A 144,179-nucleotide genomic window follows, 5' to 3' on the forward strand; every position below is an offset into this window, starting at 1 on the left:
CATTTTATGTTATAAAAACAGTGAAAGTATTTTGGAATTATCATCAAGTCATTTGACAAGTTTTCGGGTCAATTACTTTGGCATTATCAGTTTATTAGAAGAGTGTTCTTGATCTTGGTCAAAGCGTACATACTTTGAACCAAGATAGTTGTAAAGACTTCATCGTATCCTGAAGGCAAAAATTCCATACCCGTTGTGTACTCGTGGTTTTACCAGAAGGGGGCGAATTTCTGTCTAAAAGAATCGATATAATCGAGCTTTGAAGTTTAGTGTACAACATCATTTTTCTTTTCTGTTCTCCATTTCAAATTAGTAATAATATATTCCAACAATTTTTAGACAGAAATTCTCGCTTAGTTTTGAAATGGAAGCATCAACATCATTGACTCAATCTCTTCGCGTTATGAATCAAGACTACACACGTCTTGAAAGTTTCAATGGAGAAAATTTTACAAGGTGGCAAGAAAAACTACGGTTCTTTCTGACTTCAATCAAATTATTTTATATAATAGAAGGGGTTCTTGACAAAATTCCTGATGAGACTCCTGAAGACTCGACTGAATTACGGGAAAAACGAAGGAAGCGAAAGGAAGACGATTTTCTTTGTCGTGGTCATATTCTGAATGCCCTGTCTACTTCTATCTACAATGCTCATCGTTCAATTGATTCTGCCAAAGCATTATGGGAAGCACTGGACAACAAATACCGCATTGAAGAGGCAAGTAATCAAAAATTTTTAATTGGTAATTTTATGGATTTTAAGATGGTTAACAATAAGTCTGTTATGCTTCAAGTTAATGAATTTTTACTTATTGTTAGCAATCTTAAAAATGCTGGGATTTCTCTTATGGATGCTTTTCTGGTGGGGGTTATCATTTCTAGACTACCCCCATCTTGGAGCGACTATAAGAAAAAACTCAAGCATGACGAAGAAAATTATTCATTAGATTCTTTACAACGTCACCTTCGTATTGAAGAAGATTCTCGTATTCGAGAATTAAAAGAGACCCAAACTGATTATCAACCTAAGGCTAATGTGGTTGAAGAAGGGAAATCTGAGAAAGATTCTCTCAAGCCTAGGAAGGATAAAAAGTTTAAGAAACAAACTCCAAAGGACAAGAAGAAGGTAATTTGTTACTATTGTAACAAACCCGGCCATTATGCTCGTGATTGTCGCTCAAGAAAGAAAAATCTTAAAGGGCAAGCAAACATGGTCGAAGAAAAATTTATAGCCACAGTTTCTGAAGCCAATACAATAGATGCCGACAGTGGTTGGTGGTACGACACAGGAGCTACTATCCATGTCTGTAATGACCGTAATCTTTTCAAGACTTACGAAGTTGGCGGTGACGGAACCGATATTAAAGGAGCCAATAATATCCGTTCTAAAGTCATGGGATTAGGAACTGTGGAACTCTTCTTTACTTCTGGAAAGACTCTAACTCTTCAAAATGTTCATCATGTGCCCGATGTGACTAAAAATCTTGTATCGGGAGACCGTCTTAATAAGAAGGGGTTTAAGATGGTGTATGAGTCTGATAAATTTGTATTGTCCAAAAGGGGCACGTTTGTTGGTCAGGGGTACTCTTGTAACGGAATGGTTAAGTTGAATCTAATAAATAATAATTCTTCGGTTTATATTGTTGATTCCGTTAATTTATGGCATGGTAGATTAGGTCATGTTAATTATGGTTCTCTTAGAAATATGGAAAAATTAGGTTTAATTTCTAATTGTGATTTTAATTCTACTAGTAAATGCCATGTTTGTGTTCAAGCTAAAATATTTCGAAAATCCCATAAATCTATTGTTAGGAATTCTAATTTGCTTGACATTATTCATAGTGATGTGGGTGATTTAAAAAATCACATAACTAAGGGTGGCAACAAGTATTATGTAACTTTCATTGACGATTGTTCTAGATATACTTATGTATATCTAATGAAAAGTAAAGATGAGGTCTTTGAAAAATTCATAATATTTAAAGCGGAAGTTGAAAATCAACTTGGTCTTAAGATTAAAATTTTAAGATCTGATAGAGGTGGTGAATACTATCCAAATGAATTTATTAAATTCTGCCAAACACATGGAATTGTTCACCAAGTCACTGCACCTTACACTCCTCAGCAAAATGGAATTGCAGAGAGAAAAAATAGGACTATGATTGAGATGGTCAATGCAATGTTAATTAGTTCTAACTTACCGTTATCTTTATGGGGTGAAGCATTATTATCAGCATGTTATATTTTGAATAGGATTCCCTTCAAGAATAAAAATGTGACTCCCTTTGAACTCTGGTTTAAAAGAAAACCTAATTTTAGTAGATTAAAAGTTTGGGGCTGCCTTGCATATGTTAGGAAACCAGACCCTAAGAGACCAAAATTAGGTGTTAGAGCCTACAAGTGTGCTTTTATAGGTTATTCGCATAATAGTGTGACATATCGATTCTTAAATCTAGACACTTTTGAAATTATAGAATCTATTGATGTAGAATTTTTTGAGAACTTGACGAGATCTAGTGCTAATAATCATAATTTAGTAGATCCCATAAATTTGTCTAATTCTGAGTCTACCACTGTTGACACTAATATGAATGAACATCCAAAGTCTCGTGAACCTCCTGAATTAGAACCAAGGAGAGGTAAGAGGGCTAGAATTGAACGTTCATTTGGTCCTGACTTCATCACTTATCTCATAGAAGGTGATAGAAGTGAAGTAACAGACGTTACAAAGTTTGTTTTGAGTATTGATAATGATCCGATTAGCTTTTCTGAAGCTATGAATTCGAGAGATTCTAGTTTTTGGAAAGAAGCTATAAATGATGAAATGAATTCTATCTTATCAAACCAAACTTGGGTATTGTCTGATTTACCTCCTGGGGCTAAACCTATAGGATGTAGATGGATATTTAAGAAGAAGTTAAATCCTGATGGTTCCATAAATAAGTTTAAAGCAAGATTAGTTGCTAAAGGCTTTAAACAGAGGCATGGTATTGATTATTTCGATACTTATGCACCAGTGGCACGTATCTCCTCAATTCGTGTGTTGATTGCCCTTGCCTCAGTTCACCATTTAGTTATTCATCAAATGGATGTGAAAACGGCGTTTCTAAATGGTGACTTAGAGGAGGAAGTTTATATGGAACAACCTGAAGGATTTATTTCTCCAGGCCAAGAAAAGAAAGTTTGCAAGTTGGTAAAATCTCTTTATGGTCTGAAGCAAGCGCCCAAGCAGTGGCATGAAAAGTTTGATCATATTGTCCGATCAAATGGATTTGTCGTTAATGATGCAGATAAGTGTATTTACTGTAAAGTAAATAAGTCTAGTTGTGTACTTATTTGTTTGTACGTTGACGATATGCTCATTTTTGGAACTGATCTATCTTCTGTTGAAGAAACGAAAAAATTCTTATCATCAAAGTTTGATATGAAGGATCTTGGGGTGGCTGATGTTATCTTAGGAATTAAAATTCTAAGAAAGGATAATGTATTGGCTTTAAGTCAAACACATTACATCGAGAAAATTCTGAAAAGGTATGATCACTTCAATCATAAACCAGCTCCAACTCCAATGGACCCCAGTATTAAATTACTGAAGAATACTGGTCGTGCCCAAGCTCAACTTGAGTATGCTAGTGTTATAGGTAGTCTGATGTATGCGATGCACTGCACTAGACCTGACATAGCCTACGCTGTCAGTGTACTGTGTCGATTTACGAGTAATCCAGGACCAGAGCATTGGAAAGCTATTTCTAGAGTGTTAAGTTACCTGAAGGGAACCATGGATTATGGTTTACATTTTAAAGGAGACCCCGCTATATTAGAAGGATATAGCGATGCCAGCTGGAATAGTATTGAGACAAAGTCAAAATCTACCACTGGATGGATTTTCACTTTAGGTGGTGCTGCTGTGTCTTGGGGATCCAAGAAGCAAACCATAATTTCTGATTCAACTATGTTGTCAGAATTAATTGCATTAGCAGATGCAAGCAAGGAAGCGGAATGGCTTAGAAATCTGCTAGAAGAAATTCCCATATGGAAGAAGCCATCTCCGTCAGTCATGATAAATTGTGACAACCAGGCAACACTTTATAACGTTGCAAATAAGACCTACAATGGCAAGTCGAGACACGTGAGTCTCAGACATCAATTTGTGAGACAACTACTCAAGAGAGGAGTAACTACAGTCGACTATGTAGAAACAAAGAAAAACTTAGCGGACCCATTGACTAAAGGACTTCCTAAAGTAATGGTCTCGGTTAAGAATAAGGAAATGGGACTCAGGTCTGTGAATGGAGGTTAATCGCCTTTAACGGAAACCCAACTTATGTCTTGAAATAGATAGGCAAAGTTCAACGGGTACCAACAAGTTAAAGCTTTCGCGATTATGGAATACTAGCAATTTACATTCTCCCATTTCTGAGCTAGTATTGGTTTTCTGCAAGACAAAGGATGGATGATATATCCTTAATAAGTCCTAATTTTTAAGTGGTGCCTCGCGGAAACACCTCAAGTGGACTTACCTAAGTGAGTGTGGAGATCAGGCCGTCTCCTAAGAAAATAAGACCGTTTTCCGAAGAAGACTCATGAAAGGGATATTGCACATGGCCATTAATGTGCGGAGTATGAACACTCTGATTCACCGAAACAAGTATGTGCGATGGCTCCGGTTTCATCACAAAAGGATTCTTGGTTCAAGATACGTTCACCATAGCATTCTGATAAAGCTTTGAGTTGTTTGCACTAAGTGAAGGTTCAAATCCATAAGATACCTATCATGTATATACAAGTTTCTACGATAATGCCAAAGTAGTTAGTTTTGTTTTATTATTGTTGTTGTCTCGATTTCGCGACATTGTTTTATATATTTCTTTTATTTTTCAATTTTGAAAATGGTGGGGGAATGTTAGAAATTTTCAATATTTGAAAAGATTTGGAGTAGGCTGGGGTGTGTGCATGCCGTGATTTTATTAAGGCTATGTGCAAGAGAAAAAAAAAAACAGTTGCCATCACACCCATTCACCTTTCCATGTTTAATGGCCACATCCCATTGAATGGATGCATCTTTGTTAAGTGGCAACCAGTGGATGATTATTTATAATGATGTTCCTCCCCATTTCAATTACAGACCACAAAACAATTAATTATTCTCTCTTTCTCCTGATCTCATTTTATGTTATAAAAACAGTGAAAGTATTTTGGAATTATCATCAAGTCATTTGACAAGTTTTCGGGTCAATTACTTTGGCATTATCAGTTTATTAGAAGAGTGTTCTTGATCTTGGTCAAAGCGTACATACTTTGAACCAAGATAGTTGTAAAGACTTCATCGTATCCTGAAGGCAAAAATTCCATACCCGTTGTGTACTCGTGGTTTTACCAGAAGGGGGCGAATTTCTGTCTAAAAGAATCGATATAATCGAGCTTTGAAGTTTAGTGTACAACATCATTTTTCTTTTCTGTTCTCCATTTCAAATTAGTAATAATATATTCCAACATTTGTATTGTTCGTTCCTAAGAGTAGTGGCTACTGATCAAGAAATAATGAAACAAAACTGTAAGAGGCAGAATCTAAAATTTGAAGAGGAGGTTTAAGAGGCAGCAATAGGCAGTTTCCAAATTGGGATGGTTTCCAATTTTTTGGCTCAATAGGCAGTTTCCAATTTTTTGGCTTATAATATATATAAATAGGGGTTGAGTGCTTTGTAATCAACACACCAACACAAGCAACAACAACTCTTCTTTAGAGAGCTAGAGAGAGAGCAAGAGTGAGAGAAATTTTTCATAGTTTTTTTAGCGGTGTTAAATTTCTCGGTCGTCGAAGATATAGTATAGAAGGTTAATTCTATACGGTACCATCTTGGGACGAACTTGCGGGTTGTGTTAGTCGTCTTCATCTATCCTTCAATAAAGATTTCTTGTTCGCCCGAGGACGTAGGCTTTAAAGCCGAACCTCGTTAAATTCTGCTCGCATATTTGATTTTGGCTTAGCTTTTCAATTAATCTTCATAATCGGATCAATTTCTAGGATAGGTTCGATAGCTTCCGCGACTTTTAGTTCCAACAATTGGTACCAGAGCCTTGTTGAGATTGAACGAAGAGAAGATGGGATCGAGAAGCGGTACGGTCAAAGCAGGGAAATATGAGATAGAGAAGTTCAATGGGAAAAACGATTTTTCTTATTGGCGGATGCAGATGAAGAATCTGTTAATCTCGCAGAAATTACACAAGACGTTGACGGGAAAGAAACCAGGAGATATGTCAGATGAGGATTGGGAAGAGTTAGATCTCGAAGCACGGGCTACCATTATGTTGTGTCTTGAGAGGGACGTGGCGTTCCTAGTAGACGAAGAAACAACGGCGGCGGGTGTGTGGTTAAAGCTAGAAAGCAAATTCATGACGAAAACTTTAACGAATCGGGTCTACTTAAAATCCAAATTATTCACATTAGAATGGAAGAGGGTTCTTCTATTCAGGAATATGTGAATAGGTTTGACAGGATTATCTCAGATTTGAAGGATATTGATGTTAAGGTTGAGGATGAGGACCAAGCCCTCATATTGTTACTTTCATTACCTAAATCCTATGAGAACCTTGTTCAAACTTTGATGCTTGTTGGTGATAGTCTAACCATGGAAGAGACGAGGAATTCGCTATTAGCGGATGACCTTCGTAAGGTTGCTACTAGCAGTATGGCGTCGGGTGGAGTAGACAAGGAACAAGCACAAGGGTTGTTTGTAACGAGGGGGAGGAGTAATGAAAGGGGAAAGGGAAAGGGCGGGAAATCTAGATCCAAATCTAGAGGCTCTTTCAAGAAAACGTGCTTTAGTTGTGGTGAGCTTGGCCACTTTAAAGCGGCTTGTCCAAAGAGAAAGTTGAAGCAAAAGAACGAAGGCTACAAGGAGAAACAAGAGATGCAAGAGGCGGGATATGTGTCAGAAGAAGCGGACGAATGTTTCTCGGTGACAGAGGTGTCTGAGAAGATCTTCGATAAGTGGATGCTTGATTCAGGGGCGTCACACCATATGTGCCCAAATAGGGAGTGGTTTACTACCTATAGGAGTATAGATGGTGGTACGGTTATACTGGGTGATGATAGTATATGTAAAACTGTGGGACTCGGAACAATACGGATCAAGATGCACGATGGAGTGGTGAGAACATTGACGGACGTAAGACACATACCCGATTTGCGGAAAAATCTAATTTCCCTTGGTGTGTTGGAGCGGAACGGCTGTAAGATAATTATAGAGAATGGCTCCATAAAAGTCGTTAAGGGTTCTTTGGTGGTAATGAGAGGTACTCGTTACGGTAATTTATACAAACTTTTGGGGACAACAATTACGGGAGATGTAGCAATAGGAATCAGTGGAAGGGATCCAACGGCTAGTACGAGGCTTTGGCATATGCGCCTTGGGCATATGTCAGAAAAAGGTCTATCTTTGATGTGCGGGAAAGGCTTGTTGAAGGACATGAAGAAGCCTTGCATGGAGTTTTGTGAGCATTGTGTGTTCGGGAAGGCACACAGGGTGACGTTCTTTACGAGCAAGCACAGGAGCAAAGAGGTGTTAGACTACGTACACACCAATGTCTGGGGACCGGCAAAGTTACCTTCCAAGGGTGGTTCCAGGTATTTTGTTACATTCGTTGGTGATCATTCGAGATTTGTCTGGCTTTATTTTCTGAAGCATAAGAATGAGGTATTCAACACATTCCTGGTGTGGAAAGCAATGGTTGAGAACAAAACTAGTCGAAAGCTGAAGACATTAAGGTCAGATAATGGGACCGAGTACACGGATGGGGCATTCAAGGAGTTTTGTAATCAGGAAGGCATTGTGAGGCACTGGACAGTAGTAAACACACCTCAGCAGAATGGAGTCGCAGAGAGATTGAACCGTACACTACTTGAGAAGGCTAGATGTATGCGCTCCAATTCGGGATTAGGCGTAGAATGGTGGGCAGAATCTGTTGCTACAACTTGTTATATTGTGAACAGGTCTCCACATTCTTCTTTAGATGGCGGCATACCTTACGAGGTGTGGTCAGGTGAACATGCAGATTACGGGAGACTTAAGGTTTTCGGTTGTACGGCCTATTACCATGTTAAAGGTAACAAACTTGACAATAGAGCAAAGAAGGCAATTTTCTTAGGATATGCTACAGGAGTCAAGGGTTATCGGCTATGGTGTACGGAAGACAAGAAGTTTGTAATCAGCAGAGATGTGGTGTTTGATGAGTCATCTATGGTAGCTATGGCGAAAGCTACGGTGCCTAGTTGTGGTGATGTTGGGTCTACTAAAGCTCAAGTAGTGGAAGTAGAAACCGAAGACCAACGGGTTTCTAGGAATCATGATCAGGTGGAGCATCAGGATAATACTCAGGATGAGGAAATTGATGAACCCGATCATGAGGAGGTTCAAGGGGAAGGTACACAAGTTTTACAACAACAACAGCAGGATGTTTCGGTACACACTAGGCCAAAACGGTTATATAAGCCGGTACAGAGGTTAGGGTCAGACAAACCTCTTAGGCATTACGGGCAGGCAAATGTGGTTGAATATGCACTCTCGGTGGAAGACGACGAGCCGGTCACCTTCAAACAAGCTATTACCGTGGCAGAAAGAGAGAGTTGGTTGGTTGCTATGCAAGAAGAGATGGAGTCTCTTCACAAGAACCAGACATGGGAGGTTGTCCCATTGCCCGAAGGTAAGTCTGTTATTGGTTGTAAATGGGTGTATAAGAAGAAAGAGGATTCTTCCGAGATCAAGGGTACAAGGTATAAGGCAAGACTAGTGGCCAAGGGTTATGCACAGAAAGAAGGGGTCGACTACAATGAGATTTTCTCACCGGTCGTGAAACATACTTCTATTCGGGTGTTATTGAGTATTGTTGCTCACAGTGATCTTGAGCTGGAACAACTCGATGTTAAAACCGCCTTCTTGCACGGTGATTTGGAAGAAGAAATTTATATGGCTCAACCTGAGGGATACAAGGTTGAGGGTAAAGAAAATCAAGTATGTCGTTTGAGGAAGTCTCTTTACGGATTAAAACAATCCCCTCGCCAGTGGTACAAACGATTTGATTTTTTCATGCTAAAGCATGGTTTTCGCAGAAGTGACTATGATTGTTGTGTATACATCAAGAAGCTTCGCGAGGGTGACTTTATTTATCTCCTTTTGTATGTGGATGACATGCTTATTGCTTCTCGAAGCATGGTGGAGATAAATAAGTTGAAATCTCAACTCAGTCAAGAGTTTGAGATGAAAGACATGGGCGCTGCAAAGAAGATACTGGGAATGGAGATTAAGAGAGAGCGGTCAAGTAAGAAACTGTACTTGAATCAGAAAGGTTACATCGAACGAGTAGTTTCTCGGTTCGGGATGCAGGATGCGAAGGCGGTGTCAACACCTTTGGCACCACACTTCAGGCTCTCGGGAAAACAATCTCCCACTACTACGGTGGAGAAGGATCATATGGATCGTGTACCGTATGCTAGTGCAGTTGGCAGTTTGATGTACGCTATGGTGTGTACTCGTCCAGATATTTCACAGGCGGTCAGTGTGGTTAGCAGGTTTATGGCAAACCCGGGTAAGACACATTGGGAAGCTGTGAAGTGGGTCTTGAGGTACTTAAAGGGTACCGCTGATACGGGTTTGTGCTTTGGTGGAGACACATGTCAGGTAAGCGGTTATGTTGACTCGGATTATGCTGGCGATCTAGATAGAAGACGATCTACTACTGGTTATGTATTTAGGGTACATGGTGCTCCAGTTAGTTGGCGATCGATGTTACAATCTACAGTTGCATTATCTACTACGGAGGCCGAGTATATGGCTTTGGCCGAGGGTGTGAAGGATGCATTGTGGTTGTGGGGTCTTCTGGATGATCTAGGGATTAAGCAGGAGTGCGTGGATGTATGGTGTGATAGTCAAAGTGCAATCCACTTGGTGAAGAATCAGATTCATCATGCTCGTACTAAGCATATCGATGTCAGGTATCACTTTGTACGAGATGTCATAGACGAAGGTGATGTTTCTCTCATGAAGGTACACACGGATGAGAATCCCGCGGACATGTTGACTAAAGTGGTGACATGTAGCAAGTTTCAGCATTGTCTCGAATTGCTACAAATCGGCTCGTGTTAAGTTGCCCGAAAGGGCGTAATGGCGACAAGATAATCTTTATGTGAAGGGTTGGTAGAACTACGGTAGGCTTGATCCTGTAAAAGGGTACGTAGGCAACCATGGTCATATGGTGCAGTCGGATGAAGTTACAAAAAGAAGATATATCTTACAAGGAGTATCCTGGTGTTCGTCCAAAATTTGAAGTATATCAAATTGTGTACGAGGTGGAGAATTGTAAGAGGCAGTTTCTAAAAATTGAAGAGGAGGTTTAAGAGGCAGCAATAGGCAGTTTCCAAATTGGGATGGTTTCCAATTTTTTGGCTCAATAGGCAGTTTCCAATTTTTTGGCTTATAATATATATAAATAGGGGTTGAGTGCTTTGTAATCAACACACCAACACAAGCAACAACAACTCTTCTTTAGAGAGCTAGAGAGAGAGCAAGAGTGAGAGAAATTTTTCATAGTTTTTTGAGCGGTGTTAAATTTCTCGGTCGTCGAAGATTTAGTATAGAAGGTTAATTCTATACGGTACCATCTTGGGACGAACTTGCGGGTTGTGTTAGTCGTCTTCATCTATCCTTCAATAAAGATTTCTTGTTCGCCCGAGGACGTAGGTTTTAAAGCCGAACCTCGTTAAATTCTGCTCGCATATTTGATTTTGGCTTAGCTTTTCAATTAATCTTCATAATCGGATCAATTTCTAGGATAGGTTCGATAGCTTCCGCGATTTTTAGTTATAACAAAAACAAAATAAAACTTGACTCTGTATGAACTGAAAGATAACAATTAATTAAGAGAGATTTGAGAGGTAAAAAATGAGATTAAAGAGGTGGCTTTTATAGAGTGGGAGATATGGAAATGAATAGTCCTGACATTCAAATGGTCATCTGAAACCCACTAAACATTAAAACTCAATCTTATTTACATAGATTTATGGGAGGGTTAAACATATGGGAATGTGGGGGTGGCATTCCTTTCTCTAATGGAATTTAGATTGGTGGAATGTAGGTGCATTTAACATATTTTAATTCCAAGATTATTTTAACCTAAGTAATTAAGAGAGAATATGTGGGGACAAGCAAGTTTAATAAAGATATATATATATATATATATATATAACATGCAAAAGTTTAGATTAGATGGAGAGATATTTAATGGTGGAGAATTCTAAATGGTTTTGTCCTAATCAACATTTATTTGTCCAAGTCACCTTCCAACTAAGCATCTAGGAGTATTTATTTTGTCCTAGTCACAATGATGTGTTTTGTATAATAGACTAGAAATAACCCGTGCCTCCGGCACGGTTGCTCTCGGTGAACATTTTAAGCACTATATAGTGGTAAACGGTCAATTATCAAAAGTAATTAACATTTGTTTGGCATAAATTGACATTTTCTAATCATGCTTTACTGGATCTTCTCTTATTGCAAATGAACCAAACAAAATACTATTTGAGAGTGAGAAGCTTCATAAATATATAGTAGAATACATTCAAATTCATTTATCCGAAAGAATTTATATTTTTATCTAGAATGCTTTTGTGAGTTTGAAAGATAGAAAACACAAGTTAAATTCAATTATTTCATTCATTCGTGCGGATTTCAATGCAATGGTATAATTGCGGAGAATGTATTTAAGGAATGATTATGTATGTTTCAAACTTAAAAAAGCATTTCAATAGTTTAGTCTCAAGAAGAATATTTTGGTCTTCTAAAATAATAAATTCAACCTAATGGTTTATTTTGATTTTTTAGATAAAAGTAATAGAGAAATGCTAAGTGTACACAGAATCTTTGACAAGATTCTTGACTCGATGAGTCACACGGGTAAAAGAACGGTCCAGATCAAAGTCAAACTTTGAAATTTTTTGGTTTTTTAATGAAAATGAGTCATTAAGTCGAGAATTTTGTCAAGGATTTTGTACATGTAGCAGCACTCCCCGAAAATAATATCTTCATGAACTTTTAGTTGATTTTCTTAGCAACTACTATAATTAAATTAATTAGCTATTAGCTTCTCTAAATTTTTAGAATGATCAGTTTTACAAATTAATTAGAGATACATGCTCACAAAGAGAAAAGTCGAAACCTAAACCTCCTCTAATATTATAAATTGTAAAAAAAATTCTTATAACATTCATACGAGAATTTGTATTTTGTGAAAGAGAAAGTAGGAAATAAACTACATGAGCTTCTCTATCTCAAAGTGTCATAACTAAAAGTCCTTCCACAGAAAAGCACATGAACAAAAACTCAAACAAGTCATTCTTGTGTTCTTGTTCAAATTTTGAATATTTCCTCTCTGAAAACATCAAAAGAAAACCAACAATGAAGTAAATATTGTGCTAAAGATATTTTGCTTGGAAATGTCAATGAAATGTGAAAATAAAGAAAATATTTTGTCATAGTTCCTCAAAATGAGATGGTCCTTGAGTTGATACCTTTGATGGAGATAAAACATACCTCGTGAATGGACATGACAACCAATTTGAGCTACAACATGGGGCAAACATTTATCATGGAGATTCATCAAAATTAAGTAAAATATGCTCAAAGTGTACCATGAATTAGAGGATATATATTTTATGAGAATGAAGTTGCAAAAAAAACAATTTTCAACAAACAAAATTAAGTAAAACATTTTATGGTACGTTTCAGTGAAGAATCAAAATTACATTCAATAGAAAATAGAGTAATGGAAGAACACATCATGAATTAGAGGATATTTCATAAGAATAACACATGAAAAGAACAACATTATAAAATTTCTTTATTACCATGCATTTTTCAGAAGAATTCCAAATAGACATTTCATGAACACTTACATTCATAAAAATTTGTTAAATCTCTGTTTTTTGGGTTAATCGTGAAATGTTCTTGTTCAAACTTTGAATATTTTTTCCTTGAAAACATCAAAAGAAAAGCAACAATAAAGTAAATATTTGGCTAAAGATATTTTGTTTGGGAATGTCCATGAAATGTGAAAATAAAGAAGATATTTTGTCATAGTTCCTCAAAATGAGATGGTTCTTGAGCTGTATACCTTTGATGGACATAAAATATTCCTCATGAATGGACATGACAACCAATTGGACCTAGAACATGAGGCAAACATTCACAACACATTAAATTTTTTTAGATTCGATATTTTAACAATATTCGTATGGAATCTCATGAGGACATATCAAAATTAAGTAAAATATGCTCATAGTGTGCCATGAATTAGAGCATAAATCATAAGAATGAACCTGCAAAAACAACAATTTTCAACAAACAAAATTAAATAAAACATGTTGTGGTACGTTTCAGTTAAGAATCAAAATTACATTCAATAGGAAATAGAGTAATGGAAGAACACATCATGAGTAATATATGATATTTCATAAGAATAACACATAGAAAGAAAAACACTTCAAAATTTCTTTATTACTATTTTTCAGAAGTTTCATGAGCACTTACATTCTTAAGCGGTCTCTCGATTGATTTCCCTTACTTTAGCCACTCAGAAATGGAGTCCTCTTTTTTTTGGGTTAATCTTGAAATGAAATGGTAAAGAAGATAATGGAAGAGAGTATAGAGAATAAATGAAATGACAAATTAAAAAGAATAAATAAGAAAAATTGTAACTCCAGAATTGAATTTCAAAACTGATTAGCATAATGAAATCTCTTGAAGAATAATAAATTAAAAAAAAAACTGATAACTCCATAAAGATGAATAAATTTCTTAATGAAGAATAAATAAAGAGGAATAAAAACGTATTCTTCTCAAGTAGATGAGACTATTGGATAGATTTGAAATTGGGGTTTGTTACATTGTTTCATTGAATGGGTGAACGAATTTTCATTTTCTTAGGTGGGTAATAGATCCAACCACCAAGATGCTATCGAAAACGCAACGAACGACCGGATTTGTCTTTCGACTTGTCCCAGTCAGCAAAAAAAATTGCGTTTTATATAATAGAATTTCAAAACTGATTAGCATAATGAAATCTCTTGAAGAATAATAAATTTTAAAAAAAACTGATAACTCCATAATGATGAATAAATTTCTTAAAGAAGAATAAATAAAGAAACGTATTGTGAGAGGCGGTTTCAATTGAAACCAATTGAGGCGGTTTCAATTGAAACCAATAGAGGTAGTTTCTAAATCAGAGGTAGTTTCTAAATCAATTGGCGGTTTCAATTGAGAGGCAATTCTAATTGGAGTTTCTAATTGGTGACTACCTATGTCGGCTTATATTGTATTTAAATAGGGGGCTTGAGTGTTATGCTAAACACACCAACACAAGCAACAACAACTCTTCTTTAGAGAGAGCTAAAGAGAGAGAGCAAGAGTGAGAGATATTTTTCATAGTTTTTGAGCGGTGTTAAATTTCTCGGTCGTCGAAGATTTAGTATAGAAGGTTATTACTATACGGTACCATCTTGGGACGAACTTGCGGGTTGCGTTAGTCGTCTTCATCTATCCTTCAATAAAGATTTCTTGTTCGCCCGAGGACGTAGGCTTTAAAGCCGAACCTCGTTAAATTCTGTTCGCATATTTGATTTTGACTTAGCTTTTCGATTAATCTTCATAATCGGATCAATTTCTAGGATAGGTTCGATAGCTTCCGCGACCTTTCAGTTTTAACAATTGGTACCAGAGCCTTGTTGAGATTGAACGAAGAGAAGATGGGATCGAGAAGTGGTACGGTCAAAGCAGGGAAATATGAGATAGAGAAGTTCAATGGAAAAAACGATTTTTCTTATTGGCGGATGCAGATGAAGAATCTGTTAATCTCGCAGAAATTACACAAGACGTTGACGGGAAAGAAACCAGGAGATATGTCAGATGAGGATTGGGAGGAGTTAGATCTCGAAGCACGGGCTACCATTATGTTGTGTCTTGAGAGGGACGTGGCGTTCCTAGTAGACGGAGAAACAACGGCGGCGGGTGTGTGGTTAAAACTAGAAAGCAGTTTCATGACGAAAACTTTAACGAATCGGGTCTACTTAAAATCCAAATTATTCACATATAGAATGGAAGAGGGTTCTTCTATTCAGGAATATGTGAATAGGTTTGACAGGATTATCTCAGATTTGAAGGATATTGATGTTAAGGTTGAGGATGAGGACCAAGCCCTCATATTGTTACTTTCATTGCCTAAATCCTATGAGAACCTTGTTCAAACTTTGATGCTTGTTGGTGATAGTCTAAGCATGGAAGAGACGAGAAATTCGCTATTAGCGGATGACCTTCGTAAGGTTGCTACTAGCAGTATGGCGTCGGGTGGAGTAGACAAAGAACAAGCACAAGGGTTGTTTGTAACGAGGGGGAGGAGTAATGAAAGGGGAAAGGGAAAGGGAAAGGGCGGGAAATCTAGATCCAAATCTAGAGGCTCTTTCAAGAAAACGTGCTTTAGTTGTGGTGAGCTTGGCCACTTTAAAGCGGCTTGTCCAAAGAGAAAGTTGAAGCAAAAGAACGAAGGCTACAAGGAGAAACAAGAGATGCAAGAGGCGGGATATGTGTCAGAAGAGGCGGACGAATGTTTCTCGGTCACAGAGGTGTCTGAGAAGATCTTCGATAAGTGGATGCTTGATTCAGGGGCGTCACACCATATGTGCCCAAATAGGGAGATGTTTACTACCTATAGGAGTATAGATGGTGGTACAGTTATACTGGGTGATGATAGTATATGTAAAACTGTGGGACTCGGAACAATACGGATCAAGATGCACGATGGAGTGGTGAGAACATTGACGGACGTAAGACACATACCCGATTTGCGGAAAAATCTAATTTCCCTTGGTGTGTTGGAGCGGAACGGCTGTAAGATAATTATAGAGAATGGCTCCATAAGAGTCGTTAAGGGTTCTTTGGTGGTAATGAGAGGTACTCGTTACGGTAATTTATACAAACTTTTGGGGACAACAATTACGGGAGATGTAGCAGTAGGAATCAGTGGAAGGGATCCAACGGCTAGTACGAGGCTTTGGCATATGCGCCTTGGGCATATGTCAGAAAAGGGTCTATCTCTGATGTGCGGGAAAGGCTTGTTGAAGGACATGAAGAAGCCTTGCATGGAGTTTTGTGAGCATTGTGTGTTCGGGAAGGCACACAGGGTGACGTTCTCTACAAGCAAGCACAGGAGCAAAGAGGTATTAGACTACGTACACACCGATGTCTGGGGACCGGCAAAGTTACCTTCCAAGGGTGGTTCCAGGTATTTTGTTACATTTGTTGATGATCATTCGAGATTTGTCTGGCTTTATTTTTTGAAGCATAAGAATGAGGTATTCAACACATTCCTGGTGTGGAAAGCAATGGTTGAGAACAAAACTGGTCGAAAGCTGAAGACGTTAAGGTCGGATAATGGGACCGAGTACACGGATGGGGCATTCAAGGAGTTTTGTAATCAGGAAGGCATTGTGAGGCACTGGACAGTAGTAAACACACCTCAGCAGAATGGAGTCGCAGAAAGATTGAACCGTACACTACTTGAGAAGGCTAGATGTATGCGCTCCAATTCGGGATTAGGCGTAGAATGGTGGGCAGAATCTGTTGCTACAGCTTGTTATATTGTGAACAGGTCTCCACATTCTTCTTTAGATGGCGGCATACCTTACGAGGTGTGGTCAGGTGAACATGCAGATTACGGGAGACTTAAGGTTTTCGGTTGTACGGCCTATTACCATGTTAAAGGTAACAAACTTGACAATAGAGCAAAGAAGGCAATTTTCTTAGGATATGCTACAGGAGTCAAGGGTTATCGGCTATGGTGTACGGAAGACAAGAAGTTTGTAATCAGCAGAGATGTGGTGTTTGATGAGTCATCTATTGTAGCTATGGCGAAAGCTACGGTGCCTAGTTGTGGTGATGTTGGGTCTACTAAAGCTCAAGTAGTGGAAGTAGAAGCCGAAGACCAACGGGTTTCTAGGAATCATGATCAGGTGGAGCATCAGGATAATACTCAGGATGAGGAAATTGATGAACCCGATCATGAGGAGGTTCAAGGGGAAGGTACACAAGTTTTACAACAACAACAGCAGGATGTTTCGGTACACACTAGGCCAAAACGGTTATATAAGCCGGTACAGAGGTTAGGGTCAGACAAACCTCTTAGGCATTACGGGCAGGCAAATGTGGTTGAATATGCACTCTCGGTGGAAGACGACGAGCCGGTCACCTTCAAACAAGCTATCGCCGCGGCAGAAAGAGAGAGTTGGTTGGTTGCTATGCAAGAAGAGATGGAGTCTCTTCACAAGAACCAGACATGGGAGGTTGTCCCATTGCCCGAAGGTAAGTCTGTTATTGGTTGTAAATGGGTGTACAAGAAGAAAGAGGATTCTTCCGAAATCAAGGGTACAAGGTATAAGGCAAGACTAGTGGCCAAGGGTTATGCACAGAAAGAAGGGGTCGACTACAATGAGATTTTCTCACCGGTCGTGAAACATACTTCTATTCGGGTGCTATTGAGTATTGTTGCTCACAGGGGTCTTGAGCTGGAACAACTCGATGTTAAAACTGCCTTCTTGCACGGTGATTTGGAAGAAGAAATTTATATGGCTCAACCTGAGGGATACAAGGTTGAGGGCAAAGAAAATCAAGTATGTCGGTTGAGGAAATCTCTTTACGGATTGAAACAATCCCCTCGCCAATGGTACAAACGATTTGATTTTTTCATGCTAAAGCATGGTTTTCGCAGAAGTGACTATGATTGTTGTGTATACATCAAGAAGCTTCGCGAAGGTGACTTTATTTATCTCCTTTTGTATGTGGATGACATGCTTATTGCTTCTCGAAGCATGGTGGAGATAAATAAGTTGAAATCTCAACTCAGTCAAAAGTTTGAGATGAAAGACATGGGCGCTGCAAAGAAGATACTGGGAATGGAGATTAAGAGAGAACGGTCAAGTAAGAAACTGTACTTGAATCAGAAAGGTTACATCGAACGAGTAGTTTCTCGATTCGGGATGCAGAATGCGAAGGCGGTGTCAACACCTTTGGCACCACACTTCAGGCTCTCGGGAAAACAATCTCCCACTACTACGGTGGAGAAGGATCATATGGATCGTGTACCGTATGCTAGTGCAGTTGGCAGTTTGATGTACGCTATGGTGTGTACTCGTCCAGATATTTCACAGGCAGTCAGTGTGGTTAGCAGGTTTATGGCAAACCCGGGGAAGACACATTGGGAAGCTGTGAAGTGGGTCTTGAGGTACTTGAAGGGTACCGTTGATACGGGTTTGTGCTTTGGTGGAGACACATGTCAGGTAAGCGGTTATGTTGACTCAGATTATGCTGGCGATCTAGATAGAAGACGATCTACTACTGGTTATGTATTTAGGGTACATGGTGCTCCAGTTAGTTGGCGATCGATGTTACAATCTACAGTTGCGTTATCTACTACGGAGGCCGAGTATATGGCTATGGCCGAGGGTGTGAAGGAAGCATTGTGGTTGTGGGGTCTTCTGGATGATCTAGGGATTAAGCAAGAGTGCGTGGATGTATGGTGTGATAGTCAAAGTGCGATCCACTTGGCGAAGAATCAGGTTCACCATGCTCGCACTAAGCATATCGATGTCAGGTATCACTTTGTACGAGATGTCATAGAGGAAGGTGATGTTTCTCTCATGAAGGTACACACAGATGAGAATCCCGCGGACATGTTGACTAAAGTGGTGACGTGTGGCAAGTTTCAGCATTGTCTGAAATTGCTGCAAATCGGCTCGTGTTAAGTTGCCCGAAAGGGCGTAATGGCGACAAGGTAATCTTTATGTGAAGGGTTGGTAGATCTACGGTAGGCTTGATCCTGTAAAAGGGTACGTAGGCAGCCATGGTCATATGGCGCAGTCGGATGAAGTTACAAGAAGCAAACATATCTTACAAGGAGTATCCTGGTGTTCGTCCAAAATTTGAAGTATATCAAATTGTGTACGAGGTGGAGAATTGTGAGAGGCGGTTTCAATTGAAACCAATTGAGGCGGTTTCAATTGAAACCAATAGAGGTAGTTTCTAAATCAGAGGTAGTTTCTAAATCAATTGGCGGTTTCAATTGAGAGGCAATTCTAATTGGAGTTTCTAATTGGTGACTACCTATGTCGGCTTATATTGTATTTAAATAGGGGGCTTGAGTGTTATGCTAAACACACCAACACAAGCAACAACAACTCTTCTTTAGAGAGAGCTAAAGAGAGAGAGCAAGAGTGAGAGATATTTTTCATAGTTTTTGAGCGGTGTTAAATTTCTCGGTCGTCGAAGATTTAGTATAGAAGGTTATTACTATACGGTACCATCTTGGGACGAACTTGCGGGTTGCGTTAGTCGTCTTCATCTATCCTTCAATAAAGATTTCTTGTTCGCCCGAGGACGTAGGCTTTAAAGCCGAACCTCGTTAAATTCTGTTCGCATATTTGATTTTGACTTAGCTTTTCGATTAATCTTCATAATCGGATCAATTTCTAGGATAGGTTCGATAGCTTCCGCGACCTTTCAGTTATAACACGTATTCTTCTCAAGTAGATGAGACTATTGGATAGATCTGAAATTGGGGTTTGTTACATTGTTTCATTGAATGGGTGAACGAATTTTCATTTTCTTAGGTGGGTAATAGATCTAACCACCAAGATGCTATCGAAAACGCAACGAACTGCCGGATTTGTCTTTCGACTTGTCCCAGTCAGCAAAAAACATTGCGTTTTATATAATAGTTGTTACATTGTTTCATTGAATGGGTGAACGAATTTTCATTTTCTTAGGTGGGTAATAGATCTAACCACCAAGATGCTATCGAAAACGCAACGAACGGCCGGATTTGTCTTTCGAATTGTCCCAGTCAGCAAAAAACATTGCGTTTTATATAATAGATATTAGGCATAATCCTATAATTTAACTAAGGTCTTCACACCTTATTTAGTTGTTTTACGCCCAACCGTTATTGCTAAAGTATATTTTAAAGCCTAAGGATATCCCCTCATGTGACAGAGAATTTGTTTTCGTTTTAAACTGCGTCGATTACCTCCAGATATTACCATCAATATACCACAGAATTAAATATATAAATTTCGTTACAGTGTTATTTACATTTGTTTCAATGAAGTTGAAGCTGAAAAATCCAACGACTAATTATCTAATCAAAACATGTAAGAGAAAGGCAGAACATCAAATTGAAGGTAAAGTTTTTTACAAAATTAGAACCTAACCACCGATTCACCAATTTTCTGGTTGTGATTATATTTTATCATAACATAAACCCTTAACAGAAACCTTATGTTAGTGTGAAGACTCCAACTTTCCTTCTCAACCAAATTAGTTATTTGCAAGAGGCTCTGACACCACAGTTGGAGTATGGTGGTGTCTACTAATGTCGTATAGGCAGAATCTCAGACATCTCATGTCTTGACATTAGTACGTCCCCAAGATTATCATGCATAAACTAATAGTTAAACTAAAAGAAAAGTAGAGATTACCTTAATCGCTATTTTCCCTCGAACCTTTCCAATCAATGAATAATACCAAGAGCTCAAATTGTCGCTCCTCTACTTGAAGTCAGTTTTAGTTACTTGTTAAATTAATTGTTTCTTAGTCTTTCAAAAAAGAACATTAAGTGTTTTTTTTTCATTTGCCTAAAAACATTGACACAAATGGTGAAGATTTTAGGCGAATGTTCTGCATGCCTTCTGTTAAAACCCCATCCCTTTTATCATTAAGGGGTATTTCTATGTAATTCTTGAAAATTCTTCTGCAAGTGAAAATTAGGATGTACACAAAGAAAAACACTTACTTGATTTCTTTGTTTGTCAGTAAGGGCTTTCACCAAACTAAATATGTTTTGGTCATTTACTAACTCTATTTTGTACCAGAATTGATTTCTTTGTTTGTTATGTACTATTATATAGTACATACCTATCTATGTAAATGGATTTTTTGGTTCTTTCGTGTCTATATTAGTGTAGAGGTTGATCATAATCTACTCGACTCTTGTATACTATAGTTGAATGCTTAGTTCTGAAGATGAAAAACTAGGTTTTATTCCCATCAAGTAAGAGTAAGAATATATGACACGGTATTTCATATGTACAACTAATTTAAGGAGTTGTTTATGACTATACAACGTCATGCATATCAGGTTGTAGTATAAAAGTGATGTCGTTCTTTCTTTCACTACTATTTGCCTCTATCGTTTTTTTTCGCTTGCCCACATCTTCCTTCTTTTTCTTACTTCATTTGTTATGCCATTGCTTTGGTTATTTACTTGAACATTTTCCAGGTTTACAATAAATATTTTGTTATTGGTTGGATTTAATATAACTTGTGGAAGATAAGATGTTGCATATCTGATATATGACTATATTCATCACATTGCAGTTTACATGTAAAACTGTCGTTGAATCGAGTTCGAAGAAGTATTAAATGTTTAGTCTATAGCTGAATTACCAATAGAATGTCAATCTCGTAGATATTCTCATTCTTTTCTTGGCCGATCAAATTGCTTGATTTCACTTAAAATGACGAGGATCATTGACAATGGTCTTGCATAAGAAGCTGGTGCGATTTTAGCCTTCTAACGTTTTTGTGTGGAAAGAAAGCTTTGACAAGTGAAACTCATGACATACTTATTTGTGTTGTTTTCGAAAGTAATTGTTTTGGAGTATTTTTGATGAATTCATCATTTTTATAGCTTATTATATAAAAATTCAATGTTTTTCTTTTTTTGATTTAAGATGTTAATTTAACATGTATAGAAGAATATAGGTACGAGTCTTGGTAAAAATTTTGTTTATCTCACATGGGTTTGTTTCAGTTTAGGGCTTCTGGTTTAATTATTTTTTTTTTCGGATACGCTATGGTTACTGAGATACTTCTTTACACAACAATAGACATTTCGTCTATATTTGTACCTTTGGCTGAACTTACACTCTCCAAGTTATTTAGTACCATTGCAAGAACCAATGTTGGGTTATAAGATGAGCAGGGTAGACATTCGACATTCTGTCTTGCTTTTGGTCTTAATTCATGTGTTGATTTATCTTGGCCGAGCTCCCGGAGCACTGATGTGCTTTAAACTCAATTAAACAACTGGTAAGTTTCACTGTTCATTGGTTATCATTGTTTTTCACAACACTACATTTGTTCACGGTCGTTTTCAGTATGCAACTTATTTCACCTCTATCTACTCTTTTTGAATTCAAATGATCACTAAATTGGTAGATATTATAGAAAAACTTGACCACGAGGGGGTGTAATCCCCATCCCAAATGATGAGGCATTTACTTATTATGTCTATTTACAACCGTGCATTCTGGGGTCTTCAGGTTAAATATGTGAATCTAAATATTTACTTTCACCCATTGTATTCGATAATAGGAAAAAAATACACAACTTGATCAATTCCCATTGCATGGTATTTGTCTGTCACTATGAAAGTATGCGAAAGGACAATTGTCATTTCCAAAATAGGTTGATTCAAATTCCGGTTGAGCTATTTATTTTTCTACATCCTGCAAGGCAACTGTTGTGATGTTTTACATGATTCGATTAGTCAATTGTTCTATGTGTTTTTGGGTTTTGTGTAATTGGAATGGTTGATAGTGTATTTAGGTGTATTGATGTTGTTCATAGTCAAGGGATTACAAGTGGACATGCAAATCAGGCATGTGTATGTCTTGACTTATTGAATGTTTAAAGCCAACTTAGTGAAACGGGCCATGCTATATCTATTTAATCAATGCTTGAGCATCCTGTCAAACAGCAACAATGGAGAGGAAGAGGAACCGAATGCACGGTCTCGAGATGATATATGCAAATCCTTTTCATCTCAAGTTTTGACCTTTTCCCCCTCAAGTTTTAGTATGTTTTATTTCTGGATCTCATTGATTTACCCATTCCTCATTTGTTGTGTTCTTAGTGGGGGTTTTGTTCACTCTACTTGAAGTCAGTTTTAGTTACTTTTTTTTTTTGGAAAGAAAAAAGTAAACAGGAAACAACTTAAGAAACGAGATCATTATTAAGCTCGAGAACGGAGTGCCACGTGCGTTGACGAAGATTCTGCTTTCCCCATTTTGATAGTTTATCCGCCATCTGATTGTGCTTTCTCGAGATGTAGGTTAATTTTATTTCTTCGAAGCAGGGTCGTAGGTGGTTGATATTGTCCATAAGTTTCCATGATTGCCAGTCTATCGTCGAGCCGTCTTGTTGTAGAAATCGGATAAGATTTTGGTTGTCGCTTTCAATGTGCAAGTGAGAAATCTTGAGATTCTCAGCCCATCGGACTGCCTGTAGAATAGCTTGACATTCACATTCTTCCGTTGTTTGGCCTCTGATAGTATCTGCCCTTGCAATAATAAATTCTGCTTGATCATCATGGAAGATACAACCTATTCCCGCCAGAATCTAATAGAGTCGAAAAGGAAGCATCCACATTACACTTAATAAAAGGCTTTGTTGGAGGAGTCTAACCTACGTCAAGTATAACATTCGTTTGTTTGCGCATAAGACTGGTTACTGCTCACTGTATTTTCATGATTACCTGCATAGGAGATTGTTCTACCATAGAGAAACATTTATCACATCTAGCTTTCCAAATAAACCATAGGATTTTGCCATAAAAAGCTGCCTGATCTGGTTCGAAATTTTTCCATTCAAGGATCCAATCCTGAATGTTGGTTATAGTGTCCGTCATAATACCAAAATGAAACCATACTGGTCTAGTAAAACAGCAGTTAAGCAAGACATGGGTAATAGTTTCTTCATTGTCATAGTAAACACAGTTTGTGAGTTTACCTATGTATTTTCCAATTTTGCTTCGCACAGGAAGACAGTTGTTACAGCATTTCCATAGGAATAGTTTTATCCTCGGGATCGTAGGGAGCTTCCATATAAAGTTCCATTCTTTTATATTATAATCATAGTTCTTGGTTCTCAAATGATAATACATAGATTTTATGGTAAATTTACCTGATTTTGTTAAAACCCATTTCATAGAATCGTCTTTATCAACCCGTAGATTAATACTGCTTATAGCCCTGCATAACTCACTATTAAAATAGACATTAAGAAGATTCATGTTCCAAGCATTGTTAGTAATAAGCTGTGCCACATTCTCAAATAGGCAGTTGTTTTCATTGTCAATAGGCGGGATGTGGTTAGGAATCCAGTAGTCGTGCCAGATGTTAATATTCGTACCTTTGTTCACATCCCAGAAAATCAGGCTGTTTACCTGTTTATAGCGTTTAGAAAGAGATTTCCAGAGCCAAGAGTGGTTAGATTTAGCCGGGGAAGGTTTATCCGCTTTGGGATAGTATTTAGCCTTTAAGATCTTGGCCCAAGGGGCATCCGAATTTTGAAGCACATGCCAAATCATTTTGCTAAGGAAAGCTTCGTTGTCGATAGAGGGTAGTCTAAGACCAAGACCACCAAGTTTGCGAGGACGATAGATGGCTGACCAGTTTATGGTGTGGATTGTGTGAGTTTTTCCCCACCAAAAGGACCTTTGAATGGTCTCAACGCGATTGCTTATGCCTTTAGAAATGGCAAAGCGCATTTGGTATCGGGGAACAACCGCTGCTATTATGGAAATAACAACAGAGCGGCCAGCTTGCGAAAGGAGGTTAGTATGCTACTTAGAAAGCTTATTTTGAATGTGCTCAAGAATAGTAGAGAAAGCTTGTTTCTTGTTTGCTCCAATGAAAAGATGAGTGCCAAGGTATTTGTCAAGAGAAGAATATTGGTGCACTTTCAGGTTGCGAATGATCAGACGCTTGAATTTTGGGTGGGTATTCTTGGAGAAGAAGATGGTGGATTTGCTGTAGTTGATAATAATTTGACCAGAAGCAGCACTAAAGGATTCAAGAATCTGTTTGAGATTGTCAATATTATCAAGAGAGTTTTGACCAAAGATGATATAGTCATCCGCAAAAAGAAGATGGTTGATAGCAATAGTCGAGTTAGGTATATGAAAACCAATGAAGTTGTTTGGACTATGCTGAGAGTCCAGAAGTCTACTGAGACCTTCCATCGCAAGAGCGAATAGGAAGGGGGAAAGGGGATCTCCTTGACGAAGTCCCCTAGAAACATTGAAAGAGGGGCCAGGACGACCATTGATAAGGACCGACATCGAGGAGGAAGAGATACAGGTGTGGATCAACTTGATCCAATGATCCGAATAGCCTAACTGGGCCATAATTTTCTCTAAGAAGGACCATTCCACCCGATCGAATGCTTTGGACATGTCAAGTTTTAATCCCAAATAACTTTTAGGTCTCTTTTTTGTTTTGAAGTAGTGAGGCATTTCCTGACTGATGATAACATTGTCCGTGATTTGCTGCCCTGGGACATAGGCAGCTTGGTAAGGGGAAATGATGTCCGCTAGCGTTCTTTTAAAACGGTTTTCCAGGATTTTAGTGATGGTTTTATAGGTGGTGTTTAGGAGACTGATAGGCCTGTAGTCAGTGGTGGATTGGGGGGATTTAGTTTTAGGAATGAGACATATGTGGGTATGCTTGGAAGAAGGAGGGAGAATGAAATGATGAAAGAAGTTGGTTACCATGTTGTTGATGTCGTTTTTCACCGTCTCCCAATTGGATTTATAGAAAAAAGGAGGATAACCATCCGGACCAGGAGCCGCTTCAGATTTGAGGGAAAAGATAGCGTGGCGGATTTCTTCATCATTGGGAGGCTCAATAAGACGGTTATTTTGGAATTCGGTGATCTGAGGGGAGAAAAGATTGAGGAGTGTATCAGCCACCACAGAATCCCTGGAGGAAGAGATGGTGATCAGATGGGAGGAAAAAAATGTTTGCAATCTCTGCCTTGTCCGAGGTCCAAGAGTTATCTTCCTCCTTAATTAAAGAGATATGGTTTTTTCGGTTGCGCTGGATAGCTTTGGCGTGGAAGTACTTGGTGTTTTTATCTCCCAGTTGAACGTTGTCAATTCTAGATTTTTCTTTCCAAAGGTTCTCTTGTTGATTATAGGCTTCTTCGAGTTACTGATTGAGGGCACAAAAGGAATCGTGAGTCTGGACAGTTTGAAGAGCGTTAGTAAGGAATTTAATCTTGGTATCAAGATGACCAAAAACTTTTTTGTTCCAACGAGAAAGATTAAGAGCCAGAGAGTTCAGCTTGTTATGAATAAGATTCTGGGAGGGCCAATTATTCCTGATGAAGTCACTGCATTCCGGGTGAGACATCCAAGTTCGAATAAACTTGAAAGGCTTGAGGCCAATCGGTGTACGGATCTTAGTGGTGAGAAGAATAGGAATATGATCCGATCCCACACTCGGCAGATGATGGAGTGTAGAAGCAGGGTAGTCGTTAAGCCACTGATAATTGGATAAGGCTCTGTCAAGCCTCTCCTGAATCAAGTTACCAGAAAACTGTCTATTGGACCAAGTGAAGGGGCTGCAACTGTAGCCTAGGTCCTGAAGGCCCAGGGAGTGAATATGAGAGTTGATTTTCCTAGCATGGGCAGGGAAATCATCTTTACCGCCTAGTTTGTTTTGGGGGGTGCAGGATAGTATTGTGATCCCCAATAAGAACCCAAGGAGTAGTCGGGTCCGGGTCAGGGTAGTAAGCCTATTCCATGGGTCCATTCGGTGGGCGTTATAAGGGCACCCATAGAAGCAAGAAAAGATGAATTGTGATATGTTACTGACATGGGTGCCCCTAACGTGAATAGTGTGGTTGTCCGCATACATAATTTGAAGGTCCAGAGAAGGAGCCCAGAAGATAGCCAGCCCACCAGCTTTATTGGTAGGCTCCACAGTGAAGGGAAAGTAAGATTTTTGAAGATTAAGAAGCTTTTCCATTTTAGTGTTTAAGCATTTGGTCTCCGATAGAAATATGACGTCCGGATTGTGTTCCCTAATCAAAGACCAAAGATGTTTCCTGTTTAGAAAGTTACCACACCCTCTCATGTTCCAAGAAGGGATAGAAATATCGTTCTTTGGGGGGGTGTCCATAAGAAAACAGGGAGATCTAAGGCCAAAAAGAGGAAAAGAAAACCAACCACTAAGAGAAAAACCGGGCCTCGCAGATAAAGGCACCCTCAGACAGAGCAGACCAGAAGCCCCACACCCGCGCCAAGGCCACCAGGTCCACAGTCAAAAATCCACTAAAGCCAAACCAGAAATAAATCGAAAAAAACTAAATACCACAGAAAACTAATAACTAAATAGCATAGAAAATCTAAAAACTAAGCATAACATCACATAATTTTAACAGAGAATCTGAGAACTTAGCATAACATCACTTAAAATAACACATAACAAAACATAAACAACCACTAAGGGATAAACAAGAACAGGCCAGAAACGACCTAAACCCAAGCTCAAGAGGGTACAGTAGGCAAGAGAAAACAAAAAACAAAGGTTAAGCACAAACACCTCTCAGCATCAACTCCTAGCTAAGACTAACTAGGAGGAAGAAGACTCTTGCACCTGTACCCACTGACAGAGGCCAAAACAACTAAGAGACTAAGACAAAAGACTAGAGAAGAACAAACCACAAAAGACTAAAACCACGCTAAAAACCGAAAGCTCTGGAGTGACTATTCTGGTGGAGTTACGGCACCTCCCTGCTCCTGATTGACCAATGCATTGAGTCTGTTGTTAATGATTCCGGCTTCATCAAAGAGTCTACTGGCTTCTGGGTTATCAATAAGAATTTGCTGAAAAGAAGAGGGTTCAAGATTACTGTCATCCGAGCTGATAGAGTGGTGTGATGTACTGTCTCTAGTTCTCTTTCCAGAAGAAGGAAATAAAAGATGAGGAGGAGTAGGGTGGGACATAGGAGAAGGTGGGGGAGCAATCAAAAGAGGTACCTCAAGGCCATTATGAGGGAAGAGAGGATCATTGTTTTCCATGGGATCAATGTTGGAGTCCCTGTCTTAATCAGAAGAAATCTCTTCACCAAAGTTGGGACAGTGACCTAGGGGATGTTCCACAATACGACAAGTCTGGCAGATTGCCCCAGGGAACTTCTGATAACTAAATTTTATGTCAAGTTCTAAATCCACAAAGTTGAGATTGATAACAGCTAGCAAAGGTGATCTCACATCGTACAGGAAATGGACACGAATGACCTTGTTGTTAATGAATCCCAGGTTTCGTGGTTTAATCTGGATAATATTCACCATCCTTTGGAAGATGATATCTAGGTCTATTTTGTTTTGAATAGCCATGGGGAGCTTATAGAGAGTACACCACATGGGCTCAAAGAAAGGTCATAAACATCTTCAGTGAGAGGGAAATCCACCTGTTTGAGAACTAACATCATACATTGCATGATCCAAGGTCTGCCAAAATTGAAATATGACTTTCCATTCGTTGGTTATTAGGGGGGCATGTCGAAAACGTCTGGGTTGAAATATGACTTTTAAATTAAGTTTCGAATTAATGGATGTTACCAGAGGGAGTGACAAAAACTATTTTTCTGAATTTACACATATATTGCTCAAATAATGTTTGCATTTGTTTTGTTTATGATTTTCACAGATCTAATTGTTGGTCAACGTAACGGTTTGTCGAAAATGTCTGGGTTGAAATATGACTTTCAAATTAAGTTTAGAATTAATGGATGTTGCCAAAGGAGTGGCAAAAACTATTTTTCTGAATTTACACATATATTGCTCAGATAATGTTTGCATTTGTTTTGTTTATGATTTTCACATATCTAATTGTTGGTCAACGTAACAATTTGTTTTTATTTAGGTCATTACTTGATTCAATAATCCATAGTTATATCATTGTTGGTGAACGTAACGGTTTGTTTTTATTAAGGTAATATCTACTTTTCTTTTAGTTTAACTATTAGTTTATGCATGATGATCTTGGGACGTACTAATGTCAAGACATGAGATGTCTGAGATTCTGCTTATACGACATTAGTAGACACCACCATACCCCAACAGTAGTGTCGGAGCATCTTGCAAATAACTAATTTGGTTGAGAAGGAAAGTAGGAGTCTTCACACTAACATAAGGTTTCTGCTAAGGGTTTATGTTGTGATAAAATATAATGACAACCAGAAAATTTTTGAATCGGTGGTTAGGTTCTAATTTTGTAAAAAAGTTTACCTTCAATTTGATGTTCTGCCTTTCTCTTACATGTTTTGATTAGATAATTAGTCGTTGGATTTTTCAGCTTCAACTTCATTGAAACAAATGTAAATAACACTGTAACGAAATTTATATATTTAATTTTGTGGTATACAGATGGTAATATCTGGAGCTAATCGACGCAGTTTAAAACGAAAACAAATTCTCTCTCACATGAGGTGATATCCTTAGGCTTTAAAATACACTTTTGCAATAACGGTTGGGCGTAAAACAACTAAATAATCGGCGCATCTTAGAGAGAGAGAGAGAGAGAGAGGAGAGAATTTTTTTTTTAAATTGAGAGAGAGAGAGAAAAAAAAAAGTTTGAAGGTCGCCGGCCGGAAATTTTGGGCGGCCGGCGACCCTGCCGGTGAAGACGATGATGTGGCGTGCTCAAATGATATGGCAGAGAGAAAAAATGAGTTGGAGGAGAAAGAGTAACGGAATGTTAAAGATAACACGAAAAGGGGGCCATACGGGAATTATTGCTAAAGTAGGGGGCCCGGCAGGAAGCTGGTCACAAAGTTGGGGGCCATTTGAGAAATAACCCTTTAAGTTACCATGAATAAATTAAAGTTAATTCCTAGTTGGCCCCCTACTTTGTGACCAGCTTCCTTCCCCAATTTCTATCCTTGGGTCAAGAACACATGCAATGCCAAACAAAGTTGGAGTTCCTCCTATTAAAAAATTTAGCTTCCACTACAGAAACAATCACCCCAAATGAAAATCCCAAAATGGGTTTATAGCCGCAAGTATATGGGGTCAAGTAATAATAAATCCGGAAGTCCGGAATTGATCCTCAAGACAAGTGATGCAAATTTGACCTAACATAAATAATAGGCTAAATCAAATTCGTACTTTTGTAATAAAATAACCGCAATTGCACGGGTCTGTGTTGTGGAGACCTAACAAGTACGGGCCAATCCCACGAAGACAAGTTAAAAATTTATCGCGTTCTAAAACTAGAAAAATGGTAACTTTGAGAGTTGTTTTTGATAAGAAAATAAAATAATAAAGTGAAGATGATAGTTCAATTGGAAGGACACTAATATGAGAAAAATCCTATAGTTTGGAATCTACCATAAACATTCATAAAAAAAATATCTTACCATTCATAATTTTTTATCTATTTATAACTCAATATTTGATATACCACTTGCATTCAAACATCGGTTAATATGTAGTTTTAAAAGCACATAATCATATAAAGGTTTAAACTCAATTTACCAAAACAATGATAACTTAACTATTATCTATCAACTAATAAGCATAAATAATTAAAGATTCAAATCTAAATGTGATATATCAAATCAGAAGAATAAATAATGAAAAATATATCATAAGGAAAACTAATAAGAGTTAAATATTTTCCTATAATGAAGCACATTCAAGAGAATAATTGAGATTAAACACGATTTTATTCATACTTATGTCTTCATCTTTCACTCCAGGCGAATAGTCTAGCACTCCATTACAATAATGAAGTAGTTAAATAAAAAAAATCACCCATATGACGTTTCAATATCGATCTTCGTCCACCTTCACAAAACTATAGTTGATGTCTTCTTTAATTCGCGGCTATTGGTTGATGTTCCCCACAAACCACCTTCTGATTTTCTCCCACTTGTGAAGTTCACTTAACTTTAAAGAAATGGGTCTGGGAATCATATTATTCAAACAATGACTATTTTTCTTGACTAATATGGCAACATTAGAATTTTGCTATGATAACAAGTTCTAAAATAACTTTGCATTTCTTTTATGTAGTTTAATTATGACAAAAGAAGGAGTCTTCAACATCTGTTCACTCCTTGATAAGTAGAGACTAAACGGAGATAATTTCATTGGTTGAGAAAGCAATTTCGGAATTTTTTTAAGGTCCGAAAATAAGCTAAGTATCCTAGACACACTGATGTAGTCGCAGCGAAATTTAAAGAAGATACTAATAGTAAAGCGAAGAACGAATAAAGAACTGTAAATAACTGAATAAAACTATAAACTTGAATAACTTCAATGGGGGTTTTCTCTTCAACATGAAATCAATAATAGATTGGACCTCCTTTTATAGACTACTAAACTTTCCTAGATAGACACAAACTAGACTTTCCAAAATAATAGAGATACTGAAATAAAGAAACTTCCTAAACCTAGATTCATTATGAATCTTACTAAACTAGGATTCTTCCTAAAACTAATCACCTAGCCGACTAGGCTATACGGCCGAGAGGCTCGCGGGTTCACGGGCCCGGCCCGGATGCGCCTGCATCAGCTCCCCTTTCTCCACGAGGTCCGCCCCGAACCGTTTCGAAGAAGAAAACAAGTTAAGGCACCCGCAAACGATGAACTCTGTCATGGCGATCCGTAACTCCTACTTCGAACGACGTTTCCATTCAATGTGAAGGATACCAATTTGCAAGAAATCACCAACGATATTCTCATATTGCAATGAGTTTCACACAATTAGTTTTAGTGAATAAACAACGTTCATCTCGCCATGTTCCCACGGTAGACTCAACCACTTAATAATCTTCAAGAAAGCGAGAAGTAATACGAGCAAATCTGAAGTAAGAGTAATTGTATCTAATTCCCACGATTCCTCGTCAAGAGCCAAAGTAGAAGCATAACCAAGTTCGATTAAGATATCGATCTGGAAACATGTACCGTTGATATGATACTCAAAAACTACCTTCCCATGTTCATCTTCGTGAATTTTATAAACCCGAACTCGATAATTACGTGGAAATTTAGTTACATTCCGAGCCCACATAGTACCAAAATTTATATTTTTGACAGAAGCTCTTGTTTTTGTAGAAGGTATTGTAGCAAAATTACCTATCGCATGGATATTTCTAAGAAATACTTTATCGAACACGTTAGAGACGTGAATGATCAGTCCCATCAATCTGAACACTTCAATAGAATTTGGTTTATCAATACCATGAATCCACCCTAATACCGGAGTCATTGGCTTTCTTGTATCTATAAGATATAATTGACACTTACTAGCAACACAAAAATTAAAACCATCGTAATTAAGCCCAAAAGTTTTTATCTTCTCACCAGGAACAATGTATGTTTGTAGATCTTGTATCATAACAAAAGATGGTTGCTGAAGATAACCTCTATTTGATGTATTACCCATTAACGTAACCCATAAAACCGACCCTTGAAAGATATTTCCAAAAGGAGAAACAAAAGAAGCCGAAGATCGAGCTCATAAAACTGTGAAGGCTCCTGGATCCCAAACAAAATAAAAAAATTCTTCGTCGAGAGAAAAATCATGGTCTTCACTGAGCGAAGGAATGCCTTCTTTAGACGATGATCCATAATAGAAACTGTACGATTGTTTCAGGGGTGTTGTGACCGAGCTTCTGTCATTAATATAGTGAGTACGCTTTTCTTCATGGTAGTTATAAATTAGCCTCAAATTTCTTTGCCCAACTTCTATGGTTCATATTCACTTCCCTTGGAAGTATACATGGTGGAGCTGGCCAAAAAAATGAAGCCAATACTTTGGAGCATCTTTCTGAGATTTACCCCAAGTATGCATTAGCACAATAATTTCCTAAGGGCATGGACCACCGTCCATTGTTTTGATCAACCATCTCCATGAACTGTCTAATAACAAGAGGAACATATTGGATTCTCTTAACTTCTTCATGTGCTTGAAGAAGCTCTCGTTTGAGATTCGTTTGTTCATCTTTAACGTATTCTTCTTGAATAATATCGATGAATTCAAGTTGTCTTTCTACGGATTTAAGACCACCGGAAAGATCATCTTTGTCAACTTCTTCGTACTTTTCTTGTTTAAGAAAAACACAAAGACGTTCCTCTTTCTGTTCTGCTTCTTGTTCTTGATGGAGATTTGATAGAAAAAGAGGCGATGTGGGAAATAATTGATGAGGAAAAATTTTATGATTTGAAACGAGGATTTTGTCTCCCGAAATTTCATATGAATCAAATACTTCGGGTAGGAATGGGTGCTTCCTATTACGACCAAGGTTTAGGTCTAACGAAGGAAAATTACTTCTCTTTTCCTCCTCCGTCGTCGACCGAAATTTGTTCCTTGTGTCAACAACTTCTTTTCAATATCATCAATCACAGTGATCGAAGTAACTTTAGAGAATTGTCTTCTCGATTCAGTCATTGTTTCTATATATGACAAATATTCACCGAGAGGAAGAAAATCATACATGAGGATGCTTTTCAATATAGCCCAATTATCTATGAATTGTTTAGCTTGATCAGTGAGTCTCCATTGCAGTGTATTGAAATCTTCATAGATTCTTTCAGACATATGTTGCTCCACCAAAAAAACCTTATCTTTGTCATGAACTTCTTGATTTCTGAACCAATCTTCCATGTGTTGAATCTAGAAATTTATATGGAATTGACCTTCGAAGAGTGGAATTTTAGAAACTTGATGAATTTTTCTTTCATCTTTCCGATCAATATAAAATTGAGTTGTAACTCTAATGGGATCCCAACATAAATGTGGAAAATTTTTCCAACATTCAAGAGGAGATGTATCCTTAGATATTTTATTTTTAATTTTTCAAAAAAAAAATCCAGAATTTTGATAGCTCTGAATACCACTTGATGTAGTCGCAACGGAATTTAAAGAAGATAATAAAAGTAAAGCGAAGAACGAATAAAGAACTGTAAATAACTGAATAAAACTATAAACTTGAATAACTTCAATGGGTTTTTTTTTCTTCAACATGAAATCAATAACAGACTGGACCTCCTTTTATAGACTACTAAACTTTCCTAGATAGACACAAACTAGACTTTCCAAAATAATAGAGATACTGAAATAAAGAAACTTCCTAAACCTAGATTCATTATTAATCTTACTAAACTAGGATTCTTCCTAAAACTAATCACCTAGCCGACTAGGCTATACGGCCGAGAGGCTCGCGGGTTCACGGGCCCGGCCCGGATGCGCCTGCATCACACACCTATTCCGGTAATAACTTAGGATTCGACTGTCGAAGAAAAGAAGCTAATTATGCTAGCACGTCTAGGTTTTCGCCCGGTCTGTGTGACATCAGACGCCGATTTACGTAGACACCATAGTACGGGCATCCGAGCGTAAGCCCTACGGGATTGACCGCGCCCGCAGGGCGCGGGAGATACTTAGTCTAAGATTAATCAATGATTCTGTAAAATTCTCTTTTTTACTTAACCAAAACACAAAAAAGAATTTATAATTATCTATAATAATTATAGTAACTCATAATTTGTCCATAAATGCGTTCGACGACATGATTGACCATGTCAGTAAAATGCCACAAACACTTGTTTAAAATAAAAAAAAATAAGAGAAAATAAATTAATGAAATAGGTACAAAAACTATGGTTGAAAGAAAATTAAAACTAAAATCTTTTATGGAAGGATGACACAACTAAAATGTTAGTAATTAAAGTAAAATGATTACATAAATTAAATATGGAGAACAACACACAACTAAAATATGGAGATGATTTTTTCTCTTTCTTAAATAAATTTGTTACTTAAATCTTATCATTCTTTTCTAACTCATTTTAATGTATTATATGTTCATGGTTCAGGACAATTATTATAATTAAATCATATAAAATACTAAAAAACAGACAATAAATAAAAGTCGTTGGTATAGTCAATCCCGTCGGGTTTACGCCTGTTGCGTTAGAAACTTTAGTAGTGCATGCACGGTGGGTTCAAGTTTTCGCTCGGGTGCACATTACGTGATCAATGTTAAACAAATACATAAATGTAAACCATACATTGAATCAACATTACTACGGAAACCAACGCACAAATTTTTACAACTATTATTGTATTAAATCATAAAAAAGAAAGTAGTTGGCATCGCAATGAGTTATAAGATTTTCCTGTAACACTAGGTTACTTTCTAAATAAAAATTGATTAATGTCTTGTCAATTACATCTAGAAAGTTATACAAAATTAAAATCGAGTTAACATTACTACGGAAAACAACACACACCGAAAGTATGAAGGAACCTGATGGACAACACATAAATAAAAAGAGAACAACTTTAATAAATGGCAATTTGCGATAAATATAAGAGTAAGAAAATGCAAGAGTAAGAAATTAAGAAATCAGATGATTCTTGACTAATACAATGAAACTCACCATAACTTTAAAACTTTACGAATAATCCACAAATTAATGAATCTCTTTACTATAAAGTGTAGTAGAACGTGAAAACCGTTATGTGTGAGACTTCGGTCACATGTGACCAATGACAATCCATGAAACACAAAATTAAGAAATTAAATGACTCTTCCTTCTTTCCTATAAAAAGAAAAAATCAAGACAAAAGTATAAACTTAGAGAGACGAGATGATGAATATTAAATGGTAGCAACCCGAAACTAATCAACCCACAATTTCTTCTATTATCTCTATGCGATACTCTCCCTCCCACGATAATCTATTATTTTCAAGGTGGGAAAATCTAAATGACTATAATAACACTTTAACTAAACTTTTAAAGTAAATATAAGGGTTATTTCCCAAATAACCCCTAACTTTGTGATCCTGCCTAGCCCCTACCTTTGTGAAAAATTCTCAGATGGCCCATTTTTTCAGTTATCGTTAGAACATTGTTAACCAGTCATCATTCTCTCTCCTACATCTCATCACCTCTCTCTGCCACCTCATCTTATCGTCACCTCATCATCTTCACCGGCAAAGGTTGCCGATCGGCCAATTTTTGCCCGGCGACTTTCAAACAAAAAATATATATATATATTTTCTCTCTCTCTCTCTAAATTTCTAGAGAGAGAGAGAGGAAAAAATTTAGAGAGAGAGAGAAAAAAAGGAGAATGATGACTGGTTAACAGTGTTCTAACGGTAACTGAAAAAAGAGGCTATCTGAGAATCTTTCATAAAGTTAGAGGCTAGGCAGGAAGCTGGTCACAAAGTTCGGGGCTATTTGAAAAATAACGCTTAATATAAATGTGATTTCTACATAATATTGAGGGTACACAAATAAAAGTGCACTTTAATTTGGTAAGTTACAAAACATCTGGTTACGACCGAGTGGTGAAGCTAAAAAAGTGGAGGTGGTTAGTATTCTTCTTATCCTTTTAATCTATAATTGTGTGATGAATTGGAGGCTTCTAAGACGACGGTTAAGATTCACAAATGAAGATTGTACTGCCAAGATTTACAAAAAAAATTTATGACATGGAAAAAAGACCTAGTTAATTTGTTATATAGATATAGATATCAAACTCTAGTCCCGTCAAACGTCGCTCCGTATAAGGAGGTTATAAAGGCGGAAACCGGGTGAGGTATGATAAACTGAAGCTGAGTGTGAGTACAGGAATCAATTATGTCCTCATGAGTAAATTAGAGTTAGTATATCAAGGCCACTTGAGGAGTGACAACTGAAAATGCATGGTCGTGCTCAAATGGATTAAAAGTTAGTCATTTGTTTTGAAAGTTGTTCTGTTAATCAAGAAAGTCTGAAAGGTATGACGTCTCAGATGAAATACAAAGAGACGTGAGACTCGAGCATTACACTTGTTCTAAGTACAAGTGGGAGACTGAAGGATATGTCCTTTCAGGTTGAAGGAGATGTCCTTCTGAAGGAGTGTCCTTCGACTAAGATGACAATCAGCTCAATTTGTCGAATAGAATTACGATGACTTTATCCAGAAGATCATCTAGTCCGGTCGAATTAGAGGTCGTAATGCTTAACTAGAGGCCAAATACGATCGTCGGATCACTTCGGTGATTCACAGCAAATATCGACCGGATCCTACGATGGGTTACATAAAAGAGAGGTCACTTGATCGGAGAGAATTGACTAGAAGGTGTTGGGTTTTACACCCTTATACTAATGTCAATAGCGGAAATAAGACATCTAATGTCTACATTAGTATTCCCAGGATCACATGCATAAGCCCATAATAATACTAAGCAAAACTAGAAGATGAATACCTTATTCGCTAGTTTTTCCCTCGAACCTTTCCAATTGCTTTTGAGAAGACCAAGAGATTCAAACGTAGCTCCTCTACTTGGAACACGAGCAATCAACTTGATCTCCCACCTTGTTGTTAGCTAGCACACCAATGGTGGTGGGAAGAAGAACACCTATTTTCTTTGACTAGATAGATAGTAATGGGAATTAGCTCACTTTCTCCTCTCTACTTGATGTGGTAGAGTAAGAAAGCTTAGAGAGAAATTCCACACCTTATTCTCTGTCCTAAGAGTGTTTATATAGAACCCTAATGAGAATACACCTCCTCAAAGGTTTCCTAAAACACCCTTTAGAATAAGATTTAGGGAAATTGTCGAAAATAGCAACTATTGATATTTTCTCAATTCCCTAAGGAGGGAGTATCCAAACACCACGAAATTTTGCACACATATTTCTGTATATATAATAAATCTTCCCTCAAAAATTTAGCCTAATCCGAGCCCTAGAAGTGCCCGAATCGGCCTAGGCCCAAAAACCCCGTTTTTGGCCTTTTTGTACTATCTTTGCCTAATTCCTTTTTAGGCCTATGAGATATGTTTATGGGATACTCCCATGATTATATCTCACTCTCGCTAGTCATATCCTTGATCAAGTTGTCACTCTTATGTGTAACCCGTTGTAGGATCCGATCGAAGTTAGCGCGAATTACTTCGTAATTCAACGATCGTAGTTGGTCTCTAGCTTAAACTCTACGATCCCTAAATCAATCGAACTTGATGATCTTCTACATCAATTGTCCTATCCGAAAAATTGTTCGCATTGTCACCTTGGTCGAAGGACATCTCCTTCAACTCCTATAGAGGGAGCTTGAAAGATGAATGGACTAGATCCAGTTTATTAAGTCCAAAAGATTCGGATTGAATCCGGACAAAGATAAGAAGAACCGGGACCGAAAGGTAGCCCGGATCGAAAGAGATGGGGTCGGCCATAAGCATTGGGCCAGGTCCAACCCATTAAAAGGGCTTCTTGGCCAGCCACATTATGGAGAGTCCCAGATGGGACAGAAACCCCATCGGGGAATCCCACTCAAAAAAGGCTTTTATGAGTCTTACTTTTCTGGAGTTCTTATTTGAATCCTAATTGGAATATGATTCTAATTTTAGGGTTTCTCTATATAAGGACTCGTATTAGAACAGAAAAAGTGTGGAATTTTCTCAAGATGAAATTTATCTCCACAACATCAAGTAGATTTTAGAGAAAAAACTCCCAAATTATCTATCTAGTCAAAGAATAAGAGTTCTTCTTCTCAAACTTCCATTAAGGTCCTACCTGTCATTAAAGAAGGAAGATCAAGTCAACTTGCTCAGGTGTCTTAAGTAGAGGAGCTACAATTTGGAGCTCTCATCTTCGGGATAAAGGCATCGAATTAAGTTCGAGGAAAAGCGATTAAGGTAATCTTGTAACTAATTCTAGTTCATCTTTAATTCTTGCATGTGATCCGGAAACTAGTGTTAGACGTACTAGACGTCTGAGATTCCACTTACAACACTAGGTGACACCATAACCCAATACAACCCTCCTTCTAGCGCCAATTTGGTGATGTCAAAATTTGTCAATCTGGTATCACTCATAATAATGTGACAGTGATGTTGGATCCTGCTGCAACCAATCTTGCTCCCGCTCCTGCTCCTCTGAACCTGAGGGAAAACCTACATGGAGTTCAGAAACCTCTCTGACGCTCAAGACAAAAAATCTGACCTTGCAGTTACAATAGTTGAGTATTGAGTGACCCGTGAAGTTCGTACCTTCTTCTAGGCGAGTTGATGACCTTTTATGGACTGCTTTGGCCGACTATTGACACGCGACGTGATTGAGGCGGTTGAGATCTACCATATTAAATCAGAATCACTATTTCTTAGTTAGATGATATTTAGGGATTTTGTAACACCCCTATTTTTTTTATATCAAATTGGGTGGAAATAACAAAAGTCTAGGTCAGTTTTGTCTAGATAAAATACTAGTGAGTTTAAAACCCTAATCCTCTTCCCTACTGAAGAAAACATATAGAAGAGAGAGATGGTGCAACCACCCCTTCCTGAAGGGAGGATGAAAAAAAAGAAGAAGAAGAAAAGAGGTAGAGATAGAGTTCTCTATAGAGAGAACAAGTCATGATTGTGGGTTTAAAACCCTAATCCTCTTCCCTATCTCCTAATTTTTTTTGTAGGCTCTTTCAATATATTCCATGATAGGTTTAAAATTGTTAATCACACTAAAGAACGATTAAATGGTTTAGACATTAGTTTTATCTAGAATCTCATAAACATCTATAGCATACATTATTTCGGTCTATATTAAAATTGAATCTGGTATTGATATATGATGAATCTCGTCGTGATTCTTAAATGGTTAGAAAGGTGTCTTTGTCTAATTTCTAGTAGTTCAAACGGTTTATTAATCCGAGTTTCGAGTGAGGAGTAATGACTGTTGTCGTACAAGGTGTCAGAACAATCTCTACTGTACGTAGGTCTATATTAAAATTGAATCTGGTATTGATATATGATGAATCTCTTTGTGACTTTTATATGTTTGGAAAGGTGTCTTTGTCTACTTTCTAGTAGTTCAAACTTTTTATTAATCTGAGTTTCGAGTGAGGAGTAATGACTGTTTTCGTACAAGGTGTCAGAACAGTCTCTACTGTACGTAGGTTTATATTAAAATTGAATCTGGTATTGATATATGATGAATCTCATCGTGATTCTTATATGGTTGGAAAGGTATCTTTGTCTACTTTCTAGTAGTTGAAACGGTGCGTTGATCAGAGTTCGGAATAGAGAGTTCTGATATTTTTTGTGTAAGGTGTCAAGACAGTCTCCAATGGACGAATTTATTGAGATAATTCACATGGTTTCTGTTCTTCAGGCAATGTATCTTCTAGGTAGATGCCTTGTAGTGGTGAGTCTATGATTGTTAACTATTATTGTTATTTGCTTGTTTGAGGTTGCGATCCACGTGAGGATCTACTATGCGCATCATCCCTTCTAACTTGTCATGTGTTGTTGGCTTGAACTGTTTGGTGAACTTGTTTGTCATTCTTGATAAGGGTTAATATTTGTTGTGTATTAGTCTGAGATACCAACAAGGGCTTGATGATTGTGTCTTTTGACATAATATGTTTGTCGATGTATATGTCAAGTTTGGTGCTATAAAGGTTTACCTTAGTTAAAAGCATGATATTTTATATCTGCTGGAAAAAGGAGGAAAGATTGTTGCATTATCAAGGTTAGTATTAGATTAAAATACGAGAATCTGAAAACCTAATAATTAATCAAAGGACATAAACTATTAGTTTCGAGAGAGATTGGATAAATCTGATATATTATGTTAGTATTCACCGTTAAATTTCAGATAATGCCAATAATGAATATGAATGCAATGCTTCCTTGATTAGGGATTGAGCTTGCCTACCCGAGACTTAGGTTTGAGGAAATCTACTGCAGTTGGATTTTAACTCAGCTATTTTGTTTTTCAGGTATTGATTGTGCAGTCATGGTAGGTGTTGCTCGTGGATCCAGTTTGAAGGTCTCAAATTTTCGATTTCAAGGCGGTTAACTTGAGATTAGGGATTTGGGGCGCTACAGTTTCCCTTTGAAGCTATCCCGTATCTTTGATATTTAGGAGTTCCCTTGTTCAAGGATCCTTGATAGGCAACAACACTTGTAAGTTAGAGTATATGTAAGATGGACCCTCTTATTGTAATTACATTATTGCGAGATTAATAAGTCTCTACTTAAAGTATTTATAACGACAATAATGACTTCTTAAGGCTAGCATGTGAGATTGACTGATAATTCTGTTTCGTTGCCTATTTGAATAAAAATTGTCATGTCAACTCCATGAGTGTATGATTGGAGAATATGCATTGGATAACCCACCATGAGATTGCTTCAAGGAGTTGAACGTCATAAAACTCTCATTGACGTTGCACCGTAAAATGAGGCTATAAAGGCGGATATTGGGTAGACATGATAGACATGAAGCTAAGTGAGACTGCGAGAATGAATTATGTCTTCCTAATGAATTAGGATTGGTATCTTCCAGTCACTTGAAGAGTAGCAACTCGAAATGCATGGTCGTACTCAAATGATTAAGGAGTTGATCATTTGTTGGACAATTGAACTCGGAAACAAGGAAATTCTACAAGGAATGACGTTTCAGATGAGATAATCAAGTCCGGACGTTTTAGCGATGGTAATGTTTAGCTAGAAATCAACTACGATATGCGGCTCATTCGATGACCATCAGCTAACGACGACCGGATCCTACAACTGGTTACACATAAAGAGTGTCAAATCGACGAGAAGAAATGACTAGAGGGAATGGGACGGAGGCGCAGATTAGATATGGAGAACCTAGTGCTCGACATTTGATATCTAAGATTTCGCTTAGAACATTATGTGACATCATGATCCAACAATGGCGTCAGAGCCTCTTGCACAAGCTAATTTGGATAGTTTCGAACAAAAATTTTACAAAATTGATTTTGTTCAGTAAGATTTGAAAAAGTATTTCAGAAGATATTTCAAAAATATTTTGAAACTGCTTTAAATTTAGAAAGGATTTTAATGTTGAAAAGAATTTTTTATTTTGAAAACCAGTTTTAAAAGTTAAAAATCACCTAGTATTTGAAAGATTTTGAAAAAGAGTTTTCAAAATTATCAATTGAAAAGAAAAAAAGAGTTTTGGAGACAAGTTTTTAACCGACCCTAAAAGCCAAGAAGTTGTCCCAAATGATTATCCGTCACAGGTTCGTATATTCCGAGGATGCCTGCATCACGAATAGCAGTGGGAGAACTTAGGGACGGATTATATATGCCCTAACAGTAATCGGGACACTTTTTTCGACACTAATAATATTAATATTTCCAAAAAAAGTTATACACCAATTTTTCCAAGCATATAGCCAATTTATCCCTTCATACACAAATATAGAAATATTATCATTTCATTCACCTCACTTGAATTTCTAAAAAAATAGAACTTTCATTTCATATTATATAAGAAAAAAACTCAATAAATACATAATCCACGTACCAAACTATTCAAACCTGGGTGACGTCAGAAGAGAGTCTCTCGCCTGACGTCAGCAAGGCGAAAAACAGCTCTCTCCTTTTCTCGCCAAAACCCTAGATCCCCAATTTCATTAAACACAAAATCTTCATCTATTCAGCCATCAATCTTCAACGAAACTACTAGATTCACTCAAAGATTTCTTATCATTACATCTATTACACCTCTCAACCACCACCTATTAGCAAGACAAAGTAGAACAATCACCAACTGATTTTAGGTACTGATTACCGAGACAAGGAAATAGGCGATTGGTGAGAGCTCCAATCAACTCATTAATCAAGAAAAACTTTAGAACATCTGGCAACAAGAAGAGAAGATCAATCGAAAAGCAGAAAGGTATCTTCTTTCGTCATTTTGTCTTACTTGTTTGTTCTGATTAGGGATTTTCATTGTCTTTATTATCCGTTTTCTCTCTCTTTCTTCTGTGGATTCCTAGGCAGGTGAGCCAGTGGGTTATTAGTCTGGTTTTTGTGGTTTTTTGTCTCGGTTTGCTCTCTCTCCTTCTCTCTCTAGTCGATTTCGAGTTGTCTTCTCCTAGAAGTCGAATGGTTTTCAAGTTTTATTGTGAGTAGACACTTCTGGTAGCAGCGATTCCCGATCCTCCTTGCATGCAATGATAAGATAGCTTTTGGGGTGTTGTTGGTCGTCTTCTTCCTCGAGCTCCCTAGTATATATAGTTATCATCTTCCCCCAGTCAAGTTCATCTTCGTCTGTGGTATCCTTAGCTTAGCTAACATGGCCTCTCATTTCACCATTTCATCCCATGGCAAGCTCACACTCAGGCTATCCAAGCCATCCTCTAATCAACATCTCCAACAGATCAACTCAGGCTTTATTGCTCGTTGGTGTTGCCCTTATGATGTAGGGCTATCTTTCATCAAGAGACTCCTTTTACCCCAGTCACGGTTCTTTCGTGATTGTGACTACTACCCCATGCAAGGACCCATGAACACCTTCATCATCAAACCTAAAAGCTTATTCATTCTAAATGCCCTTAACTTCGGTAGGCCATGGATTCTTAGAGGGATGATGCTAGTTCTAAAAGAGGTTGAATTTCCTGTAACTGATAGTGTTGAGGACTTCTTCTTTGAACCCATGAGATGTACTGTCTACAAGGTGCCACAAGATATTCAAATAAAGAGGACTTGGACACCATTTTCGACTGCATGGGTAAGATGGTTGATATAAAACCTAGGAATTTTGGATTAGTCAACAACCCAAATGTGAGAGTCTACTTTCTGTATGATGTTAGAGCACCTCTGCTAGCAGTGATCAACTCTGTGTTTTCTGATGGGGAGCATGAAATGAAAATTAGTTATGCTAAATTCCCTGGAGCTATATGTCAAATTTGCAGGATAGTAGACCACCCCCTGAATCAATGTCCTATTTTCAATTACTTTTCTGAAAATGACTCTGAGAATGATACAGTTCCCATAGATGAAGTCCCTCAGTTATTAGCTCCTCCTCCATCCCCTGTTAACCACCCTATTCCTCCTCATCTTCTGTTTGATGAGGCAAGAAACAGTAATAGCATCATGCCCAGAGTTCAGTCTATTAGTTCATCAGAACCAGAAGAAGAAGTATCAGAAGCACACCCCATGCTTATGGCCAATCAAGAGACAAGTCGAATTCTTAATGAATCACTTCTCCTGTCACGCAGTTTGAGCATTATCCAGAATGAGGAGGAGGAGGAGGAAGAAGCTGCCATGCCAGAATAGTCTACTCTGTAGTGTTGTCTGTTTTTTTTAGTTTAGCTTGTTTAGTTTGTGTTTTGTTTGGTCTTTTTTCTAGTTTGTTGTCGGAGTGTTTATGGTTATATTTTGTTATGTATTAGTGTCCTGGCTATAGGTATAGTAGTAAAAGCCACAGCAGTTCTTCTTAGAACTTTTTTTGGTAGTTATTTGGGAGGTCCTGATTCATGGTGGTATAAGACACCAGAGCTTATCAGACCTCAATTGGTTTTAGTTAGACTGTGGCTTGGTTACTCCTGTAGTTCCTTGTTTTTTGTTATCTTGCTTTACTTAGTTATCCAGTTGCTGTTCTTTAGTCTTAATTTCCTAGTTAAGCTTACTTTTCTTTTCCTCTGCTTGGTGGTTTTGTTTTCTTTGTGTGGTGCCTCTATCCCTTCGACCTGTAGAGTGTCTGTAGACCTCAGATTCTAGTTCTTTAGATCTATTAGTTTAGTGTCCTTAATCTGCTTTACCTTTCCATTTTGGAGTTTTTGGTTCTGTCTGGTTGTGTGGTGCCTCTATCCTTTTGACTTGGTGGGTGTCTTTCACATTCTCTGGACTTGGAGGGGTGCCTCTATCCCCTTGACTTGGAGGGTGTCTTTAGACCTTAGCTTAGACCCTCGATTAGATTAGTGCCCTTAGTCTGCTTTCACATTCCCTTTAGTTTTGCCCTAGGTGTGAAGGTGCCTACTTTTCGGCTGTTCGTAGGGCAGCCGGATTTCAAGCATTAGGTTTCTTTAGTGATGGACACCACCTATGATACTAACGGTTCTATGTCGGCAAACCTCACCATTGTAGCTGGGAATGTTAGAGGATGTGGTAACTTTACTAATCGTAAACACTTGACTAGTCTAATCAAAGAGCCCAAACCGGATTTTATCTTTCTTTCTGAGACCAAGTGTATTAATGTCAGCTTAAATAAAATGATGAACATTGGTCAAAGCTATGACAATTATGTTGTGAACCCAATTAACAAAGCCGGCGGTCTAGCCATGTACTGGACCCCCAACTACACTCTGGACATCATTTTCTCGGACCAAAATATGATTCATGCTAAAGGTACCCAAAATGACAATGATTTTCAGTTTTATATTACGGGATTCTATAGGTGCCCATATAGTACTAATAAGATGAAACCTTGGGATATTTTGGCTAGACACACTCAGGAGATGCAATCCCCCTGGATAGTCATTAGTGACCTCAACTGTGTTCTGCATCCCTTTGAGAAATTGGGGGGCAAAGAAATACATGGGTCATACATGAACAAATGCAAGAATGCCATCAACAGTATGGGACTCCGGGACATTGGGTACTCTGGCAATCCATTTACATGGACCAACAAGCAATTCTCGAACAATCTTATACAAGAGAGACTGGACCGAGCTCTGGTTAATCACCAATGGATCATCACTTTTCAACATTCTAAACTCACTCATCTTCCTACTCTTGGCTCTGATCACAACCCTATTCTGCTTACCACCAGGCCTCACACTTCTTTGGGGCGCAAACCTTTCAAGTTTATTCTCACCTGGATGTCTCATCCACAATGTGCAAATTTCATCAAAGAGAATTGGAGTGGTCTGCCTTATGAAATCCAACTCAAACTCAATTCTTTAGCTATTAAATTAGCAAAGTGGAACCAAGAGGTTTTCGGGCATATAGACAACAATATCAAGAACCTCACCACTAAACTCCAAAATACCATGGACTCTCGGAACTTTAAGGATATTTACACTCAGATTGAGACTCTTCTCCTACAGCAAGAAAGCTTGTGGAAAGAAAAATCTAGAGTGGCAAATATTAACTTGGGAGATCGGAATACCAAATTTTTCCATGCCAAAGCTGACAGGTGGAACCGTAAAAATCAAATCCGCTCTATTAAAAAGTCTGATAATACTTGGACCAATGATGATGCAGAAATCTTTGCCATCTTTACTACTCATCTGCAAAGAATCTTCACTACAAATGGTTCCAGCTGCACTCCCAATCTGGTAGCCTGCTTTCACAACCAAATCACCTCGGCCCAAAATGATTCTCTCACTGCGATTCCTCAGATGGATGAGATCAGGAGATCCATTTTTTCTCTCAAGCCTGGTGCCGCTCCGGGTCCGGATGGTTATCCTCCTTACTTCTACCAATCTAACTGGGATACGGTCAAGGAAGACGTCAATAAGATGGTGATTCAATTTTTTAACTCGGCCACTCTCCCTCCGCTCTCTAATCACACTCATATATGCCTAATTCCGAAAACCAAAACCCCTCAATCTCCATCGGATTTTAGGCCAATTAGTCTTCTAAACACCACTTATAAGATCATTACGAAAATTCTAGCTAATCGTCTTAAGCATATTCTTTCTGACCTCATCTCCCCTTTTCAAGCGGCTTATGTCCCGGGCAGACAAATAACAGATAACATCTTTATTAGTCAGGAGCTTGTCCATTCTTTTAAGCATACCAAAGGGTCAAAAAGTTATTTTGGCCTTAAGCTTCACATGTCAAAAGCTTTTGATCGTATTGAATGGAGTTATCTGGAGAGGATTATGTCCTTCATGGGCTTCTCTCTGAACTGGATCAATCTGATCAACACTTGTCTCAATTCTAGCACCATGGATGTGCTCGTCAACGGTCGGCCTGGTCCAGGCTTTGAGGTTAGTAGAGGTATCAGGCAGGGGGACCCCCTTTCCCCTTTCATTTTTGCTATAGCTATGGAAGGGCTCAGTCGCATGCTAGAGAATACCAGTAACCCCAACCCTTTCATTGGTTTCCCTATTCCCAACTCTAATTTATCTATTAAGCACATCTTCTTCGCGGATGATTGTATCATTTTTTGCCAAAACACGCTGGACAATGTGCATAACTTGAAGCAGATTTTACAGGAATTCAGTGAAGCGTCGGGCCAAATGATCAATTATGCCAAATTAAACATTTTTTTCTCCAAAAATGCCCATCCTAAATTCAGAAGAATGATCATCCGAAACCTTAAAGTTCATCAATCATCCAAAGGTGATAAATATCTGGGCACAAATCTCTTCATTGACAAAAACAAAAAGTAAGCCTTCAATTCCCTTCTTACCCAAATAAAAAACAAACTCGCTAAGTGGCAGACGAATCTCCTCTCCCAAGCTGGTTGCTCAATCGTAGTCACTACTATTGCAGCGGTCGTTCCACGATACCAAATGCAGTGTTTTGCCTTACCCAAAGGCATTAGTAACAGCATTGAGTCCACTCAAAGGACTTTTTGGTGGGGAAAATCCAAAACCTTTCACACCATCAGCTGGCCCGCCATATGTAAACCCCGCAATCATGGAGGGCTGGGTTTTCGTCTCCCCCATCTGGATAATCAAGCCTTCCTTAACAAAATTATCTATCGCATTATCAACAACCCTCTTTCGGCTTGGGTGCAAGTTCTTAAAGCTAAATATTTTCCTAAAACGGTTTATCCTTCTGCCCCTAAACAAAACCACTCGTGGCCTTGGAAGACTATATGCAAGCAGTTTAACCAGGTTAGTAATTTAATCTTCTGGGACGTCAACAAAGGAGAGAAGATTAACATATAGAACGACTATTGGATCCCCGATCATCCTCCTCCTATTGTTAACCATAGTGATACCAATATCATGTGGGTTGCCCAACTAATTGAAAATAATACTTGGAATATTAATATGATTAACAACTGTTTTGACAATGATACAGGTAACGCGATTTTAAGTATCCAACTACAAGCAGACAAAGATGACACGACAATATGGTCTTTGACCAAATCAGGTAAATTCTCCATAAAGTCGATGTATAACTACTTAAGAAATAGTAATAATCAACCTCAGCAGGAAACAATAGACTGGTTCTTTATTTGGAATATTAACACGATTCCGCGCATCAAACTATTCCTTTGGAAATGCTGCACTAATAGCTTACCTGTTAGAAGGAAAATAGGTAAATTCATTGGTAATATTTATAACTGTATCAATTGTAATGAGGAGGAATCTTTAGACCATGTGATGTTGCATTGTGACTATGCAAAGGCCATTTGGTTTCACTTCCATATTCGGTCAGATACTTTAGATTATGTTGCTCAGTGGGTTCAACAGTGGAAACGATTAGACGAGGAGCAAACGAGCCTATATGCTAAAATTATGTGGTTTATTTGGAAAGCTAGATGTGAAAATTGCTTCCAAACCATTAAGCAAACTCCGGTTCAGATCATTGAAAGGATTAAACATTCTTCTACCTCATTATTAAATATAGAATCTTTACTAACTAATAAGTGCAGGAAACAACCAAAGCAACACCAATGGAGACCTCCGTCGACACCATTTCTCAAGATAAATATAGATGCATCTTTCAGGAAACTCACGAAACCAGCATGAATAGGTTGCATTATACATGATGAACAGGCAAACTTTGTTATAGCAGCAGCAGTACGTGGACAAAATGCGGAGGAATGTGAGAATCTAGCCTTACACTTCAGCATAACTTGGGCAATACAACTTCAAATCAAATTCATCCATATCGAAAGTGATAACATAAATATTGTAAACTTTGCAAACAACCAGAGTGATGGCCTGATGTGGCAATCGAAACGGATCATTTCATCGACAATGGAGCTCCGTAAACACTTCACCGAACTGATCTTCACTTACACTCCCAGATAATGCAATGCGAAAGCTGACAAGCTGGCTAAATGGGGTAGAATCAATCGGCAAAAGAAGATTTGGAATGCAGCGCCGTCTTTTCTCACGAATGTAGCATAATTAGTTGTTTTCTCCTAGTTTTGCTTTATTTCTCATCAAAAGAAAAAAAAACTGCCTAAAAAACAGAAGTAAATAAAAGTGCAAATTCAAAAGTAAGGCCCACTAAAAGCTATTGATAGCAAAACAATATCAATATTCCTTCCAAAGGCAACTCTAATGTGGGCAGCAACTCTAATGTGGGCAGGCAGAGGTAGGGGTGGGAAAAAGATCCGGAAGACCGCTATCCGACCCGTTCGACCGAGATAAAAAGTGTCCATGAACACCCGATGGTCATAGCGGTCAGTGTCCGACCGGCCCGAAAGAATTGGCGAACGTTCACGGTCAAAATTCTATGTTGAAGGACCGACCGCTAACCGACCGACCAATATAGACCGTCTAAATAACCGACCGGTACGAATGACCGAATAGGTTGACCGACTAAACTATCCTCATTTTTAGAAGTTGACCGTTGAATTTTTATAGACATATGAATATATGATGGTCGTTGGCTATAGTCATATAGTCTTCTGGAAGACCAAACATTAGTACATGGCTTAATTATATCTTGTCAAATGATGATCAACCGTGTTTTTTTCTTTTTTATATTTACTTTTGATTTCTTAGTTAAACATCTTCATTTGTAAGTAATTTTGTTTGTGGTAATAAAAATAAAATTCTGAATTTAAGTAAATTTTATTGGAAAGTCCGGACCGAGACCGTCCGGTGTCCGACTGGCCCGGTAAAATAAACGGTCTTGGACGGTCAATGGACAAAGAATTCTTGAGAGTGACCGTCCGAGTCCGCCCGAGTAAATAGGTGGTCACCAACAATTTATGACCGAGTCAACCGGTTCGATGAAGTTAGAGTCCGGTACCGACCGGTCCGGACCGATTCCCACCCCTAGGCAGAGGCTCCCAATTTGAATTTGGGAGCCCCAGCCAGCCCCATACAGCTCTTACTCGGGAGCCGTGGGGCTGGGCTCCCATTTGGGAACCCGGACTGGGGCTCCCATCCCCTAAATGTATCTGTTTGGAGTTCGAGGATCCACTCCATTTAACTTTTCTTTCTTTAAAGAGTCAAATCATTAATATTTTAAATGAATTTTTTTAATACAATTTCATTAATTGAAAAGCCAAATACATATTTAAACTCCCCAAAAAACATATAACTCAAATATAGAAAAAACGAGTAAATTAACGATAAAAGATTCGTAGTCGTATTTCAAACTCGAAGGTATTCGTCCGTTGAATCTGTTGGTGTCCCATAAGCCAAGCATTGTCATAGTCGCAGTTATCTTTGATGCTGCGACCAAACCTAGTTTCCCGAATGCGTCTCTTGTTTGTGCAAAATAGGGATTATTGACAACTACTGTATTGAGGATATGTAGAAATAAATCGCGACTCATGCGATATCGATTTCAAAATGTATCAGCATCATAAAGTGGATTCTCGACAAAACAGCCTCGCGTCAGTCGTTCATGACCAGTTTGTCTGTTACGATTTATCATTCGATGACCCGAAACAGAACCAACATGACCGGTACGCAGTTGTTGATCCTAAATCTCTGCAAGATATATTTCATATAAAATCTCATCATCTTCTGTACCCTGAAACTCGCCTTGAATGATCATATTTACTAACTCGTAAGTATCATCCATTGAATGTAGAGAGAAGATGCAGAGAATGTAGAGAGAAGATGTAGATAACATAGAAAGAAGATGTATAAAACTTAATGGACGACTGGTTGTATTTATAGATGAACAAAAAGTAAAAAATTGAATTTCAAGCTCCCCAGAACTTTTAGTAAAATTTGAAATACAAACTCCCCACAAAATTTTCGTAAAATTTGAAAATTGAAATTCAAACTCCCTCCAAAATATTGGTAAAACTTTGAAATTTGAAATTTGAATAGCCTATAATTTCATGGTATTAGGAGCACGACATTAGAGTTGAAAAAAATCAGGGGCTCCCAAAATTAGGAGCCCGAGCGACTACATTAGAGTTACCCTAAAAAATTTCCCACTACTAAAAGCTATTCCATAATTAAGAAGGCAATGTTAATATTCTGTGATATGCATCACACCATTAAAAAATCAAGAGAAATATAGAAAAACGTCAAATAAATTTTCTGTTCAGTTTGTTTCTCGAGATAAATCCGAATTTTTGTAAACTCAATATTTTTTGTACAAACAACCGTTACCAAGAGATGTAACATTACGTTCCATACAAGAAAATCAAGGAAAACAGAAAACAACTTTGATCATCTCCTTTTGAGTTGTTTTTACTTCTTATGCATTCTTGAATTGGGTGAGTTGTGCTGAAGAGGGGAAAGTGGTTGTCTTGGTGAATCGGGACCAAAATCGATTCGATCGATTGAACAGCTCATCCTCGGGCTTGATTTCCGCTTGTTTCCCTGCATTTCAACCATGCTTAGATATAATCTCTATGCCCGAAGATAACACATTGTACACTATAATCAAGTAAATCCCAACACAAAACCAAGCAAACCAGTTTTTCCTCCCATCCACCTGAATAATGAAAATCAAAGAATACTAAACCAAAATCAGCTTTATTCAGAAACTAAGCCCTGAAACATTCGTCGAAGAACTATGGGCTCCGTATATGAGCTAATTTGCAGTTTGATAAAAGAGGTTTTTATTTTTTAAATTCGCAATTTCAGACACCCTCTTTCACCAAAGAAATTTTGGGCATACGAAATTACTTCATCATATTACTTACTCCATATCTTTGTACCTACTCAAACTATACATGCATGGCGTGCAAATGGGGTCTATCATTTAACTCATTATGTAGCCGGAAATGCAAAATTCCCCAATACACATGAAGATTATGTAAGCATCACAAACAAGATTCATTTAAATTCAAGAATAATGTTAGTGGCACCAGAGGCGACACTAATTTGTGTACCAAGGTTTACTGTTACGCATAAACTGAAAACTGAGATGATATAATAGATGTCCATACCTTCGATGAGCAACTGCTCGTGAGTTTGCCTCCTGACCCTTGATGATGTCTTTCTCTATGGCATTGCCTCAACAACCTTTTATTTTCCTCATCCAAGATAGTATTTTCTTCAAACAACACTTTCACCTGGTAACATGAAATGAAAAGTTAGAGTACATTTAAGTGATATAGTCTTGAAGAAACGAAACAGAACATAGTTTACCTCCTCTTCAGCTCTGGTTAGGTTAATCCTTATATGTTCCTTGTCAGTCTGCAGAGTACTTCTCTCAGCAATCAATGCTATAACTTTTTGGGTTGATGGCTTTAAGCTGCAAGAAGTTTCACGATATTCCACAGGTTATATAAATGTAGAATGGCATTAAATTGCTATCTTCTAATGTTTTCACTGGTAAGTAAGACCATCAAATTCTGCTTTAGTGAACCTTCATTCAGATTAACCGTCTAAACAGACTAACTTTAGTTTTGGTAACATATCAATGTTACAAGAGATACCCTCTCATCTTCTCACTCATACAAAATAGGAAATATATTTGTCACTCCCCAATAGTCTAACTAATTTGGTGATAAGTAATTTGGTTGTAATATTTTATAATGTCAAAGTTACAGTAGCTGCAAATCCATAGAAATAGGGAAGTAAATATCATTTCAGTGGTTATATCTTCAACATCATAGCATTATGGCTACGATCACTCCAATTAAACCAGGCCCGCCCTGGGGTCAAGCGAGCAAAGCGTCACTTAGGGCCCCCTGGCCAAAGAGGGCTTTATTAATATGGTTTTACACTTAATCTTTCTTTTTTTTGCAAAAGACACACTTGATCTTTTATTCAAGAATACATTTAAAATATAAGGAAATTCAAATTGATCTACAAAAGGGCCACAGTAAAAAGTTAATTCAAATCAGAAAATACTCTTTTCGTGCAATAGGTCCTTTAAGAGATGTTTAAGAGGATAAAAGAAGATCTCACCTTTGCCACATTTTAAGTAAATGCTGGAATGGTTCAACTTCACTATTAGCCATCAGGAAAGCATGCGCGTTCGCCACAGCTTCATCTTTATCAACCGACGAAGCAAGAACGGTATCAAGCAAATTCTGTTCAATAGCTGCGCAGAGTGCCGATGCACCAGCCTGAAAAGATGCGAATATAAAAATTTATCATCTGTGGTCATTAAAAGGCCTCATAAGCATTTACTACATTATATATCTGTTGTACATCACCAACATAAATAATTGAAATAGGAAATGAGTTCCATCTTAAAGGATCTCTTCGTTTGGCATGGAATAGGCCACCACTAACATTTCCATATATTCGATGGATAGATATGCAATTACTAAAAATCATTCCCATCCGCTTATTCGTTAGCTTATAACCCAATTAGTACAAGCAATAAAACCAGACTTCTGCGTAAGTTGAAAAGCTTTCATGGGTTAAGTAACAACTTTGCTTCACTGTTAATCATAATATATGAGTTTTATTTCAAATATTATTTATGAAAGAATATTTCATCTTCGTACTATGTAGTGTTCTAAAGAGGGAGACGGATATATAAGTCATTCTTGAAACCCTAACAAGGCCATAAATACCAAATTAAAGACCCAAAATAAGAAAATGAAGAAGAAATGATCTAATATGACATATGGACTCTGATAAATGAACTCATCATGCCCTTATCCTTAAGTGGATACGATGTAGCTAGCAAATGGACTACGATAACTAAACACATCATACAAATTCATATTGCTGACAAGAAAAAACTTTCACTTGAATTGAAACTAAAATTTGACTTTTCTTCGCCATTCATAGTATCTCTTCAATGGGTCTGTGAGTATAGGATGTGGATGGTATAAGTTGTATGAGTTGTAAGTTTTATCAAAAGGGTTGGACAAAAACAATTTCCTGCCACAATGACTTTCTCCCATTTTATTATCCATCTATGTTTCTTACAAAACAAATACCTACATCACGATTTCCTAAAATTAATTAATGCTTCAAAGGTGTACTCACATTTGCGGCCGCTTTTACTTGAAGCTGCGGGATTTCGACCTCAGTCTTCCCCGAAGAACATCCTAGTGACCTTATATGCTCCAGCTCATAAACTCGTTGTCTCAACAACTGCAATTCTTCATTTGCTTTTCTTTCATTAACCTGCCATCAAAAATATTGTTATACATCTATAAATGTAAGAGAAATAATAAAAGTTGGAGAGAAAAATAGTTAGGCTTAAAACAATACCACTCGTAAATCGCATTCATGTTTATAGAATGCAAGTTCTTCTGAAATTTTGCTCAAATCATTCTCAACTTGCAAAACACGGATTTCAGCATCCTTAGCACGTTCATCTGCTTCATTCCCAAATTCCATCAAAGCTTCTCGATCATGATCATAAAGAGAACATTCCCTTTCCCATCTTGAACATTGACTAAGAAGATTTGAACATTCAGATGCCAATTTCTGATTCTCCTCGACGAATTTCTTTAAAGCTTGTGCATTTAGACTTGCTTCGGACTACAAATCAAGAATTGACAAAAGTTCAAGACAAACATAATCAAAACAAGGAAATAAAAATGAGGAATTTAGAAACGAACCCTAGATCGCTCAATTAGTTCGTCCTTTTCCTTCAACCGAGCATGCAAACTGAAGTTCTGATCTTGAAGATGTCTTCGAGCGTCTTCTGAAGCTTTAAGCTTTAGTTCTAATGTTTTTGAAGATACAGGGAGACCTAATGAAAAGTCGATTGATTCTTTGATGTATTCATCAAGCTCTTGAGGAAACTCCATATTTCGAAAACCCTAAATTACTTGTTTCGGACTATAAACGACAGATCAAGAAATTGAAGATCTGGTTGTGAAGGAAAGAATCTTAAGGTACTTGCGATTACCCCCTTACATAAACCCTAGAAATGGAGAAGAAGAAGAGTATTGTAGAGAGAGAGAGAGAGAGAGAGAGAGAGAGTGTAAAGAGAATAGCCGTTTGAAATTTGATTTTTGAAAACAGTGGGAGAGATACCACCACATATAAGCGAAAGAACGAATATAAACGACGATTTGATTTGAAAATAAGAAAGTAACGGAGAAGCGAAACGGGTAAAACCCGCTTCGTATTTTAACAGAACCGAAATAATAAAAACGGTTCGCCAACTGAGAGAGGGAGCTGCAGATTAATTTAGGATTAAGAATTAATTTCCATGTCTAGTAGCTGAAAACACTTCCGTGGTAAGTAAGCTAGCAGGATTTTTTTTCTGAGGTTGATTACAGCAGTTCCATCCCTTTATCTGATCGGGTTATGGCACAACTATCCCATTCGTCAAACTAGTCGAGTTCAGTGTCCGGTTGTGACTTCAGTTCTATCGCTTTAGCTACCCGGGATTTCTTCGATTATATGGTCATCGCGTTTAGAAGTTCCTTTCCTTAAACTACCAATGTTTGGTGTTGGGTTATTGTCTGACAGTTCCATCATCGGACTATCCAGATTTCAGTTGTGCTCGACTGCTTTGTCATCAGAGGTGATGATGGTTGTAGTGGGAAGACAAGAGGAAGAAGAAGAATCTCCTTTCCAAAGGGGCGTCGGCAATCTACTAGAGTGATAAAAAGTGACAGTGAGGGCTGGGGGCATCCAAAAGAAACTTTTTCGCCCAAAATTTTAGATGCGCTCAGAAGCTTTTTAGGATGCCCCGCACCTAAAAAGCGGCGCACCGGAGTCACAGTGTCTAATAAATGTCAGTGTGATTTTAAGCAATTTCAAGTACTATTTGAAGTTCAAAATAGAGTCAATGTATTTTTAACTTGTATATATTGGAAAATGTTATATACGTGTTCAATTTTATGTCCCAACTGAATCGATAATCTTTCAACCAAGGAATAAAATGTCGGCATATTTCGGTCGAAATGACCGAAACATGTCCTAAATTCACTTCGACCGAAATATGCCCTAAATTCACATCACCGAAACGAAATTTCCACCGAAATCTGACACGAAATGTCGAAACAGAGATTTAGGTTTAGGGTTTCGAAAGATTCTAAAATCATAACTCATATAACACCTTAGTCGTTTATCTTCTACCTTTCTGTTAATTTTAATTTGTTCCATCTTTCTTGACTACTACTTCTCAAATCTTTTGTTCTTCAAGAGATTCTTCTCTTCTTTAGGTGATCTTTAACTTTAGATTTCGATTTTAGAGAGGAAGAGGGAACAGTCGGTTTCGGCTGAGAAGTCTTGGAAATAGGGATTAAGGGTTGCATTTAAGGGGAAAACAATTTTTACTACAAAACAAGTATGTTATGTTTTATTTTTGGTTAGCAACCTAACTATTACTATTATAGCGGATTGGACCCTAAACTAACTGTTTTAGGTTTACATCTGATAAATAATTCAATGTACCTCCTGAACTAACTGTTTAATTGCAGATAAACACCTAACTTAACTGTTTTAGTACTAATAAAGTTAAATAACTCAATTTATGCCCTAAACTAATTGTTTTATTGCAGATTAGTACCGAACTTAATTGTTTTAGAACTGTTTTATCATTCCACAAATTTGTAAAATTTTCACACAGACCGAAACGTTTCCACGAAACATGTCCACTTTTGGACCGACCGAAATTTCATTTCTTGCTTTCAACAAAAAAAAAATGAATCGACAACAGTAGATTTGATTGATTGTTTGAGCTTATGTTAAATCCTAAGGTTGAGATTGCACACTATTAAGAGCATCTCCAATGCAATGCAACGCTTCTAAATCTTAGAGTGCCGCATAAAAATTTTTAGAGTTTCTCTTTAAAATCCATCACCAATACAAAACTTAACATGAATCTCTAAAATGGTGTGTCAAGATTTATTTTAGAAATCCTTAAGAAAACACTCTAAATTTAGGTTTTTAGAGTGTCACATAAACAAATCAATTAATTTTATATCAAAATATAGGTTTTTAAAGTTTCTCTTGAGTGTTGCATTGGGGAAGGGTTAGGGATATTTTCATCCCATATTAAGGTTTATTTTCATCCAAGTTGAGCGTTGCATTGAAGAAGGGTTAGGGTTATTTTCATCCCATATTAAGGGTTATTTTCATCCAAGTTGGTATAAAAACCGAGATTGAAGGTTATTTTCATCCTGTCTTTTTTTTCTCTCTCGACCTTGCCACCATCATCCGACAAGCGACCTTCAATCGACGATCTTAAAAACAATATATTTTTTACCTTCCTTTTTCATCGACGATCTTAAAAACAATATATTTTTTATCTTCCTTTTTCTCCGGCTTCTTCTTCCTTCTTCTCTCTTCTCCCTCTCTGCCAAAGGGGAGGAGCCCCCTTGGTCGACAGTCTCGGAAACCAGACTGAGAGAGGGTAGTTGAAAACATAAAGGTGGAGGGTTACTTAAAGTTAAATTTGACTTACTATAAAGGTTGTATTGGTAAACATTTAACTCATTTTGTGGAAGTAATACCAATTGAAAACATAATGTTCGGGAAAGACTTAATACACATACTAAAATCAGTGAAATAACAAACTGCACTCGCAAGCTTGAGAGATAAAGATCAATATCATTTTTACTTTGTATTCCTATTGTAACACTCTTAGACGCTCATTTTAATCACCTAAACATACTTGATGATCAACCATGGACACTCGCATTAACAAACTCTGAAGTACACTTCTCAAAATGAACTAACATGGCTAAGCTTATTGATTTGTTTAATATCTTCAAAACAACAGAGATCTTCGACGAACATTAAATCATATTGAGGAAACCATTATATCATATATAAATTCGTGGGTTTAAGAAGACGAACCGAATATCATCTTAATGCAATATATCCAGTACCAAGTATGATAGATTCACCAGCCACACTATACTCACACATTTACAGGGTTCCATAAACAAGTATTTGACCTACCTACACACTTGCCAAACCTAAGAAACTAGACAGCTTCAAGTAAGAGTTCTTAATTTATCCGTCTCACCATTTTTCGCTCTTAATATGTACGAAAACCAGCTTCCAGTCTCCATGGATTCTTCTTGCCACCTTAGTACCTGCTCTTCTGCTATACGATTTGAAGTATCAGATATGGTAATTGTATAATCTGTATACCTGTTAAACAAAAGCGAAGTACCAACAAAATTGACGGATTTTTCAAGAACTAATACAGTTTGGGCTTCTTTTTCTTTTCACTGTGAGCTTCTAATTTCATCCAATAAACTCTCTTTCTAGGTCCTCTAAAATCGCTCTTCAAATGGTAATCATGTATTCTATTATTCTAAAATGTAAATTAGGTCATAAACTTGGGTGTTGACGTGAATCGAGTTCACAAGAACCTAGGCCCCAAGCCAATTTAAATGAATCCTCCAGACGGCCGATATTAGTTTGCTACTTCTATTTCTTTTTTACTTCGTTTACCTAAGGTTTTTACAAGCTTAGGAAATGTTTCCCTCGTGCACCAGACTTTCTATTTCAATTAGGATTAGAAATTACAAAGTATTGGAGAAGAAATGCCTTCCCTAGCACAGAACAGTTTTAGACAACTGAGCGTGAATTTCGTCCAGTAGAAACAGAGAGTTTCTTTATTTGAAGATGGCGATTAAGTTGCATACCAACTAGAAACTATTTGTTCTGTTCAGATTTCTAGTTGAAGCTTTAATTATTTATTTAAGTGTAGACCTCAGTATTCGATTCTGGCCACGAGTTCATATCAGATTATTTATTTAAGTACTCAAGTTCTGCGTTTAACACACTAATGGACCAGAAGATTACATCGAACCAACAAAGCAACGTTCAATGGCCTGAGGACCATGGAAATAGAAACCGTACAGCCAGAAAACAGGAACCCATTATTATTAAGTTTTTCATTAATCAGTAATCAGAAACAAAAGAGACCACTCTGAGACAAAACATTGAAGTTGTTAATGTTAATTATCTAAAGATTTTATCACGAGATTCACGATGCAATATATAGAAAACAGAAGGAACGGTAAAAGGATAATGGTAAGGGAAAATTACATACTTAAGAACAGCATGATGCAGACTGGGATCTTTCAGCTGGTCTGTCCACAAGAACCATCCCTGTTGGATTTTGAGCAGGCTGAGCACGAGGCAACTTCCTCGCTAGATGCACAAAAATAGAAGTATAGTCAGAGTGCCAGAATACAAAATTACAGATACTGCTATGAGTAGAAGTGAATCATGTAATCCAAAAAGTTCGAAGCTTTCAAAATAGCAGCCCACGACTTAATATTTTTATATAGATCCAAACTCAAATTCAAAGGATATTGCAAAAGGGACCCATATTCACCTGTACGAGTCAACCTATTAATGAAACTATCTAAAGTTGCCTGAGCAAACTTTTGTTTATTATTAGAAACTCTGTCTGTGGCGGAACAATAGATACTCGTTGGAACAGTAAATTAAATGTCAGTCTGCAAAGAGAACAAATGAATATTAAATGTTATATAACGGCACATCCATTCCCACTCTGCCACTTTATCGTCAGCTTTGAAATCCTAGTTGATTTTAGTTTCTATGTTTATTCAGCTCAATTTTACTTTCTGCTCCTTCATATATGGAAAACTTTATAGTATTTCCAACTAGAAGTAGTAACTTCTACGCATAGGAGTTACAAGACCTATTGAGAGAATCCTTTTCTCCTTTATAAAGTGGGGTCATCCTTGGGAATACAGTTTAGAGTTGATTATTTTATTTTAGTTGATCAATAGTTCAGCGATGAACTTCTGTAAGAGAACTCCAGTTATCTTATCTTCACTGGTAATCTTCTGCCAAAGCTTCGGCCTACAAGATTACATCATATTTGGTATTCAAAGCTATAAGTTCCGAGACGGTTTCAGAGGCACCAAAAGGAAAACAAGAGCGAAGGATACCATCCATAACCATTTGAAGGCTCGCAACAATCTTAGATCATGTTGCCCACCTCACAGATACATGCATAGGTAAGTCATAAACTTGGACTGCCGTTGATCGGAGGGAAAAACATAAAAAAGACCATCATTCACCATGTTGTACCCCTGAACTTTATCGCACCTAACCCAATCCAACTCCTTTAGTATGCAACTCGGCAACTGAAGCCCCAAAAAGCTCCCAACTCAGATGAAGAGATCAAACATCATTGCTCATTGATCAACATTTTCATGGAAGCCCATGCATACTACAACTGCCATCAGAAACATCCATTCCCACAGGTATGTCAACCCATTCGATATGCTGAAAATGTTTAGTATAGGGTGGAACATACTTTAAACCCGTGCATCAAATATGTACAAATTGACATTCACCAGCCGTTGTTCCCACATTGCAAACTTTTCATCGTCAAACACTCGTACGCCAGCCCCTTCATCATGCTGAGAATGTTCCCAGACGTTTCAGTGCACAACCGAAAATAGAGTAAATTATGTCTTTATTCTTTATGGCCACCATGCTAGAGTACGCCAAATATTATCGACTTATCGAGGACACACACACACTGCATCGACTGACCGAATAGAGAATCACCAATCTCATATACCCAAACTTTATGAGATTAAGTATGTGTTTGACTACAATAACGTGGTGTTATGTTAGTGGTTGAAGATTCGATTTCGAAGTTCAAGGTTGAACGCCTTCACGCATGTCAGAACGATGTGCATCTAACCGAGGAGGCACAACATAACCCTGCCTGTATTGAAAAATAATCTACTCGTAGAATCCTAGTCGATCTAAGTTTTCATTTCTACATTTATAATTTTTGTAACTTTATGTTTTACTTTTTATTCCTTCAACAAATCAAGAAACTTTACAATTAAAAGGGCTTATCAAGTTTATAGTTAAATTAGAATTCTATTAAGATAAACTATAAAACCTATTGGGAAAGGGTCTGATCTCCTATATACAGACAATGGAGGGATCAATCCCTATACATAGACAATTAAGAGTTTATTCGAGTTAAAAGTTACGTGAGAGATATTTTCTTATCTAGATCATGATCAAACCTATGAGAAAGGTGCCAACAAGTTTAGGTGAAAATGAAGTTCCTATCTTTCCATGTATCTGTTCTCACTTATAAGGACAATAAACTACGTTAAACATGACATTATTGCCTTCATATTTTTAAATGTTAAGCCAATCGCTTAAGTCTTCGCTGTCACTGTTATACGTCTGCACACCACGGGCATGGTTCTCTTTGATTATATCGATCACTTCGTCTATTATGTTCAAGAAGCATCTTCAAGCAATCATATATAAAAAAGACACTATGAAACAAAACTAGACATACATTTCACAAGAGATTAAAAAGAAATATTATAAGTGCTTTCCAACATCCAGGATAACAATGTCAGTATCCAAAAGTATCTTTTTTACTAACAAGAAATCAGAATATACCTATCTCGTAGAATATATCATTCACATTGCTAGCAGTTTTCGCAGAGGTTTCCATGAAGAACAAACCATTTTCCTCCGCATATAAGCGTGCCTCCTGCAAAGGAATGCATTAGACATCACTGATGTAGCTGGAGATCAGATGGAGCAGGAAAAGTTCATTTACCATCTCATTCTCGACTAACATAAACTACAAAAAGAAGCTTGAGGACTTGTAAGATAGTTGCCAACGAAGTATCAGAATAAACCTAATTTAAGACTATAACATGGTTCCTAAACCTCTTTATAAGATGTGGAACTATGTCGCAAGAATCACTTTCTACATTTGCGTAAACCAAAACTACTCCAACATACTATATAATTCCGACGAAAAAGTTCATAACATAGTCCTCCAAACAATTATGTAAAATGTAACCTGTCTTTGGACACTTATTTATTCTATATACTCATTCAAAAATTTCAGATGAAAAAGTTACTAAAATTTCGAAATTAATAAACTTCCACCACTTAGGCAACTAAACCCGGAGGTCCACGACAGACTAGTAAACATCATGTGTAATATATAAATAGGTCTTATATTATGTGTTTGAAGTCTACAAGCAAAAAATTAATATAATGAGGAACTGTAGTACATCCAATTCATTTCTGACCAGAAAAAATTAATGTGAAACCATCACATACATTTTAAAAAAAAATTAAATTGAAGTTTAAAAGAGAATCCAACGGAATGTTTCTCATACACAGATTTGCGTTCAAGCAACGTAAGGGGGTGGAAAGATAACCGAAGCTGAACTAAAACGCAAATGTTAATCTGTTATTAAGCATGCAAAAAAATTGATGGTGATGATGATATCCGAAGGAATGAATTAAAAAACACGGAAATTGATTGCTTGCAATAAAAATACAAATGGGTTCATTTCCAAATGTTAAGTTTGTGGTCATCCAACTCAAAACCAATTGGCAATGAGCGGAGAGGACCTAGATGTTATATTCTTGGTTACTAGATCGACATTCTCCCATGTGGGTCTATTCTCGCACGCCCCCCTCACAGGTGGCATTTTTTTAGCCTAACACGTGTTTTTTTTCGGGTGATGTGGAGCATGTGTGCCTTTTAAGCCTATCACATGTATGGTTAGCTACGATACCATGCTAAGTTTGTGGTCATCCAACTCAAAACCAATTGGCAATGAGTGGAGAGGACCTAGACATTATATTCTTGGTTGCTAGATTGCCCTCTTCCATGTGGGACTATTCTCACACCAAAAGAATGCACAGACAGAATACATAAGGCTAGAGCTAGCTCAGTCAAATCATCGTTGAGCATATCAGAGACTACGAGGGTGTAACAGGCTTGCGAGAGTCTCAACCTGGACTTCAGGGATCTCAAACAACGCTATAACTGAGCTATCTCAGTTTATAGCGCCGCTGAGCACACAAGCTACTGTGACCCTTAGTTTGAACTATGAATGGTTGGAATGTGGCAGTGGACATCAAAACTTTCTTTTGGCCAAGAGTCGAGAAAGACATTTTATTACTTCAGAGTTAGGATATAACAGAGACTGGACCATTAACCTCCCCGACAGGGATAATAAGTTTAGCCACTTTGTTTTCCTGATAATGTTGACTCGGGAAAAAAAAAAAGGAGATAAGGGTAGAAAGATGAACTGATTCAGGGAAGGATCGAGCCTTTGGTTATGGAAAAGTACGGTTGATGATCCGGGAGCATATGTATTTTATAGACTTTATTCTATTAATAGGATTTTATTTAAATCTTTTTGTAGTACTACAACAAATTAGTTTTTTGATACTAAAGTCAAAGGATATGAATTCTTTTGGTCTCTTCTCTACTACCTCTACAAGTTAACAAGTTAAAGAAAGAGAGAGGAAAGAACCACAAAATCGCACTTCTCACTTGAAAGGAGAACAAGTGTTGTCACTTCACTGAATCATCACTTAAAAGGAAGAACTAACTGTTGCTGAATCTATACCCCTGAACTACATAGAGGTGTGGTTCAGATGAGGTACACCTAAATTTTGCCTCAAGGCATGCACATCTTATGCGCCTATTTAAACATCGGACACCACCTGTAAATACTATAGTCTGCTTAATCATCTGAATATTGGTCTTAGTGTTTATTTCTGCCCCAGAAAACACCATATCGAATTTCTGAAGAGGAAATGAAGTTTTCATGCCCAATATGAAATGGATTCAGTAGCACAATATATTTTCTTATCACCAAATAAGAACTATAAATCATCTAGACTTTGACTTCAAACAGTAAAAAATCCAAATAAACTGGGGAAACTACACATCTACACACTCACCTCTGAAGTCACCTTTCTTTTATCTTCTAAGTCAGCTTTATTCCCGGCAAGTGCCATGACCATGTTAGGATTACCTGAAAACAAACCAATTATACAACAAATAACACTGGCGAATTTGAGTCATGATTATGGAAACACATAAGGATTGAAGAGTTGTTTCTACCCTCATCTGGTTTTATAACGCATCAAACAAATGAATATGAGGACAGACCTTGTTTTTGTAGTTCTTGCACCCACTTCTTAGCACGTGTAAATGACTCCTAAATTTTCAAAAAACAACAACCCAATCCGTAAATAACCATCTGTTATAATGCTCAAACCTTCCTTCAAATAATCAAATAAAATTACAAATTTCTACAGATACTAAACTAAGGAAGGATATTCGTTGTGTACAATCGGATAATGATAAACCCAATGCTAGAACCCTAAATGACTCCTAAATTTTCAAAAGAAAAAAGAAGAACGATCTAATCCGTTAATAACCAACTGATGTAATGCTCGAACCTATCAATTAACAAATTTTTCGAGGTAATGAACAAATGAAGGATTTTGCTATGTTAATGATCAAATAAATTAAGATTCAGAACAGCGAAATCAAACCGTGCTACTTATGTCGTAGACGATAATTGCAGCAGCAGCTCCTCTGTAGTACATAGGAGCCAAGCTATGATACCTCTCCTGCCCAGCCGTATCCCAAATCTCAAACTTGACGGTTGCGTCATTCACAGCTAACGTCTGTGAGAAAAACGCAGCTCCAATTGTTGATTCCTATCAACATGCACACTAAAAATCAGAGTGATTCTAACAGTAGAACAACATAATCATATCGAAGATCAGCGAACCACAACAACAAAAAAACAGAATCTGAATCTGAATGAATTCATTATCAAATTTCCCAACTACCTGAAATTCAAGAAACTGTCCCTTTACGAATCTCAAAACGAGACTAGATTTTCCCGCTCCCATATCACCGAGCAAAACCTATAATTCGATGAGTTGAAGATTAGAATTGAAGTCATGTTGACAAAAACTGAAACCCTAGTTAAATTATACTATGACTTACAAGTTTCGCATTGATATTATTGTTTCCTGCGGTAGCCATTGAAATTATTGGTTGATAGCTTTGGATTGTTTGATTGATCGTTTAGAATTGTTTGAAGCTGGTTGAATCAATGGATCCACTGATCAGAGAAAACAGATAGCACAGAGAAAAAGAGACAGAGAAAGAGAACAAAATTGCAATTTCTTTACCAAACCCAGATGGGAACGGAAAATATACTCCTATTTGACGGCCTAGCCTTGAGGCCTTGAGGGCGACGTGTCAGAGCAACTCCAACCTCAGTCTACTTTTTCACCCAAAATTTTTGGCCCCCTCAAAAATTCAGCTTCAACCCCACCATCAGGCCGAAAATTTGTTTACGTGGGAAATACGTGTGTGACGTTTTTGTTGGTGTGCGAGAAACGTGTGTGGTTTTGTGTATATACAAAATACGTGTTTGAACTATTTTCGAATAAAAAAAAATTTCCAAAGTTGAAAAATTATTCGAGGACCGACACTTTCGTTAAATGTATTTTAATTATTAATGTGGAAGTTTTTTTAGAGTTGAAAAAAATTTAATACTAATTAGATAAAAAAAGCGGAAAAAAAAATGAGAAGATCTTGGCCGTTGGATTTTTTCCAACGGCCAAGATCATCCCCAACATGACCGTTAGGAGTCCCCAACGGTCATGTTGGGGACCTTCAGTCGCCCCTAATGTTAGGGGTGACTGAAGCGTCGGCTGGGGCGGAAGCCCCAGCCGCCCAGGTTGGACTGGCGGGGGCAGGTCATAAATTTGAGTTTATGACCTGCGCCCGGCTGGGGCTGGAGATGCTCTTAGAGCAAGTCCAAGGGGGAGGGGCTGCTGGGCCCTTTATTCAAATTAAGGGCCTCAACCCCCTCCCCCGGTCTGAAGGGGTCCAACCCCAGCCGGTTGGGGCTCAGCCCCGACCGGCATGTTCAGCCGCCACTTATTAGGGGTCGGCTGAACATCCCCAACAGACCGTTGGGGAGCTCCCAACGGTCATGTTGGGGGATGTGATCCCACCGTTGGATCACATTCATTTTTCTTTTTTATTTTAAGAACAAAATAAAAATAACTCATTAAATTAAAAACTTAAAATTCATTACAAAAACTTAAATTTAAAATAATCCAACACATTAATTCAAAAACTTTAAAAACTTAAACTTAAAATAAGGGTCCGTGGGTATATAGACCAAAATAATATTCAAAAAAGGTTTATGATCCAATCTTCCTAAAACATGGATATTTAGTCCCTTTACATTATGGACACAATAACCCATTCTTTATGAGAGAACTACCGTCCATGTCCCTCCTACAAAAATCACGGGATTTTTAATTATCCAGGGTGAATTTGGAATGTTTTTAATGTGGGCGTGATTTAGGGGATTTAAAGCAACTAACGTATAAATCCGAAATTGATTTTTCTCTATCTTCTAACCGTTTTGGAAAGCAAATCTATTTCCAAATCAATTCAAAACAAAAATCGTAACCAAATCAATTTTCTCTCTCTTTACAGATTTGGAAACCAAATCAATTTTCTCTCTCTTACTATGTAAATTTTTTTCGATTCAAATCAATTTTCTCTCACTTAACTTTCAGATTTGGAAATAGTATATTTTTTAGGATCAATTTAGCGTGATTTGGGGGTTAATATACAAAACATATATATCACTTTCTCTCACTTAACTTTCAGTTTTTGAAATAGTATATTTTTCTGGGAACATTAAAGCAACATATGTTTTCGTTTTTACTCATACATAAATACACATAGAATACAAATTATAAAACAATAACGTAAATTATGTATTATTTATGACGAGGAAACCATCATTTGTCAAGTATACAACATAATTTATCAAATGTATGTGGGTCTTGTTCAATAAATTACACACAATTTCTTTTACATTACACATAATTTCTTTTACATTACACATCCTTTACATTCTGTTACAAAAAAAAGTACAAAATCTTCTTTGGTTCAAAAATGGTGCCCATCCATGTACTCTCCATTAGTTTCGTTGACTCACTTTGATTTGATGATTCTCTTTGAAATTTCATCTGGTATATCAAATCTACACACATAAATACACATACATTAAAGAAAAAATAATCATATATTGTATTATGAACTACATGTACAGTTTCGTAAATTATATATAATGTTTGTCAAATTTTGATAACATTTGAAGGTTTTGAGTAGTTTGGTAAACTTATCAAGGCTACCGTTTTGGGTGAAAAGTACACGTAATGGTAAATAAATAATACACAATTTATGTGCACTTATACGTAAATTATATACATAATGGTAAGAACATGAAGATATAAGTAAATTATATATACTTTTATTGCAAAGTACACGAGATTTGATAGTAAAGCGCAGTATTTCTACTAATGAAATGAGTACTGTTTTGGTGTTAAAGCACGGGTAATGTTCTATAAATTACCCACAATTTACAATAAATTGTGGTAATTTACGATAAAGTACATGTACTGTAAATTCTGTTATGAGTAACCGCACGAAAGAACAAATGTTTCATAAATCCGTACGGATTGAAAACCAAATCTGAAGAAAAAAAAATGAGAATATCAATAAGCTTAAACTACAAATCTAAAGATATCTGCTATGATGATTGATTGCAATAATGTCAAACTCGAGTTGAAGGATTAAACATCAAGATCAAAAACATAAATGAAATTTTAAGAGAGAGAACGAAAATAAACATCAAACATTCGATTGATGATTGATAATCTGATCTCACGAAATATCAGAAACAACAAAAGATTAAACATAGATCTAAAGAAATATGATATTATCACTGGATGCAAACATAACATACTAACTTTGAAGGAATCATTGAATAAGGAATAAACATAAAGATCTTAAACAGTTATGAAAATTTTAGGGTTTTAGTTATGAATCATTGAATAAAGAATAAACATAAAGATCTTAAACAGTTATGAAAATTTTAGAGAGAGAAAATAAACATCATACATTCGAAGTTAATGAATTAGTAAACAGATCTTATAGATATGTATCATAAATCTGATACGTTTTATAATAGAGCGAAATAATTAGGGTTTTAGTTATAAGAAGAAATATTAGATATTAACAATGGTGTTTATAAAGATTTCGAAAGTATTAAACCTGATAAATGATGAATTTGGACAGCAATATAATGTAGGAGAAGAAGATTTTCTGAATTTAATGGAGGTTTGTCAACTAAATCGGTTTTAGAGAGATCAAATAAAGAGTTTCCGTTACTGAAAATAATGAAGATATCCTTACTTTGAATAGAAACATGATTTGAGAGAAATATGGGAGATAATAATGAAGATATCCTTACTTTGAATAGAAACATGATTGGAGAGAAATATGGGAGATAAATATGGAAAAAGATATGCATAGATTTCGAAGATAAATCAGTTATAAAATATGGAAAGGTTAGATTAGGGATTATGAAATAATATTTATTCTAGAGATTTGTGTTTTCTCTCTAGATGAGACCAAATGGACTAAATATCCATTTATATTATTTTTTTGTTTTAAAACCCTTTATAGGATTAGAGAGTATTATATCTACTATTATGACCCGTTTTTTGGACTATAAGCCCAAAAATTCTTAAAATAATCTATTCGTTGTTGTTAGCTCTCGTATTCCACACGTGTTCAACAAGATCTGCCTTGATTGGGCGAAATCCTGCCGTCTACCTTGAATTTCGATCCACTTTTTCATGCACCTATCAGTTTTGATATCGTAAATCCTAATATATATGGTTTTTTTTCCAAACAAATCCTATCAAAGTCTTTCATGTGATTGCTCACCCTCCATGTGAAAAATAGCTGTCTAAACACCATTATGAACAACAAATTCAACTACTTATAACATTTTAAGTTTTTAGATAGAACTTTCATCTTTCTAGAAGATTAGAACTGATATCTTTTTTTTTGTTGAAAGACTAAGAACTAATATCCACCAAGCAATTGTTTAACCTTCTTCCTTGTCTTTTATTTCTTCTCCTTTCATCAAATTAAAGAACTTTCCGGCCAACAAATACCCTCAACCAAATATTGAATAAGTCCATTACTACATTAACACTATAATCATACCTTCTTTGAACCCTATACCACTACTACCCATTAACCTTTCTCTCTCTGTCTCTCCCTCTTGATGATATGCAGCTTATGAATTGTTTTTTATTGATCTTACCCATAGATAAACATATGGAAGAACATACCAAAACCCATCTATACCAACGATTTCTCACTTTCTTTCGGAACTCATTACACAAGTTTTATAACCATAAATGGGTTGGATTTTGTCAGCTAAAAGAACACTTAAGTTCTGAATTTTACCAAGACATACTAGGAGTTCTATTGTCAGAGAAGCTGTCTAATAATAACCCAAGGATTTTTAGCTATTCTGAGCTTTATATTGGTACTAATGGATTTAGTGAAGATGAAATTCTTGGAAGCGGAGGATTCGGTCGAGTTGAGCAGTTTTACCTAGTGATGGAACTATTTTTGTAGTAAATTGTGTTGCAGAGAAAGGAGAAAGATTTGAAAAGACATTTGCTGCTGAATTAATGGCAGTTGCTCAACTTCGTCATCGAAATCTTGTCAAGTTAAGAGGTTGGTGTATTAATGAAGATCAGTTACTATTAGTTTATGATTATATGCCTAATCGAAGCTTAGATCGGGTACTCTTTAAACAACAAGAGAAATTTGAAACTATAACACTAAACTGGGGAAGTAGATTGAAAATTGTATCTGGTTTAGCAGCAGCCCTGTACTATATTCATGAGCAGTTGGAAACTCAGATCATTCACCGAGATGTCAAGACAAGTAATGTTATGCTTGGTTCTCATTATAACGCTCGACTCGGTGACCTTGGTTTGGCGCGTTGGCTAGACCATGAACTACAAGTTTCGACAGTGTTTTCTCCATTATCTTTCAGAAATAAAGATGAACAATTTCGATTAGTAGAAACGACTAGAATTGGTGGAATGATTGGGTACCTGTCTCCTGAGAGCTTTCAGAGGAATAATATGACAACAGCAAAATCAGACGTTTTTTAGCTTCGGTATAGTTGTTTTTGGGAGGTAGTCTCAGGACGTCGAGCAGTTGATCTTGCATACCCAGATGAACAAATCGTTTTGCTTGATTGGATCCGGCAGCTTTATGATGAAAGGATGTGTTTAAAAGCAATAGATCGTCGGCTTTTAGAAGGTTGTTACGAGGCTTTTGATATGAATCGTCTTATTCACCTTGGCTTGTTGTGTTCACTAAATGATCCAAATTCTCGACCCACCATGAAATGGTCGGTGGAAGTACTTTCCGGTGATAATATCGGGCAATTACCCGCTCTTCCATCTTTCCATTCACACCCTTTTTACATCTCCTTATCTTCTTCTGCAACAACAAGAACAACAATGACGACAACTAAATCAAATTCATCTCTATATACCACAGCCATAGAAGGTAATACCGTATATATTGTTGGTTTCGGTGTACCGATTCAACGAGTTGACTCAGCGTGTCTATAACCGAATCACTGGTGAAACTGGTTACTACTTTGATTTTATTTGTAAATCAATCAAAAACACTTTCTTTCCAAATTAATGGAGAAAAACTAAGGAATAGAACAACTCAATATCTTTCGTATTTCTAACCGATAATGTCTGTTATCCAGAACAAATGATTCGTAGTCGAATCTCACTATCGATTTAAGATCGGAAAGAGGAATTGTATCCTTCTGTGTTTACTGATTTATTACTTTAAAAAATCAACACACTTCTGATTTGGAAAATCAGAGTGTCTTTGATTAAGAAATCAGATAGACTAAAAAGAAAAAGAAAAATCGGAAGATAAGAAGAAGAATAATTTTTTAATCGAGGCGAGGTATTCCTCTTTCCTTAAGACAATTGACGCCCTGTATAGTACCAAACAGTTACTGGCGTTTGTCTTCCAGGATACAACGATTAACCTTTCGATTCAATGGTACTTCGAATCAGAAAGCAGTCGAACTTGAAAGTATACTAACCTCTGACTTAATGCAAATGGACCAAACTTCTTGCTTATGAAACTCCTTGAAAACTCTGCTAAATATTTCTCTTAGATACTCTAATATGATCTTCTAACAATGCTTGACACTCTGGAAAAAACGGATTTAAATTTGGAGTTGATTTGGGTCCTATAAATAGGTTTCGAATAGATGCATTCATAAGGGACACTTCTGTTGGGATTTAGGGACGCATCTGTTGGAAAGTAAAGTGACGGGTCACTTCTTTAGCAACAGACGTGTCGGCTGGGATTTGGGCCGTCAGATCTCGCTCAAAAGCGCGGAGAAAATGCCCTCCGTTAGATCACAAGAGATATCCCGAAACTAGCCCGACATCTGAAGGAAAATAACCGTTGGATTGAGGTTTGGGAGATGTCCCACTCCGTGCCCAACACGGACTTAACCAGATCCGTTGGATCTTGCGCATTTGCGCGGAGGGAACGCCAACCGTCAGATCTGGGCGTGTTCCCTTTGCGAGAATAGCCCCCAGACAAACTTTTCCGTATTGCCTTTTGGTCCCTAACTTAACCATTTTCCGTCCAAACTTCAGACTTGAATATCTCATTCATCCGGAATCGGATTTGAGTGATTCTTGAGTCTAAACTTAAGAGCTCGACGAGATGAACGCAATGGCGTGCTTCGTTTCTGAGTTTGACGACTTTAACCGATCCAAAATCGGCTCCGATTCCAACATATATTACTGCTGAAAATGGTGAAAGTAATACCAGTAGATCCAGGAAAAGCAACTTCATACACACGAAAAGTTTCCTGTCGGTTGATACACCACAAGAAATATCGTACAAAGAAATTGCGTCTGCTACAAATAATTTTTCAGAAGATCGAAGAGTTGCAGAGATGGATTTTGGTACGGCTTACCATGACTACCTTAATAATCGTCACCATGTCTTGGTAAAACGGCTCAGAATGAAGACATGTCATGCACTTGTGGCTCGGTTCACTGATGAGTTTCGAAATCTTACCAAGCTTAGACATAGAAACTTAGTTCAGCTCCATGGATGGTGCACTGAACAAGGAGAGGTTCTTGTTGTTTATGATTACTCGGCTTGTCGACTTCTTAGTCTTATTCTTTTCGATCATCACCAAGAGAATAGAACTATGGTCTTAGAATGGCACCATAGATACAAAATTATTAAAAGACTAGCATCAGCCATTGTTTATCTACACGAAGAATGGGATGAGCAAGTTATTCATAAGAATATTACTTCTTCGGCTATCATTCTCAACCTCGAGAATGACCCACGTTTAAGTTGCTTCACCATAGCTGAATTCCTGACCAGAAATGAGCAGAACAATCCTCATATCGAAGTTCCTAATCCGAATAAATCAGTCCAAGGGATTTTTGGCTATATGTCACCAGAATATATCGAATCAGGTGAAGCTAAAACTTCGGCTGATGTTTATAGCTTCGGAGTAGTAGTGCTTGAGGTGGTTACGGGTCGAATGGCAGTTGATTTTCGACGCCCTGAGGTGCTTCTAATCAAGAAAGTTCACGAATTCGAAAACCAGCAAAGATCATTGCTTGAACTAGTAGATTTGAGGTTAGATGGGAAGTATGATAAGAAAGAGATGGTAAGGCTGATGAGATTGGGAAGGGCTTGTACACAATCAGACCCAAATTTGAGGCCAAATATGAGACAAATAGTAAATATACTAGATGGCAATGAGACTTGGTTAAAGAAACATAAAGGAAATGAAAACTTGGAAGAATGGCAAAGAAGGAATACTTCTTCTTTGTCATTGATTCGAAGAATCCAAACACTTGGGATACAATGAATTCTTGTGAAGTAATCAGAAATACATGTAGTCATATTCTTGTATGTTTTCAATTTCTAATTAGTTGAGAGAGAGGGAGATAGTGTACTATATACATGTGCTCATGACATACTATGTCACTGTAAACCTAGCTACAACAATAGAATAATGTTATATATTGTTTCTTTGTTCAGTCACATCCTGGAAATATTCTACTCCGATGATCGGACCTGAACTATATCCTCCATGACAAATCATACTGTTTTATGTACGAAAAATTATACAATGATTGAAGAAACAGCTAAAAGACGGTGATCTGACCATTGCGAAAACATGGGATAAATATAGAATGAATGAATGAATGAATATTTTTTGTTACATAATTATGCTGAACAACACAATGACATGCCATTGTGCCGCTGCCTACGTACCCACAAAATAGACAAGGGATCAAGCATAACGTAATTCTTTTTCCAATTTACCTAATTACATCACGATTGTTTATATAGTTTCAGACAGCCGACTTTTTCCTGAGAACTTGTACTTGTGCTCTTTGTCGTCTTCAAATACAATATGTAGGTCTTGTGGCCCAACTTGTACCTGTTCTCATTATACGTTGGCGCAAATTTTGGGTCTTCATTTTAGTTTGACATCTATTTGCAGCTCTGTTTTGTGGTAGATTTTTAAAGTCAATCATCTTTATGGTTCTCTGTTTTTTGGCTGCACATAAAAAAAAACTATGATTAATAAATCAAACATGAAAGACAATAAACAACTTGAATACCATTTCAAGCTAACTGAAATTGAATGAATCGAAATCGTTGAAGATAAGGATTACAAACCTTTCTCTATTCTTTCATATCCGTCATGAAGTTTTCTCTTGCTAGCTTCGAGTTTTGCTCGGAATGTAAACACATCGTCCTTTTGAACTTGATCTTTATTGTCGTTCGAGACCACCAACAACTTGTCATGTTTCTGCTCCATCTTCAATATGTTTGCAGTTTTTGTTTCTGCTGCTTCATACCCATCATGAAGTTTTCTCTTGCTAGCTTCGAGTTTTGCTCCGAATGTAAACCCATCGTCCTTTTGAACTTGATCTTTATTTTCGTTCGAGACCACCAACAACTTGTCCTGTTTCTCCTCCATCTTCAATACGTTTGCAGCTTGTGTTTCTGCTGGTTCATCTTGGGGCGGTTTCTTTAGTCTAAATCTGAATTTCATGCGATAGGTGACGTTATCCGGGCATTTCATCACAACCACTCTCTGCACATATAAATTGAGAAATTATTTAAACATCAAAACATATATTCTACAAGTTAAACATAAACATTATAAGTACACACACTCACAGAGCAAGAGAGACTTACCCCTTCTTCAGGAGTGAGTGTATCACTCAAGATGGTATAAGCACCACCTGAATTTTTATCTCCCACCATTTTCTCATCTTCTTGCTTTTCATGATTAAAACTTAGGTTTTCATCTTTGTTGATCAAATTCTGAGTAGCAACATCATCAGTAGTACTAGTCTTATCTTTCTCAATCCACTCATCCACCACATTTCTCCATTTACTGCAATTAAAAATCAATACAACCAATGTTTAATTACCATAATTGATTAATGATGAAAGTATTAATTATATCAAGAAATAATGTACTTTGTTAATTACCTGATTAGAGTTCGGGCTAGTTGCCGGATCTTAGTGGACTCTGATTTCCTCTTTATTTCATTGATAGTTTTTCCAATTTGGGTAGCCTGTAAAATGATTAAACCACCATTATTAGTTACTAATCTTTAATTAGTTCTTAGAAAGGATGAAAAAAAGGAAGGGTTTTTGTCAAAACCTAATAACCCATCACCCTAACTTCTAAAGAATCTAAACAACAACGATGAAAAAACACAAAGGGTTGTTGTCAAAACCCAAAAAACCTTAACCCACGACCTTAAACCTAAAACCCTAACTTCGAAGCAACAGTCAACAACAATGAAGAAAAAGAAGGGGTTTTGTGAAAACCCTAGAACCTTAACCCACGACCCTAAACCGTAAACCTGAAACCCTAACTTCTAAACAACAACGATGAAACGAAGGGTTGTTGTCAAAACCCTAAAACCTTAACCCACGACCCGTAAACCTAAAACCCTAATTTCTAAACAACAACGACAAAACCAGATAAATAACATGATTATCTCTCTCTAGATTAACTAGTGATAATGTGAAATACCCAAACTGAAAAAACACAAATAATTTAGAAAAAGAATTATATGAGACTTACTTGAAGGATTTCAAAAGTAATAGGAAGTAGTTGAAGAGTTTCTAGTGAATTCAAAACCCTTGATTCAGAATATTTTTCTGAAAGAATGTGTTTCATCTTCAAAACTTCATAAGTGATCTTCTCAATTTCCTGATTTTTCATATTTATTTTTTGTTTTCTTGAATTAGTGAGGGAAGATAAGTTTTTATAATGTTATTTTCCTGAGTAAATTTCAAACTTCTATCAACGGTTATTTTGGATTAGTTTCTAAATTTGTGTACAGAAATGTTTCTAAATTTGGAATCGAAATAGATGTCGCTACAAATTCAATTAATTACAGTTGTCACCTCAATAGGGACCGTTTGGTAAGCGTGAACAATGAGGTGGGAGTATTGTCACTTGCGGAAATATTGTTTTTCGTATTTTATTTTGTTTTTCGTTATTAATTACAGTTAAAAAGATAAATTACATTTTGTTTCGTTAAATCCTTAATATTTGTATTTTGTTTGGTTAAAAACCAAATATTTGTAATTTATTTGGTTAAGAACTATATATTTCTTCGACCTTTTTGTAAGTTATTCAACTTGTTTGCAAGCAGTTGCAACTCTTTCCAAACTAGTTGCAACTTTTTCCCAACTAGTTGCAACTCTTTTGCAATCAGTTGCAAATCTTTTACTATTATTTGTAAATTACGAAATATTTAGGAAACTAACGACAAGAAAAAACTGAGTGATCTTTTATGAATAACAAAAAATTAAAGGAGAGTTATGACCAAATTTTCCATTTCAAATAGTTTGGATATTTTTTTAGTGTAACGAGGCTAATGTAGTAAAATCTAATTAACTAAGTTTTTGTTTTCATTTTCTCGCTTGGAGGTAGTTAATTTCTTACTTCAGGGATTAAGTTTTAAGAAGAACCCAATGATTTTAGAAAACTAGTACTATTTTAAGTGAGGTTAATTTCTTATTTCATGCCTGATTAAGTTATAGGAACCCAATGATTTTAGAAAAATGATACTATTTTAAGTGAGGTTGTTTTAGTTTCAAGTTAGTTTTTAAAGGTTTCAACTAAAAAGTTAGTTTTTGAAGATTTATTATTTTGTTTTGGTAGTTTGGGAAACAAGTGATTGCCCACAAAAGGTTTTTTTTTTTTTGATGAAAAGAGGCTTCAGCCTATCATTCATTAAGAATCAAAGAAGTAATGTGAAGACTATCAAACAAGATAGATTCACTGATACATGTAGGTGGTACTTGGCCTATCCAAGTGTTTACAACTCGATTATCCATTGCATATGTAACGAGATTATGAGCCACAAAATTGGTTTCTCTTTGCGTAAATTTGAATCTGAATTCTTCGAAATTGTGTAGACTGTCAAAGATTTCTGCGACGATACTTCTAATTCTCCATGGTGATTCTTCAATTGGTGAGGTGCAAGCCTTGATAACATTTTGTGCGTCTCCCTCGAAGATACACTTTCTTGCGTTCAAACGTCTCGCTAGTTCAATGCCCAAAAGCATCGATTTAGCTTCAGCTTCAATTAGACTATTTGCTGGAAAGATGTTGGTTGCAGCAGCAATAAACTGTCCCTCATGATTTCTAATCACTGCTGCTGCCCCGCCTCTTGAATTTGACCAAGCTCCGTCCACATTAATCTTTGCTACACCTTCAGTAGGGGGTTCCCAAAAACCACAAAAGGTGTTTGTATACTTCTTTATTTCAATTTATGTTTCATTAGCTATAATTAGGCCAACTCTTTGAGAACATTACAATTTTTTGTCAAAAATTTTTTTTCTTTATTTTGGTAGTAGTCACCGACAAACGACTCATTGCCGACAACTTTTAATTTTTTTTTCGAATGTTTCTTCTTCTCTTCTGTCACCACCTTCGACTACTATAGCCACCATTATTTCTCTCTCTTCACCTCCTCACTCTCCTCCTCCCTCAAACATCTTGGTAGAATTCCAAACATGTGATTGTGGGAATTAAACGTATTGATATACCAGATAAATTACCTGTACGAGTTAATATACTGTTAGTTTAAGTAAACAGTTATTGGCCTTTACTTACCTTAGCCCTAAACGTTGAACTTAATCCAAGTAAAACAACCCTGGGAACACAGACAATGTAATGTTAAGATCCATACAGATCCAAGTAAATGAATTTCCAGGTATTTCCACTGTTTGATACGAAGTATAATTCCATGACTTTAATTCCCTAGGGAATCTATTTTCATGAAATAACCCACTTTTAATTCCTTGCTCCACCCTAAGAATTGATTTCCGTGGAAAGTCAAAAATCAAAATAAAAATATTTTAATATATTCGGATACTTGAGACCTAATATTTATCTCCATATATGTTCTAAAGACATTTTACCCATAAAATTAACAAAATAAACTTTTACTATACGACATTTTTGCCCTTCTTACCAAATGACATGTTTACAAAGTTGTTAAAATGGCATTTTGACTTCATATAGCCAAAATTACATTTTTACCCTATTTAATATCAAATTGACATCTTACCTTTATGTTGTCAAAATGACATTTTTACCTTCGTATAAATCATAAAAACATTTTTACCCTTATGTGGTTTGAATGACATTCTTACCTTTGTCTTGTAAAAATGGCATGTCTACACTTTTACATTGAAATGACTAAAGGTTAAATAATTTTAGAACATAGGGGCGAAAATATAATTATGAAAACATAAGAGTAAAAATGTAATTTAGATAGCATAAGGACGAAAATGTAATTTTGGTAACATGAAAGAAAAAATGTCATTTGACTACATGAAGATTAACTAAAAACTCTTCATTGAATATTATATTCGTAGAAGTTAGTTGTCAACCAAATAATAGAGTTCATAATTCTACGAAATAATAAATGACTATCAAACGAAAGAACTCTTATTTCCATGGAATAAATTCTGTGGAAGACTTTTCATGGAATTCTTTTATTTCCATGGAATTATTTCCCTGATATCAAACACAACCCAAGAGATGTCACTTTCCATGAAAACAAACTTTCCGTTGGGTCCTCCTCCCATTCCAACCGAATCCCAACAAGTCCCTTCCATATCGATTTCTTATGACGGAACTTTTACATTTCCGACAAAGTCAAATTCTTTTCCGGTTACAACAGTGCCTCCGGCTCCCAACATCTCCTCAACCAATGGTTTGGTTGACGCAATAACGGTGCCTCCCGAAACTCCCTCTGCGTCTAATCCTATCTTACAGGCACCCCTTGCTCCCACTAACACGTCCTTTGCGGTGCCTCCAGGAAACCATCTTCTGGTTCCTTCGTGTTGTTCTACATAACCCTTACCTTCTTCAGATCCAACTACCACGTCTAACTCATCCTCTACAAGCACCCATGTCCCGACCGGACCACACCGTAATCGCCACCGTCCGAGTTACCTCGATGATATCGTTTATTCTACCTCTCCCAACAAATTAAAGAAAGAGAGAGGAAAGAACCACAAAATTGCACTTCTCACTTAAAAGGAGAACAAGTGTTGTCACTTCACTGGATCATCACTTAAAAGGAAGAACTAACTGTTGCTGAATCTATACCCGTGAACTACATAGAGGTGTGGTTCTGATGAGGTACACCTATATTTTGCCTCAAGGCAAGCACATCTTATGCGCCTATTTAAACATCGGACACCACCTGTACATACTATATAGTCTGCTTAATCATCTGAATATTGGTCTTAGTGTTTATTTTTGCCCCAAAAAACATCATATCGAATTTCTGATGAGGAAATGAAGTTTTCATGCCCAATATGAAATTGATTCAGTAGCACAATATGTTTTCTTATCATAAGGAATTATAAAACATCTAGACCTTGACTTCAAACAGTAAAAAATCCAAACGAACTGGGGAAACTACACATCTACACTCACCTCTGAAGTCACCTTTCTTTTATCTTCTAAGTCAGCTTTATTACCGGCAAGTGCCATGACCATGTTAGGATTACCTGAAACAAACCAATTATACAACAAATAACACTGGAGAATTTGAGTCATGATTATGGAAACAAATAAGGATTGAAGAGTTGTTTCTACCCTCATCTGATTTTATAATGCATCAAACAAATGAATATGAGGACATACCTTGTTTTTGTAGTTCTTGCACCCACTTCTTAGCACGTGTAAATGACTCCTAAATTTTCAAAAAACAACAACCCAAACCGTAAATAACCATTTGTTATCATGCTCAAACCTTCCTTCAAATAATCAAATAAAATTACAAATTTCTACATATACTAAACTAAGGAAGGATATTCGTTGTTTACAATCGGATAATGATAAACCCAATGCTAGAACCTAAATGACTCCTAAATTTTCAAAAGAAAACAGAAGAACGATCTAATCCGTTAATAACCAACTGATGTAATGCTCGAACCTATCAATTAACAAATTTTTCGAGGTAATGAACAAATGAAGGATTTTGCTATGTTAATGATCAAATAAATTAAGATTCAGAACAGCGAAATCAAACCGTGCTACTTATGTTGTAGAAGATAATTGCAGCAGCAGCTCCTCTGTAGTACATAGGAGCCAAGCTATGATACCTCTCCTGCCCAGCCGTATCCCAAATCTCAAACTTGACGTAATAAATTAAAGAAGACACAAAGAGATATGATTATCAAAGGTGCTTTCATTGATTGAATGGGATACATATTTATAGAGTATACATTAGGGTTTGTAGAGAAATAATGAATAAGGAAACATTACAAAGAGGAAATAACTATAATTACAGTTGCTATAATATTAATCTCTTTCTATCTTGGGAGATATCTTCTGGATATCTTTCTTCTCTTCAATATACTTCAATACCCCCCCGCAAGTTGGAGCAGGGGAAGGAATCTGAATCAAGCCCAACTTGGAGAGTAATCGATGAAACGGATCAGAACCAAGTGGTTTCGTAAAGATGTCAGCGAGCTGGTCGGCGGAGCGAAGGTGAGTCGTCTTAATGAGACCAGATTCAATTTTCTCCCGAACGAAATGGCAATCGATTTCGATATGCTTAGTGCGTTCGTGGAAGACGGGATTGGCAGCAATGTGCATAGCCGCCATATTGTCACAGAAGACCTGAAAGGGTTCTGGAATCGAGACACGAAGGTCCTGAAACAAATATTTCAGCCACTGCAGTTCCGCAGTGAGTGTAGCGAGAGCCCGATATTCTGCCTCAGCCGAAGATCGGGAAACAGTCGGTTGTTTCTTGGACTTCCAAGACAACGGACTTGAACCAAGCATAGTGAAGTAGCCGGTGGTCGAGTGACGGGTGATAGGACAACTGGCCCAATCAGAGTCGGTAAAACCAGAAATTGTCAGAGTGCTGGACGAAGAGAGAAGGAGGCCATGATTCATGGTGCCTTTCAAATAACGAAGAACTCGAGTGGCCGCATCCATATGATTGGAGTGGGGATTTTGCATGAATTGACTAAGGTAATTCACAGAAAATGAAATGTCAGGGCGAGTCACCGTAACATAGAGAAGCCGACCAATAAGACGTCGAAACGAAGTCGGATCGTCTAATGGCGTACCGTCAATAGGTAATAACTTTAAGTGTTGTTCCATTGGGAAAAGACTTGGTTTAGCTCCTAGGAGACCCGAGTCGCGAAGAATGTCTAACGTATATTTGCGTTGACAAAGTAAAATGCCTTTTGGAGAACGAGAAACTTCAATTCCAAGGAAGTATTGAAGTCGTCCAAGGTTTTTAAGAGAGAAACGTTTCTCAAGACGCAGTTGAAGAGATGAAATTTCCGAGGCATTATTGCCGGTTATGATGATGTCATCCACGTAGACTAAGACATAAATGGCAGTCGGACCCTCAAAGAAACAAAACAAGGAGTGATCAGAAGATGATTGTTTGAAACCTTCAGCCTGTAAGCCAGTAGAAAATTTGGCGAACCACTGTCGAGAGGCTTGTTTTAAACCGTAAAGGGATTTGTGCAAACGACATACTTTGTGGTCACCAGTCTTGGAAAAACCAGGCGGAATAGTCATGTAGACTTCCTCATGCAAATCTCCCTAGAGAAAAGCATTATTCACATCCAATTGTTGGAGGGGCCAATTTTTAATGGCAGCAACAGAAAGAAGTGCACGAACAGTGACCAATTTGGCAACTTGGGCGAAGGTATCATGATAGTCGATGCCTTCAACTTGGGTATAACCCTTAGCAACAAGTCGTGCTTTATGACGTTCAATTGATCCGTCAGAACGGTATTTAATTTTGTATACCCATTTACAACCAATTGGTTTCTTACCCGGGGGTAAGGGGGTTAATGACCAAGTGCGATTTTGTTCAAGAGCCTGAATTTCTTTATCCATTGCAGCACGCCATTCAGGAAAATTTTTGGCGGCGGAATAGGATGTGGGCTCTTCGGTGTTGACAATGGAAGTAAGAAATGCCCGATGGGAAGGGGTGAATTTGTCAAAACTGACATAGTCAGTTAATGGATATTTGGTGGAAGTCGTGGGTGCAGCAGTACAAGAACAAAGATAGTCAGCCAAATGGGCAGGACGTCTCGTTGTACGTACTGGTCGAGAAGAAGGTAAAGATTCTTCGGGAGGAACAACTGAAACCGGGGTGGTGTCAGAATTCAAAAGTGAAGAGTCTTGTGAAGGAGAGTCATCTTGCAGAGGGGAAATACCCTGCGAGAGAATAATAGAGTCAGAAGGAAGCTCGTGAGATTCCTCTGGTGGAGAAGTAGCAGAAGATGAAGTTTCCACCACAATAGGTGGGATGGTTGTCGCGTCAGTGGAAGAGTGTGAATGTTCATCGACCAAAGACGGGAGTTTATACAAGTCCGGATGAGGTGAGTGGGTATCGTCAATTGGACTGAAGTAATAGGCATCCGATGTAAGCGGAGTGAATGAGGTAAGTTCAGGGAGTGTCGATTGACGGTTAGCAAAAGGAAACCTATCCTCAAAAAAACGCACGTTCCGGGAATCATAGAGATTGTGCGTCTCTAAGTCGTAGATGGTGTATCCTTTCTTCCCAGGTGGATAACCAACAAAGATTCCAGGTTTAGCTCGATGATCAAACTTATGTTGGATGTTGGTATTGGTTGCAAAACACAGACAACCGAAAACTCGGAGAGCTAAGTAGTCCGGTGGAGAATTGTATAGCATTTCATAAGGAGATTTGTATGAAAGTACTGGGGTTGGCATTCTATTGATTAAATAGGTTGCCGTTTTTAAACATTCTCCCCAAAATTGTAAAGGGAGATGTGCTTGAAAACGCAAGGCGCGAGCAACATCGAGTAAATGACGATGTTTGCGTTCGACGACACCATTTTGTTCGGGTGTGGAGACGCAACTTCGTTGATGAAGAATTCCATGAGATTGGAACCAAGTTTGGAGATCATTGGATAAGAACTCGGCTCAATTATCAGAACGAAAAGTCTCAATCGGGTTTAAAAAAGTATTTTCAGGACTCGATGATATAGAATTAATCTTCTTATGATATTGTTTAGAAACAAACTGAAAAAAGAAGTTTAAATGTGTCCTAGTCTCAGACTTGGTTTGCATAAGGAATGTCCAAGTAAATCTGGAGAAGTCATCAACAAGTGTGAGGAAATAACGCTTGTTGGTTAAAGATGAAACCGGAAAGGGTCCCCAAATATCAGCATGAATAAGTTGAAAAGCAAAAGTACTAAAACTACTACTTTTATTAAAAACCAACTTAGATTGTTTTGCCATAGGGCATACAACGCACTCATGCGACTTATTAAAGGAAATAAACGGGAAACGTTCTGATAAATAACGTAAACGGCCTAAATTAGGATGTCCAAGTCGACGGTGCCAGACGTCGAGTGACTTATTCAAAGCAAGTGCAGTAAAAGTCCTACGGAGAATGTAGAGTCCATCAATAGCATCAGCCCGACCAATCTCCTGATGATTTGAGATCGTCTGAAAAAGACAATGAGTTGAATCAAAATAAACACCAGATTTCAAAGATTTACAAGTCTGATTTACAGACATCAAATTAAATTTGAAATTAGGAATGTAATAAACTTGGTCAATAAAGAGAGAGTCAGAAAAAGTGACTCTGCCAATATATTTGACTAAGTAAGACGCTCCATCGGGAATTTGAACATAACAAGATGGTGGTGCTAAAACATAAGATCTAAAAGCATCTAATGAAAAACAAACATGGTTTGAAGCACCACTATCGACAATCCAAACAGAAGGATGAGACAGGGAAGTACCTGACATCATAGCAGAACTGGAAGGAGTCTGTGCATTGACAACTGCCATAATGCGATCATAGTCTTCTCTGGTAAGAGTTGGAGCTGGAGAAGAGCTGGAACCCTGAGAAGTGCTACGGGCACCACCTGGACGAGGGGGGCGACCATGGAGAAGATAACATCGATCAACAGGGTGACCGAGACGTTTGCAATGAGTGCACATTACATCTCTGTTACAAGTGTCAGCAGTGTGTCCATGAAGGTTGCACTTAGTACAATAAGGACGAATTCGCTTATTTCTCGGGGGAGGTAAATCACTTTCTTTCAGCTTGTTAGCGGCCGTGATCTTGGCGTTGAAAGCGTGAAAGTCAAAGGGAGCATTGATCTTGTTTTCTGCTCTTCTTGAATGACCAAATTATATACCTTAGCCAGAGAAGGTAACGGTTCCATTAGAAGGATGTTATTGCAAGTTGCAGAATAACGTGCATGAAGACCCATGAGAAACTCAATTGTATGCGAGGTAAGATGATATTCAATGGTTGTTTTGCCAACAGGGCAAGCACATGAAGTGGGTGGAATGATAGCATCCAATTCGTCCCAATAAGACTTCAACTGAGAGTAATAAGCTGAAATAGTCTGGTGCTCCTGAGTAAGGGCAGAAATCTTTTTCTTCAGTTGATAAATGTAGGTAGCGTTAGACGTAGCAAAACGCTCCTTCAAATTCTTCCAAAGATCAAAAGCAGAAGCCGAACGTCTCGTGCTACGTCGGATTTCCTCGCTGACAGAATTGGATATCCAAGCAGCCACCATGGTGTCACAACGGATCCATGCATGAAGTTGCGCAGGATCCGTCGGTTTAGGGAGCGACCCATCGATAAAACCTTGCTTATTTTTGATGATAAGAGCATCATGCATACTGTGAGCCCATTCAGCATAGTCTAGCCCGGTAAGCACGGGGTTAACACCAACAGAAGTTGCATTGTCCGAAGGATGCACATAATAAGCCTCACATATTTGTCGGAGAGGAGTTGAGTCTGTCATCGGTGGAGTGTCATCGGAATTCGAGTTCAGATCACTTATGTTGGCAGATTGTCTAGAAGTCATTGTTTTGTAAAGAATAGAAGAAATAATCTATTTTAAATTCAACGTCACAATATTATGTAGAAGTGACGGTTCAGAATGCAGCGTCACAGTAAAATTATAAAGGACAATCCAGATTGTCACAACTAATAGAAGTGTTGGCTAGGAATAAAAGGGACAGTATGTTGTCTCAAAAAAAAATAGTCCAAACGGAAGTGTTGGAAGTAAAGGGGACAGTCCAGAATGTCACCAACAGAAGTGTTGGGAAGTTAAAAGGACAGTATACTGTCACAAATAGTCCAAACAGTTGTGTACTGTTGGAAAAAAAGAAAGCGTCACAAACGTGAGATGTCACAAAAAAGAAGTCAAATATCTGGGTCGGTCAAAGTCAGAAGTCTGGGTCAATACGAATGGACCTGGTCAGAGTCAAAGTTCGGTGGAAAAGTCCGGTCAATGGGGCAAGACGGGAGTCAATTAGAGTTGACTCCGTCACCTGACTCGGGATGATTGCCGCCGGCTAAGTAGGGTTCCGGTTGGTTGTTTAACCAGCCAAAATTAGGGTTTCTTTGAAACCAATAGGTATGTCGTAATTAACCTAGGGAAAAAGCTAGTCGGAGGCACGGGATTGTAATCGGACTATCGCGGCCAAGGGCAGAGGTCGAATGGCGTCGGATTGTTAGAGAGAGAAAGAGATTCTTTAAAAGTCGATGGAACCTTAAAAAAGATAATCAAACCAACAATCTATGATGCAATAAGAATGGATTATGGGTCAGAACTGACCAGGGTAGGTCTGTTCGGCAAAAAACTAGTCTGTCCGGCGAGAATTTTGGAACCCTAGAGGTTCACTCGTCGGAGAAGATGACGGAAAATTCGGGAACCAAAAAGAAATTTTTGTTTTCGGGTCTGTGACGGGTTGAGATTATGTCAATTCCGTTTTATGTTTGTCTCGGTTCTAGTCAAAGTGTTCCGGTTTTATATCTATTCCGGGCTTATTCTGTTCCGATTTATAGACAGAGTTAGTTCCGGATTATGTTTATTCTGGTGCGTGAATTAGAACCAGAACGAAACAGTATTGGTTACTGACCTAAAAATATTCGAAAAAATACGAAAAAAATTCGAAAATTTTTGGAAAAAACAGGAAAATGGATTGATAACTGACCTTTGAAGATATTGTGGGGATGATGCAAAATAATAAGAATCCGTTGAGCAAGAAAGCCGAAGAAACCAATAATCTTTGTCAAATAAAATCCCAGAAATATTGATTGTGCTCTAATACCATAATAAATTAAAGAAGACACAAAGAGATATGATTGTCAAAGGTGCTTTCATTGATTGAATGGGATACATATTTATAGAGTATACATTAGGGTTTGTAGAGAAATAATGAATAAGGAAACATTACAAAGAGGAAATAACTATAATTACAGTTGCTATAATATTAATCTCTATCTATCTTGGGAGATATCTTCTGGATATCTTTCTTCTCTTCAATATACTTCAATATGACGGTTGCGTCATTCACAGCTAACGTCTGTGAGAAAAACGCAGCTCCAATTGTTGATTCCTATCAACATGCACACTAAAAATCAGAGTGATTCTACCAGTAGAACAACATAATCATATCGAAGATCATCGAACCACAACAAAAAAAACAGAATCTGAATCTGAATGAATTCATTATCAAATTTCCCAACTACCTGAAATTCAAGAAACTGTCCCTTTACGAATCTCAAAACGAGACTAGATTTTCCCGCTCCCATATCACCGAGCAAAACCTATAATTCGATGAGTGGAAGATTAGAATTGAAGTCCTGTGACAAAAACTGAAACCCTAGTTAAATTATACTATGACTTACAAGTTTCGCATTGATATTATTGTTTCCTGCGGTAGCCATAGAAAATATTGGTTAATAGCATTGGATTGTTTGATTGATCGTTTAGAATTGTTTGAAGCTGGTTGAATCAATGGATCCACTGATCAAAGAAAAGAAATAGCGCGGGGAAAATAAAGCGAGAAAGAGAACAAAATTTCAATTTCTTTACCAAACCCAAATGGGGACGAAAAAAATACTCCTTGTATTTGACGGCCTAGCCTTGAGGCCTTGAGAGCGACCCTTTAAGAATACAGGATAGATGAGCTACACATGTGCATAAACAACAACCAATTAGGTTGTTCAACAAAAAAAAACAACCAAGTAGGTAGTTGGTTGTGCTTTGGCTTTGAAAACCCAATAATCAAAGATTGGATTTTAGATTGATGTGAATTTAGGTGCTGTTTGTTTTTTTAGTTTTTCAGGTCTGAAATTTCAAATGTTTGTTTTACAATTTAAGAAAATATGAAAACCAATCTGAATGTGGTCAAGGTCTGAATTCGGCTGAAAAATAGCCCACAAATTTCAAACTTCAAAACAAGTCTGAAATAAGGGTTCAAATGCTAAAAATTGTCAAATGACTTTTATACCCCCTCAATGTAGAAAAATCTCTCATTAAAATATTTCACCCATCACCCCAAACAAGAGCACCACCACCGTCCCAAAACGAACCACCACTAGAACACAAAACCAACCACCACCAGAACACAAAACCACCACCACCTCAGACCACAAAACAGACCACCACCACCATAACCACCAGAACACAAAACCTCCATCTCACATCACAACACCACCACCACTTCAGACAACAAAACAAACCACCAGCACCACCATAGCCCAAATATCAGAGAAAGAGACCCTTATTTGCAAAATCTCCACTTCGTTTGTACTGTCAATGCAAAATCACTACTTCGTTTTGGTAAAAATGGAGAACTTAAGATCTTACAAGTTGCAGATATGCACTATTACCGAATCAGTTCAAAGGGTGTTCTGATCTTGATCTTAATACCACCGCTTTCATCAATCTTATGATCCTTGCAGAAAATCCCGATTTCATTGTCTTCACTGGTAATCTTTTTCCCTTTGATCATTAAATTTACACTTCTTATTTCAGTTACCATTTAGGGGTGGGAAATTGGTTGCTTGTATCAGATTAGATAAAACCTACTTTGACCAAAGATAGTAATCAATACTCAGTAATCAGAGAGAGAGAGAGAGAGAGAGAGAGAGAGAGAAATTTTATAGAAGAACTCTTGTCCATTGTTCATTCAGAGAGAGAGGGGAGAGAGATTCGCAAAGAGGTTAGAGAGAAAGGGAGGCAGATGGTTTCTGGCTTTTGGTTGGAGGGGAGAGAAAGTGAAATAGAAACCCTAATATTGGTTTTAGGGTTTTTATTGTTTTTTTGTTGAAAAATGAGAAAGAGTCTGTTTCGTCCAAAATATAAGGTCGGGGTACAATGGTCAAAAGTTTAAGTCAGACCTAATAATTCAGATCTAAAAAACAAACATCTAATTTGTAATATAATTCAGCAAATTCAGTTCAGCAAATTCAGATTCAGACAAATAAAAAAAACAAACAGCACCTTAATAATTTATTGCTCTGAAAACCCAATTAGGTAGTTGGTTGTGCTTTCAAGATGGAACCACTCTTTCATTTCTCAAGCTGGTCGCACGGTTGTAATTACGGCAATCGCGACGACCGTACCCCGATACCAGACGCAATGCTTCGCTATCCCTAAAGGTATAAGCAAACGCATTATGACTTTAAAAAAGTCGTTCTGGTGGGCTAAGTCGAAGGGCATTTGCACTAAAGCTTGGCCCTCTATCTGCCTCCCAAAAAAGATGGGAGGTCTAGGAATCCACATTCCTGAGCTTGGTAACAAAGCTCTGCTCAGTAAACTCGCCTGGAGACTCAGAACTGAACCAAATGCATCATGGGTTCAATTTTTGAAAGCCAAATACTACCCCAACTCTGATTGTCCAGGTCTGACTAAATCTCACCACTCTTGGATCTGGAAAAGTATTCGTAAGAACTTAAATCAAATAAAATATCTTTCTACTTGGGAGGTTCACACGGGAGGTTCACATGGGTTGATTTCCAAAAAGTCACAACTTATTTAAAACAAACTAGGAGGCCAAACTGAAATTTATTTCACCTCCATCTCATCACTTTTCTGTCAACGTCATCACTCCTCCGCCACCTCATCATCTTCTTCGGCGATGGTCGCCGGTCGACCAAAATTTCTGGCGACCATCAAACTTTATTAAAAAAATTTTACTCTCTCACTTTTTTCTTCTGTCTCTTATTTCTTCTCCCTTTTCTTTCATCTATCTTCTCCCTCTCTACTTTACTCCACTCACACCCTCTCTCTCTATCTAAAGCTCCGACGAAGGGAAGGACCCCTTCGCCGGAGCAACTGGTTTCCAGATGAAATCGGTCTGGTTTCGTTTGGAAACCAGGCCAGACGAGAGCAGATCGTGGTGGCCTGGTTTGCTGACGAAACCAGACTGATTTCGTCAACAAACCAGTGCTCCAGCGAAGGGGGTCTTTTCCCTTCGCCGGAGTTTTAGAGGGAGAGGGTATAGTAAAGAAGGTGTAGTAAAGAGGGAGAAGAGACATGAAAGAAAAGAAAGAAAAAAGTTAAGGGAGGGAAAAAAGAAGTGAGAGAGTTATTTTTTTAAAAAAAATTAATGGTCGCCGGAAATTTTGGCCGGCCGACGACCATCGCGGGAGAAGATGATGAGGTGACAGATGAGTGATGATGTGGACAGAGAAGTGATGAGATGGAGGTGAGAGAAATATTTTGAAAATAATTTCAGCTTGGTCCCCTAGCTTGTTTTAAATAAGTTGTAACTTTTTGAAAATCAACCCATATTTTAATAGGGGTCAAACTTGAATTTATAAAATTACTTTTATAAAAGGGTAATTATGGAAACAAAAAAGGTAACCATTAAAGTTAACTAACAGTGTTAACAAAAAGGGATCAAATTTGAATATACGAAAAACAAGAGGCCATAAAAGAATCTGATCACAAAGTAGGGGGTCAAATAGAAAATAACTCATAAAATAAAGGGTTAATTCCGTTTTGGCCCCCAATTTGTATCCAACTCGCCGTTTTGGCCCGAAAAATTTCTTAATTGGCCCCAAATATTTTTTAACCTCCCAATTCTACCCCCATGGCATTTCTGTAATTTATTTTTTTTTCTTTTTCTTTGTCCACCTCATCTAACAATAACCACATCACCTCTGTCCACCTCACCCTTCTTCTCCGGCGAAAAGTTGTCGGCCGGAATAAAAAGTTCCGGTCGGCCACCTTTACAAAAAAATAATTCTCCCTTTCTCTTTCTTCTTCTTCTTCTTCTTTCTCTCTTTTCCTCTTCTTTTTTCTCTCTCTTCCTCTTCTTCTCTCTTTTCTCTTCTTCTTCTTTCTTTCTCTTCCTCTTCTTCTTTACTCTCTCTCTCTCTTTACCTAGTCCGGCGAAGGGGAGGATCCCCTTCGCCGGACGTCTGGTTTTCAGACCTTCATGGACACTTATAGGGGGCAAAACGGCGAATTAGTCACAAATCGGGGGCCAAAACGGAATTAACCCTAAAATAAAGGTAGTATTTAGATGGTCTTTAGGGATCGTTACATAGTTATGATTGTTTATGTGCTCACTTAAATTTATATTGTGTCCTTATGATGCATCGGTGCCAATTAACAATATAATAACCCTTGAAGTCCATATCAACACGAACCAACAATTGCTATGTTGGCAATATTTATGGCAAAAATTCGTATTCCCCCGCTCCCCTGAAAGCATGGGTCAGCCTAAATCTTTCTTTTTTTGTTCATCACTTCTTATCCGACTTATCTTTCTTCTATTTGTACATAGACTAGAAATCTAACACAGGATTAAATTTTGAAATTATGATAACATGTCATTAGAAAATCAAACAAAAGGTGATTTAAGGGGCTATTTTGAAATTTGGTCGTATGGAGAGAGAGCTATTGGTGTTCGTCATCTCTTAGGGGCAAAATGAAATTAACCCAAAACGTAAGGATGCCTTCATGCCAGAATGGGGTATGAAGTCGCAGTGCCAACAAGGAAGCACTGCAGCCACCAATGATGGAGGACAAATTAGTCATTTTTGAAAAAGAAACCAGAAAGAGAGGAGGTGCTCTTTCCAGCAAGGGAATTTCTATAGGCGCCCAATTCATATCTGTAGGCGCCCTCACTCAAATTTGGCAGTGTGGGGGCCGCCAATCGCAGCTAATTAGAGTGCTTATAGAACTCCCCTTTTAGGAATTAAAAAGAAGAGAGAGGATCTTTGCCTGGTGTGAGTTGATTGGAGTCAAAGAAGATTTAAATGCAGGTTTGACCAAATCTGCAAATCTCTGTCAGCCTGCTGCACTTCTGGTGGTACTCTCAGAAATCATTTTCAACACCACCATCCAATCAATTTATTTGACCCCACCACCCACTTCTCTCTCTTTTCCAATTTTAAGCCCTCTCACTTCATCTCATTAATTTCTCCAATTTTCACGTCAATTACCCATTCCCTCGGACAGTATATGCATGTAATTTCGGGGAACAGTAGGTTTACATGAAAAATAAGCAAGTATTTCTTTCTATTTGGTCGAATTTCTCAAAATATTATGGATAATAATAAGGTTTAAAGCAATATTACTAATGTCAACATTTAGTTGTCTAAGTGGTCGATAGTATTGATATAAATTTTCAAAGGGCGATGTTAAAGGCACCGAGCAAATCCATTATAAGCGGGTGACTCTATAAGCATTGGGGTCAACAACTACTTTCTTTATAGGTGTCAGCGTATCTGTAAGCATCCGATTCTAACGTCTATTCCCTCTAACGTCTGTCCCCGACCCTAACACTCTCACCAGTTCAAACTCGTCTGAAGTTTCTCTCTCTAAGTTTCACACTCCTCCACAACCCCGAAACACATACTTTAATGGCTCATATAGGACTTGTTAAGTTCCATTTCTTCTTCTTCTTCTTACTTGTCTGGCAATATGTTCTACTGGTAAGTAAAAGACTTGTGATTCAGTTCTTTTTTAACTTCAAAATGCAAATATAGATTCTTGTCATCTCTTTAGCTGTGATTAATGTTCGACTTGAGAAACTATTAAAGTTATTAATTAGATTCCCATATACCTGGAAGCAGTTTAGTCTTCTGGGTCATAAGAATCTGTTGTTCATCAGATGAACTTCAACTTAAAAATAAGTAGAATTTTCTTTCAACATTTTCATGGCTTTACTAATGTGCACGCACTTCTGAGCTGACCGTCGTGTGGTCTTAGATAGAACTTTACTTGATAGGACATCGAGTGGTCTTAGACGAAAAAAGAAGAATAAATTCAAAGAAATTGTCGGTAGTAGTGCACTCTTCGCAAGGGTTGTGGAAGAAAAAAGAATTTTGGTTTGGAAGAAAAAGATAGAAAAAGATGAAGGTGAACTTCACACAAGTTAGTTGCCCGGGTGCTTATAGAGATCCCGGGTCAATGACTATTGACTCGAGTCAATAAGATGGTCGCCCGCTTATAATAGATCTGCATGGTGCTTATAGCAGAGCCCACTCCCAAATCCTTGAGGTTCCAAGTTCGATTTCTATAAAAGTTAGAATTTATGGATTATTAAACTTGGGTTATTAAAGGTATAAATAAAGTAGTTTAGTTAGACTTTAGGCCCGTAGTTTAGTTTACTTTAGGCCATGGCTTAGTTGGGCTTTCTGCCCATTTCTGTAAGAGTTTAAATTTGGCGATTATCCTGCTTATTGATGTATCAATGTCATTATAATGACTATCGTAGTCCCTTTCCAAAAAACACATATTGCTAATTAGCAACTATGTCACTTTGTACTATTGTCATTCCCTAAATACCCTTACTCATCGAAACTCATTTTCCCTCTCATTAAATCCAGAAATTTTAGTTTTTTTTCTTCTTCTTCACCGCTTCTTCTTCTTGTTCTTTTTTTTCGTCTTCTTTGATTCTTCTTCTTCTTCTTAACCATTTGAAAAAATGGTGCTCTAAGCTATCCTTCGCGATAACTTTAAGGAATCAATAACTTCTTCTTCTCTCACTAGTTCTGAAGAGTTCGATCTTAATGGAAGTTATGTTATTTTTTAGGTTTTTCAGGTGATTAAGAGAAAAGGTTTGTTAAGATCACCACTTTCTCTCTCTAGAAAGACACAAACTTTTCACATTCGTACCTTGTTAGATCTAGGTTTTTCAGGTGGTTAAGATAGACGGTTTGTTATGAGTTCTTCTCCTTTACCCTAAGACGTTCTTCTTGTTCTTCATCTTTGGTTCTTCTTCTTCGATTCTTCTCCTTCTTCAGATCTAGTTCGTCATCGCCATTAAGCCTTGGATTCATGTTGCAGGTGGAGTATATGTCATTTCGTTCTGAAGGAGATTTCTTTCTGAAGCAGATTCCTTCGACCAAGATGACAATGCGCTCAATTTGTCGAATAGGATGACGATGACTTTATCCAGAAGATCATCTAGTCCGGTCAAATTAGGGATCATAATGCTTATCTAGAAGCCAACTACGATTATCGGATCACTTCGATAATTCGCGGCTAACATCTACCGGATCCTACAACAGGTTCCACCAAAGAGTGGTGGCTTGATGGAAGAGAGTTGACATAGGGAACAAGGTAAAAGTTTGGATTAGGTCCAAATTGAAAGGCAACAAAGTTCGGATAAGATCCAGATAAAGATAGGACGAACCAAACCCGAGAGATAGACCTGGATCAAGAGAGATGGGCCGGCCATATGAAGTGGGCGGCCAGGGCCACCCCACTAATGGGACTGCCCTGGCCGACCACACAAAGGAAAGTCCCAGATGGGACAGAAATCCCATTTGAGAATCCCACTCAGAAAAGGCTTTCTGGGTCTTATCTTTTTTGGAGTTCTTATTTGAATCCTAATTGAAATATGATTCTTACTTTAGAGTTCTATGTATAAGGACATTAATAAGAACATAAAAGGTGTGAAATTTTCTCAAGAGAAAAATCTATCTCTACAACATCAAGTAGAAAGTAGATTTTAGATAACAAAAAACTCTCAACCTATCTATCTAGTCAAAGAAGAAGAGTTATTCTTCTCAACCTTCTGTTAAGGTCCTAACAGACATTAAAGAAGGGAGATCAAGTCAACTTGTTCATGTGTCTTTAGTGGAGGAACTGCAATTTGGAACTCTCATCTTCGAGATAATGGCATCAAATTTAGTTTGAGGGAAAGCGAATCAGATAATCAATCATCTATCCCATTCTAGTTCATCTTTAGTTCTTGCATGTGATCCTGGAAACTAGTGTCAGACGTATTAGACGTTTGAGATTCTGCTTAAAACACTAGGTAACACCAAAGTTCACAACAGGTGCAAATTAATTCAAATCTAAAAGTATTATCGAACTTGTTATCTTGATTTGAAGAGGTTGGAAACTAATTCGTAGGAGTTTGGAAACTCAGTTTGTAAACTTGTTATCTTGATTCCGCTTATGAAGAATACGAGATTTCTAGAGAGATAGAAAACCCTTAAAGCGAAAGTGATATGATTAAAAGAAAATTTTGTGTAACAACTATTTATCAAAAGTGTCTTTCAAAGATTGTTTATGTAATATTACAGCTGAAAAATCTCGTGAAACTGGTTTGCAGATCCACTTTTTTTATTACATGTCAGATTTCGATAAAATTTATATATTTAGGACATATTATTCATTATCTTTCTTATAAGATCCACTTTCAATAGTTTTTCTCAAAAAATATTGAAAAATGACGTTGTTGTTTCCATTTTTTGCTCTCTAGGTTTGTGAAATCTCGTGAAATCGGTTTGCAGATCTTGCAAACTCGGTTTCCAAATTGCAAGTTCGACCTTATTTGCAAACTCTGTTAGTGTGTCAACTACTTCAATCTATCTCTCGGATTATTGAATAATCGTGAATTTAACATGGTATCTGAGCAAGTTTTAATTACAATCCTAGTTCAAGCTTCCGCAATTTTCTAGCGTTTTTTTTATATCGTTGTGATTTAATCACTGTTTCGATCTTATTCATCTAACAATCAAGATTTACGAGTTGTAAGAACCAGAAGGGAAAGAGGAAGGAGAAGAAAGTCAACCATTTTTTTAAGTCAAATCACTTTCTTAGAAACTCGAAGCCGATTTTATTCAAATCAAGGCAAGCTGAATATTTTTTTTATCGTATTTCCATCTTTTCTCTGTAAGTCAGACACTTCAAAAGTTATGTGGTCCGACTTACAAGGGTTATTGAGATACGTATGTAACACGTGATGGTTCGAGAGACAACATTCGATGATCAAGAAAAGTCCAAAGATATTTGAAGATCAGGAGATTAATTTCATTTATTTAAGATAATTCTTGTAATTATCTAATATTATTATTAGATATATGTATTATCTTGTTTCCTAGATTAGATAGAAATATTATTATTAGATATACGGTCAGTGTTACGGGGAAATAAAGAAATTTTCCGAGGTTTGAAGTTTTGGATGGAAACAAAAAAAAAGTAGATTTTTTTTTACCCATAACAACCAACTCCTTATACTTTTTCAGCTTCTTATTCCTTTCACCTACCACCACTATCTTCGGCAATTCCACCATCTCCGACAAAGTCCACCATTTTCGGCGATATTTTTTTTTCTCCTCTCCATCTCCGGCGAAGGGCCTCCTCCCATTCTCCGGAGACAATGAGAAGAAAGAGAGAACAAGAGAAGAGAGAGAAGAAATAGAGAAGAGAGGGAGAAGAGAAAAAACAGAAGAGAGAAGAGAGAAGAGAAAGTGAAGATGATGAAGTCGCCGGCAACATCCGGCCGGCAGACTTTTTGCCGGCGACATTTAAAAGGTGTGTTAGGTTTAATTTATTTTGTTTTCCACCGTCTTCCTCGAAAACATTTCTGCTTTCCCCAAAACAGTGGCCATATATACATAGAATGGTGTCCAATGTAATTCTTTATGTATTGAGGGATACAAATGTAATAGCACTAGGATATTTGTTATATAAATACAACAATTGCCCTACCTTTTAGGGCATCCTTGATTTCAACATTTTCATGGTATCACAACCGTTTTCTTCTAAGTAAAATTTTTGGGTCTTGTGCCTCTCGTCATCTTCCTTTCTCTTCTTCATTCCTTTTTCATTCTACTGTTTCCCTAATGGCTAACTCAACTATCAATATCTCTCCCACTGGGGTTTCCTCTTTCCCACCACAACCACCACCATCTCAACATTACCCCCTTACTAATATTGCTAATCTTGTATCCATTCGTTTGGATAACACAAATTATCTCCTCTGGGGGAGTCAACTCCTTCCTATCTTACACTCTCAAGACCTTTACAAATTTTTCAATAGAACCTTCCCCCCTCCACCTGAGTTCATTACCACAACTACTGAAAACTCCTCTACTTCTATCCCAATCCAGATTATGCCTACTGGTATCGTGTCGATCAAATGTTACTCTCATAGCTAAATGACACACTCACAGAATCAATTCTCACTTAGGTTTTAGGACTCACCTCTTCCCGTGCGGTATGGGAGTCCTTAGAAAGAAGCTTCTCTTTATTTAACTCAACTCATCTTATGAATCTAAAACTTTAACTTCAAACCTCAAAGAAAGGTTCTTTCACTGTTTCTGAATAACTTCAAAACTTTAACTTCCAGTCAGTGATGAAGAACTTGTTCTCATAGTTCTATCAGGTCTTGGATCTGAATATGAAAGTTTTGTTACATCAATCACTACTTGATTGACTCCTCCTTTTTACTCTGAACTCCACTCTCAACTTCTCAACCATGAATTTCGAATTCAACTTTTCAAAACAACACTTCTTAACATACTGTTCTTTACACATAGATCACTCCTCCTACACATTCCACCTCTGGTTCTCGAGGAAATCGTGGTCGAGGTTATTTTAACAGAGGTGGTCGTGGTCGAGGTTCTTATTCAAATCGAGGAGGAAATTTTCGTCAAAATTCTTCCTTCGTTCTTGGAAAACCACCTGTCATCCTCTCATCATTTGTCAATAGTGTGGTCAAGCAAGTCATTCATCTCGTCAATGTTATCATCTCAATCGACAAAATGATCTTACCCACTCTTTTGCTACACTAGGGATTGACTCTCTCGCCTGATCCACACTGGTATGTGGATTCTGGAGCAACATCTCACATAGCCTCTGATAATGCCTCGCTCAGCTCTCGATCTGATATTGTTGTTCCTGATCAGGTCATAGTTGGTAATGGGAATGCTGCTTCAGTCTCTGATGTTAGTAATTGTATCTTAACTCCTGACTTTACTCTTAAAAATGTTTTTATTGTTCCCTCTTTCAAAAAGAACTTAACATCAATCTTTCATCTTCTTCGTGACTTCAACTGTGTGGTTATTTTTAGTCGACGTGGTTTCTTTGTCCATGATCTTCCCACATGGAAGATACCCCTCGTCGGAACGATTGAAGACGACCTCTTCCGTTCCTCTTCACCTCCAGCATCTTCTGCTCCACTCTCTCTATTTGCAAAATCAATGTCGCCTCACACTCGTACTACTCCTGACGTCTGGCATTGTAGACTTGCTCATGTCAATCTGCAAAGTTTAAATTCCCTAATTTGAAATGATGTATTACCTCTTACAACATCTATTATGAAAAAATCTAAATGTATTGGGTGTCTTTTAGGCAAACATCATCAACGTCCTTTTATTTCAGTAAATCATTCATCTACTCAACGAAATGAAATTATTCATAGTGATATTTGAGGACTATCCCCAATAACTTATGCTTCAGGATATCGATTTGTTTTACTTTCAATTGATGACTACACCCGATTTACCTGGATATATTTCATGAAGCATAAATAAGAAGTTAACATTCATTTCAAAAACTTCAAAATTCTTGTGGAAAATCAATTTTCAAAACCCATTAAAATACTACAGTTTGATGGAGGAGGTGAACATATCAGCAATTATTTATCTAAGTTTCTTCTTCATCATGGTATTCAACATCGAAAATCATGCCTCCACACCCCACAACAAAATGGGGTTGTGGAGTGGAAAATCCGTCATGTTGTTGAATCTTCTCTTTGTCTTCCTCATCAAGCCTCTATTCCACAAAATTTTTGGTCAGAAGCTTTTCAAATCGCAGTTTTCACCATCAATAGACTTCCTTCCTCTGTCCTTAACAGAAAATCTCCTTTTGAAAAACTATTTAACACTAAACCAGATTATACTCTTTTTCGAATCTTTGGATGTCGTTACTTCCCTCTTCTCACACCATATAGATCCTCTAAGCTTGATGTCAAGACTAAGCCATGTATCTTTCTTGGTTACATTTCTCAACATAAGGGTTATCGTTGTCTTGATGAACATTCTTCACGAATTTATATTTCTCGAAATGTAATTTTTGACGAAACCATCTTCCTCTGTTCTTCTTTAACCAATCCCTCTTCTGCTTCAAAAGACACTTCCTCTCCTCTTACTTTACAATGGATGATTGAAAATCGCTTATCCCCTTCATCATCTCATCCCGGTCGTCCACGTAACCCCATTTCAGATTCACAATCTCGCACAAATTCCTTCCATTCTTCGTCACCACTTGTGCCACCTGGTTTTGAAAATTACCAGCTCACTTGTCAACTAAATCACGCGTCATCTACTAGAGGGGCACCTGTTTCCACCTCTCAACGGTCGTCTGTTCGACCCACGAACGTGCCCCCTCAACAAAACGCGTCTTCAGCTCAAGTGCCACATGTCTTTACTGCTCCACAACTGTCTGTCCTACCCACTCCCGTGATCCCTCCAGAAAACGTGTCAATTGATAACACATCAATTAACACGCTTGTCCCGCACGCTCCTCAATCAACTCTTTCATCTTCTATCTTTGAAATTTGTCCCAACACCGAGATAACACAAAACCCTAAATCTCTAATTTCCCAAAATGTCTCTCACTCTTCATTACCCACTAACAAACTTCTCCAAACTTCATCTCTTCATCCTATGGTCACTCAAAGCCGAGATGGTATAAGAAAACTAAAAATTCTACTGACTACTCAAATATCTTCACTTCCAGATTCATCATTCGACGAACCAGGAACTTTTCTTCAAGCATCAAAGATTGCTCAATGGAAATCTGCTATAGAAGAATAAATACAAGCATTACACAAAAATGGTACATGGACACTCATTCCTAGAACACCAACCATGAATTTATTGGATTGTAAATGGATCGATAGGGTTAAGAAGAAGGTTGATGGTTCAATTCTTCGTTAGAAGGCTCGTCTTGTTGCTCGTGGGTATACACAACAACCGGGAATTGATTATGTTGAAACTTTCCACCCAGTGGTTCGACCAGAAACGATTCGAACGATTCTACCTCTTGCAATTACTGGAAATTGGTGCATTCGACAATTGGATGTCAAAAACGCATTTTCCCATAGGGATTTACAAGTAAGTGTCTTCATGACTCAACCAAAGGGCTTTGTTGATTCTAACTTTTCTGATCATGTCTGCAAATTGAAAAAGCTCTCTATGGGTTTAAGCAAGCACCAAGGGCATGGCACAAGTGATTCAGTGACTGTCTACTTCAGTTAAATTTCAAACAATCGAACTCTAATTCGTCTTTGTATTATCTTTCAATTTCTAATGGTAGTATTGTTTTATTACTATATGTCGATGATATCATTGTTACATATCGTCGGCCGCTGTTTTACAAACACTTATCAGTCAATTAAAAAGCAGAAGTTCGACATGACAAACATGGGGGCCTTAAGCTATTTTCTCGGCATGGAAGCTTAACGAGATTTCAACACCCTCACACTGACTCAAACAAATATACAATGGATCTTCTTCGTCGATTTGGATTAATTTCTTCAAAACCAGTACAAACTCCTGTTATTACTGGAACAAAACTATCCAAATCAGATGGAACACCAATAGAAGATCCTCAAACCTTCAGGATCCTTGTTGGAGCCATTCAATACCTCACATTGACGAGACCAGATATCGCCTATGTTGTAAATCAGGTATCCAAATTCATGCAAAAGCCAACAAATATACATTTTATTGCTACTAAGAGAATACTTCGATACTTAAAAGGAACAATTTCAAATGGTGTCTGTTTCCGGCGAGCCACAAATCACCATATAATTGGATATTCAGACGTCAATTGGGCAGGCTCGTCGGATGATCGTCGTTCTACAACAGGGTCATGTGTTTTTCTTGGCCCAAATATTATTATTTGAGCCTTCGAAACTCATCCCACAGTGGCTCGTTCATCCACTGAGGTTGAGTATAGAGCAGTCTCTCACACAACTGCTGAAATTCGACGGCTTCCAAATTTCTTACTTGAATTGGGTATTAGTATCAAATCTACACTAGTGATATACTGTGACAACATAAGTGCCACCTATCTCACTGTAAATCCAATTCTTCAATCACGAACTAAGCATGTTGCTATCGATTTCCATTTGGTTCGTGAGCAAGTTAAATCAGGCAACTTAAAAGTCCACTATCTTCCTGGAGATTCACAAATAGCCGACATCTTCACCAAGGGTCTATCTTCTTCAAGGTTTAATGAATTACGATTTCAAGGTCTCACTTGTTTTTTTTTTTTTTTTATGAAGCCAGGTCTCACTTGTTAATGTAAATATATACATAGAAGGGTGTCCAATTTAATTCTTTATGTATTGATGGATACAAATGTAATGGCACTAGGATATTTTCTCTATAAATACAACGGCTGCCCTACCTTTTAGGGCATCCTTGATGTCAACATTTTCAAAACTCATTACTGATTTTTCCGTGGATGTAGGTCGAGATTATGGAGGGAATCTTCGACGAAACCACGATAAATTATCAGTAAACTATTTCAATTTATCTATCCAATTACCACATAATCTGATAATCGTGAGTTTAACAAAGTCATCTTGGAGCTTGAGGGGTCATGTGTACGTTCACATATAAGCCCCTTAATGGCCTCGCTTCGGCCAGACGTTGGTGCACATAACAAATATCATGAAACCAATATCCTAGACATTTTCATCTACTCCTCTGTGTCTCAAAGGATCTCAGACTATCACTAATGGAGGAAAACTAAAGTCTTTTAGGAAAGGATCACACAATATCACTAATGGATTCCAATTAGAAGGGCAGTACTAAAATTTTATGAAATAAAAGGATCAGTAGATATGTCTAGATGGTACAAGTTTGACTGTTAAGTTGGATTGTGCTGTAGAAGAAAGAAAGCACCTTCTGGGTACAAGTCAGTAGTACTCTCTTGTGGCTCTCTGCATTCCCAGCATGAAGAAAGATCCAATGCTGCCGTGGGTTCCACTTTGAATGTGTGGCACCCACATAACACTAGCACCCTCCCACATAGCACAAGGCCATCCATTGGGTGGATTAAACACTTCAACAGGTACATCATACCTAGTTTATAACAAAAGTTTATTTTTGTGTCCAATAAATTACTAGAGTATAACTTGAATATACATGAATCATTATATATACACACAACACAAGTGATCTGGTTGACATAACATAATCTCCATAGGCGAAGGCAGAATTTAGTACGACGCGTAAATATATATACTCTTACTACTTTATGTGAAATGTTTGTATACGAAATATTAAAGGGAGATGCTAGAGTTACAAAGAATTTTGACAAAAGAAAGTTCCCAGCTGATGTGATGATTGTGATATTCATCTCTCAACGACCTAGATTTGGTCAAAGTTTAAAACTACAACCGCCACATCAGCTGAGAACTTTCTTTTGTCAAAATCCTTTGTAACTTTAGCATTTCCCAATATCAAATATGTCTATAAATATCAACATAATTAAATGCTTGCAACATAGGTTTAAAGGGTGATTTAGAAACTTTTAAGGAAGAAATAACAATGATATTTCTCATAGTTGTATGTAGTGATCATGTATTCACCAACTCTTGACTAAAAAGAAGAAAAAGTAAGTAAGCTTTGGTAAAAAGAAACCAAAAGATCTCTGTTCACTTTTTTTCTTGATTGTATGTGTTATCAATGATTTAAACCCATGCAGATCTCTCTTTCTCTCTCTATCTCTTTCTAACTAATTAAGCTCTTAACACTAGTAAAATCACGTTCTTTAGAGAGAGAGAGAGAGAGGGAGACTATATACGTACCTACATGCATCATGATGTATCAAATCTTTGAGGGTAATCTCACTCATGCATGCAAATCTTATAGTATTGAAAAGAACTATTAAATAAAAGCAAACATGCATAAATAACAATAATGAGATAGTAAACATGGTAATAAAGTAACAAACCAAGGGTAATTAGGTCATTCATACTTAGATACCCAATTATCTCAATGAGAAAAAAAGAGAAGCCAAAAAAAAAAAGTAAAAGTAGTTCTGTACTTCTGAGCAACCCCATGATTCAACACTAACTGCATTTCTCTGTCTCCATTAAAGAAAACAATGAAATAATTGGAAAATTGAAAAAAATAAAAAATGTACAAATTAAGTTATTGGCTTTATTCTTGTGGATGGGATACTAATGCTTGAATTGAACTAGAAAGTTCATTAATGGCAGAGATTAAAGTAGCAAATCCTTGTTTATTAACTTCATTTCTTGTTTCTTCAATCTGAAGTCTTCTTTCTTCAAGTTCGATAAGTTGTTTGTGACGTTTTTCATTGTTTTCTTCACATTCGACAAGTGTTTTTACCAATACCGATCCACTTTTTACGATACTTGAACGCAATTTACTTGATTTCCTTCTACGTTTTGTGTTCGAATCTAATCTTTCACTTCCTTCTGTTTGGGACGAAGAATCAGACATTTCAACTGCCATTATATATAACAATCGTCTTTGTCAGTTTCATTTTTTTCTCCATCTCCAATTATTTGTTTCAATATTTTGCTAAACAAAATAGAAAACAAGAGGCAAAACTAGAGCTAGAGAGGCTCTCTCCTCTGTCTATCTGATTTTAGTCAAAATTATCTCACCTCGGTATCTAGTTATAGTCTAATTTGTAATGGATATTTGACGAAGAATTTATCAATTCTAATATTGATGTGATGTGTGATAATGCTAATGCATTTCTTCAGTATTAGGATAGGAGTTACTCGACCCAGCTAAGGTAACTAAGTGCTGACCTATCTATGAAATGGAAAATGACGTTATGCCCGACCAATCTCCCGGTTAATTCTCGGTTGGATGACTAGCCGGTTAGGATTAGAGATGAAAAATGCGGGAAACAAGAAAAACCAGGCATACTTGACTCTAGGGAAAAATCCTATATTGATTCGTGTTTTGATGATTCTGATTTGATCTACTAAACAACGAACCACGACAGACCACAATTTTCTGCTCAGAATCTACCTAGTTTTTCTTATTCTGTGGCATTACTCTAGATAGAAAAGTATTTAACTTTCTCTCGCTAAATCTTGTCCAGTCACGACACCCGACCGAGAGATGGTGATGCAGGGAGATTTTAATGGGTCGGACATGTATCAGAGTTGCTATGAAATACTAGCTTTGTATCATGTATAGCCCATAGAGCCTAACTCTCTTTTAAAAATAGCTTCTAATGAATGAGAACTAATCTAATTTGTAAATGCCTTGGAGATGTGAGATATATAATGTTACATAAAATTTGTTATATGGGTGCTACATAAAATGATTAGCTAGGAAATTAAATACCTGGCGGAGGAGGAGACGGCGGTGATGGTGGTGGAGGAAGTGCTGGCTGAGGAGGAGGAGGAGGAATAGTTGGAGGAGTAGAAGTGATGATGAGATTGGATGGCTGATATGAGGTCTTGGGTGGTTGTTGATATCTACGGTGAACAACTTCATTAAGAGCATGATAAATTTCAGAGAGAAGATTAGTAGGAAGATTTCTTTCTTTACGTTGATGTTTTTCAATCTGCCAATAAGAAGGGAAGTTTTGAGAGCCATCTGATCTAGATTCATACTCGCGAACTTTTTTATAATCCCTTAAAAGATTATCCCATTTATCATTACATTGATTTTGACTTCTCATACACCCATTTTTCCAACAATAATTTTCTACCCATTTCCACCTGAGCTCAGCCGTTCTACATGAACCAGACGCGGCGGCAGCGGTGGAGGAAGAAGATGAAGTTTTGGTTCTTCTTTCTTCATCCATTTTCTTAGCAGTGATTAAGACTAGGGTTTCATGGACTGTCCAATTTCCTTTTCTATATTCTCTGGTGAGCTGAGAAGTAGTAGTGTTGGGTGAGGGGGTTGTGGTGGTAGGAGGTATGTTTGTGGTTGTTATTGGTGGTGGTTGTTGTTGTTGGTGGTGGTGGTGGGAGAGGTGTTGGTAATGTGTAGGTATTAATGCTGATGATGGGTTTGGTGGAGGTTGATCACTCATGGCTTTGGCATTTAAATTTTAGAGAGAGAGAGAGAGAGAGAGAGAGAGAGAGAGAGAGAGAGAGAGAGAGAGAGAGAGAGAGAGAGAGAGAGAGAGAGAGAGAGAGAGAGAGAGAGAGAGAAAGAGAGGTGGAGATTGGAGGAGAAAGAAGAAAGCTTCAAAGAGAAAAAAGAGAAGAGAGAATGAGAGGGTCATGGGGTTTACAGTGGGAGGGAGAGTGAGGAATTGGAGAGGGGTGTTTTTCTCTAGAGGAGTTCTAAAGGCGCTCTACTTTAATACTTTGGGCGCCCTCCAACAGACAAAATTTCTTTGTTATATGTTGACTCAAGATCTGGGCGGTTGAATTATTAATTTGGTAGGAAATCCAACGGTGGAAATTTCTGTTTAGGATGAGGGAAATGTTCAGAGTCCTGGGACAGGAGGAGGGACTCAGGATAGACTTTACAACTGTGGATAGTCTCTGTCACCCTCGACCAAATAAATATGAGGAATAGCTACGACACTATTGACAAATGTCGCACTGCTTTGGTCCAAATGGTTTTGTTTTGAGTTAATTCCTATATGGCCCCCTACTTTGTGACCAGCTTCCTTTATGGCCCCCTTTTTTTCGTAAATTCAAATATGACCCCCTATTTTCATGGAAATGTCCTAACTACCCTTCCTTTAAATCTTTTTTCAAAATAAAATAAAAAAAACAAACATAATTCCACCTCACTTCCCTCTCCACCACTTATCTCTCTCCACCTCACCTCTCTTTCCAAATCATCTTTCTCTCTCTCCAACTCACCTTTTTCTCTCTCCACCTCACCTCTCTCTCTCTCCACCTCACCTCTCTCTCTCTCCACCTCACACTATCTTCTCCGATGAAGGTCGCCGGCCGGAAAATTTTCCGGCCGGCGACCTTCAACCTAAAAAAAAGTAAATTTTTTTTTTTTTTTTTTTTAACTCTCATCTCCCTCTCTCTCTAAAAACTCCGGCGAAGGGGGTTCCCTTCGCCGGAGTACGGGTCTGTTGAAGAACCAGAAACTTTTGAGTTTTTATCAAAAAAATTTGAGTTTTTATCAAAAAAAAATAAAAAAGGATTTTTAAGGGAAAAAAAATTCCATACATTTCTCTTTTCTTTCATCCTCCCAACTGAAAGACCAGAAACTCTTCTACTTCCATCCATGGCTACAATCACCTACCCCACTGCTCGTTGCTCCTCATCTTCATCTCTCAAAACAATCTTTCCTTACTCTCACAGACAAACTCTCCAGATTTCATTCAATTCCCAGCTTACCCATTCCGTTTCGTTTCCTCTATTATCCGTTAAGAAATCAAACAGAACTACAAAGAGATTTCGCGCTTTAACAGTCGTTTCTTCTGTTAAGAAACTCTCTGAAACAGATCTAGTTAGCCTCTCAGATGAACCGACGTCAAAAATTCCGTCAGATTCCGGCGTATACGCCGTGTACGACAAGAATAATGACCTTCAGTTTATTGGTATATCCCGAAATATCGCAGGTAGCGTTCTCTCCCATGGGAAATCAGTTCCTGAACTCTGCTCCTCCGTCAAGGTAAGTTCTGTTTGCCCTAATTCTTCCCCCTTTTGTTGTGCTGTAAACTTATGAAGCACAAGTGGTTCTCTATATGAATTTTGATACATCTTTTGTGATGATGATTCAAATGAGTTAGAGAAAATTTAGTTGTGCTAGTGAAAAACTCTTCCAAGTTAGTAATCTTTTTAATCTAGATTGAAAGATAAATGAAACCCATGAAATTGAAATTATTGGACATTTTTCATGAATCATTATGAAAAGATACTCAAACTTCAAGATATTTGGGATGATTTTTGCCTATCTAGGTATGATAAGCTTTTCATTTATCTTCGTTTCCCCGGGATAAGAATCTTGCTACAAAGTTTAATGGGAGTTGTAATTTCATTAGTTTGCATTCTGACATGACAATAATCTTGTGATCTTTTCTATATAGCTTTTTTCAGGACTAGTTCATTTTTAAACAATACTCGATAAAGTATTGGTCCGAAAGATTACATCTTCTGCCTTTTGAGATGCTCATCACTTAACATTGAAGACTTCAACAGACTTCAACAGACCAGATCGGGTCTGTTGAAGAACAGACCAGATCGGGTCTGTTCTTCAACAGACCCGTACTCCGGCGAAGGGAACCCCCTTCGCCGGAGTTTTTAGAGAGAGAGGGAGATGAGAGTTAAAAAAAAAAAAAAATTTATTTTTTTTAGGTTGAAGGTCGCCGGCCGGAAAATTTTCCGGCCGGCGACCTTCATCGGAGAAGATAGTGTGAGGTGGAGAGAGAGAGAGGTGAGGTGGAGAGAGAAAAAGGTGAGTTGGAGAGAGAGAAAGATGATTTGGAAAGAGAGGTGAGGTGGAGAGAGATAAGTGGTGGAGAGGGAAGTGAGGTGGAATTATGTTTGTTTTTTTGATTTTATTTTGAAAAAAGATTTAAAGGAAGGGTAGTTAGGACATTTCCATGAAAATAGGGGGCCATATTTGAATTTACGATAAAAAGGGGGCCATAAAGGAAGCTGGTCACAAAGTAGGGGGCCATATAGGAATTAACTCTTTTGTTTTACAAGTTTCTCAACCAAATTTTCCTAGGAACCCTTATCTTTGGGATAATTCTATTGTCAACCCCAAAGATGACCCTTGCCCATTTTGGATGGACCATATGTGTTGAACGGGGCCGTAGCTATCAAATTGATAAACCAAACGTTTAATTATTCTTTTGGCCAACAACTGCTAGCTCAGTTGGTAGTACATCTACTTCATAATTTCGTTACATGATTACATTTTTGGCTTGAACATATCAAATAATGAATATAAGTTCATAACTGTTATTAATTCGTCTTAGTATTCTTTAAAGCTCATACAATCTACTCTAAATGTCGTTATTTATACTATTAACTAGGTCTTCGACGCGTCCTACTGACGCGTCATATCTCTCTTAGCTAACGCCGTAACATTCTGAAATTCTTTCCTACAAATTAACAACTTTTATAATTTTAGTAATCTTCATATAGCAGATGTCCAAATTAATAGAAAGGGTTGCAGAGAAGAGGGCGGGAGAGAAATAAAATCGTATTTAATGGAGAAAAATATGTGTAAAGGTGAGGGAAAGTGATTTATGTAGTTTAGGGATATTGTAACCTATTTTCTCCCCACTAATTACTCTTCCTCCGACGATCTCCTCCCATAATTGTTAGATATCTAGTAAACGCCGACAATAGCCTTGCAGTTAATTGTTAGAAGTTGACATGTCTGATAATATCTAATACAAATGAGGGTATAAAAGTCCAATGGTAGTTTCAAGAAGTTGAAACTTAATTGTTGATACTAATACCCTTCTATTTTGAGTCGATTTACACGAAGAAGATTTTATATCAGCCGTCGGATGAAATCTTTATCAAACTCCCAATAAAAATGGACGACCAGACTTATACCTCACATAACCGACTGAAGTGAAACAAACATGGGGACTATATATCACCTGTTTTATTATAATAGATAACCCAAGTTCAATAAATCTTGAATTCCATCTTTGTCGTGAAACAAACATGGGATCCATATATACAGGAAAAAAAGAAAAACGATTTCTTTTGAAGACTACCATTCATCTATTTATTTATTTTTATCCTCTCTAATTTCCTTCTTTATTTATTTCTTATATTCTTTTCTCCATCATTAATTTCATATGTTATTTTCTCAATCATACTCCTTTTTATTGTTCTTTAATTACATCTTTCTTCTTCTTTGCTCTTGTATTTTTCTTTTTCATATCTCGTCTTCTTATCCGACAACTCCTTTCTCACAACATTTTTTATTTAATTTATACTTTTTTTACTCCCATTGATATTTCTCTCTTATATTTGCTTCACTAATTTATATATCCTTGATCCTCTGTAAAGTTAATGACGATCCACACAGAAAGGCCTTTTAATTCAAGCCTCAAAGTGGAAGACAACTGAAAATGTGTTACTAATCTTATTTTGTCGTGAGGATCTCGATTAACCTCAATAAAATTGGAGGTAAAATCAGAGTAACAAGTACGAGAAAGAGAAAAAAACTAATTAGAGAAAAGAGGTACCATTGAGGTGAGAAAGTTGCGGGAAACAAATTGTAGAAAAACGTTGGCAAATGAGTCTTATAACTCACTCCAATTTCACCATCTATTATGGTATCAGAGCCAATAAAACTCCAATGAGTATCTCTTCAACCTTATTTTACTACTGCTTAACCCACAAGTGTGACCACTTTCATCACTCACTCCTTCAGAATTACGAAAGTTTTTGAGAAAACAAAGGTTTTTATTCGCTTCATAGTTTGTTTGATTAAAGAAACACTAATATTATAGTTTGATGATGTCGAAAATTGGTATTCTCAGTTATCTTCTTGATGATCGAGATGAAATTCCGTCATTTGATTGATGAAATAGAGCCTGCAAGAAACAAAGAAGACACTCCGACGCTCAAGTCAATGAGGTATTTTTTTCAGTTTAAGTAATAAATTTGAAGTCTACATTTAAGATTGGACCTTCGATCCCATTTTAGGGCAATTCTGCTAGGCTTGGATGAAATGTGGCTTTGTACGGCTGAGATTTGTATGGCTGAGATGATGCGGTCGTAAGACATCGGCTTGGATGAGAGCCACGTGTTGATGGTTGTTTGGAGGATAATATATAATAATTGCGCGTCTTTCAACCCCTGGCAAATCTTTTGCATATAGCAGTTTTTGTATGAAAAGTTGATATTTGGCTCTTTCTGGCCGTCCACATCACATTGTTCTGTTGAGGTGTTTTAAGCCCAGATGGATCGAGTTCTTTTCAGCTGATCTCTCGACTCAGGGTTTCTGACCAGATCAGGGCTTAGGTTGGGTAAATTTCATCTCCAAACCACCTTCTCACTTGTGTCGATGCAGTACGGAGATCAAGATGCCGAGTTGATTTCCGCATACCTCCCTCACTATTTCTAGATCCAGAAAAGAGCTCTTACCCGATATGACTCGGTTTCTTTTTCTGGTTTGTCTCTAAACCAGCGCAGGGTTCAAGGTGCCTATGTCGTTCGTACCGACTTCCCACATCAAGCTCAGGTGGCAGAGTTTCGTCGAATCCACTTCACTAATGGCTCCGACAAGGGTCTGGTTGTGTATTTTTTCGATCTTGACTTGGTCAAAGCTGACGAGTATTTTGCTTAACACAGTTTGAAGGGAGTAGAGATAGAAACTGAAAGTTTGCTTCTGCTTCTGATGATCACATGTGTTATACTGTTATTGTGATTAGTCGTATTAACTCCACCATCATCCGCCCCAACGAAAGTAACGTTCACTACTAATGTTGGTATTAATTTTTTTAACGCAACTTCTCCAACCATCGCGACAACTCTATGTTCGACCACATTCAACCGCATCACAATTTTATAGAATGGTTTGTTGCTTAAGTGGGGGTTATTCGTTAAGACCTTTTCTTGGATCTTCAATGGTCTTAAGATCTTTGAAGTTCATCGTTATTGGTTTAGAGTTTTTTTTAAGAACTTTTAAAGTCAGCGTTATTAGTTCAGAACTTTATTTAAGAACTTTAAAAGTCAGTGTTATTGGTTTAAAACTTTTTTGAATAACTTTAAAGGGACACGTTATTCGTTTTTTATGAGACATTTCGATATTTTAACCTAAAATCGGTCCCTAAAACTTTTGGAGGCAATTTTACTCATACTTTTGTCCAATTAAAAGATCCACCTGTTTAGGTTAAACATTGAATTTCTAACTTATTTGGGTGTGCATAAAAATTTAGGGTGAAACAACCAAAACCCAATTTCTCCCATAACAACCAGTTTTTTTTCTACATAGAACCGGCGATTCTCTACTTCTCCGTCATATCTCTTTTGTGCTCACATCTTCTTCTTCCTCTCTTGAAACTAGAACTCAACAGGTACCTCTCTCCTCCATCTCTCAACTGTCATTTGTTTGCATCTTTTGTTTTGTTACAGTTTAGGTTTACTTTAGGTTAGGTTTTGTTTACTAGCAAAAGTGCTGCTACTTCCATGTCTCGTGTAACTAGGTTAGGTTTTGTTTTACTGGAATAGGTATGCTTTCAATGGAGGTACATAAAAAACAATGCAAGTAACCACTATAGATACGATAGGAATTTAGCCAATATAAAATACATAATAAAACTTTAATGTGATATTAGGTTAAGCTAATGGAAGTAGTATTTACTATGTAATCTTCATGAAAGCATACCTGTTACAGTACTAATTACCATGTACTCCCCATGTTTTATTATGACCTTCAAACTACTGGTTGTCAATATAGTAATTTACTATATACTCTACATGTCACCTGCTACTTCCATTGTTTTATTAGGTTTTGTTAATTACTACTTCCACTGGGTATGATAGGCTGCTATTTCATATCAAACATAATTAGTATGTAACTAGGTTTTGATGGAGCCCTCATATTTCGTTTCAAACATAATTATCTAATTGATATGCTTCTTAGTGATGATTTTAATTGGCAAGTCTCTAATGACAGGGTATGTGTTCTTCCATATTTACACAGTAGGTAATGATGGATTTTGTGTATATCTATAATTAACAGAGATAGTACATATTAATTAAGAAAGAAAGTACACAGTAATTATATCTATAATTTAGGTGTGGATGCATAATAGTATTCGTAGTTGATAATCAAAGGCAAGCTATTAGGTTAATGCATGGTAAAAGTAATGCAAAAGCATAATAAATCATTGTCTAATGTCTCTTTTCTCTTTATTGGAATACTAGTTCATTGTAGGTAAATTATGTGCACTTTCAATTTTTTTACTAGACAAATTCAGAGAAAAAAATGTGTTATGGCAATCGGGGTTTAATGTGATCAATACGAGTAATCAAGCAGAAGCAATAAGAAATAAAGAACAATCAAGAATAAAACACAGAGATTTACATGGTTCGGTTGGTGAGACCTACTCCACGGCAACAACGCCGCGATGATTTCCACTATGATAAGCAAACAAGTTACACAAGAGATTTCGTGAGATTGTGCTACTGATATCTCCTTAGGGTTTAGTTTATATAGGCACTAAACCATAATCTCACCGCTTCACCGACTCTCTCTCTACAACCGACAAGACACATGGATACGCTAACACTAATAACCGACATAAGCCTAGCTTCGCATTCCAGCTCTTTCTCGGAGTCCAGCTCTGCCTCGGAGCCCTGCTTCGATACCATCCCTGTCTCAGAATCAGCTCCACTAATGGGTTCAAAATTCGGCTTGGCGGGTCGTAAACTGGGTTCGATATCAATCCATATTCGAGTCACTTCTGACAATTCTCCACCTTGACTTGAATATGCTCCTCTTGACTCAAATCTGCCACCATCATAGCCCAGTGCCTCTGAGTCGTCGTCGCTCCAACCCTGGTAGGGGTAACATCTGGAGACCCCAATCAAGTCTAAGCAATGATTAAACTTGAAAGTTGTAACTGCCATGGTCAGTATATCCGTTGGATTATCTACCGTAGAAACCTTCTTCACGTGATCTTTCCTTGTTCAATTACGTCCTTGATAAAGTGATACCTAACGTCAATGTATTTAGTTCTCTCGTATACATTTGATTTTTGGTGAAATGAATAACACTCTGGTTGTCGCAGTAGACCTCTGTCACCTCCTACTTCAGACCCAAATCCCGAACTAAACCACTCAGCCATATTGCCTCCTTCACCGCCTCTGTTGCTACCATGTACTCAGCTTCTGTTGTAGACAGAGCTACTACCGACTGCAGCACTGCTCTCCAGCTAATGGCACTCCCGTAGAGTGTGAACGTATAGCCTATCAGCGACCTCTTCCTATCAAGATCCCCCCGAAAAATCCGAATCTACAAATCCAACTACCGAACTAGAAGTGTCAGCCATTCTGTCGTATACCGGACCAAGCTCCGCAGTTCCTCTCAGATACAGCAGTATCCATTTCATAACCTGCCAATGACCTCTTCCAGGTCTGCCCATGTATCTGCTTACTACACTAACAGTATGTGAAATATCAGGCCTTGTGCACACCATAGCATACATAATGCTACCTACTATATTTGCATAAGGCAGTCGAGACATGTACTCCGTCTCGTCATCAGTTGTTGGTGATAGTTCCCCCAAAAGCTTGAAGTGTGCTGCCAATGGAGGTCCAATAGGTTTTGCCTCAGTCATACCAAAACGTTCCAACACCTTCTCGATGTACGTTTTCTGAGACAAGAACAGTTTCCCAGCAGATCTGTCTCTCCGTATCTCCATACCCAATATCTTCCTTGAGGCACCCGAGTGTTTCATCTCAAACTCACCCTTTAACTGATCCTTTAACGTGTGGATTTCCGATATATCCTTGCAAGCTATCAGCATGCCATCCACATACAGGAGTATATACACATAAGAACCATCTGATAGTTTTCTATGGTACACACAACTACCATACCTGCTTCTGTCATAGCCGTTTTTAACCATAAATGTGTCAAAATGCTTATACCACTGGCTAGGAGACTTTTTCAGTCCATATAAGGACTTCTTCAGCAAACAAACTAGGTCTTCTTTCCCGAGAATCTCAAACCCCTCTAGCTGACGCATATAGATTTGTTCCTCCAGCTCTCTATGTAAGAACACAGTCTTAACATCAAGTTTCTCCAGTTCCATACCATACAAAGCAACCATAGCAAGTAATTTTCTAATAGAGCTATGTTTAACAACAGGAGAAAATACCTCATTGAAGTATATCCCTTCTCGCTGTGTAAACCCTTAGCTATTAACCGTGCTTTGTATCGCGCATTTTCCACCCCTGGAATTCCTTCTTTCCTCTTGAAAACCCATTTGCTACCAACAATCTTCTGACCCTTAGGCTGCTCAGCTAATTCCCAGGCCCGATTCTTCCGAAGAGACTCAATCTCTTCATTCATGGCAAGAGACCACTGCCTTGAGTCATCACTCCTCATAGCTTCTTCGTAGGTGCATGGTTCACCTCCATCAATGCTTTCACCTGCACTAAGTGCAAATGCAACCATATCTGCCATTTCATACCTTTCCGGTGCCCGAATGTCTCTTCTTCCCCTGTTCCTCGCAACACTGTAATGAACCAACTCTGGTTCATCTTGCTCATCTATCTGAGGTCGAACCTCTTCCGGAGTGTTTATCTCAAACTCCACCTGTTCTCCGTGATCTTCCTGCTCCACCTGTGTACCAACACCCTCCCGAGCATCTACAGACGTTACCTTCTGAGATATAATGGCTAACTCATCAAAAGTAACATCTCTACTAATAAGAAACTTCTTTGATTTTCCATCCGGGTTCCACAATCGGAAGCCCTTGACTCCAGGCTCATATCAAAGAAATACACATATCTTAGCCCTCGGATCAAGTTTACCTTCCTTAACCTGTGCATAAGCCGGACAACCGAAAATCCTTAAGTTCTCATACTTCGCAGGATAACCAGACCACACTTCATTAAGAGTTTTACACTCAATAGATGTGCAGGGTGAAATATTTACCAGATACACTGCCGATGAGACATGAAAATGTCAATTTGAATCTCTTAACTTGGGTTAGTTAGTCCATTTTGCGCTTTTACTCTGATGCATTGTTTGTTTCTTTTACTCAGGTCTCTTCTAGGGAGTTGAGCGCGAAAAACGATTAAAATCAAGAAAAAGACGTGTTAGGGGCATCTTGGTCATTTGTTGATTAAAGTAATTTGGCCAATATTGATGATTGGGTGAAAAGTATAGTCCACGACGAGCCTGTGGGTGAAAACGGAAGTCAAATCAGAGTCCGGGCGAGCAAGATAGACTAGGTCAAAGATTGGGTCCAAGAGAGTTGACCAGTGGGATGACTTCGGGTAACTATTAGTCAAGCGTACTAGAGAAGGAGTATGTGCCAGTCCCATAGCCGAGAGTTGTACCGTGTTCGTGTGCCCACTATTTACCGAATCCTGCTGTCACGAGACTTGATCGCATGTGACGCTCTAAAAGATATACCGGTGCAGCCGAGTCCATCTAACTCAGATCCAACGGATGGAATCAGACCCGAACACATGGCATCATCTCTAAAGAGCCTTGCATCTTCTTTTGCTAGCCCGCGTTACACCTTAAGTTACACCCCGTCCTTTGCCAGCTAATGATTCACGTGACCACGACTCATTGGGCGCCAGACTTTTTGAATATTCTGTCTTAATATGGGGATCATTTTTCTCTCTCTTCTTCTCTGTTAAGTAGGAAATAATAACTAATAGAGAGAGAAAGTGAATTTTGAGAAGAAGGTTAAGGAAAGCCGGGAGAGAGATTGAAGGATTCCATTGAAGGATTTAGGTTCAGATTGATCGGAGATATTTGAGAGAATCGATTGAGATAGTTGGATATCAATGGAAGATTTTGAAAAGCAAATCAGAAAAAGAAAGAGAGCTAGTTGGAGATTGATCAAGAGAGAATACTCTCTAATGTATTCAAAGAGAAAGAGTCTTTCTCTTTCTTTCTTTGAAATAGATAAAGAGAGAAGGGAAGGAAAGATGAGGAATTGGTCTTCATGATCTATATATTTTCTGGTTTTATTACTCTCGGCCAGAAGATATGAATTTGATTTTTCGAAAGAGATAACCGAGAGAAAGAGAGATTTATGGGAGTGATTCATAAGGAAAGTTGGAGATTGGTTCTTCTTCGACCTATAAAACAAAGAAACAGAACAGGGAATAATCATCTCGGTTTGGGATCATCTCTCTAGCTCAATTAGAACAGAAAATCAGAGAGAGAGCATCTCACGGCTAAGAAAAATGCACAAACTAGAGAGATATATTCATTGATCATTTTAGTTGGTTTGATCATCATCTCTGATTATCAATTTTATATTCCTTATTCTTGCTTTGTTTTTCTTTTAGTGAGACAAAGAAACAGAGAAAGTGAGAAGAGAGAGTTGTAGTGAGAGAAGGAGAAGAGAAAGTTGTAGTAAGAGAAAGAGAAGAACAGAGAGAATTCTAAGCAATTTCATTTTGATTTGTCATCAATAATATCAAGATTGTTTTCTCTTCATCTCATCTTCTCTGTTATCCTAGTATTAGAAACAGAGAACCAATAGTTATCTACTTATTTGATTACAAAAGGAAAAGGAAGAAAGAGAGGAATTTTGGTGGAGAAGATGGAAAATTATTTTCCACTGTTGCTGGAAAATAATTTTCCTTAGGGGCGCGTTTGGTTCCAGAGGAAAATCAGTGAGAAAATCATAATGTTTCTTCCATGTTTCTTTCTTATTTGTGTTACTAGTGTTAATCTTGATCATGAATAGCTAAATCTCTTAACTAGGATTGATGATGAAACCAACTCTTGATCTTTTAGACATATTCTTAATCGACTAATTCTTTTGATTGTGCAATAAAGTTTAATTTGTTAAATCGTTTATCTTTTCACTATCTATACTTTTTGATTTGATGCATCGTGCTTATGTTAAATCTTTTGACGGTTCATACTTATTAATTGATAGATAGTAGTTTAGAAATATATTTTTCAAAAGAAGACAATTACCATTTTATGATCTAAGAACCGATTTTATCGAAAACATCTTCCGGAATTTGGATAGTTTATTATCCAGAATTTTGAGTTATAGAAAAAAGAACTAGTTAGTTAACTTTGTATAATAAAGGTGATTTTATGTGGTGGATTCTAAAATCCTAGGTCCTTTCCCCATTTGAGTTCATTTCCGTTAATCGTTTTAATATTTTATTATTTCTATCACCAAAAATAATTTTCAAAAACAAAACCGTACTAATTCTAAGTTTTATAATAGGTTTGACTAGTCTCTGCGGATCGACCCCGGTCTTACCAGGTTTTACTACTTGACACCCGTGCACTTGCGGGTGCAGACCTTTTAGGGTAAACCTTCTAGGCCCATCAAGTTTTTGGCGCCGCTGCTGGGGACTATGTTTTAAATTTGTTCTAATCTTGGAAATTTTTTATTTTTTGTAAGTTTTGAATTTTTGGATACTTTGACTTGCTTCTCTGTTTTTGGTGTGTAGAACATTAAGGAGCCGAAGAGGAGGCGCAACAAGGAGGAGTACCTCAAAAGAAGAAATTTACAATTTTTTTTTTGTATTTATTTTGGTGAGAGAGAGACTTAGACTTTCTGGTACTTTTTATGTTTTAAGTTCTGACCTTAATTTAAAAGGGCTAAATTGTAATCGAAACCAAAGAAGCCTCGGGTTCGGACACTTAAGGGAAGAGTGGCCTGGGTCGTCTCCAAAGGTCGTCGCCCGTCTTGAACGGGAGGTAACTTTTCTTGATCACCCACGAATCTCCTGCAAGTGGGGTTTTGTGATGGTTTTGTGTGCCTAATTGATTTGACGAACTGCTTAGTTTAATCGTCTTTAGTAAGGGCACTAACCCTATTACAAGATAGGAGTCGGATTTCATCACTGATCTCTTGCCCATTTAGGAAACAACGCTGCGAATGCCAAACCTCACTTAAACTAAAATCTGCTTTAGACATCAGCCTCTAAGGTATTGAGCTCATAGGATCTTTGAAACAACTCAGGAACTCGATTTTTAGTTGGGCATTCCTAAAAGAGAAGTGTCACTCAAATCTTTAAAAGGTCGCATCGATAAGAGGAAACGTTACCGAAGGTAGGACGGTTATCAAAACGTTCATCGTTGGCTGTCTCCAAGAATTGTTTGACTATAGTACTTTAGAGGAGTAACCCTCATAACAATCATAGTTCAAGCTTTGTCACGAAGTAGGAGCTGTCTAGACTTTTAAGTGAAATTGACCAACTTGTCTATCGTCTAGATTTTGTTTAGGTTGCTTGGTTGAGTCAGCTTGATTGTAGTTGTTTTCCTTCTAGGATCTTCTTAGTGCTTCCTCGATTTCGATTTCAAAAAAAAAAATAATCAAAAGAGAGATAAATAGGTCGTGGTCCCAACATAATGGCAGAAGGGACGAGAGTTATTCAAATCTACCATGGTGGTACTTAGCAAATGGTCAAAATAGTGTTCGTCAACCTAGCTATGATTTGCATAAGGATGATCGTTGGGATTATTGTCAACTTCAAGAAGGTTATGAATCTCATTATAGATCTCCTAATAGATCATCTTACATTCATTATGATGGAGAGTCTTATGTTCCAAACGTGTCTCAACCTCAATGGGATAACAGTGAAACTGTTGACTCTTCATCTTTATTGCACGAAGCTATTAGTATGCTAAGGAGGAGTAATGGAGAGTCTTATGCTTCAAACATGTCTCAACCTCGAATAGATAACGGTGAAACTGTTGACTCTCCATCTTTAGCATCACCTTCATTAGCCCAAACTGTTAGATCTTCAAAAGAGTACTTCCGAGTTTTGTCAGATTTTAGAAAAACAAGACTGAAAATATTTGCAGAACTATACAAGAAATGCTCTGTAGGACAACTAATGTTATAGAAGAGGATTACCAAGATAATATAGAGTACAATACACAACAACCTGTGTATGATGACGAGGATACAATTTTAGAGGACTATAGTTCTCCCGAAAACATCGTTATTGAGCCCAAAATCTTAGAAACGGTGCAACCCAATATTGAAATAGCCTTTCAGTGTGCCGAATTTGAAATCCCTTCAGACCAAAATGAAGAGGTTGCTAGAGTTGAAGATGATTTGAAGTCATCTGACTCGCTTAAGGACGATGAATCGTGGATGATCAATGTGTTAAATGAGACCATTGTCTCGTGTGACTTTGGTGAGGATCTAGAATTCTTTAAGGACCCTGAGTACATCGCGATCAAAGAGAGCATAGAAGGTTTATCTAAACCGACTTCTAGGGAGTGTGAGTCTGATATTAGAGTTTTTCCATTGAAGGAACCCGAAGTACTTGTTTTAGAGACCTCCAATTTAAGTTCAGGTGTCGTTGATAATCCTTTAGACTACTTTGCATTTTGTCCCTCAAAACCATGTGTAAATTTTGAAACACTCGTTCCCTTTGTCTACCATCCATATGAAGACCCATTCTATCTGGTTTGTACTCCCTCTGGTGCAGTACCAAACTTAACGACCTTATTGTCGTCTAAGTTTGGGGATTGCCCTTCTTTCTTGATAGTCTCACCTACACTATCACTGAATTACTTAAGTGTGAGACTATCGTTCATTGAAAACTTTGTGTTTTGGGCGGACTCACAGATATTTCGATTATTGGTTTACAGTTAGTCACAGATCCGTAATCCAGTAGGTATAATTCTTTTCTATTTATCGATTCATTTGTTCTGTCTGGCTGAAGACGTTAAACTTAGCGCTTTCTGGGAGGCAACCTATGCATAGGACTTCTGAATCTGGTAATATCTTTCCTTACATCCTGTTATTTTTGCGTAGTCTTCTAAACATTGAGGACAATGTTCGGTTTAAGTTTGGGGATAGGGGATTGAAATTTTTGTTAAGTCCTTATATCAAAAATTCAAAAAGGTATATATTTTTTAAATTTGTGGATTGAAAAAGTGAGTCTAGTTGTTTTTGCTTGTTAATGGTTATAAAGTCTAGTTGATCGAGCTATCCGTTTGCTAAAGGTTTTTCCATGAATTTCGAGTCTTGAAGTTGTCTGTGCACTAGCCATGTGAGTGTTATATAAGTGAAGAGTAGACTTTTCTGAGAGAACTTTATTGATCATTAGTGGAGACTTAACCCATGTGAGATTCTGAGCCTTTCTTTTTTGCTTTGAGTGATCTCTTCTGTGCTAACTCCGAGTAGAGTGAAGAGCTACTCAACCTCGTAATGCTAAAAGAGCTCATTCGATCTCTTGAGTTCAAATTCTACAATCACTAGGGATGTCATCAGGAATGCAAACCTTCTCTTATAGCCTGAGAAACTTGAAAGCAGTGTCAACTAGAGGAAAACAGAAACCCCATCCGTCGTTTAGAACCATGAGAATAAGGCATGAAGCAAAGTATAGAGAATTATACCCAAGGAAAGTGTTAAGAAAGTACGCTGTGTATTTTGAGTTTTATCACCAGAAGTATTTTGAAAATATATATATATATGTATATATATATATATATATAAAAGTGTTTGTTTAGTTCAAGTGTTTATCCTTTGAAGAAATTCTTGAAGACGTCTAGTTCCCAGGAGTTCTAGTTCACCTTATCATGTTTCTATTGACCTCTAGAAACACTGTTAGATAGTAGATTAGGTGAGAAGAGTTGGTAAGCTTCCCCGTACCATTTTAGTGGTTGTTTCCTTCCTATGAGATCAGTCGTTCACAAAAATTTTAGTCTGTCTTTTGTAATGAGTTGAGTTCTTCTACATGCTCATACTCGCACATTGAGTGAACCATTTCCGAGTGACTTAAACTTTTGAGTGTATGACCGTGAGGCAACAGTCGAGGCGAAATGTATTGAGAAAGTAATCGAGGCCAATGATACTCATATTGGCTGGTCACGTCCACTTCGAGTCTAGATTACTAGTGAAAAGATTTTTAGCTTTTGTATGGTTTGGTTGACTTGGATTTCGTCGCTATTAGCTTTCGAAAATTTCTATCGGCTTAACAGTTTTAGTTCATGTCATATTTAGACCCTTTTGGATTTTTAAATTTTGTGAGTATATTCACTGCAAACCCTCACGAGACAAAACTCGTCCTCTAGGGTAACCTAGAGGTTTAACGGCTTGTTGCAAGTGCTAATTGCAATCGTGATTCCCTACGAAAGGGGTGAATTGGTTGGGTTTTATTTTCTATTTTGCTCGAGGACTAGCAAAATATAAGTTTGGAGATGTTTGATGAGACATGAAAATGTGCCATCTGAATCTCTTAACTTGGGCTAGTTAGTCCATTTCGGGCTTTTACTCTGATGAATTGTTTGTTTCTTTTACTCAGGTTTATTCTAAGGAGTTGAGCGCGAAAAACGATTAAAATCAAGAAAAAGACGTGTTAGGGGCATCTTGGTCATTTGTTGATTAAGGTAATTTGGCCAATATTGCCGATTAGGTGAAAAGTATAGTTCACGATGAGCCCGTGGGGGAAAACGGAGGTCAAATCGGAGTTCGGACGAGCAAGATAGACTAGGTCAAAGATTGGGTCCAAGAGAGTTGTCCAGTAGGATGACTTCGAGTAACTATTAGTCAAGCGAAACAGAGAAGGAGTACGTGGCACTGGCAGTCCCATAGCCGAGAGCTGTACCGTTTTCGTGTGGCCACTATTTACCGAATCCTGCTGTCACGAGACTTGATCGCATGTGACGCTCTGAAAGATCTTTCGGTGCAACCGAATCCATCTAACTCAGATCCAACGGATGGAAACAGACCCGAACACATGGCATCATCTCTAGAGAGCCTTGCATCTTCTTTTGTTAACCCGCGTTACACCTTATGTTGCACCCCGTCCTTTGCCAGCTAATGATTCATGCACGACTCATTGAGCGTCAGACTTTTTGGATATTGTGTCTTAATATGGGGATCGTTTCTCTCTGTCTTCTTCTCTGTTAGAGAAAGTGAATTTTTAGAAAACGAAGGCTAAGGAAAGCCGAGAGAGAGATTGAAGGTTCCATTGAAGGATTTTGGTTCAGATTCATTAGAGATATTTGAGAGAATCGATTGAGATAGCTGGATATCAATGAAAGATTTTGGAAAGCAAATCAGAAAAAGAAAGAGAGCTAGCTGGAGATTGATCAAGAGAGAATGCTCACTAGTGTATTCAAAGAGAAAGAGTCATTTTCTTTCTTTCTTTGAAATAGATACAGAGAGAAGGGAAGGAAAAATGAGGAATTAATCTTCATGATCTATATATTTTCTGGTTATATTACTCTCGGCCAGAGGATATGAATTTGATTTTTAGAGAGCGATTACCGAGAAAAAGAGAGATTTATGGGACTGATTCATAAGGAAAGTTGGAGATTGGTTCTTCTTCGACCTATAAAACAAAGAAACAGAATGGGGAATAATCATCTCGGTTTGGGATCATCTCTCTAGCTCAATTAGAACAGAAAATCAGGGAGATAACATCTCACAGCTAAGAGAAATGCAAAAACCAGAGAGCTATATTCATTGATCATTTCAGTTGGTTTGATCATCATCTCTGATTATCAATTTTATTTTCCTTATTCTTGCTTTGTATTTCTTTTAGTGAGAAAAAAAACAGAGAGAGTGAGAAGAGAGAGTTGTAGTGAGAGAAGGAGAAGAGGGAGTTGTAGTAAGAGAAAGAGAATAACAGAGAGAATTCTAAGCAATTTCATTTTGATTTGTCATCAATAATATCAAGATTGTTTTCTCTTCATCTCATCTTCTCTGTTATCCTAGTATTAGAAACAGAGAATCAATAGTTATCTACTTATTTGGTTAGAAAAGGAAGAAAGAGAGGAATTTTGGTGGAGAAGATGGAAAATTATTTTCCACTGTTGCTGCAAAATAATTTTCCTTAGGGGTGCGTTTGGCTTCCAGAGGAAAATCAGTGAGAAAATCATAATTCTTCTTCCATGTTTCTTTCTTATTTGTCTTACTAGTGTTAATCTTGATCATGAATAGCTAAATCTCTTAACTAGGATTGATGATGAAACCAACTCTTGATCTTTTAGACATATTCTTAATCGACTAATTCTTTTGATTGTGCGATAAAATTTAATTTGTTAAATCGTATATCTTTCCACTATCTATGCTTTTTGATTTGATGCATCGTGCTTATGTTAACTCTTTTGACGATTCATACTTATTAATTGATAGATAATAGTTTAGAAATGTATTTTTCAAAAGAAGACAATTACCATTTTATGATCTAAGAACCGATTTTATCGAAAACATCTTCCGGAATTCGGATAGTTTATTATCCAGAATTTTGAGTTATAGAAAAAAGAACTAGTTAGTTAACTATGTATAATAAAGGTGATTTTATGTGGTGGATTTCAAAATCCTAGGTCCCCTCCCTATTTGAGTTCATTTTCGTTAATCGTTTTAATATTTTATTATTGCTATCACCAAAAACAATTTTCAAAAACAAAACCGTACTAATTCTAAGTTTTAGAATAGGTTTGACTAGTCTCTGCGGATCGACCTCGATCTTACCGGATTTTACTACTTGACACCCGTGCACTTGCGGGTGTAGACCTTTTAGGGTAAACCTTCTAGGCCATCAGCTGTCGTGTTCACTACTTCAGCCTAGAACACTTCCGGCTGCCTTGCATTTGAAAGCATACAACGAGCTCGTTCCAATAGAGTTATGTTCATACGCTCCGCCACACCATTCTGCTGTGGTGTCTTTCTGACCGTATGGTGTCTCACAATCCCTTGGTCTACACAGAACTTATTAAACTCGTTTCCTCAAAATTCTGTGCCATTGTCAGTCCTCAAGCGTTTGATCGATTTTCTAGTCTGCTCTCGATCAAGGTCTTCCACTGCTTGAACTTGACGAATGCCTCATCTTTGCGTTTCAATATGTAGACCCATACTTTCCTGGAAAAATCATCTATCAAGGTCAACATGTATCTACCCCCACCATGTGAGCTAACCCGGGAGGGACCCCAAAGATCTGAATGGATGTAACCCGGAGTTCCTTTGGTAGTATAAACCGTTGTACTGAACTTTACCCGACGCTACTTCCCGAAGACGCAATGTTCACAGAATTCTAGTTTTCCAACCTTCTGCCCACAGAGTAAACCCTGCTTACTCAGTATAACCATCCCCCTTTCACTCATATGCCCTAACCGCATATGCCATAGCTTGGTAGTCTCAACTTCCTTGTCAGATGATGATACCGCTACATATCTGGTAACAGTGTTACCCTGTAGCACATATAGACCATTCTTTTTCAACCCTAACTGTAAGACTCCCCTTAGAAATCCGAAGAACACCACCTTCGCCAACATATTTGCAACCATTATCATCCAGAGTTCCCAAAGAGATTAGATTCCTCTTCAAATCTGGAACATGTCTGATGTCTGTTATAGTCCTCACAACATCATCGTGCATCTTGATCTGAATAGTACCAATTCCAACCACTTGACAAGGAACGTCGTTTCCCATTAACACCTTACCGCCATTAATGGATGTGTAAGTGGAAAACCATTCCTTATGAGGACATACATGGAATGTACAGCCAGTATCCAAAATCCACCTACCTTTAGTGAAGTAGGCATTGATCGCCAGAACCATAGTTTCTTCACATTCTTCAATGATTGCCAAAACACTACCATCATCTTCTTCGATGACTGCTGCCTCACCTGGCTTCTTCCTGCCCTCAGGACGATTCTTCTTGAAGTGTCCCTCCTTCTTATAGTTAAAGCACCTGCACTTGTTAGGTTTCGATTTAGACCGTGAACGGCCCTTCCCATCGACCACATGCTGCGACCTTCCTCTTACGACCAAACCATCTCCTGAGCTGCTTTCTTCTATTAACCTTCGTCTCAACTCCTTCGAGTTCAATGCTGCTTTAACATCCTCAAAGGTTGTAGTTGTTTTACTAGACATAAAAGAATCAACAAAGCTTTCATATGATGGTGGCAGGGATGCAAGCAATAATATTGCCTTATCTTCTTCTTTGAATTTGACATCTATATTTGCCAAATCTAAGAATACTCGATTGAGTTCATTCATATGGTCTTTCAACGATTCCCCTTTTAACATTTGTAAACTAAATAATTTCTTCTTTAGATGGAAATGATTAGTTAGAGATTTCGTCATATACCTTGTCTCCAGCTTACTCCATAGCCCATCCGCTGTAGTTTCCGTCGCTACTTCCCGCAAGACCTCATTGCTCAAATAGAGTAGAATCTGACCATGAGCTCTCTCCATGAGATCTTCCTTCCCTGCTTCTGAAAGTGATTCAGCGAGTGCAGCCTTCCTATTCAACGTCTTCAGCAGACCCTGTTGAACTAATACTGCTCGCATCCTAATCTTCCAATGATTAAAATCGTTACTTCCATCGAACTTCTCTATCTCGTATTTCGCCATCACAGAAACCTCAAAACCTTTGCTCTGATACTAGTTTGTTATGCCAATCGAGGTTTAATGTGATCAATACGAGTAATCAAGCAGAAGCAATAGGAAATAAAGAACAATCAAGAATAGAACACAGAGATTTACGTGGATCGGTTGGTGAGACCTACTCCACAGCGACAACGGCGCGATGATTTCCACTATGATAAGGAAACAAGTTACGCAAGAGATTTCGTTTGATTGTGCTACTGGTATCTCCTTAGGGTTTAGTTTATATAGGCACTAAACCCTAATCCCACCGCCTCACCGACTCTCCCTCTAAAACCGACAAGATACATGGATACGCTAACACTAATAACCGACATAAGCCTAGCTTCGTATTCCAGCTCTGTCTCGGAGTCCAGCTCTGCCTCGGAGCCCTGTTTTGCATACCAGCCCTGTCTCAGTAATCAGCTTCGCTAACGGGTCCAAAATTCGGCGGCAAGACCTTGTAAGCGGGTTGGCGGGTCGTAAACCGGGTTCGATACCAATCCATATTCGAGTCACTTCTAACAAAAAGTATATGAAACAGACTACAAATGAAAATGAGTTGTTATTCTAACTTGTTGTTGAAGTCGTCAATACCGGTAAAGATGGTTCAGTTTCAAAGAACTACTATGAACAAGTTATTATTCCAACTCGAAATAAAAAATGCAACGAGAATAAAACATCAGAACATTTAAGTGGTAAAATTAAGAAATGGAAAAGCAAGTATAAGCAAGTTAGAGATTTAATGGCTTCCTGCTCCGTTTTGGTTGGTGTAAAGCACTTTATGATATTCCTGATCTGGACTACTCAATGAAAATGGGAGGAACAAAACTTTTAAAAACACCAGAGGAGAAAATGATGTTTTCCATGATGGATATAGATGAGTGAAGAAATTGGATACTACCTAAGCTTGATAAATGAGAGTTTAGAGTTTTAGGGTTTAGGATTTATTTTGGTTTGTTTAGTTCATGATTCAAACATTTTTTATGTTATGTTACTGCATTTATATCACATCTTTATTGAGACTTCGTATGTTATGTTTTCATGTTGATCTTATTAAAGCTTAATAAGTGTTACGGTTTAACCTATTTTTGCCTTACATATTTCATGTATATGTTTTTTTATTAGGACTTTTCAGATGGATAATGAAGATGGAGTCCAAGATGATGAACACATATTAGTAATTAATAGTAAAAATAAAACTATTATTCGTGCAGTTGCAATCACTTGTGGTTACAATATTCATGTACATAAACGTAATGTTCGACTTCTATGGAGCAAGACATCATTTCATTATTGATCATATAAAGAAGATTCAACAAAAGAATAGAGAAGGGGAAGTTAAAACTTACCATGTTTTTGAAGTTAAATACTCCCCAAATCTATAAGATAAGACTGATAATGGGTTTAGTCCTTCTAAACTATTTATAAGGTTATTTAAAGACATATGCAGAGGTTGACCTTTCTGCAGATGAAAGGCATAACTTGTAGAGATTTTTCAACTCAGAATATTGTATTAATTCAGGTTAATGACGGGTCAGAATGTTGTTTTAAGGCCAAATTAGTCGCCCCATTCACCAAGGGAGTAAGATCGGCAGAATGTAAGTATTCTTTGTAATAATTATATTATTAACGATGGATTTTTATTTTAAAGAATTTTACATATTTTATTCTATTTTTTGTAGATTTTCAAGGTGTGATAGGTTTGTTTAAAGAATTTCCCAAATTCGCTCTCAACCTAGAAACCAAAGAATTATTACAGAGATTGGAGTTCGTTAGGAATCACGAGAACTGTAAGACTACACGAGGGCTTTTCGTAAAAAGTTTATATATTGAAGAGGCAATGAATGTGGAGATCAGTATAATAGTACGACACCCGTTTTTCTTTACAGACGGCGATCGTATTGAATTTCTTCGTCGGTTCACATATTTTCTTTTAAGTTGGGAAACTACTCATTACTTTTATATATAAGTCAAAAACCCCACGTACTACAAATGGAATACTAAATTTACACCGAAATTGAAAGCACTAAGTGGCAAGCCAAGTCATCGGAATGTTGATATGATACGATTTTACCGAAACAAGTTCATTGCCCATTTTTATACAACTATGAAAATGATCCGGTAATAGCTCTCTAGGTTTAAAAGTTTTCTATTTTTCTCGTTTCGATATACTTGCTTCTTATGGTTTAATATTTGTTCGTAGATAAATTTTTTTCTTCAAATCGAAGACAACCCGCTTAAAGATGGATAACGTTATTTTCCAGAGACAATCCAACATATCAAGGAAGTACATCCAAATTTATTGATGAAGTTGTACACCGATTATGAAGAGAGCATGATTGGCATAACCAACATGGTAAAGCCAAATTATTTAGGTACATATTTTATCCGTAAAGTTTTAATCTTAAAGATTTTAATATTTAAATTTTTAATCTTAAAAGGTTTAATATTTAAAGGTTTAATATTAAAAGTTTTAATCTTAAAAGTTTTAATATTTGAAGTTTTAATCTTATAATTTTTAATCTTATAATTTTTAATATTTAAAGTATTACTCTTAAAGTTTTAATGTTTAAAGTTTTAATCTTAAAAGTTTTAATGTTTAAAGTTTTAATCTTAAAAGTCTAATATTAAAGTTTTAATCTTAAAAGTTTTAATTGTTGCCCATTTTTATAAAACTGTGAAAAGTTACTCTTTAGCATTAAAAGCTTTATATTTATCTGTTTTGATATACTTATTTCTTATGGTTTAATAATCAGTATAATAATACGACACCCGTTTTTCTTTATAGATGACGATCGTATTAAGTTTATTCGTCGGTTTATAGATTTTCTTTTAAACTAGAAAAATACTAATTACTTTTATATAAGAGCCAAAAAACCTACGTACTCCAAATGGAATACTAAATTTATACTGAAACTAAAAACACTAAATAGCAAGCTAAAGGCAACAATAGATAGTATACAATTTTACCGAAAGTTCATTAGTCGTTTCTTATGGTTTAAAAGTGATTCCGTAGGGGACTCTATAAGTTTAAAAGTTTTCTATTTTCCGTTTCGATATATTTTGTTCGGATGGTTTAATATTTACTCGTAGATAATTTTATTTTTTATATAAATGACAAATTGTTTAAAGATTGACAACGTTATTTTTCGGAGAAAATCCGACATATAAAGGAAGTTCATTAAAATTTATTAATGAAGCTGTACACAGTTTAGGTGAATATTTTGTACGTAAAGTTCAATCTTAAAAGTTTTAATATTTAGTTTTAATATTTAAAGTTTTAATCTTAAAATTTTTAATATTTAAAGTTTTATCTTAAAAGTTTGAATATTTAAAGTTTTAATCTTAAAAGTTTTAACATTTAAATTTTAATCTTAATAGTTTAATCTTAAAAGTTTAATATTTAAAGTTTTAATATTTAAACTTTTAATCTTAAAACAATGAAACTTTCGTTTTAATATTTAAAGTTTTTAAGTATATGTAAATTTCGTTTTATTTAGTTAAAGTTAATCTTAAATTAATGGTTATGTTTGGTGAAGATAAAGAAGAGAAGTAAACAACTAATACTTAAAGTTTAACTCTTAAAATAATATAACTTTCGTCTTAATCTCAACTATAAGTTTGGACGGTTTAGATTTAAAGGAGGCATTTTAAAGTTTTGACAAAAAGTTCTGGATCTTTAAAATTTTAATAAAAATGTCTCAGACCTTTAAAAGTTTCAAAATTTCAAAGTTTTCAAACTTTAAAAATTTAGACATTTATGTATAAGAACGCTTATAAATTTTAAGACCTTTAGAGGTCCGGAACAAAAAAGATCTAGTAAAAAGGTACTTAAGCACAACAGACCCTAAGATTACTTCAATTTTGGTTTAAGATCAACCGCAAAAAAAAATCGTAAAAAGTAGCAGTTTTATTACAGGTAATGCTGAAGAGTCTGTTCATCAAAGTATTTATGCTCTTTTTTCATTGGTATAATCTTCTGAATCCGTTATGATTATGCTTACTAAGTGCAATCTTGTTGTAATTAACCACTAAACCCAGAGTGGTTACATTCACTAAATCTGTAAATTTCTCCGCGCATATATTCTCTTTCAAAATTTGGAAATAGATCTAAGGGCTCGTTTGTTATGTTAGAAAACAGGTTGGCAAAATCGATTTTCGCATGAAAATTGATTTGCAACTGTTTGGTTACCAAAAAAAGGTGTGAAAGTCGATTTCTTGTGGTAAAAATAAGTGGGAAGAAAGTCTAACAAAATTTACCACCTAAACACATGAGAAATTGGTTTCCACACCCTCTTATTTTTACGTTCTCTCTCATCTCGCTCATCCTGAACTCTCAATCACATCATTTCAAGCAAAAAGCGAAACCTTCATTTCACATCTCCCTGTCTCTAATGTGCATAGATGAATCTTCTATCTCTCTCTCTTTCACTCTCTTTCACTTTCTCTCACTCTCTTTGTCTCTCTTATGCGGATAGATGAATCTTATATCTCCCCCTTTTTCTTCTCTCGCAAAATCTAGCGTCTAAAATTGGGCATCTATGAGCTTATATCTCCGAAAATTGGGAGATTAGCTGAATTTGAACCAGAAAACCCCTTCAATATCGCTGAATCTGAATACTTAGAAGATCAGCTTCTAGTCTTTTGAAACCCTAGTCTGTCGAAAGTCAGAAAAAACATGCTAGGGTTTCTTCCAAGATTTGGGAAGAAGACTTAGATTAGCTAGAAGAACTAGATTAGCTTGAAATGGGACGAAGACCTTCCAAAAACCCCCGAGTCCGTTAGTGGAAAACCATCTTTGTGTCCATGTAAAAGCCATGAAGTTGGGATGACGACCCACATTCAGGAATTTTCTAAAGGTGCCTAGTGTTTATTTAATTGACGCCCCTCTCTTGTGTAAAAAAAAAGGTGCTTGCCACAATATAGGTGGGTACCTTAAAAAGTTTTTTCTTAAACAAACAAATGAATTTCTTATATAAAATTTTTAATTTTCTTACCCATCAGAAAAAGATGAAGGTTGCACCAAGTATTTTCACAGTAACAAACGGATCTTAAAGTTGTTATAGATAATCTTGCTAAAGACAATCTCTAGTTTGGTTAAAGGCGATGTGTGTTTAAGAGGCAATTCCTCAACCAATGTTTGACCTAACATCGCCAATTGTCGTTAGGTCGTCTCTGGCCGTCAGCTACCTCTAGTCAGTGACCTTGATTGAATTTTGTTTTGTAACTACCTGTTCTTCCCTTTTCTCTAACTTGTTCTAACTACCTTTTCTTCATGATGTTAGAGTTGAATACATTTTATCATCAACAACAACAATATCCTCAAGAAGAACTAGATCAAATGATGATGAAGATCAGTAACAATTCTACATTTCAACAATCAGAGCTACAATTAATTCCAAGGAGACGATCAGGGCCGTGTGGTGGGGGGTGCGGGCCGTGCGCCCGCACAGGGCCCCCCACCACAAGGGGCCCACTTTCCTATTAGTTCCTGGTTTCGTTCTATTTAGAATTATGTTATAAACCCTCAACATATTATCAACAAGTGTGGATAGCTCAATGGGTAAGTTGGCAAATTTTACTCATAAGGTCATGTGTTCGAGCCCCTTAGAGAGCAACTTCCTTTTTTTTTTCCTAATAAAGGCCAACTCTCCATACCACCATGAAATATTTTAAATGTCCATTCCACTTAATGTTATTGGTTTAATTCAAATATAATTTTAATATTCAAATAATTTCTTGTACTATTTGCGTAGTATAAAATGCACTTAGGTCTCTCTCCAAATCTCATATCTTTCACACAAATCTCTATCTTGCAATCTTGTTTATTTTTTTTCTCTCTAACTCAATGTACAATCTGTCAACAAAAAAAAAAAACTCAATGTACAATCTCTCTCATTTGTCTATCTCTCTCTTTTGGTTCCTAATTTCAAATAGAAACCTGTACTAATCCAGGACAACTTTATTAGCAAAAATGTTAGACTAATCATATAAAGTTGTTATTCATTGATTTTAGATTCATCATTGTTTTACTAAAACAATTTACAGGTGAAATTTGTGTTATCACTTCGCGTGTAAATTTTGTTTACCTCACATCTATACAAAGGGTCCCGATTAAGTTTCGCACCGGGCCCCTAAATTGTCAGGCACGACCCTGGAGACGATGATACCAAGCTTTTTGTTGTTCTCATTCCACCAAATCCATTCATTGATCCTTACTTACTTCACACTAGAAGATTTCTCGTCCTCGTCGTCTTTATCTTACAGTAGAAAACTACTTGTCGACTGAACAACACATTTCTCTTCTTCTTCGCCATTGAATCAACAATTGTCTGAGATCTTTCAACCACCTCTGCAAAACGATGATGATATTCTCTTCGGGTTCTATAATAATAACCAAAACCCCAATCAACGTCTCCAGAGTGGTTGTTGTACTGACTACTTGGTTAACAATCCTCACTACTTGTTTAGTTAAGACTCGTTATCTTGTCGTTTGGATATGGGGTCCTCTCCAGATCTAGACGAGGGTCCGGTAAACCAGACCGCCGGTGAAGGGAGTCCCCTTCGCTGGCAATATAGAGAGAATAGATATGTGAGGAAAGAAGAAAAAGGAAGGAAGAAGATGAAGCACAAACTTTTTTTAAGATCGCCGTCTGGACCGGCCAGAGGTTACCCGCCGACGACTTTTTACCGGGCAACATTGTCTTTAACTAAATTTAGTCGTAATGAGTTTACTGGGTAGCATAGCAAAATATGATGTCTTTAACCATAAAGGACACTGCCCATAAAATTTCTCAAACTTGTATGGTGCGCCATCATTTGCCCAAATTATTTTGACCAGTGAATTTCTTTCACAAAATTTAACCTTTCAGGTAAAGCTGAAGAACACCTGGCCGAGAGAGAACACAGGGTCATAATCTTGTGCTTCTCTTCTTGGTTGAGTTGAGACGCTATGGTGTTACTCATTTTCACATGACACTATCTCTCGTCTCTTCTAATGGATATTCTCATTCCTACTACCAGTTTCCCCACAATTTCCAAACTCTCATTCTATCCTTCTTCCTTCACCATCACTCGTCGTCCCCGTTCAGTTTCAGAAAAACCTAATTCCCCTTTCTTGATTCCTTTTCGAACTTCTTTCAGTTCACATCAAGGTTCGATAAGCAATGCTCATCAGCTCAATTCAGAATCTCGAGTGGATTGTGGAGGAGATTCTACCTTCATTGAAGTTATTGGTATAGGTAGTCGCAAGGATGCCGTTCTTGATTTCTGCTCTGAATCTCCTTTCCAGTCGTCTTCCTCATTGAGGTTTTGGTATGCCATTCTCTCATTTGTTATCGCTGGTTTACTTTTCTATTTTTAAGTTGTTTGTCAATGCGCTTGATTTCTTGCTTCCAACTAGGGTTTTAAGTTTTACTTTATTAGGACTTCGTGAACTCGAGTGTAATAGTCTTCTTCGCAATGAAATAGTCCCACAACGCTCAGGGCTATAGGTGTACGCTCACGCTTAGTAAAATACCAAGGCCTTTTGGGTGGGCACCTCGTACTTGTGGATTTGAGTCTGGGGTGGTAAGAGCGGGGACAATATCGATAACTGCTAAGGCTTTGGGAATCACAAAACGTGTGAGGTGTTTTTTTTTGTTTCGGGTGACGTGGAACACATGCAGCTTTTATACCTATCACGTGTGGGCCTAGCTCTGATACCATGTTAAGTTTGTGGTCATCCAACTCAAAACCAATTGGCAATGAGTGGAGAGGACCTAGACATTATATTCTAGGTTGCTATATCGCCCTTCTCCCATGTGGGACTATTCTCACAGTTTAGAGTCAATGCTGAAAGCCAGTTTTGATATATCCTCGTAGCTATTCTACCACATTCCAGGTGATTTGGGCGCTAATAGCTATTTTACCACATTCCAGGTGATTTGGGCGTCAATAGCTATTTTACCACATTCCAGGTCTTTCTATCAATATCTAGGATCCTTTCGTTTGATTTACTTGTAGGAGTTAAACCGGCCGTCATAACTGTATCAACTAAAACCCTCAAACCCCAAACGCCCAGAGCATCTCTACTTTGTGTCTTATCATATAAAGTTCTTTTTACATAGTTCAAAGTTTAAAAAGAAAAATCTTGTCGAAACCATAGTATTTTTCAGACCACGGTATTGCTAATTCATGATGTTCTTGAGAATAACTTGAAGTTACCTTGTTGAGATTTGAAGTTTTCATTTGTCTGACATTGATTATTCTGGATACTTCTGTTACGTGTTCTGTAACTCTGTCGCAATAAATGTATTCTAGGAGCATCCAGCTAAAAGACTCAGGAGAAGTGCAACTACTGCAGACCAGTAGACAAGGTTCTATATTGTCCCATTTTTACTTTGTTTGTTTCAAACATTTTATTTAAGCTACCCATGTCTTGTAAGTGGTGAAGTACATTAGAGTTCACTAGTGCAGTAAATCATGCTAATATGAAAGTTTAGTTCATTTTCCGTTGTTTCCCGAAGTATGTTTCCGCGAGCAAGAAGCATTACCAATTTAGCATCTCCTGAACAATGTAGGGAGAAATATACTAAATGTAGTTATATGAATGATATAGACGTTAACTGACACTCCAAATTAAAAACATGGATATTATTTTTCTTGTAAAAGAAATACTAGCGAAATCAACTTTATCAATTTAAGTCTTCATTAACCAACTTCAACTCTTATGTCGTACTTATGGTGGTAGAGGAGTGGGAAGGGGGGCACAAAAGTTTTTTCTGAGTACTAAATAGTGTGATTTGAACTTTTTGTAAGTTCTCGGGGTCCAGGCACTCGGGCCATGTTTGGCGCTAGGAATGGAATTCGATTTGTAGGTACAACAAACCTGTAATTTGATTCATGAAAATTACATTATCTTCCTCTATCATTTTGGTTTGACAAGGAATAAGCATATGATTAACGTTACTCCTTGACAGGTTTTCGGTACCTAGAGGAATAGGAAAAATAAACCATAAAAATAAAAATAAATCGAGAAGCATGATAAAAAAATCAAAGCAGGAGAAAGGAGTCGTTGAGCCTGTGGAAAAGTTGTCTGTTATGGTGTAATCATACAGAGTTTTGGTGTAAACATTGTCATTTATTAGGAATTTACATCGTTGGTATTTGTCAATTGAATATTTAGTCTATGGTTCCAAGAGAAAAAAAATCTCACACCCACCCGCCTTGTGGGGAAATTTATTCCGCACGCGATTCGATTTATTATCATTCTTCTGCACCAATCACATGAGTAAAATGCTATTCTTGGTATTTGCATTCCTTTCCTGCACGCTTAACATGCCACCGAGGTGCATATTATTGTTAGGCATAAAGTTTTTGCTTTTGTAAGTGCAAGAAAAACCTCATGGATGCTAGATTTAATATAGTAAAGTTGCTATTCTATTTTGGTTGTGTAGGACCCAACATCATCTTGAAACCCTGCAATATTGACAAACAATTAATCTAGTTGTACATCTGAAAGCTTATCAAGCTCATAGGTGGTTAGCTGCTCACTTATTCTGGGAAGTAGTCTAACAAACACAGACAATTTAAGGAAAGGGGAAAAGCTCTTGACAAATATTTGTAATCCTTGCTAGTTATTGGTTAACATTGTGAGTTTAACTCTACAGTTTTTATATGCAATATCACAAGCTTGTATTGCTTTTAATTCTTTTTTCACTGTTTTGTTTTTCTTCTAGACACGACGCTGCGGAATGTGGAAAGTCCAGTTTCCCAACTGTCATCTGCTCGAGCTATTGTCCTTGTTAGTACATCGTTTAACTTTGTACTTTTCTATTTTTTATAAGCATTAGTGTTGGACATGGGTCCGCGGTGACATACGTAGTGGGCGAATGAAGAAAAAATGGAGATACCATGCATATATAACATATATACTTTAGTAGGATGTTAATTTTGCTTTTTAATTTTTTTCTTTGTTACTTCTGAATCAGTTAAGACACAAAATACATTAGCCTAGAGGTGGTATGTGGTCTCAAACTCTCAATATGATTTTGTGTATGTACACATGCACAAAAAATCTCACACTATAACGTTGACTGAAGTGCTGTGCCTAGTATTGTCCGACGATCACAACATGAGTGTTTAAGAGTTCGAGTGACTGGCACGGGAAAAAGACTCCCGAAACAATAATGTTCTAGAACTTCTTTACAAAATTGGATAAAAAGTCAAAACACATGTTTTATTGCATTTCCTGCTTGCATAAGCTCAAGAAGCAATGCTTATCCACTAGCAAAATCAGAAAAAAGAAATGCAGTGAATACATTCACCTATATGAAATGAAACATTCAAAACAGCCTCCAATTGCAAGTTGTCGTTGAATTGAGAGTGTGGAATCAGTGTAATCGTAAACCATTGATATCTAGTTGAATTAGCTAAGTTGGGTCTCTTTCACATGGTTCAGAGTTCATTCTACATGAATTGGATTATCGATTCAGTTGTTCGTTTTGTCAAGATTTATGATTTATTTTATTCTTTGGCTTATATTCCATGAACTTTAGAAAATGTGGTGTTTGTTATAGGTAGCCAGTGCAGGGTATGGTGTAGATCACGTCACAGCAGTTGAGCTTCTTAGAGAAATAAAATTAGCAAATGGTTTGGCGATTGGCATCATTCTGAAGCCGTTCAACTTTGAAGGACTAAGACGTCAAGATGAGGTATAGTATTCCACCAAGCTAGAATCTGCATGCTTCTTACGTGAGAAATTAAAGTGATAATGATGTAGAGGAATTGGCTTAAAAATACATAAGCTATTGGTGTCGGAATTGGACGAAATTCTGTGCGTTGGTGCGAAATAGCGTTCCACACATTCGTTGTCGCTTATACCAAGTTTGGGGGTCAAATTCTATCGTTTAGGCTCTCAAAACGGACTTCCGTTGTTTTTTTTTACCATATTTAGTAAGTTTGCTTTAAAATTTTACTTAAGTAGTTTTCTATTTTTTTGAAATTCTGCAGTTTATTTGTTTAGGAAGTTGTTAATTCGAATTTAATTTAGTTTAGGAAAACCTAATGCTATATAAAGGGATCCAGTAGTTGTTTAATTCATCAAATTTTACCAATAAAAATTCAGTATTTCTTACTCTTTGGGAGTTTTTCGAGTTCTAAGTTTTGGACATAGATCTAAAGCTTTTTCTGAGTTTTCCGCTGTGTCAGATAGAAGACTAAGCCTGCAAAACATTATTTCTTCCTACTGTGTATTTTGGCGTTAGTTGGAATATTATCAGTAATAAATAGGTAAAGAGTTGACTGCACAAATGTTTTGGAGACAAAAGAACTATGATTTGTCGTTAAGGCCTCCCAATTGTAAACGAAGCCATAGAAAGATTTTGTTTTAGCCCATTTTAGATATTTCCTCCAGGTAAACTGAATTCCTTTAACATTCTTTACAACTATATTCCTATAATAGATACTCCTTGAAGATCTTATTATTTCTGCATATACACCAGATGATGGATGGCTTTTCTAGGATCAAGTTCCAAATAACTTTTCCTTCGTTCAGTTTTTTTGATGCCTCCGTTGTTCTATGACTTGATATATGATTTCAGAAGGCACCAGCTAATCCTAAGGGCATTAACAAAATAGTTCCATATGTCTTACGCAATTTTGCAGTGTATAAATAGATGGTCTGTTGATTCTTTTGCCTCTTTACACATCATACATTTGTTGACCAATTGGAAACCCCTGCGGTTCAGTTGATCAATACTTGGAAATTTGTGGGGACAAGCTGCCCAAATTATAAAACTTACTCTTCAAGGGAAGGGTTTTGTCCAGATCTGATTGCTTACAGCAATGTTGACATTGAAGATGTTAAAGGGACTTCATTTTCTTGGATTAGGAAGCTAGAGAAATTTAAGAATGTAGCCTTCCTAGATGTAGTAGTTCATTGGGAGGCTTGGATATCGTGAGAGATTCCATTGCCAATCCCTCTTGTAAATATTTTTAGTTCTTTTCTAATATATTCATTAAAAGTTTCAAAAAAAAAAAATTGGTCCTCCTACCCTTTCCACACTTGTGTCTTCACTATCATTTGGTCTGTGTCCCTCTAACACTTCCATCAGCTCTATGAAGATAGGTATCTTCCAATTGTTTAGGTTCCTTCCAAGCATGAGGTCCCAACAACTATGGTTAGTGTTGAACATTTGACTGACTAACTAATCTTTAGAGTTGGAGAGGAAGTAGATAACTGGGTATCTATCCTTAAGGCTTATGGTTGAGCACCAAATGTCATTCCAAAATTTAGTCTTCTGTTCGTTCCCTAGCTTCCACTTGGTGATCCTAATGAAATCCTCCACCCTACTTTGGACGCCACTCCAAATTCCACACCCATAAGATTGTTTACTTCTGTCTTTAATACAATTCATTTATGACTTCCCATACTTATCAGCTATGATATTCCTCCATGGGGATGCTCTCTCTTGTGCAAAACACCATAACCATTTTGAAAGCAATTCGTTGTTCGTGTTTTTATGATTTTTGATACCTAGGCCCCCTTCCTCAAATCTTTATAGCTCAAATTACTACCTTGACCAGTGTAAGCTTTCACCCGATGCATACGCCTTCCCTCTTCCTTGTTGTCCCAAAGAAAGTCACATCTTTTTATCTATACTCTTTGAACTGTATTCGGGATAGCATACAAAGACAAGTAATAAATGGGTGGAGCTCAAGTAATTGGTCTTGATCAGTGTAAACTTCACCTGCCGTTAAGGTTCTTGCTTTCTAGGCTGAAAGTCTCCCTTCAATCCTTTCCAACACTGGATGTCAGAGAGTTTTGTTTCTGTACCCTTCTCCCAAGGGAGACCAATATATGTAGTTGGAAGCCTGCCTCACTGGCATCCAAAGATGTTGATGTTTTCTTGGTTAGGGTTCAGCGCAGTATGCTTAGATAAATAAGAAGGATTCAGAGTAATTTACCTTAAGGCCGAGGCCAGCATGTACCAAACGACCGAAATATAATTTGGTCGAAACGACCGAAATATTTCCATTTCTATGTCTACCGAAATTTCTATTCGAAACCGAAATTTAACTAAGTTTCTCTTAACAATGCCTTGTCAAGGAAATAATTTCGAAATATTTTGGTCAAAATGACCGAAATATTTCCATTTCCATGCCTACCGAAATTCCATTCCTTGTTGTAAACAACTAATAACCGTAAACAACTGGCGATAATATTTTCTGAAAGTACAACTAATGATAATATTTTCTGAAAGTACAACTAATGATGATATTTTCTTTAAGTACAACTAATAATAATGGTTTATTACTACAATTGCCGCTAAAGTAGTAGAAACCAGGACTATAGTCGACTATCGAGTATGCAGTTATTCCTTCATATCTTCATGAAATGATAATCATAGAATCGCGGGTATAGTTTGTCTCTATGCAGCAACGTGATAAGTGACCATGATCATCATCACCAATATTACTATTCATAAAGGCATTCTTAGGACCCTGGGTCAGAGTCTTTAGTATGTACAGTTCCCTTTTACATTCATTTTTATCAATCAAAGGCTGATTTTGCTTTCGGGATCCAAAGATTCAAATACTTCAAGAAAAACCTTACCTCTGGTGATTTGCATTTTGCAGGTCAATGATTTGGTTACCAAAATTTCGGAGCATACACATTTTTGTATCGGTGAGTTCTTCATGTGATATAGTCTATTAATGCAGCAGTACTTGTTTAGATGTTTCATGAAGCAACTCAGCAAGGCCCAGTAGGAAAGCACTAACGAAAAAAAACAGGAAAAACTATAAGAATCATATTTTGATATCATATTCATAAAACATGTGAAGTTGTAATATACTTATTTCCTAACCAGCATTGAACTTCATGATATCGTAATGTTATAATATGAGAAGGAGCATGTCTAACCCGAGAAAGGGACGTAATATGATGACCTAAGGTTGCATACTTGCAGCCAGGGGCTCAAAAGTTGAAAAAAAGGATCTAGTTGTCTCAATGGAGGAGATCTACTGATACCTTGAAACTTCATATATTTGTTAATCATGTAGAGGTTAAGAAGTGTAGTCTACTTTCTAACGGGTTCTTGGACCTCTTGATATCGCAATTAATCAATATGGTAAGAAGCATATCTGTCTGGAAAGAAGGATATGATTGACAACCTTAGGTAGTTAGGTAGCAGTCAGAGCCATAAAAGTTCAAACAAGATCACAGTTTGAGTGTCGAAAGCTTGTTGAGCAAACTAGAACTTATTTCTGTGCCTTGAAATGTAAGAACTAAGAAAAGGGTCGCATTGGGCAGAATGAGAGTTACGGACAGAAGGATATGATTGACAACCTTGGGTAGTTACTAGTTAGGTAGCAGTCAGAGTCATAAAAGTTTGAACAAGATTCATAGGTTGAGTCAATGGGCGAAAGCTTGTTAGTAAACTAGAACTTATTACTGTACCTTGAAATGTAAGAAAAGGGTCGCAATTGGCAAAATGAGAGTTATGGACAGAAGGATATGACTGACAACCTTTGGTAGTTAGGTAGCAGTCAGAGCCATAAAAGTTTGAACAAGATTCATAGTTTGAGTCAATGGACAAAAGCTTGTTGAGAAAACTAGAACTTATTACTGTGCCTTGAAGTGTAAGAAAAGGGTTGCAATGGGCAGAATGAGAGTTATGGAGTGTGTCAGCACAGTTAACACAAGGATTCATAGTTGAGTTATGGGGCATTATTCCCAGGACATTTGAAGTCCTTATTTGTAGACCTCTAAATTTAATACATCCACTACGTTGTTTTTGCGCACCTTCTATTGCTTGATGTTGTAAGGTGTTGAGGTTTGATCTATAGTTTATAACTCCGGAAATAATAGGAGTTATGTTTTTTGTTATTTCTCATCACTGAACATGTAGTGGTCCTACTTGGGTTCTGGACATTGGTATCCCTCCATATATTTTTCCTCTGATATGCGCAGATGAAAATTACAATTTAGGTATAGCCCCTTGTGTGTATATAATTTTAGGAAGTGGCATATGGTGACTTGTAAATTAAGGGTTCAGAATTTTTAATACTCAGAGTTAGCTCTATTAATCAAAATTTGTCTGGAAAGGATAAAACTTGTTAATATAGTTATAAAAAACTTTGAACCCTTATTAGTTTGAGGTTGTTCTTCGGTTGAAAGAAATCCTTTTTTTGAAGCCAGTAAAACGCTTTTTAGTTGTTACTATTGAGGGGAAAATCTAACTAAATTTCCTATCCATCTTTTGAAATATCTAGTCCGACCTATTTCAGTATTTTTATATTATTAGGAAGAAATTATATCAGTATTCGTATCCTTTCATACATTTTAGTTTCTTTCTGGATTTTGTATTTGATGACTTTATTGTTACTATGTACTGCGTCTTCCCTCTTTTTCCATTCTTCGACTTTTGACATATTATCCATGTTTAATATGTTAGTAAATGGCATCTGTGGATATATTTTGATTGTTTCCTTCTTTACAAGTGGAAGAACTATGGCGTAATGTTGTACACATTTCTTTTTGACCATTTGATCTGCAGTGGTGGACACTGATGAACTACTAAAACGGGAACTGGTCACCTTAGCTGAGGCTCTGAGGAGTGCAAATAATGCTGTTCTGTTGGCCATGAATGCAATCTCCATTCTTATGTCTGTAAGTAATTTTGGGACTTCTAAGTAAAACCAACATTCCATTAGCATAACTTTAGCTTTGAATTTGGCAGGACATGCACGAGAAACTTCTTGATCAACCAGATAGTAAAACAAAGGAACTCAAAGTTCCAGATGTTGTAGAAGTGAGTCTGCACCACTATATTCATCTCTGCTTAATTATCTGCTTAACTATTTCTATATGGTGAATTTTTCTCCTGGTCTCGGACCACCATGTTTATATATCCGTTCCTTTTTTCATTGTTGGTTATTATAATAGGCAATAAATATATCACACTGAAGTTAAATCTGGTATTGGAATCATGTTGTATCTGCTCTTGATTGTGCTTTCAATACGTAGCATCCAGTGCTTGCCTTTCTATCTCTTTTCCCAGTTGAGTCTCAAATCTCAATCTCTAGCAAGTCATTTCTTGTACTTGCTCATTGAAGTAAAATCATTTCTTTTTCCTAATTATTGAACTTATCTGATTATTTTAATCATGTAGCGTTGGTGTGTTTTTATTAGGCGTTCTACCTGTACTCTTTCGTTTTTCCCCTTGCTCAATCTCTAAATTTTACTTGCTTTGTGTCTTTATTATTTGCAAGTATTAGAAAATAATCTTATCAAGTATGCAGCTTCTAGAGAGTTGCAAAGAAGCAAAAGTTGGATTTGGAGCGGGTAACAATATGAAGTTGTCAATTGCGCGAGCTGTGTTTGATTGCCCTTTTGTTGGTGATGATGTTAAGGTAATAGGTTGACACTTTGATATCTTATGGCCAATCTTAGCAATGATTTAAAATTTGGTAGATGCGTACACCTCGAGGCGCGCCTCAAGGCGAGGCGATCTGTTTCGCCTCAAGGCGTACGCATCAAAAAAAAAACTTACAAGCATCATAAAATTTATGCAACGTAAATGGTAACAACATTTACATTTCTTGTTACTTAAACAGTTAACTCTTTATGCTACTATAACAGAGTGAAAAAGACTAAATATCGTATCTTTGTACATAAATGTGGTATCATTAATTTTTCTAAAAGAACTAGTGTACTCATTCTACGCATCGAGGCATACGCCTCCAAGCGTCGCTTCTTTTTTTAGGAGCAAACACCTTGAGGCAGAAAATATTTTTTAAAACATTGACTCTTGGTATATCATATGACAATGAATTTTTATTTACCAATTGTGAGATATTTCTGCCATAATATCTGTTTGTGAACTTCATAACCATTCAAAACAGAGTGACATTGCTCATCCACTGTCCATCAAATAACTAGGGGTAAGAGAGCAGATTATAGCTTCCTTATTAATCACTGCACGAGGATGATTATAGGACTTTCGAGAAATCCTTCTTGTTTCCATACTTCACATTAGTTGTAGCCTCGAAAGTATACACTTTAGCTTTGCACGAGCCGGAGGTATAAGCGAGTTGAATGCCGTAAGGTTCTAAATTTGTTTTGCGGATTCTTTAGCCTATCATGTATCAGCTGAAATATTGGATAACACCCAATATATCAGTGATAGTACCAGAGTGATTAGTGATTACATTTCACTTGACATTCATTGTACATTATCATTCATCATATATCTAGCGCGATTGTTGAATATGCCTACATTGATATGTAGAGTGGCGGTCTTCTGTCTTATATTCCATTACTTCCTAGCATGATATATATATATATATATATATATATATATATTATTTTTCTGTCCTAACATGTTGCAACAGAATGTCAAAAGTAATAAAGGTTTTTTTTGTTTTGTTTTTTGTTAGAACTTAGAAGTTCGATACTTGCCCTTTTAGTGCGGAATATTTCTAAATCAGATGAATTTGGATACCGCATTATGATCTTTTAACTCTTTATCTTAATCTTGCTCAATCTATCTCATTTCTTTGCTATCCAGGAAAATAAATTGGTCTTCTGTACAATAAGCAGTTGTGATATTATTGAGAACAAAGATATGCATGCATTCTTGCAAACCTTCCGTAGGACCACAGGATTCAAGAATGATATTGTAATTTCTTCGATTCAGGAACCTAATATGGAGAAGAACCTGATACTAACAACACTTATTACTCTATGGTAAGAAACTAATTATACTCATTAACATAGATACAGTGCTGGCTTATGAGAAGTGCAACTTTGTCAGTTATTTTATGTATGCATCCCTATGAGAGAAACAGACTCATGAGAACATCCTATCTGAGTGTTTTATAAGAAATTAAGGATTTCCTGTTAATTTTTAGTATTAAAACTATGTTCATAACTCTGTTCAAGAGTTAACATATATATCCAGCCATTTTCGTATATCTCATTTGCTCTTAATATTCTTAGCTCTATATCCTTTCAATATCCATACTGTCCTTAATTGAGAGAATCTCATATCCGAGTCTGTGCATTGACCTATAGAGAAGACATTTTGGTTTTCTTTGTAATTTTGGACATATTCGATGAGACTGATATTCCATACAAAGAGAACTCAGGACAATGTGGTAAGAGATGATAGCCTCCCAATTTGTAGTAAAAATCTCTAAAAGAGATTTCGTTGTGTCCAATTCTTTCTCTTAGCCATAAATAGATTAAGGTGAGTATCATTATCATAATGTTACCAGAAATGATAAAGAAATTACTTAATTTCATCGTGCATCACTCTCCTCTGTTATTTAAACTTCCCCTACTCTTAATAGTAGTGGTGGATTCAAGATGTATCCAGATGAGGCTAAATCAACGGGTTTGGGTTGAACAAATGATTATCCCCATAACAACACCAAATTTTGAGGTTGTTTATGGAAAATATAAATCTTAAGTGTCTTACTAACTTAATGTTCAATCCAAGGAATGAAATTCCCCAAAATTTCGCGAAATGTTTCCTAAATTTAGATTAGGTGCACGAAATCACACTTATGACTATAGGTGCACGAAATCACACTTGTAACTATTTCCTGCATAGTTTCCACCAACATGATTGAAATTTCGACTGAAATTGTTGGAAATTTCGACTGATATTGTTGGAAATTTCGACTGAAATTGTTAGAAATTTTGAAATTTCCACCGACATAATGGAAATCTCGCAAAAAATCCGGAGAAACTAAAGCTAAAGACATATCTATTCCTTCATCTTTTTCATCTTCAATTTCTTTTTCATTTCTTATAGATATCTCTTGATTTCTATGGTATGTGTTTTAAATCTATTTGAACTTTAATCTAATTTTAATGTTTTTGTTCCATATCAAATTATTTTCAAATGCAAAATATTTCTCCAATATATTGTTAATGTAGTGAATATTTAGAATATTTTCAAAAAAAGTGACATGCACTACTTGGCTATTTGCTAGTTGCAGAATACTTGTTCATAAGTGCCTGCTGGATTTTCCTTTCTCTGATGAAAATCTTTTAATTCCGTAGTTTCTTATGGTAACTTGTCTTTGGTTCTCAGCAGTAATGAACGAGATGCATCTCAGAAACAGAGTTTTCTTTCCAGTTTGGTCCTGCGACTTCCTTTTGTTTCCTCTCTTTTGGGAAAAGGGTATCCTGATAAAGGCACTCTAGCTACTCATTCACAAGGAAGCACAATCATTAATTCTTCGGATAGTACAGATCCACCAGAGATGGATTCCGTAGGTAGTGGTGATGAAAGTCATAATGCATACACTGAAGAACTGGACAGGCTACCGGAGGACAGTTCTGAAAGATCCGGTGATCTCAGGTCAGTACTTTGTAGCTTCCGCGTTTCTATATTTTAAGAATTTGTTGTGCCGATGCAATGGTAATATATGGAGCTCATATCAGGTCTTAATGTCTTATACAATGTATGTTCGGTGAATTTAACAGTGACAAGAACAGGAAAGAGGGAAGTTTGAAACGCAAGACTAAGTTGCTGCCTGACGTTTATGATCAAATATCTGACGGTAAATAACATGCGAAAGTGTTCCGTCCACCTAAATTTACCTCTGTAATTTGCTTAAGTTGCTAATTTATCTATTAAACATCTGATCTTTGCTGCATTCAAGACTAGTCTCTGATACTTTTTCATCAATAACTTCTCCTTGAAGAACCTGCTATTCAAAGGGAGGCGGTAATCAACAGGAATGTTGGACCTGGGTTCCACTTGGCTCAAGAATGGGCAAAAGAAAGAGCTATATCTGGAGCTGGTCCAGTTCTCGAGACACGAAGTTCTTTTGCTCTTCCAGTTGGTGTTAAACCCTCTGGTCAGCCAATAGATAGTCAACAATCCTCAAATACAGTAAAGCCAGATAGATCTTCAGATCATATAAATGGACGAACACAGGGCAGTCCAGATACAATTTCATGGGATGCAATAACAGATGTCTACAATGCTGCCTCCTCAATTTTGAAAACAAAATACACCAATGTTCCTAGGAAAGAAGGGGTGCTTTCTTCCCGTGCAGCATCCATGCTGGTAAATTCAGTTTCATAAAATGTTCTCTTGGCACAACTAATGGCCTTACTGCTAGACGTTAAAGATTTTTTTTATCAAATTATGTCCTTGCAGGAAGCTGAACGAGATTCAGAGAAAAAATGGAGTCCTAATCAAGAGATTCCATATAGAGGCGGCATCTACAAAGGACGTTGTCAAGGAGGGCTTCCCGAAGGAAAGGTCTCTGTAATAGCTCTGGACAAGAAACCTCGATTATCACTTAGAAAACCATTCACAACTACAGTCAAGCTTTTCTGTGTGGTTGAAAGTTTATATGAGTTTGTGATGCTCATAATTGTTTGACTTTACAGGGTCGTCTAACGTTACCTGATGGAAGCATTTATGATGGCATGTGGCGTTATGGGAAGAGATATGGTCTAGGTACATTCTACTACAGTAATGGAGATGTGTTTCAGGGATCGTGGAGGGATGACCTTATGCATGGAAGGGTATAGCTTCTTTATGTTTAAGAATTCATTTATTTCCTACTTGCAAGAAAATCTCAAGAGATGGGTATTGTTGGTTCGCACCTCTTGTATATCCAATACTAAGTTTCTAGTAGTGCAATTACTTGTTGGAAATGGTGGCTAAACACTCGCACCTCTATTCTCACTCAAATTTTCTGACCTCTTCACTGATAAGCATATGGCCTACATTTTATTATTGTGCAGTTAATTTGCTTTTTCGTTATATATTTACTCACAGAAAAAAAAAAAGTGTTAGTTGGTCATTTTATTTTGCTTCAAGTAATTTTTTGGTTTTCAGTTTCAATTGCACATCATGTTCTTGTTATAGTTATTACACATATCTCTGATAAAGTTTGTCCAGTGGCTTTATGCGCAAAGTCCATGTCATCCAGTGTTAGATGCAGGTCCATGTTTCATTCTTAATTTATTATATTACACCTTGAGTCCTTGACTGTCATAGAATGTTAACGAGATAGTAGTCTGCCCATTTTTTCCGATATAATAAATTGAATCCTAATCCAGCGAAGTAATAGAAGCGTAGGTTTGGTTAACTCAATTTGTTCTCTTGTAACTGATGGAGTGGTTACCCAACTTCATGGTCTAATTGTCAATTCACCTGT

General features: G+C 37.1%; 6 protein-coding genes and 2 pseudogenes across 9 annotated transcripts in view; 3 read left to right on the forward strand and 5 right to left on the reverse strand.

The window, feature by feature from the left end:
* Nucleotides 1-50,859: 50,859 nt before the first annotated feature.
* LOC147548534 (uncharacterized) lies at nt 50,860-54,755 on the reverse strand. Its single transcript, XM_086671928.1, has 7 exons — nt 54,295-54,755; nt 53,942-54,214; nt 53,714-53,854; nt 52,676-52,836; nt 51,911-52,016; nt 51,709-51,834; nt 50,860-51,136 (listed from the first exon to the last, which is right to left on the reverse strand). The coding sequence occupies exons 1-7, from the start codon at nt 54,484-54,486 to the stop codon at nt 51,005-51,007; spliced, it is 1,131 nt and encodes a 376-aa protein (XP_086528054.1). The 5' UTR covers nt 54,487-54,755; the 3' UTR covers nt 50,860-51,004.
* Nucleotides 54,756-57,442: 2,687 nt separating this feature from the next.
* LOC147548535 (ras-related protein Rab5) lies at nt 57,443-64,757 on the reverse strand. Of its 2 annotated transcripts, none has more exons than XM_086667646.1 (8): nt 64,455-64,757; nt 64,295-64,372; nt 63,992-64,159; nt 63,603-63,651; nt 63,392-63,465; nt 61,070-61,163; nt 58,704-58,804; nt 57,443-57,746 (listed from the first exon to the last, which is right to left on the reverse strand). In XM_086667646.1, exons 1-7 carry the CDS (start codon nt 64,491-64,493, stop codon nt 58,704-58,706), a joined length of 603 nt encoding a protein of 200 aa, XP_086523772.1. In that variant the 5' UTR covers nt 64,494-64,757; the 3' UTR covers nt 57,443-57,746. The 2 variants fall into 2 exon arrangements, with proteins under 2 accessions (XP_086523772.1, XP_086523774.1); XM_086667648.1 differs by having other exon boundaries at nt 57,443-57,743; nt 64,455-64,748.
* A 3,846-nt stretch (nt 64,758-68,603) lies between these two features.
* Nucleotides 68,604-72,482, forward strand: LOC147548536 (receptor like protein kinase S.2-like; annotated as a pseudogene).
* Nucleotides 72,483-72,563: 81 nt separating this feature from the next.
* On the reverse strand, nt 72,564-74,697 carry LOC147548537 (uncharacterized). The gene is made up of 6 exons (XM_086668070.1): nt 74,557-74,697; nt 73,953-74,038; nt 73,653-73,854; nt 73,128-73,548; nt 72,886-73,005; nt 72,564-72,601 (listed from the first exon to the last, which is right to left on the reverse strand). The coding sequence occupies exons 1-6, from the start codon at nt 74,695-74,697 to the stop codon at nt 72,564-72,566; spliced, it is 1,008 nt and encodes a 335-aa protein (XP_086524196.1).
* Nucleotides 74,698-77,517: 2,820 nt separating this feature from the next.
* Nucleotides 77,518-85,795, reverse strand: LOC147548538 (ras-related protein RHN1-like). The gene is made up of 6 exons (XM_086667649.1): nt 85,673-85,795; nt 85,514-85,591; nt 85,325-85,380; nt 79,040-79,151; nt 78,652-78,700; nt 77,518-78,515 (listed from the first exon to the last, which is right to left on the reverse strand). Exons 1-6 carry the CDS (start codon nt 85,709-85,711, stop codon nt 78,424-78,426), a joined length of 426 nt encoding a protein of 141 aa, XP_086523775.1. The 5' UTR covers nt 85,712-85,795; the 3' UTR covers nt 77,518-78,423.
* Nucleotides 85,796-100,930: 15,135 nt separating this feature from the next.
* On the reverse strand, nt 100,931-103,295 carry LOC147548539 (uncharacterized). Of its 2 annotated transcripts, none has more exons than XM_086672449.1 (2): nt 102,377-103,295; nt 100,931-101,517 (listed from the first exon to the last, which is right to left on the reverse strand). In XM_086672449.1, the coding sequence occupies exons 1-2, from the start codon at nt 103,071-103,073 to the stop codon at nt 101,207-101,209; spliced, it is 1,008 nt and encodes a 335-aa protein (XP_086528575.1). In that variant the 5' UTR covers nt 103,074-103,295; the 3' UTR covers nt 100,931-101,206. The 2 variants fall into 2 exon arrangements, with proteins under 2 accessions (XP_086528575.1, XP_086528576.1); XM_086672450.1 differs by having other exon boundaries at nt 100,931-101,487; nt 102,377-103,132.
* Nucleotides 103,296-104,239: 944 nt separating this feature from the next.
* On the forward strand, nt 104,240-105,060 carry LOC147548540 (bifunctional monothiol glutaredoxin-S16, chloroplastic pseudogene; annotated as a pseudogene).
* Nucleotides 105,061-129,612: 24,552 nt separating this feature from the next.
* Nucleotides 129,613-144,179, forward strand: part of ARC3 (GTP binding protein) — a 15,667-nt gene continuing 1,100 nt past the window's right edge. Inside the window, exons 1-14 of one of the 2 annotated variants that reach the window (XM_086670590.1) lie at nt 129,613-130,316; nt 131,304-131,359; nt 132,722-132,786; nt 133,562-133,696; nt 136,623-136,671; nt 138,545-138,657; nt 138,728-138,799; nt 139,290-139,400; nt 140,558-140,736; nt 142,091-142,360; nt 142,486-142,562; nt 142,707-143,074; nt 143,168-143,272; nt 143,404-143,541. In XM_086670590.1, coding sequence (XP_086526716.1) covers nt 130,000-130,316; nt 131,304-131,359; nt 132,722-132,786; nt 133,562-133,696; nt 136,623-136,671; nt 138,545-138,657; nt 138,728-138,799; nt 139,290-139,400; nt 140,558-140,736; nt 142,091-142,360; nt 142,486-142,562; nt 142,707-143,074; nt 143,168-143,272; nt 143,404-143,541 — 2,055 coding nt within the window. In that variant the 5' untranslated portion in view covers nt 129,613-129,999. The remainder of the gene's footprint in view (nt 130,317-131,303; nt 131,360-132,721; nt 132,787-133,561; nt 133,697-136,622; nt 136,672-138,544; nt 138,658-138,727; nt 138,800-139,289; nt 139,401-140,557; nt 140,737-142,090; nt 142,361-142,485; nt 142,563-142,706; nt 143,075-143,167; nt 143,273-143,403; nt 143,542-144,179) is intronic. The other variant, XM_086670591.1, reaches the window with a different exon arrangement.

The sequence above is a fragment of the Eschscholzia californica genome, unplaced genomic scaffold (assembly GCF_041429995.1).
Source record: "Eschscholzia californica isolate CP2 unplaced genomic scaffold, dmEscCali1.0.p SCAF_3, whole genome shotgun sequence".
NCBI classification, from domain to species: domain Eukaryota; kingdom Viridiplantae; phylum Streptophyta; class Magnoliopsida; order Ranunculales; family Papaveraceae; genus Eschscholzia; species Eschscholzia californica.

Excerpts from the sequence above, each read along its gene's own strand:
- LOC147548537 (XM_086668070.1), bottom strand. The coding sequence starts at position 74,697 with ATGAAAAATCAGGAAATTGAGAAGATCACTTATGAAGTTTTGAAGATG. Across the intron at positions 73,549-73,652 it reads CACTCACTCCTGAAGAAGGG|AGAGTGGTTGTGATGAAATG; the intron begins GTAAGTCTCTCT and ends TTATATGTGCAG. Across the intron at positions 73,006-73,127 it reads ATATGAAAGAATAGAGAAAG|CCAAAAAACAGAGAACCATA; the intron begins GTTTGTAATCCT and ends TTTTATGTGCAG.
- LOC147548534 (XM_086671928.1), bottom strand. The coding sequence starts at position 54,486 with ATGGAGTTTCCTCAAGAGCTTGATGAATACATCAAAGAATCAATCGAC. Across the intron at positions 52,017-52,675 it reads TTACTTAAAATGTGGCAAAG|CTTAAAGCCATCAACCCAAA; the intron begins GTGAGATCTTCT and ends AACTTCTTGCAG. Across the intron at positions 51,137-51,708 it reads CGAGCAGTTGCTCATCGAAG|GGAAACAAGCGGAAATCAAG; the intron begins GTATGGACATCT and ends GTTGAAATGCAG.
- LOC147548535 (XM_086667646.1), bottom strand. The coding sequence starts at position 64,493 with ATGGCTACCGCAGGAAACAATAATATCAATGCGAAACTT. Across the intron at positions 64,373-64,454 it reads ATAATATCAATGCGAAACTT|GTTTTGCTCGGTGATATGGG; the intron begins GTAAGTCATAGT and ends ATCGAATTATAG. Across the intron at positions 63,466-63,602 it reads GCAAGAACTACAAAAACAAG|GTAATCCTAACATGGTCATG; the intron begins GTCTGTCCTCAT and ends GTTTGTTTTCAG.
- LOC147548539 (XM_086672449.1), bottom strand. The coding sequence starts at position 103,073 with ATGAGTGATCAACCTCCACCAAACCCATCATCAGCATTAATACCTACA. Across the intron at positions 101,518-102,376 it reads GCCGTCTCCTCCTCCGCCAG|TTGAAATGTCTGATTCTTCG; the intron begins GTATTTAATTTC and ends ATATAATGGCAG.
- LOC147548538 (XM_086667649.1), bottom strand. The coding sequence starts at position 85,711 with ATGGCTACCGCAGGAAACAATAATATCAATGCGAAACTT. Across the intron at positions 85,592-85,672 it reads ATAATATCAATGCGAAACTT|GTTTTGCTCGGTGATATGGG; the intron begins GTAAGTCATAGT and ends ATCGAATTATAG. Across the intron at positions 78,516-78,651 it reads GCAAGAACTACAAAAACAAG|GTAATCCTAACATGGTCATG; the intron begins GTATGTCCTCAT and ends GGTTTGTTTCAG.